Below are 139,542 nucleotides of genomic sequence, written 5' to 3'. Positions count from 1 at the left end.
CCACCAAAAGATCTTAATAAGCACTTTTCAATGGATGTGAACTCCATATACGTTCAATACGAGCCCTTTGCTGGGCTTTGTCCTAGGTGACACTAACAACCACTGTCCCACTGCAACACACCCCCAGTTCAGTACTTGTTTATTAGTAAAAGATTAGGGGCTGGAGAGATGGCTCAGTGGTTAAGAGCACCGACTGCTCTTCCAGAGGTCCTGAGTTCAAATCCCAGCAACCACATGGTGGCTCACAACCATCTGTGATGGAATCCGATGCCCTCTTCTGGTGTGTCTGAAGACAGCTACAGTGTACTCATATACAAAAAAAAAAAAAAAAAAAAAAAAAAAAAAAGATTAGGACACCAAATTCAGCCTTCAGATACATCAACTAGTCATATTCAGGAGGCATTTACTCCCCCACAGGAGAAAACACACTGAATCTTACTTGGGGGCTTACCATCTATCTACTAGGGAAAACTACTCTCCTTCCACATCCTTGGCACAAGAGGAAGGATGCCTCTTCAGAGATGGGCTCTGAGAGAGGAGAGGACCACCACCGAGATCAGCCAGGCTCTTTACCCATTGTTTACCATGAAGAACTCCAGGAAGACCAGCCTGATCCCTTTGATTCCCTACCTTTCCCGATGCCTGAGGTCCTAGGGAGGCAGTGGGTTCAAGTACATACTGTGGAATCAAACCACTGAGATTGCAACCTGAACTATGCCTCCTACTGGCTTATAAACACCAGAGGTTTGGGTGGAGTGGGGGGTTTCGGGGTGGGAGGGTAACACACCTTTAATCCCAGCACTAGTGAGGCAGAGGCAGGCTGATCTTTGTGAGTTCAAGGCCAGCTACACAAAGAAACCCTATGTTGAAAGACAAAACAAGCCACCACAACAAAACCATCAGCTACATCCATGTCCCTTTGCCTCAGTTTCCTCTTCTGCAAAATGGGAATGATGGAGCTTGCTCTTGAAGTTTTTGGAAATACAGTGAAAACGCACAGAGAAAATGGTACAGAGAAAGAAGTGGTCTCATTGAGGATGGGTGTTTCCAACAGAGATAGAATCCTGTATCCTCAGCCAGCCTTAAAATCCAAATACTCCTGGCTTAGTCTACTGAGGACCAGCTGCCAGGATCAGGGCCTGAGCCACTATGACACCTAGTTTAGCAGTCTTTCTCACTCTTTTTTATTTACTTATTTATTTAGTTTTTTTTTTTTTTTTTGTGATTGGCTCACTCTATGTGGCCCTGATTGTCCTGGGATGTGCTTTATTTTTTAAATGCTGAACGTAAGATCTCGATTTGTATGATTTGTAGCCCAGGCTGCCCTGGCATTCACCATGTAATGCAGGCCTCCCTCCAATCTGTGCTAATCCTCCCAAGTGCTGGGATTTCTGGCTTCTGTCTTTAATCTTGCTGGTTTTGCAGAAAACACCCAAATGTCGTTTACTTTTTTCTCTCTCGGTGGTTATGAGGATACCAGTTAGGTCCTGGAACCGGACTGGGCTTGATATCTAAGTGACCACTCATCTACTCTACATTAAGGGTCCCTCCATGTTCCCAGATTTCAGAGAGGAGGGGTCATTATTATTTACCAGCCGGCCTCCAGGATCCGGAGTCTGAATTCTCCCCCGGAACAAAACAAAGAAAAACATTCTGGTTCTTTTTTTTTTTTTTTCCGGAGCTGGGGACCGAACCCAGGGCCGTGCGCTTCCTAGGTAAGCGCTCTACCACTGAGCTAAATCCCCAGCCCCCAAAGAAAAACATTCTGAAGTGAAGTTTCTTAGGACCAAGTGTTTCTCAACTGGGGATGTTGGCCTTTTGTTTTTAAAATTACACAGCACCTGGTGTCCCACAAGCACTTGATACTTTTTTTCTGGTATCAGGGACTGAACCTAGGAACATATGGTGTACTATTAGAGTATTAGAGATATACCCCTAGCCCCTCAATCAGCTTTTTTTTTTTTTCCTAAATAGACTTACACCAGTCAGCGAGTTTCACACTACCGACTGCTTTCGGTATTTGCAGTCAGCTTAGGTGAGATACTGCACTAGGGCTAGGTTTACAGAACAACTAAATTGCAGATTCAAGATGCCGGGAGAGGGCGCTTTGCAGTCCTTCGCCTCCGACTGTAGTGATGTTCCGCTAGTAGGATCCAGAGAGTCGGCCCTTAACAGCCCCCTCCTGGAAGTTTTAGGTCCCGGAGCTGGTCTTCCCCGGGCCCATCTGCCAGCTAAAGTTTAACCCGACAGCACTGTGACATTATCTACCCAGGAGAAATGGGGCGGGCGCGGGCATTATCCCCACCTTACTCCTACTGAACCGTCCTCCCTAAATCCCTTTTCGTGTATTAAAAGATCATAAAAACCTAGTATGTGGCTTCGTTCAAACCGAAGCACCCATCATGACTACAGTTAAGAGCACTGACTATGTATCCATTTGATCACCACGTCAGGAGCACCACTTATGTGCCTACCTTTGCACCAGAACAGGAGCGTGTGCCAAGAACCTGGTGACCGGGATGCCCCTGTGATCAAGACTCACGTCTTGGATGTGGCTCTGGCGCAGACCGAGGCACCAAATGCCAGAATAAAGACAGAATTCCAACCCGGAGTCGGCACTTCATCTACTGGGGATGCTGACTTTGAAGTGCCTTTTCGTTTCCTGTGTTCAAGTCCAGCTTCGGATCAGGAGGGCTGTCTTTTTGAACTGAGATTTGTCACCAGACAGCAGACAGGTAAAAAGATACTAGGCGTGGACTCAGGAATCGCCCAAAGAAAACACTAAAGAACGCCAAGTCTGAGCTTCCCAGGAAAAGGTGGGAGAACAGCTTGGCTGCGGTGTGCACGCGTTACTGACTTACATCCACTTTTCAGTGACCAACTCATTGAACTTACTGACCCCAAGTGCGATGACCCCAGCGGCGCTCAGATTGGGGGACCCAGGTTGTCCGGGCGGCTGTCACCAAGATAACGGAATCCTGGACTGGTTGTGGCCAGGCCTTGTGCTTATTTCACCAGGAGGGCAATTGAGGCTGAAGACAAGGCAAAGCTGGAGGAGTGAAGCGTGGCCTCGAACCTGTCGGGATCGAAAAGGCCTCTGCCTGCGGGTTCCTGGAACTGGACTGGGCGGGGAAAGGAGGGCCTTCAGAGAGGCATTTCTACCACCTCCGCGGCTGCCAAGAGCCGTGGGGCTCTGGCCAAGGTGACCCCGCAGGAGGAGGCAAGGGTCCCCGCCCCTTGCCCGCTGTGGCCGCCTCCATCTTCCCGGTCCTTGGGGCTTTTCCTCCCGGCCCGCGCGCCCGCCCCTCTCCCAGGCTTCCCCAGGGGCGGGATATCTCGCCCTCCCCTCCGCCCCCCAGGCCTTGTCCTAGCGCTGCCCTCGGGCTGGGGGCGGGACCGCGGCAGGCGGGGGTGGGGGGAGTCTAGGAGGACGCGCGCCTCAGCTACGGCGGGGCTCGCTCCTTCGCTCCCCCCTCTCTCCCTCCCGGTGCCCGCTCCTGCGGCCGTCCGCCCTTCCCCCCCTCCCCCGGCCCACCCCCCCAACCCCCGCGCACGCTCCGCCTGGCAGCTGGCGCCCGGGGCCTGGGGCCGCAGTAGTGAGAGGGGTTTGTAGGGAGGGCGGGAGCGAGCGAGCCGCGAGGGAGGGAGGGAGAGAGAGAGAGGGAGGCCGCCCCCCGCGCCCCTCCTCCTCGCCCTCCTCCACGGCGGCCAGTCCCTCCTCCCGCCCCCTCCCTCCTCTTCTCTCCTCCCTCCCTTGCAAAGACATCCCCGCACGGCCGGGCCGCGGCGGCCACCTTCCCTGCCCGGTGCTGCAGATGTGGCGGAGCGGCCGGGCGCCGGGCGGCCGCGCCAGGGGAGCTCGTGCCCCGTGAGCCTCGCGCTCCGGCCCCCGCCCGCCCCGGCCCTCCCCCTCGCCCGCTCTCCGCTGCCCCACGACCGCCGGAACCCGCAGCCGGAGCCACTCAGCCCGGCAGCCGAGGTAGGAAGCCCCCGGGCGTCGCGCCGGGAGGACGGGGATCGGGCCAGGGACTTGCCTGCTGCGCCGGGCCGCGGAACCCGAGGGTCGCCTCCCCCTCCCGCGTCCGCGCCTCGCTCCGGGCCATTGTGAGCCCTCGCTGAGGCCCCTGCGCTCGCTGGTTTTGCGCGCTCCCTTCCTCGCCGGCTCCCTGGCTGGGTCCTTCTATCTCACCGTCTTTTCTCCTTCCTTCCCTCCTTCTGTTTGGGGGCCGATCTGAACTGTGGCCGGGCCCCGGGCGGTCGCAAACTTCAGTGGGGGAAGTTGGGCGTCCTCAGTAGGGGTGTTCGGCGAGGTGAGAGGGGGACACCCAAAGCCTGGGCATGAAGTTGTATGGGGCATCTGGCAGCCGCCTTTGCTCACCGGTGAAGCCAGGTTGTTTGGAAGGTGCCCTCTCTTTCTGGGGAAAGTCCCCCTCTTGCTTGCTACCCTTAACAAGCCCTGGGAAAGGCAAGGAGGGGGACGTCCCTTGGTTCAGCACTAGGAGTTGGGAATACTGTTTAGCATTTGGTCCACTCCTGAAGGGTAGATGGAAGCAGGTGAGGGACCTGGCAGGATGGAGAGGAGAGGTGAGTGATTGCATCCTAAGGGTGGGTCTGTAAGAGAGGACGAGGCAGGTGCATCCCCCTCCTACCAGGAAGATGCTCGCACCTCCCCGCAGCCCCCCTGGGATGGGGCTGGAATCCAGGCTGGCACCTGGACGCCTTGGCACACTGCCCTACCCAGTGGGGTATTCAGGCCACAGCAGGGCAGCATGCTGCCTGTCTGCCTATCCAGGAGGGCCCGCCCAACCCACCAGAGGGTGGCGGGGAAGCACTGGTTGCAGGGAGTTACCCAGCCCTGCCCTGGGGCCTGAGAAGCTGGAAGGGATGCTGGGAGGAGTCCTGGGCCCCCAGCCATCACAGCCCAAGATCTTGGCTCTAGAGGGAATGCTTGACACCAAGGGGGCAGTCAGGCCAGCCAATGGGCCTACCAAGACCTGAACTCCCATGGGTCTTCGTCTGGCCAGGGCTGGGCCCTGCGTCTTGGTCCTCTGTGGCAGGCACCCTGCACAGCTGCCTCCCTGCTGTCCTGGCACCCAGGGAGGAAGGTGGGGCTGAGCCATGGCTAGGGAGACAGCTGCTATCTTAGCTAGCTTTCTGAATCCCCTCAGGGAATGTAAAACTGGCCCCTTCAGTGTGCCCACCTCTCCCCAGGCCCCACTCCGGTGGCACAGTACCACAGCTGTCCCAGCCGAACCCACACATCCCTCTCTAGTGACCTCAGAGCCCTCTCTCTCCTTTTTTTCTTTCCCTCTGAGCTCGGGCCGGGCCTCTCAGCTGGCCCTGGCTTGCACTGGGGGAGGGGTCTCCGAAGACACCCTGTGCTGAGCTGCAGTGTAGCCCATTTCAGGACCAGTTCCTTAATATGCCCCTGTCTGCCATCAGTCAAGCAGGAGACAGTGCCAGGCTTTGGTTTCGTGGGGTGGGGAACCCTTGGAAGCAGCCCTGTGTCTTCAACTTTTTCCCCTCCCCCTTCTTTCCGGAGCTACCATTAGTGCTGACCCTCTGACCCCCTATGCCTGCCTGCCCTTCCCTGTCTGTGACCCCTGACCTTTGGTGTTAAATCCCTCCAGCTGGGTCTCTCCGGCCCCAGAGTGACCCTAGCCCAGGCCCCCTGGGGCAACTGCCGGCTCTTGGCTCTCTATGCGGGGACACCTGCCAGCCCTCCCTCCTGGATTGGGGGTGGGTGGGAAGCCAGACAATGAGTCACCCCACTTCCAGGCACTACTGCTTTTGGGGTCAGTGGCCTTTAAGGGACTTGCTGGATCCAGGACACAGTCTGTGTGTAGGACGAATGGGGAAAAGCTCTTGGCCAAGATACCCTTTTTTGTGTCTTGGGTTCAAATCTTGGCACAGCCGTCAGCTTTTGAGTGTTCGTTCCGTGGCCTGGCTTTTCCCCTGTCCAGACCTCAGTTTCCTCATCTGTAAAACCTAGGGTCAGGCAAGGTGAGATTTCTGAGTCCTAAGACCAGGCGGCCTATCGTTGGGGGCAGGGAGAAAGGATATGTCCAACAAAAGCCAACTCTCAATTATCCGTGGGTGGAGCTAGCATGAATAACTGGATGCCACAGACATCCCAAAACCTCATTTTAAACAATCGTGGAAACCTCGTTCCACAAAGCTTTTGTTTCTGAAAAACTCAGCTGCAAAAGGGTAGTTGTAGCCATTTCTTCTTTAGCCCTCTTTGCTTAGTGGGAGCGCAAGTGAGGGGCTCGAGGGCAGATTGGACACAGGACAAACAAAGGTCTGCCAGGGCCCCTTCTCAGGGCCCGGAGGGAAGGGCAATCTGGACCTCACCTCTGCCTCTCGGCCTCTCCAAGGCTGGCTCAGCCTTGGCCCTGTGTAGTGGGAGGGTCCGCTGGCCACCTAAATTGTTCCAGGTCTGTGTTGGCTTCAGTGTGGAGGGAAGAATGTGTTTTTCCTCACGACATTTTCCCATGCACATTTCCGTCTCCCCAGCTGGACTCTCCTGGAATCTGAATTTCCCACTTATGGGAGAGGGCGGTGCCAGCACTGGGCAGGGTTTGGGGCAATCCCAGGATGAGGGAGGAGAAGGGTAACAGCTGTGGCTGGGGGACCAGATGTTGAGGCTGGGGCCTGCAGTTCTGCTCTTGGGGAGGCATTTGGGGTGTGCAAGTGTGTGCATGTGCATGTGCTCCTGACTTGATTCTCCATCCTCGTGTGTCTCTCCAAGATCCACTGAAGGTTCCACATCTCAGGGCAGGCTGAATGGGAAGGGGGAGTGTTTGGGCCTTTTACCCAAATGGGGAATTTGGATTCCAGAGGAGAGACTCTGAATCGGGGAAGAGTGAGGGGGCTAAGCCTTTCCCAAGGCTGCCCCTGAATCCCTTCGCTGTTCACTTAAGGTTGTTATTGGAGGCCATCCTTACATCCTTACTGAGTGGGAGGGCCGTTTCTCTTTTCGAGAATGGTGGGAACCCTATGGCTGCTATAGGTGTGTGCTAAGCAATGAGGTACCCTCTCTTAGCCGACACAGAGCATTGGGGTTCTCCAGCCTCTGCCTAGAAGCCTCTTCCCTGGGAGCTTTGGAGAAGCCTCACCTGAGTTAGAATCCAAGCACGCAGATGAAAATTCACCTCTCCCGATACCAGAGGCAGCTGATGGGCCAGTGTTTCTTTTAAGTGGCTGCACGGGGCCCCACGCTGGTGAATTCTGACACAAGTGTGGCCAGGTTGGGGACTGGGGTATTTTCAACCAGTACCTCTACGGCTGTTCTCCGGAACAGGACGGAGCCTGCTTGTGCTAGTGGTAAGAAGTGTTTGCAGGGTAGAGCCCGACCGTCTGCCTGCCTCCACCCTCATCTTCCACCCTGGCAGGGCCATCCCTCCTACTCACTCTGGCTAATAAAAATGGCAGAAGTTCCCACAGTGGTTCGAGTTGGGACAGCAATGGAACGGTGTTGAGGGTCAGCACTAGTACCTTCCTGAGGGTCCCTGGGAAAACCCCAACTAACATACATGCCTTCCATGCCTGGCTAACTTGACAAAGGGTGTGTGCATCCTCACCTGAAATTGCCAAACCTGGGACAGAGACTCATTTATCCCAATTTGATAAGTTAGGAAACCGAGGCTAAGAACTGAGAAGGGGCAGTGGGCATGTGCACCTGTGGGAAGGGGCACGTCAGCCCATCTCTCAGTCTTGACATAGCTAGGGCCTTGTCCTCTGGCAGCTGGGCGCCCTGAGCCCCTTGCTTGCTTTTCTCTTACAGCTGCCTCACCCTGCCTCTCTATGGGAGATGGGAGATGAGGAGTTAGACCTGGCCGTTTGTCCTCCCCATTCCTGCCCTGGGGCTTGGAAGCCCTCCTAAGACGGCCTCTAGAAGCCTCACTTACAGCTGGTTGGCCCCCTGGGAGCCCGGAGATTGAATCTGGGTGACCCTTCTGGCACTGCAGCTGGGTCACCTTCCTCTAGGCGTCTCCAGGCTGGGCAGACAGTCAGACTGTGGCTGCTCATTCCCCATCCCCCAGATTGGAGGGGGAGGTCCTAGTTAGCTGGTGGCTGGGCTGGGAGGGGTGTGAGGGTGGGAATGAGTCTGCTTCAGGAGCAGGGGCTTCCCATCTGCTCCAGATGCCCTTGGTGGGGGATGGGCTAACGGGCTGAGACTCTTCCAGTGCCAGGACTGTCGGGGGTGAGTAACAAGGACTCCTCAAGTCCTTTGTCTTGGATGCCTGAGAGCCCAGGTAGAGCCCACCACAGAGGAGTCTGGGGCCTTCCATGAGTGAAATGTAGGTGCCTTAGCAGCTGTCTAGGAGAGGGGACTCACACCTAGCATTGGGTGCCTTCTCCTGTCCTGGCCAAGAGTGGATGGAAACACAGCAAAGCCCCTCGGGAGGAGACTGGTGAGCCTCCTGTCTCAGCCTCTCAGCCTCAGCTTGGAGCCTGAGGGCAAACAGGCTCTGTCCAAACAGGATCTGTCAGACAAGGTCTCTGTGGGTTCACCATGCTCACCATCCCCTGGAGAGCTCAGTAGTAAAAAGGTTTTTGAAGGCTGGTGGGGAAACTGAGGCTCTGAGAGGTTTGGTGACTTGTCCTGTAGTCTCTGGATGGGAAGAGATAGAAGGGAGCTGGCTGGCATTTAGAACTGTCTGGTCCTGACCCATGAAATGCCACTTTAGCCTGGAACCTGACCTATTCCACTCTTTATTCCCAGCTCTACTGCGTGTCCACGAAGCCTCTGCCCTTTGCCTCCACTGTTCTGGGTCTGACTGGCACACCCCAACCTGCTCGAGCAGGTTCTCTCTCGAACCACACGTCTCAGAGCCCACACTGCCCGCTTATAGAAGCCTCAACCCCCAGCTGTGATGCCCCAACTCTGAGAAGGCTATTGGACCTTTCCTCATCCTTCCTCCTGAGTGCAGCTGGGATGACTTACACCGCTCAGTTCCACAGACCCTGGGCCCTCAGATCTAGGATCAGGTCGGGTCTGGTAGGGCCCCATCCGATGGACATTTCTCTATCATGAGGCCTCTGGATTTGCTTTGTAGCCCAGAGTGTCCCCACTAAGCCGAAAGGGTGATTGAGGAAAGAGGTGGGGTACAGGCCAGGGTAGGTGGGAGTCCCAGGAGATGAATCTGAGGAGTGAGTCCTTTTGGTCATCCCCACGGAGCAGTAATGGGAATATCCTCTCTCCTCTCTCCAAACCTTGTTCAAGTCTCTACCTGGTCCCAGTGTGTAGGCTCCAAGTGTGTGTCCCAGACAGGAGGGAGAGACCTTGGATGTCACTTTCCAGCTGTAGGGCACCTGCCACCTCATGTGGGTAATAAACACAGTTGAATTCACATATTCACTCACTCAACAAACCAGAGACCAAGACTAAGCGTTCGGGAGAAGTGAAGGTCGGATACAACAGAGCCCTGTGAGGAAACAGGTCTGGGTGTTGTACGGGTCCCCGTTCCCATCCCACTCTAGGGCAGCTCCGTCTTTTTACAGCCCAAAGTCTTGCCTCGTATCAACTCAAGACACATCTGGTTTTCCAAACCCATAGCTCAGGGTATTCAAATCTCTGCTCAGTTCAGTATGGGAAGAAGAATGAGTATTCTTTGGTCAGCAGGAGCGAAGGGTCTGCTAGTGTGATCTTCCCCTCACCCCTACCCGTGTGTGTGTGTGTGTGTGTGTGTGTGTGTGTGTGTGTGTGTGTGTGTGTGTGTGTGTGTCTTCATGCTTCATACATGTGTATGTTGTGTATGTAGAGGCCAGAAGTTAATCTTTAGTGTCATTCCTCAGAAGCTGTCCACCCTTTTTTTTTTTTGAGATAGATCTCTGCCAGATTAGCCTGGGACTCAGCAGGTAGGCCTGGCTGGAGCCCAGTGTTGGCAGTATAAGCACGGGTCTTTTGGTTCTGAGGGTTGAGCCCAGGTCCTTATGCTTGCACGGCAAGCATCTTACCACCTGAGCCATCACTCTAGCTTTGGTCATCTTTTTTCTTCCTTACTGGGCTTGGAGCTGCCCAGGAGCCCTAGTCTCTGCCCACCTCAGGCTTTTCTTCTTGGAAGGAGGGTTCTTACGCCTGGAGAAGGCTTGAGGCTGAAGGTCAGGCGGCAGGACACAGCAAGGGCTGGGCACAGTGAGTGCTTGAGAGTTGGTGACACTGTGGTATTAGTGATGCATTAACCAGGATTTAGACCCAGGGCTGGTATGACGGGCTTCGCACCACTGCGACTGGGCGAGGTGAGTCTCCTGGCCTTGGGATACTGTTCAGGTGGTTCTTGAGCTGTGGCTGAGATGGTATCTCACAGAAGACATGCGAGACAGAGGAGGGGTTTCGGGGAGATGATCGCTGCAGGAGAACATGGGTAGCTGTGTACTTATAAGTAAGCCTCAGACTTTTAGGGAGGCAAGGATCTTATGTAAGGAGAGGAGGCTCTGCCCTGGAGAGGCAGTGGCATTCCTCTGTGTACAACACTGTGGCTCCCCAGTCCCTCAGAGAGGCTCTTCCTTTGCTGCCTTGTCCTTTACTGAATGGCAGGACTTACTGTAGGCTGTTTCGGGGCCACATCTTTGGTCCTGTGCTGCAACCTTGGGCTCAGGAAGACTGCTTTGGAGAGAGGAGTTGAATCCCCCCACCCCAGACATTGACAGTTGACTGTAACTCAGAGATGGGGAGGCTAGCACCTCATTCCCAGGCGCCAGGGTAAGATGGTCCTTCCCAGGGAGGGATATCGTCAGTTTGAGACAGGACCTTACTACATCACCCACAGTGGCCTTGGGGACTCATTCTATAGTCCAGAATTTGTAATCCCCCTGTCTCAGCCTCCCAAGTAGCTGGAAATATCAGCAGGTGACACTAGCTCCAGCCCCCAGGTTTGCTTTGCGTCCCCCCGTGGCCTTATCAGATGCCCCTCCCAAGCCTTAGCAGAGCTGTGTGCCCCACTGCTTCTTAGCCTGTGTGACTGAGCGAGCCAGCGAGCGAGCGAGCGAGCGAGCGACCTTCAGGCCTGTTCTATCTGATTTATCCCGGACCCCAGCAGAGAGCCCGGTGCCGGGATGCATAAATGAAGTGGGAGGGAAGGGCCAAAGTCCAGAGCCTGCCTTCCTCCCCTCCTGTGGAGTTGGCAGGTGTGGTTGTTCTCAGTGGCCTGGTAGGAGGGGGTCACAGGTATGGGGCCTCCTGATGTGTTAATGGACAATGCAGGGCTTGGCTTGGGAAGTGTAGTTTCCTTGCTCTCGGGGACTGGTTGCCCATACTTTGCTCTGCATTGAAGCCAAGGGCTGGCCTCTGCTGTTGTGCACAAGGGTGAAGCACACTCTGCTTGCCCACACAACTGAAGCACTGGCCAGTGCCTGTGCTGGCCTCAGAGCACAGCGCCCCTCCCATCCCCCTCACAGCAGTATAGCAGCTTGATGGGTTGTTTGCCTTCCCGGTGTTGGTGTAGCCCTGGCTATCCTAGAACTCTGTAGACCAGGCTGGCCTGGAATTCATAGACATCAGCCTGCCTCTGCCTCCCAGTGCTGGGATTAAAGGTGTATGCCATCACCTCCTGGCTGGGTTTTTGTCTTTTTTGTGACAGACTCTCACGATGTTGCCCACGATGACCATGAATTTCTGATCCTCCTGCCTCCACTTACCGAGGGTTGGGATTACAGGCCTTTGCCGCCATACCTGGTTTATGCAGTGCCGAGGCTAGAACCTGGAGCCCTGTTTGCTAGGCAAGCTATGGAAAGAGCTGCTTATCCAAAATGGCGGTCCTGCCCCTAACTTCCCACCCCTCCCAGGGATTTCAGTGGCCTTGCCCAGCCCCATGTCCTTCCCTTCCAGCCCAGCAGGCTGTGTGGGGGCTGCTTGGCCCGTTCGCCTCTGGCTGAGGCCCAGGTGCAGGCTTGCTCATGGCCCCATACACACCAACCCCCAAGCTGGGCAGACAGGAAAATACCAGACATAGTTGTGCAAAGGTGGCTGCAGGCAGGCAGGCAGGCAGCAGGAGGTGGGGGCCGGAGAAGGGGGCCCAGAGCCACCAGAACACTTGGAGGCCTCTGGGCCAGACAGACCTTGCAGCCGGAGGGCCACATGTTTACATGAGTGTTTGTGGGTCAAGGCTCTCAGGGTTCTTGTTAACCCATCCTCCTGGTCTGGGGACGAGGACAGTCCTATGGTGGGGCTGGTGAGGGGTGCAGGAGGAGTAAGCCTACTGGCCTTTAAGCTTCAGCTCTGGAAGACCTTGGTAGACTCACTGTGTAGGTCACCCCAGCCTAGGACAGCAATGAGGACCCTCAGAGCTACCAGTTACTAACATCTCCCATGTGGCAGCCACTAGGCCAAGGCTTGTCCTATAGGATGTCCTGAATGTCTAGGATCATATTGTGGTGCTTGAGTTCCCAATGAGGAAGCTGTCCTGTGGAGGCTAGGAGGGTGACAGGGACCTGTCTGAGACCACACAGCCCGGGCAGGTTACAGATGCTGACTTTGCTCTATGAACTTGCATTAGCCAAGTTCTCAGCAGGTTGTGTCCTTGGGTGTTGCTCAGTCTCCGGTGCTCTCTGGCAAAGAAGAGTTCACACCAAGACCGGATGTCCAGCGACATCTGACTTTCTACTGAGGTGATGTGGGCAGGCCAGGTGCCCCGCTTGGGGGCTGGGAGGAGCTACACACACAATCCTGGCTTTACAGGGAAAGAGAGCCAGCTCAAAGCCTTTCCAATGTAGTGACTCTGGCCCCTTCCCTAGGCCTGGGAGGCTTCTGGCCTCTACGCCCTCTTTCCAGGGCCTCTTTGTGCTGTCAGGCTCCTTCCAGAGGGTGCCCTCCCAACTCTGTGGTCACTCCACAGGACAGTCGGGGTCCAAGGCTCTCCAGGCGATACAGGCTAGCCAAAGTTCTGGTCTGGAGTGAGATCTTAATGTTTGTGGGTACACAGGGAGGGCCAGACCTCAGGACTGTTCTTAAAGGCTAGGGACTGTAGGAAGGGTGGGAGGATGAATTTTACCAAGTGCTTACTGTGTGTCTGTTCCGTGTGTTGAAAATTACATCCCAACTTAGAGAAAGGGAGAAGGGGGTCAGGGGACATGGCAGGAAGTAGCAGAGTGGGGTTGAGGCTCCATGTGGTTTGATCCCTGTTAGAACCCTGCCTGCTGTCTAATTGAGAAGGGGCCCTGAGAGGACCGATCCCCACCATTGCCCTCCAGTCTCCCTCACTGGGCCGCCAAGGAGGGTGGGGCTCTTGGCCAGGGTAGGGAGCACAGCCAGTTCCCAGGAATGTGGGGTTATGGGCTGTCTTCTTTGGCAGTGTTGCCGCCCTCAGCTCTCCCAGTCTTCTGGTGACCCCCAGTCTCCTCCTCGTCCCCTTTAGTGCCTACCCACTGCCTGCCCGGCTCCCTTTCTTGGGTTCTGCACCTAGTTCTCCCTCCATAAACCCTCTGGGTCAGGAGGGGGTAACCAACCTAAGCCAAGCCCAGGGATACAGGAGGGGCTGATAAGTCCCTTGTCTGTTACAGACAAACTGCAACGAAGGACAAGTCATTCTCCTGAGCCTCAGTTTCTGCATCTATAAAGTGGGATGACATGTCACCTGTTGTGACATGTGACAGATGCACCATGGCTTTGGTCTTGCCACCTATGATTGTAGCCTGGGGCAGACACTTCCCCTAGCCTTCTAGCCTTCAGTTTCCCAGTCTCTAAGACCAGAGAGAGAAAGTGATGGTCCAGTTGGAGACACTCAGAGATCAGGGCCTGGCTACTGACAGGTAAAAGGAGACCAGGGGTTTGATTTTAACACGTGTGTGTGTGTGTGTGTGTGTGTGTGTGTGTGTGTGTGTGTGTGTGTGTGTGTGTGCGTGTTGTGTGTGTGTATGCGTGTGTGCCTAGGCTGGTTTTGCTTATAGCTCACCAAATGTGCAGTTTCGAGACCCCTGGTGAAATGGGGGTGTTCAACATGTTAGTAATACATAAGGCTGTGGGGTAGGTGGGTAGTGCATCTTTGCTGAGGTCCTTGTACATGTAGCCCTTCCTCTGTACCCCTTCAGTCTCAAAGCCATCCCTCCTGGCACGGAAGAAAGGATCTCATGCTGCGCAGGATTTTGGTCCCCTTCTCTTAGCTTGGTGTCTTTGAAGCTTAGTTTCCCCAAGAGGGAGGGATAGTGGTCCGTACAGGTCTGTAGGGGGTCTGGTGCCCTGAAGGAACTGCAGCTGGGGACCGTCTGCACAGGGTCTGCAGCCGGTGCACAATAGCAGTCATTGTCCTGGCATGGCTGGCTGGAGGCGCCCAGCCCACCCTCAGGGTGACCCCCCGCCCCGGGTTGTGGGAGGGCTGTCCCCACCCCTGCCGCCCCGGTGGTCTCTGTGCCGCCCCCTCTTGCGCTTCCTCCCTCACTGCCGCTTCCTCCAGCTCCCTCAGCTCTAATTAGTTCCTTTTGCAGCTGTAAGAGCCTCAAGGGCTGGCCAGGCACCGGTTGCAGGCTCCCTTCACTAGCCTTTGCAGGTGGGTGTGTCTCAGGACGCATCTAGCTTACCCGGAGTGAGTGCTCCAAGGCGTGGCCTTTGGTCATGGACAGCCCAGGGTGTGAGGTTCTCAGCCATCCAACCAGTAGGAAAACAGGCACTGGTGGTTTCTCCAGCAAGGTTGTCGGGCTGGTGCCCTGTCTACTCCTTGGTATTGCACCTGTGAACACCTCATTGGGAGAGGTGGTGACCTGCCCTTGTGGACCACCATGTTCCAGAGACCCGCTGACTGCAGATCTCCTGAACTCTAAGGACAAGCTGCTGGGTTTGGGCAAAGGGGGCGGTCAGGGCCCAACATCATCCTTGTTCAGGCATTTATGTCTGGCTGGTGCTGACCCACCAGCTCTGGAGGGCTGAGCTATAAGGGCAGTTAGCAGAGCGGGGGACCTGCCTGTCTCCTGCCCCTTTCACCTAGCTCTAGAACAAAGAGCAAAGCTGAGGCCAGACAAGGCTGCTGCTGGCCAGGGATAGGAGTGGGAGAGGACTTTGAGGTTGGCCAAGGTCAGAGCATGAGTGGGGTCATAGGCCGTCTGCTCCCTGGGGGCTGAGGGTAGGAAAACTAGCAGGGCTCTCTGGGGCGTCTCCTTCTTCCTTTCCCAGGAGGGGTGCAGAGCCTGGGCTGGATTCTGGCTTCCAGGAATGAACCCAGGGACAGGAAGTGAAGGGTGTCCCTGGAGACTGGATCTGCTGATGGTGGGGGTGGGCCAGTCATCGGCATGGCATCCCCATTCCTGCTCCGGGTGTTCCACCCAGGGAGGTGGACTCCTGCACCAGCCCTAGGTGAACACTGTGCTGTTCCCTGGAGGTCCTCAGATGACAGACCAGTGGCTCCTCCTAGGCTCCCTCTGGTGGGAGGACACGAGACAGGAGCAGGTGCCAAAGGATACTGCTTGGTTGGCACTGTGACTGAGAGCCAGTGCTTGACTTTCTAGCCCAGGCACCCTGCCAGTGGGCTTCTTTTCTCCATGGTGGGTGTTGGGGGCAGAGAGGCCTGTGGCTTTGGGCCAGAAGAGGGACCAGGCCACCAGCCCTTCCTGGCTCCTGAATTCTTAATCAGCATAAATATTTACTTCCTTCCTCCCCTTCCAGGCTCCCAGCATAGAGGAGCTTCAGGGAGGTTGGACTGGGCCTGTGTCTAAAAATAAACAGAGACAGACAGATAGACAGATCTAACGGCTACAGGTCAGGAAGAGGGCAGCCCTTGCCTAGATAGGAGTAGATGAGCAGGCCTAAGGGCACACATGGGTGTCACCTACCCACCTCCCTGGGTCTGGAACTTTTTTTTTTTTGGTTCTTTTTTTCGGAGCTGGGGACCGAACCCAGGGCCTTGCGCTTCCTAGGTAAGCGCTCTACCACTGAGCTAAATCCCCAGCCCCGGGTCTGGAACTTTTAAGAGGGCTGTGTTCTCTGCTCACCAGGGTGTCAGTGAGCACCTCTGGTGCAAGCATGGTCTGAGCTGTAACAAGTGCATCTGACAGCTTCAGTGGGGACAAGTTACAGACCCGATCTCGGTCAGGCTTCCTATGCTGAGGGCACAGCCTGTCTTGTGTGCCCAGAGTCCATGTAGCCACATGTAGTGGGAGCTGGAGAGAGGTCCTCACAAGCAGGATTGCAGGCCAAAGGAGGGACCATCCTGTGTGCCTGGGGCATGCCACTGAAGCTTGGAGCTTGTGGGAGGTAAATGGGAAGCAAGTAAGGACCAGGTGGGTGAAGCTGCCCTTAAAAAGAGTCTTGGCCTGGAGATAGAGAGGCAAATGAAGGCTGCTCTCTGTGTCATGCTTCATCCCATATAAGAGCACTAAGTCTCCCAAGCCCCTGAGGACACACTCAATTGCTGCAGGTATTTTCCAGGTAGTAGTTCTTCCTGCCACACCCACTTCATATTAAAAACAGTAGTAGAGCCTCATAATGTAGGTGTTCAGTATGAAGATTTTCACGGTGTGACAGTCTACGTGAACAAAGGCCAGAGAAACAAGTGGAAGGTTCCTCAAGGGTGGAAGGGTAGGTGTTTGGTGTGGAAGGGCTGGCCCTGTACTGTGAAGATCCCGCAGTTGCACAAGAGGAGAGCCGCGGTATGAATATATAAGCATGTCATCACTGGTCAGTCCCCAGCTGCCCCCTGGTGGCAGTCAAAGCTCACTGGCCCCTGGTGTTCGTCACAGACTCTTCTGCCTTACCTGGGAGGTTCGCCCACTCTCACTCTCAGCCTGCCTGGGACTACCCCTCAGGCTGCTTTCCTTGGAGGTGACATAATTACCTGCCCTGAACAGGCATATCTGGCACAATGGGTGCTTGATTGGTCATCGCTGAGGAATACTGTGCGTCTTGGAGGATGCTTGTTGCTCCTGACCTCCTGTTAGGTCTCTAGACTGGCTTCCTAAGCATAATTTCTCATTCCTTCAGAAGTGACAGTGGGGCTTAGCCCGCTAGTCCCTGGGAGATAAAGTCTGGTGCTCTGCCAGACCGAGTTCTGTGACTGGGGTGGTCTCCAACACTCCTATGATTAAATGGAAACCGTACACTTGGCGTGTCCCATAGGGAGTGGCAGTGGGGTCTGTACTGACTCTCCAGGATGCCTGTGAGCCAGGCCATCCAGGCTGTCGTCTCTCCTCCTCTGCTACAGAAGTTTCAACGGGCATGGCTGAAGGAGAAACCTAAGGTCACTGCACCACCTCTCCTTCCCCAGGTTCCTGCCTAGACCAGCAGGGTGCCGTCTTCACGCTCCCTCCCACCATGCACTCCTTGGACGAGCCGCTCGACCTAAAGCTGAGCATCACCAAGCTGCGGGCGGCAAGAGAGAAGCGAGAAAGGACACTGGGTGTACCCCGGCACCATGCTTTGCATCGGGAGCTGGGCCTGGTGGACGACAGCCCCACTCCTGGCTCCCCAGGCTCCCCACCACCAGGTACTTCACCAGTCGGCTGGGGCCTCAGATGAGACTGTTCCAAGGCGTGTCCAAAGGATGGAGCTTAGAGGTTCCAGCCGAGAGCACCGTCTCCATGCCTGTCCATCCATCCTTTAAGTGGATGAGAGCTGCACAGTTTACACAGCAGGCACATAGAACTAGATCTGACCAAAGCCTGTGGAAGGATCTGGAAAGAAGTGGGAGGGGAGCGGGCAAAGCGACAGCGAAAGTTCCAAGACAGTATTCTGGGCTCTGACGTAGTTATATGTATGGGTGGTTCAGCTGGGTGGTGACTGAGGACAGAGCCAGGTAAATGTGTCTTACAGATGCTAGGGTGGAATTCACCTCTGTCTTCCCTTCAGATGAACCTGAGGAACAGTTTTACCGTGTGCTTGAGGTAGAAGAGTCAGCTCATGCAGTATGAATATTTCAATAAATCTCGTGCAGGGCCCATTCCCGCCTTATACTATTTATGTTCCCAGATGAAAGACACACACACAGCCTGTATATTTTAACGCGCACAGTAGCAGGGCCCACCCTCCACGCTGTTAGAATCCACCTCCCACCCAGAACTCCGAGTTACTACTTACTAATTTCTGTGCTCCATCTTGGCTGTTCTTGACCCAACGGAGCTACCCTCTGGGCTACGTTCTCTCGGCCCCTTTACATGGCGCCTCTGCTTCTCCCTCCTTCCGTGGCCTCTCTCTCCTCTCCTGCACACCTCCTAAGGTGTGGCAGCTTCCTACCTCTTCTCTCTCCCCCTCATGGTCCCAAGTCCAGGAAACCTAAATCCCACCTTTCTTTCCTCCCCAGCTACTGGCTGCTGGCATCTTTATTATTAAAAAGAATTAACCATGGTTAGGTTCCTAGAAGTTATGTGCAGAGCCTCGCATGCAAACAGTTTTGGGGGACCCAAATTACCATTTGAATATAAGCAGTTACAAGATCATCCCGGTTTTCCCATTTTATAGAAGGGAACATGGAGGCAGAATATTGTAGGGAGTAGGGTAGTCTTGTGTTTCAGTTCCAGTTCTACTGTTCATCCCGTGTGCCAGGTAAGTCTGATCTGTAAGATGGGTATTTACAACTTTCCTTTGTTGTTACTGTTGAGGTGATCTGTGTAGTGTAAGCTGCCTCAGCCTCGAGTCCTGTAATTACAGGCATAAACCACCGTGGCATAAAATCAGTTTCCTGTTTGTGGCAGCCATATCTGTGACTGTGCTTGCTGTTCCTTGGATGTCTGGGGTCCCAGAGTACTTGAAGATGGCGACAGGGATGGCAGTGGTGGGACGTGGTCCACTGAGATGCTGGCTAGCTTCTCTGAAACATGGTCTTCTTCAGGTTTCCTGCTGAACCCCAAATTCCCTGAGAAGCTGGATGGACGCTTTTCTGCAGCCCCCTTGGTGGACCTCAGCTTGTCACCACCATCTGGACTGGACTCCCCCAATGGCAGCAGCTCCCTGTCCCCTGAGCGCCAAGGCAACGGGGACCTGCCTCCACTGCCTACAGCTGTGGTGAGGAGGGGAAGGATCTAGAGAGGGCTACTTGACCAGTGCTACCAGACTAGGTGGTTTAAAACAAGAGAAGGGAATTCTCAACTCTACAAGCGATGAAGTAAAGATGGCGAGAGGGCCAGGCTCCCTAGAAGATTCCAGGGGAAGTTCGTCTCTTGCTGTTGTAGATTCTGGAAGCCTGATCCTTAGCGTTCATTCCCAGGCTGGTAGCTGCACCCTTGTCTCTGTCTGCATCTTAAGCTAGCCCTCCCCCTGTGTGTGTCTGTGTCCAGACCTCGCTCCTCTGTCATAGAGATGTGAGAGGATCACCTTACTCCAGAAGGACCTCACCGTACCTGATCACCCAGGACAAACTGTTTCCAAACAAGCTTATATGTGGACACCATGAATCAGGACTTCTGTTCATGTTGTGGGCTGATACCTTTTTTTTTTTTTTTTTAAAGGCAGGGTCTCTACATAGCCTTGGAACTCATTCTGTAGACTAGGCTAGCCTTTCAAGCACTAGGATTTAAAGGCGTGTGATGTATTGATATAATAATTTAATACTCTATTGATAATAACTTAAGGCCATATTGATATAATTTAACACTGTCCACAGGAGGGCAAAAATGAGGGCGATGCAGGGGGTCTCCAGTAGAGTACACTCACCAGCTCTTACCCTTACTCTAGGATTTCCAGCCACTTCGCTATTTGGATGGCGTTCCCAGCTCCTTCCAGTTCTTCTTGCCCCTGGGTTCTGGTGGGGCCCTGCACCTACCTGCCTCCTCCTTCCTTACTCCCCCCAAGGACAAGTGCCTCTCACCAGAGCTGCCCCTGGCCAAGCAGCTGGTGTGTCGATGGGCCAAGGTGAGTCAGGGCTGGGAAACGTGGTCGGGGCTGGGCCAGCCCCTGCTTGGGCTCAGAACCCTGCCTGGCCCACAGTGTAACCAGCTCTTCGAGCTCCTCCAAGACCTGGTTGATCACGTCAATGACCATCATGTCAAGCCGGAACAGGACGCTCGGTACTGCTGCCACTGGGAGGGCTGTGCCCGCCATGGTCGTGGCTTCAATGCCAGGTGAGGGAGCAGGGTGAGGGCAGGAAGGGAGGGGCTGGGTACCCACTGAGCTGAGTGTGCCCCCCGGGCCCTTCCTGGAGCAGGTACAAGATGCTCATCCACATCCGGACTCATACCAACGAGAAGCCACACCGATGCCCCACCTGTAACAAGAGCTTCTCCCGCCTGGAAAACCTGAAGATCCACAACCGCTCCCACACAGGTAAGCCTCCCACACAGGTAAGCCTCCTCTCACAGAGGGGCAGGGGACTGCAGGGAGAGACTGGAAAGAGAAACAAATCTCACTGTTCACACCCTGCTCCCCTTGTTTGAGACAGGGTCTCTTGTAGCTCAGACTGGCTTCTAACTCTTCCTGCCTTCATTCTCAAGTTTTGTGATTACAGGTGTGGCTTTCACATCACCTTGATGTCACTTGCTAGGGGCCACAGCTTACAAGGACAGGATCATCTGACACCGATACCACCGTAGGGCAGGCGGACTGGGTCTGCTCCTCCTCATTGTGCCCTGAGCCCCACAGAACCACACGCATCACCCTAAGTTACTAAGTACTACATTAAAAGGAGGAAAGCCAGGTGTAGTGGCAGGTAGCACACACCTTTAATCTCAGTATTTGGGAGTCAGAGGCAGGAGGATCTCTGTGAGTTCAAGGCCTGCCTGGTCTAGATAGCAAGTTCAAGGCCAGCCAGAATTATATAGTGAGACTGTCTCAAACAAACAAACAAACAAACAAACAAACAAAAAAGTAGTATGAAATAGGTGAAATTAATTATAACTATGTGTTCTATGAAACCCAGTACATAAATATGCATGTGTATGTGTACATGTACACACACACACACACACACACACACACACACACACACACACACACACACACATTTTAAGAATGCCAACAAACCTGGGCATGCTGATGAATGTCGGTGATGAATGTCTGTACTCCCAAATAATTGGGAACTTGAGGCAGGAGGATCACTTGAGCTCAGGAGTTCAAGGCCATCTTGGAGCACACAGTGACACCCCATCTCAAAAACAGAAAAGCAAACAATGACCAAGACAACACATCACAGCAGTGGAATGCCTCCTTTCACCCACGTCTTTGAAATCTAGTATACTTCAGCCTCACAGACCGGCTCCGTTTCAAAGGCTGAGTGGCTACAGGTGGCCCCTGTCCTGCCCTGCATAAGTGACACTGTGATCTACGCCATGCATGGTGGTGCACACTTTAATCCCAGCACTCAAGAGGCAGGCAGGCAGATTTCGAGTTTAAGGCTATTATGTTCTACAGATCTGGTTCTAGGATAGCCAGGTCTACACAGAAAACTGAGCCATTCTGAGTAAGCCCACAAGAAAGAGCATAGCAGCAGTTAGAACCTACCAGGGGCCAGGCCTGCATGGGCACACACTTCATGGACAGGCTCTGCCCAGCAATGTTCACAGGCTCTATGCAAAGGACCTGAAGGTGCCCAACAAGGCGGCCCAAGCACAGCTACAGCTTCCTCAGGTTGAGTTCTGCCTGCTGCCCTTAATTGGGTCGGCCTCATGCCAGGTGCTGTGATCATCTCCCAACTCAGTCAGATTGCTTCTGGAGCTCTGGGCCTGGGAGAAGCAAGGGGATAGGTGGAAGATCTGGCATTTGCACACACTCAATGCCACCCACCCTTACAGGTGAGAAGCCCTACGTCTGCCCCTATGAGGGCTGCAACAAGCGTTACTCCAACTCGAGTGACCGCTTCAAGCATACCCGTACCCACTACGTCGACAAACCCTACTACTGCAAGATGCCGGGCTGTCACAAGCGCTACACGGACCCCAGTTCACTGCGCAAACACATCAAAGCTCACGGCCACTTTGTGTCCCATGAACAGCAGGAGCTCCTGCAGCTGCGCCCACCCCCTAAACCACCACTGCCCACCCCTGACAGTGGCTCCTATGTCAGTGGGGCTCAGATCATCATCCCAAACCCTGCTGCCCTTTTTGGAGGCCCCAGTCTGCCTGGCCTGCCCTTACCTCTGGCCCCTGGCCCCCTTGACCTCAGTGCCCTGGCCTGTGGCAATGGTGGAGGCGGGGGTGGGGGTATGGGCCCTGGGCTGCCAGGATCTGTTCTGCCCCTCAATCTGGCCAAGAACCCACTGTTGCCCTCACCCTTTGGGGCTGGTGGACTAGGCCTGCCTGTGGTCTCTCTCCTGGGTGGCTCTGCTGGTAGCAAGGCTGAGGGGGAGAAGGGTCGTGGGTCAGTGCCTGCCAGGGTCCTGGGCCTGGAAGACCACAAGACGTCCCTGGAAAGGACGGAGCGCAGCCGCTCCCGGCCAAGCCCTGATGGACTCCCTTTGCTACCAGGCACTGTGCTGGACCTGTCCACAGGCAACTCAGCAGCCAGCAGTCCAGAGGCGTTAACTCCTGGCTGGGTGGTCATCCCACCAGGGTCTGTGCTGCTCAAACCAGCTGTGGTAAACTGAAACTGGGCTACCCGTCTACCAGCTGTGGCAGTCCAGCCACCTACTGTGGGCTCATCCCTGACGAACAGAAACTCTTCTGCGAAATAGCAATAATATCCTACTGCCCCAGGGCCACGCTGCAGCCCCAGGGCCACACTGCAGCCCCAGACAAGCTGGGTGGCAAGGTGGCAAGGATGGTGCTAGAAGGTCTTTGCTGACCTCCTGGCTCCAGAGTGAGGACCTGGCTTGGACTCGCTGTCCAAGAAGAGCCATTCCTCTTGGGTGCTAAGGCCTCGCTCACTCCCACTTCCCTAGTCCATAGTCTGGGTGAGGCCTTCCTCTGCCTGTCCTCCCAGGACCTCCCAGTCCTGCCTCTTGCTCTGGTGCATTCCTCTCCATGACCAGCCTGACTGGGCAGGTTTCCATTCCTCCCTGCCTTACCTACTTGTCAACTAGGGAGCCCCCAGTGATCATAGATAGGCTCATGCTTGGGAATTCCTTAGACCCCTTTCCCTCTGGTCCACCTTCTAGAGGGAGAGCAAGACAGACACAGGCTGCCTTTTCCCACCTGCTGCTATGACAAGGTGCTTCCCTGCTTGCTTAGCAGAGAAGCCTGCTCTGCCAGCGCTTCTCTTTCCTGCCAGAATTAGCACTGCCAAAGGGTTGGCAACACTTTCCAAAGAGGAGGGTAGCTAGCTGACCACTCAACCTTCTTGGGAATGTGCAAGCAGGTTCAAAGGATCTCTGTACTGACCTGATCCAGCTTGGCTTGGGCAGTGTTACTCTGCAGCAGCTTGTAAGGCATCAGTCTATACCGGGTGGGCTATCAGGCTTGGGAAGCAGCTACAGGTTCGGGGGCTACAAGGAAGGAAGCCTCATTGGAAAGCAGCTTTCTGGAAAGCACTGACTGAAGCCCCTGGGTGTAAGGGAGGCTAGGCAGCCAAGCACAGCATTAGGAGAACCAGCTCTTTGCTGGGGAAAAGCTGACTGGAGAGAGGCCTAGACATGGAGCAGGGTTCTTTCCTGACTTTCCAGCTGAGCCTTTTCTTGGTGCTGCCTCTCTTGCCCGTGAACTCTGCCCAAGCCAGCTACCCCAGGGTGTGTGCTGTGCAGAATAGGGTCCAGCACTTGCTTGGGGCTAGAACAAGCCAAGGACATTGGAGGACTATGTGCTCTACAGCTCCAAAAGGTTAGCTGCCCCAGCTTGGGCCTCTTGCTGTCCCCTGTACTATACTTGCAGTGGCTAAGCCCCTCATCTCTCATCTATAGAACAATAGAGCTGCTGGGGTCATAGTGGGTTCCTTGGCTCTGTGGCTCCTCTGAGCAGCTCTGCCTAGTCTTTTTCTCAGACTGCCCTTCTGTTTTAGAAGGGTCACCCTGACCTGCCTGACTGCTGGTCTTAGGACCCCAGCCCTGACGGGGCTCGGCTGTGATGGCTCTACCCCTTGAAGGGGCTGTGAGCATGTGAAGGAGCTGGTCTCCTACCTTTGGGTCTGCCTAGGATCCAAGCGACCTCCTGGCTCTGTTAGGGCCCTAGGCCTTACGTCCCTGGCTGGGGGATTGGGTTTGAGACTCAAGCCCAAGAGCAGAGGAACAGAGCACTGGAACATTAGCTCAGCATGTGATTCAGTGATAGACCAGGCCTGGAAGGGCCAGCTGGTCTACCTATCAGTTCGTTGCACATTCCAGGATTCAGTATTTTAACAGGTTCTAAGTGCCTTTCTATTGTAGCTTATGGTTTTCCTCCTTTTGGCTCCATTGCTGTTAGCATAGAGTTTAAAAAAAAAAAAAAGAGAGATAAGCTAATGACTATAACAATATATTCCTCCATGTGAGAGGAAGTTTATACAAACAATAAAGTGAGTTGCAAAGATGGTTTTTGAATAGTACATGTGCCAGGAGCTGGGACATCTGTTCATGCCTGGTTGCTGGTGTCTTCACTTGAGCGCCTGAATGCCTGGCCTGGGGCTTTCACCTCAGCCTGCCACAGCTACCTTCATTGCGAAGCTGTGACCAGAAGGCCTCCCATCTGGGACTAGAAGGGTAGGTAGTAAAGGACGAGTGGATACAGGTTATTCTGAAGTACGCATTACAAGGTTCAGGCTTTCGTCTGTCACTGCCTGCTGGTTGACACCTTGGTCCAAAGCAAGAGGCTGGCCAAAACTTCCCAGCTACGTACAAATATTCAGACCAATCTACTGAACAATATCCAATCCCAGCTGGAGACCCTTTGGTTTCTTCAGGACTGTGGCAGGTCATAGAGGTGGGAACAAGTATGTGGCTGTTCACCAACATTCCACCCACAAGGCTGTCAAAGGCTGCTTACTCTTGACTCTGTCACAGCCCAAAGCAGGCAGTGTATGAGCAAATCTCAAACAGGAGCATACACAGTGGAGAAACACGAAAAGACATTTATTACTAGGCTATAAATTATGAGGCAATGGGTGGGTGTGGAGAGCCCAGCAGTCACGTTTTGGGCGTCTGCCCTTTCTCTCTGTCTTCCTGGGCTTGTATTCGGAGTTCCTCATCTAGGCGTTCCTTTGCACGGACAACCTGAGGAGGAGGGAGATCAGGCTCTGACAGTCTGCTTTTTGCCTGAGTGGAGGACTCCCCACTGGAGGACAGTGGACTCACATGATCAAAGCAGCTTTGGCAGCACCCCCGGGTAGGAAGGGAAGCATGGGGCACCCTTCCACAGACAGTTAAACACTCACCTTTGACTGCAGGTAGAAAGAGCCACCCACGGACTTATCATTCACCTTAAACAGGTGTTCATAATTCTGCAGGGAGATGAGACAGTGCATATTAGTCTCTGGGTGAGACATTAGGCTGACGACAAGAAAAGTTCATGACAAAGGATACGAGAGGGACAGGTAAGCATGCAGGGATGGCGCAGCTGCTACAGCTAGCTGCCATGGCTCTAGTTGTTCTGCCTAGGGCTTTTCAAGCTCCCACTGGCTGTGGGCAGCACTCCCACACTTGCCTTCTGCCTGCCAGCGGACCACCACCCCATCACAGACAGGGGCCTCACCTTCTGCACCTCCTCAGGGCTCAGCTTAGAGATGTTGAGAATCTGCTGGGCTTCCTGGAGGCTGAGGCCAGAGAGATTGGATGCAGCTGCAGACTGGTGCCCAGCACGGCCTCGAGCATCAGCGGCTGCCTGGCTTGCTGTAGATACACGGGTGACTGCTTAGCCCTTTTGGTGGCCCAGAGCTCCCCCAAGCCTTCTAAGTGACATGAAAGGAACAATTTGCTTAGGAGTGGCAAACACTCCACACTGGATGACAGGATAAGGCCAAACTGTGCTTTAGGCCCCAGTCTGTAGACTATAAGATGACTGCCCTCCTTTCTTCCCCTGCTCCTTTCCTAGAGGCCTAGCAGATGTGGGGCTTTAGGTGGGGCTGGAGTGAAGCCACAGGCAGGGAAGGAGCCATAGCCGGTGTGAAAAGCCTCCACAATGGTCGACTGCCCCTGGTGACAGGATAAAGTTGTAACTTTGCAGCCAGTTAGTCTGTGTTGGGATTACTCAGCTCTCCTTGAAGGCAGCCAGATGTGACTCTTATTTTATTTACCAAAATGGACTGCCAAAGGGCTGTTCACCTTGGACACTCTAGCCAGACCTAATGGAACTTCTCCTGTACACAGGGATCTCTCAAAGTCTGGCACTGCCTCCTACCATGGGAAAGTGCTCCAGGCCACCCAAGCCACAGAACTCTACCCAAAGAGATCCCTTCATTCACCACTGACACAACACACGGGAAATCTAAACTGGATAAGGGTTCCCAAACATACACGGATAAAGGCTTACCTGCAAACTCCTGCCTCAGGGCCCTGGCAAAGGCTCTGCCCACCACCTGCACACCCATCACAATGATCTGGGCCAGGTACTTGGCCTGTGGGCAAAAGAAGCACCATGTAGCTGGCTCCTGAGTAGGGTCTGTGGACTCTGCTAAACTTCCTTTCCTTGGCTCCTCATCCTCACACTGGAGCTCCCAGAGGCCTTCAGGAGAAGGATGTAGGGGATGAAGACACTAATTCTGGAAAGAAACTTTGGCTGGAGAACCAGCATACAGAACAGTCCAGACTGCCACCAGTTTAGTCCGAGGTCACTGGTGGCTCTTCTGTACTTTTGAAATGGTCTGGCCCAGCTTTTACATCATTACCAGAGAAAACATCCATCCTAACTCTCCCAAGACGATTCAGGTCCTGACTTGGAATCTGTCCACAAATACACCAACAACGTTCACTAGCGGTCTGGGCATGGTGCTGCATGCCTATGACCCTACTCTCAGGGAGGCTGAGGCAGACTGAGTGACCATGAGCCTGATTTCACAGTCAAACCTTGTCCAACAAGGGCCAAGAAGATGACGGTTCCACAGTTAAACATGCTTGCTCATGCAGCCATTAAGGACCAGAGTTTAGATCCAGTATCTGCAAGAAGCCAGGTATGGTCTTGCCCTGTGTTACCCACACATTGAGTAGGGTGAAGGCAAGAGGACCATTGGCGTTTCCAGGCTAATACCTAGGCAAAAATGTTCCAGTTCAGAGAGAAATCCTGCCTCAAAGGAAAAAGGTAGACAGTAGTAAAAAGGACACCTGACACCACTGTGCATGCATGTATGCATATACACACTATACAAAGGGGTGGGGAGAGCTAAGGGTCTACTTAGAACACTGCTCAAAACAGAATAGTTTACACGGGAATTCAGATAACAGTAAGGTAGAAACCCAGCAACTGGCAGAACAGAGTCATTTATTAAGCTACTGGATTCACAGGCCTATTCAGTTACTTCAGCTTTAGACAAAGACGAATTTTCATGGGACTCTATTCCTGCTCTCAGAGCTGTACATCCACTGTCCAAGAATGGCAACTCTTGCAAGGCAAGGCTACCCAGGCCCCAATACTATGTAAATCAAAGTCACCCGAAGGCCCTGGGAAGTCTGAGACTTGATGAGCAGCAGCTAAGGGAACAATCAGGAATGGGGTGGAGGCTCTGGAGGAAGATGGCATTTCTCCTAGGCTGGGTCGGAAGGCGCAGGGGGAGCCACCCCGGAGGGCCAAAAGTGAAGCAGGTAGGTCTAGGATCGGACACCCTGGGAGCATCCTGGGCTGGAAAACCACAGCAGGGAGGATGGGTTAATGGAAGACCATTAAGATTTTATTGTGAAACAAATGATTTGTAGACGGCATTCGTAAAACTGGATCCCAAGGGGGTGGGGGTGGAGCTGGAGATGGCTCAGAGGTTAAGCGCTCTGACTGCTCTTCCAGAGGTCCTGAGTTCAATTCCCAGCAATCACGTGGTGGCTCACAACCATCTGTAATGGGATCCAGTACCCTCTTCTGGTGTGTGAAGACAGCTACAGTGTACTCACATAAATTTTTTTTTTTTAAAGTTACACATGGATGAAAAAACAGGACTGTGAAGTGATCTAAGGGGCATGCAGAGGACTCTTAGAAAATGCTCACTGCAAGCTAGCAGTGCTCACACAGTGCAGCTCAGAGACGGCACCTTCTGCCTAGTGCTTTCCTGTGGCTCATTTTCTCAGTCAACAACTATTGATTAAGCCTGTGTATCAGGTACTTTGTCAGACACATTCTAGTGCCTCTGCCATCCAATCCCAACAGTTTAAGAGATTTACTGGAACTAGGGGGAGGGGTGGGATAGTTGAAGGCCTATTAACCCATAGCACCTTACTCCAAAAGGATAACATGGTGGCCTAGCATCAGGAACTCAGACCCCAGAATTCACCTTTGTGGCTTCAAGGCCCTGTCCTTTAGCAAGCAGATATAATTATGGGTCATTAGGGAACCCTCACAGCAGGTTGGAATTTCATAAGCCCTACCTTCCATACGAGAAAGCATGGCCCAGAGAAGACCCTTCTGTGATCAAAGGCAGGCACGGGGTTAACCAGCCGTAGCATGAAACAGGAGCAAAAAGGTGCTTGCTGATTGGAGAGCTCACCTGACTAGTGCCTTGCTCACTTAGAGCCACTGCCAAGTAGGACAGGAAGCTCTGAGATGGAATTCAGCTTCTGACTGGCCCTAGAGGGCTCCCTTGACCTACAAAACCTCAGGAGATCTCACATCACACAGCGAGCCTGCCTTTTTTGTTGCCACACATCCATAACATGGCCTTGGAAGCAATGGTGTGCTTTTTTGCTAAGGTCCATGACCATTGTTAATGACATTAAGAACTGAGGCTGGCCAGCATCATAGCGCACGACTTTAATCCCAGCACTGTGGAACCAAAGGCAGGTGGGTCTCTCAGTCCAAGAACAGCCCCTGGTCTACATAGCAAGCTCTAGGGTGGCCAGAGCTATATAATAATTCAGAAAGGTCTCTATGTAGAGAAACAAAAACATCAAAACAGACTATGACTGAAGAGTCCCCACCCCACCCCCATACACATCAAGCCAAAGGCCTAGAAGCTATAGGGAGACAAAATGCCTGCCATGGTTCACCCCACCTGGAATTTGCAGAGCTACCTGTGTTTCTGCAGAGGTGTTCTCTGGGCGGTTGACAGCATTTATGCAGCCCATCCTTGGGATTATCTCCTGTACCATCCCAGCCTTCCTACCCTGGGCAAATACTCAAACCCTAAGTACCTCAGTTTTCTGACAGCACATTGATGTTTAGCACAGAGCCTAAACAACACAGCAGGTGAGGAGCAGGTATTGCTTTTCATGTATTACTCTGTTTTCATAAGTTTCTCAGTGGCCAGGCAGGGCTAGCCTGGTGGTCCATGCCTTAATCCCAGTACTCAGGAGGCAGAGGTGGGAGGATAGTCACAAGGTCAAAGTCATAAATTCCAGGTTAGCAAGGGTTATATAGGGAGACTCCGTTTGTTTAAAAAAAGCAAGTGGACTACCAGGTAAGTAGAATCCTAGAGTCAGAGCTCAACAGCTTTACTCCCAAACCAGACCCTGCTAATGGTCTGGCAGTCATGACACTTTACTCACAGCTGAAGGTTTCCCAGGGTGTGGAGTTCTACCAGCTACTGCCCACTCCAAGGGTATTCAAACAGCCATGACTAAGACCCCTCCCTCTCGGAAGGCCTCCAAACAACTCACCAACCAGCCTGCCAGCTCACCTAGTGGGCAACTTCAGGCCAAGCAGTAGCTGAGGGTAGGTGACGTAGCCACAGGACGCCAACCCCGAAACCTGCCATTAGCAACACTACTGGGGGGCAGTGGACCGTGCCATCAGACAGCACAGTTGGTAAGGTAGGAGCAAAGTTCTAAACCCTGATAAACTCATAAGTGAGAACAACGGCAGGAGTTCAAACTAGCTGCCAATCGGATTCCTGTCCTGGAGCACCTGACCAGGACACCCCACTGAGAGGACCATGACAACCAGTCCTGTAGAATAGAGTTCTCCTGCTAATGAGGTATCTAGGGCCCCAAGTGTTAGCAAATGAGCTTCTCTCCCTGGGCTTCCCTTCTTACACAGGGTACTTAGACTCTGGCTCACCCTGAGTAAATCGTATGCATCTTCACCCGTCATGAATAAAGCAGTTTGGACGAGTAGAAATCGTCCCCTTCGTCAAGGACCACGCTGGGGAGGGAAGCCTTCGTCATAGACAGTCTAAGTCTCTTGCAGAAGCTCCCTCAGCACTCCTGGCACTACTCTGAGCTAAACTGGATTCCCCACGCCCCAGGTCTCATCACAGGCCCTGTTCTCAACTCTTGGAGGTTCCCAGTGGTGTCTGGGTCACAGGAGTTTGAGAACCACAGCCATCATCCCAGCCCCTGCTGTTTATCACCCAGAGAAACATGGGCTGGGACTCCCATCTTAGACTGCATTTCACCTCCCCTGAGCGGTGTGGTGGTGTCCCGAGAGCCTGTCACCCCAGCGTCAAGCAGTAAATCGAGATAGCAGCCCTGAGTTTCGCCTCCCCAAGCATCACTCTGATGCCCCAGTGGCAAGGTGGAAATGCAGAACAACATACTACCTTTCCCAACTGAGAAGCAATAAGGCACAAAAGACCTCAACACGGTTGGTGGTCAGGGCCCCAGACTGATGCGTAAGTCATGGAAGTGCATTAGGAGGGTCCCAGCTTTCGGGTTTGTGTACAGTGTACCTCCAGTGCACAGTGGCAGGCCCTACAAATAGTTACTGGTGTCACAGCTACACAGGAGGAAGGTCAGGACTACACTGGCGTTTATGACAGTGTTTCTGGGTCCCTAACAGCAGGTACAGAATCCACATTTCAAAGAGCATGACTGTCCATGAACCAACACTTTAATCAAGTCGCTCTTAGCTCTGTTATGCCAAAGTTACAGTCTCATACAGTCCACTCCACAGGCAGGGTTTCTGTGTGTCTCCAATGCTGAGGAAAGGCTCTGGTGGTTCTCTGGCAGTTGCTCGGTGCTCCAGAGTTGACTACAAATTCAGCTCAGCTTCAGCTTGGCACTGATCCCTCCCACCTCTGACTCACTGCCCTGACTTCCTTCATCATGAATGTCCTCCTTCCTATCTAGATACCTTCAAAGACTCAACACTGCCAAGGACTGGTGGTAGTGGCACGCACCTATATCCAGCACTCGGGAGGCTGACGCAGGAGGATATCTAGAGTTTGAGGCCAGCCTGAGTCACGAAGCACGACAGTGCCCCAAACCAAAACCTGCAACATTGATTAAGATTTGGCAAAATATGCTATAATCTGACTCCCAGGTTAAATCTCCCAGGCTCCTCCGCCTCACACCTTCCGACTGTACTTTCTTTTCCTCTTTTGGAGATAGTACTAGGGATGGAATCTAAGGCCTGATCTGTGGTGGGCAAGCATTGTAACACTGAGCTATACCCTCAGCCTTCTGTACTGAAGCGCACAGGCTGCCCAAGAACTCGCAAATTCCTGATCTTCCTGCCCCAGCCTTTCAAGTGCTGGGTTTACAAGTGTAAGCCACCATGAGCAACTGAGGTTTAAGTTGAAGGTTGAAAGTGGAGAATGCATGGTAAGGACCCAGCTCCACGAGGAATCAACAAAGCTCCTCACTGAACGGCAGTGACCTAATTACAAGGCAGGAATAATATGGTGGCAAATGTGTAGTCTCAAGAGCATGAACAAAGCTGGGGCCAAAACTGACTCTTGCGGGAAAGATGAGTTAAATTCTCTGAGCTTCAGATCCCTTAAGTGAAAACGGGGACGTTTGAGGAGTAAATGACAATGTACATAAAGCCTCAGCTCCTGACATCACAACTGTAAGCAGTTAACTACTACCTACCTTCCCATGATTAAAAAAGATGCTCTCCTGACGGGTGGAGTGGCGCGCACCTTTAATGCCAGCGCTTGGGAGCCAGAGGCAGAGGCAAATGGACCTGAGTAAGTTTAAAGCCAGCCTGAGCTATTACATAGGGTGTTCCGGGCCAGCCACACTACATACATAGTGATTCGCTGTCTCAAACAGATAAACAGCCCCCCACCCCCTACCCCCCGACCGCCTTCCAATCACTTAGGGGCAACCCTCAAGGGCCTGCAGGCAAGCTTCAGGTGTCAACGTGCCACAAACGCTCAGCATTCCTGGTTTCAATTCTAGCTCAGGTCTCAGGTTCTACCACTTCCTTGGACGAGCCAATTGTCAAACGCGGTTAAAAGCCAAGCGACACCACTCAGGAGCCGGCCCAGTCAACAATCGTCTCTTCCCACTGCCCACAGCGGATCGTGCATGCCAAGGCAGGAAACGCACAGGCCGGACTTGGCCGAGAGCTGTCTGCCAACCGAGCCTCAGTTCTCGGGTCCGCGGTCATCACAACCCAGGCGACAACGACCGAGCCGGCGCCACGCTACAGACCCTGCTTCCTATGAGGGACGCGGGGGGCTCATGGCGTCAGAACCGGAGCCCGCCGCCGGACTCCCGACTAGACCTCCCTTCCCAAACACCCCATTCCAGGCCTCACCATGGCGGCCGCTCCACTTTACGGGGACGGGTGCCGCTTCCCGACCCAGTGGGACCAGCTCAAGGGTGGCTGGTGGGTCAGAGGTCAAGGAAGATGGGAGAGCGCGTGCGCAAGGACGCGACGCATTTCCAGAGGCGTGGCTTTCGCGGCACCGCGCATGTGGGCGGAGCCTATGGGCGGAGCCTGCCCCGGGATAAGAGGATACTGACTTTGTGCCTTGGGACTGGTGTACCAAGTTGTTTCTTCCCTTCATTTCCCCAAAACATTTAGGAAGAAGCCATCATATGAAATAAGCCAGAGTATAATAGAGTTGGATGTCAAAATCTCTAGAATATTTAAGAAAACTGGGTATTTCAAAATAGGATTTATTCCAGATTCCTCCCATTTGTGAAGCTCTTTCCTAGACACCTGAGTTCATTGCTACCCACGTCCAGTCAACTCTGTAGTGTACTGCCATCTTCTCAGTGAGGCCCACTAAGTTCCCCTACTACACTGATGTGCTCACCACGCTCTCCTGATTTTGAGGGGCTGAGATATTTTTTAAACAACAGATGCTTATTTTATTTTTTTCTGATTTTTTTTTTTTTGTTGTTGTTGTTAGTTTCTTTTCCATGACAGGGTTTCTCTGTGTAACCCTGGCTGTCCTGGACCTCGATCTGTAGACCAGATTGGCCTTGAATTTACAGCGCTCTGCCTGCCTCTGCCTTTTGAGTGCTGGGATTAAAGCCGTGCACCACCATTACCCAGCTGGTTCCAGAATCTTTATGTCCAAGATGATCGCCTTGCCAGGATTGGTTTCTATGTAAGCTGCTCTGCTTGGTTTGAAAGGGCTTCTCTTCAAGTCCTCACGAGACCTTCTCTGGTCTGTGTGTCTGTGTGTTGGTGATGGTTCTATCAAGACACCCATAATTACACACCAAACAGTTCCACCTTTTGGAGTGTGCATTTCAGGTCTGCTGTGACCGCCATCTAGTTCAGACCATTTCTTGCCCCACTGTCTTGTCCCTACTTTGAATTCTACTCATTTGTATCTGGGTTTCTCCTGGACATTCCATAGAATCAGAACAGTCGGTGGGCCTTGTGACTCAATTATCATTTCATGCTTCATTTGTTTGTTTTCCCTGAAGTTCTCAACCTGTGGATCTTGATTCCCTTGGGGTTTCTATCTCCAGAAATTTTTGATTCATAACGACCAAAGATACAGTTATGAAGTAGCAATGAAAATAACTTTATGGTTGGGGTTCACCACAGCATGAGGAACAGTATTAAAGGGTTGCGGAAATAGGGAGGTTGAGAATCACTGCTCTATGACATAATCCCTCTTTTTTTTTTTTTTTTGGTTCTTTTTTTTTCCAGAGCTGGGGACCGAACCCAGGGCCTTGCGCTTCCTAGGCAAGCGCTCTACCAACTGAGCTAAATCCCCAACCCCCCCCCTTTTTTTTTAACCTTTATTATTCATTGCTGTGCCTTCCCACTAGAGTAGGAGCTCACAGTAGGCAGGACATTTATGCTCTTACTCTTAGCTGTGAAGCTCCTGGAAGGCTGCCTGGCATGCAGTGGATATCTGTGTATGTTTGGTGAATGTCTCCAGACCAGTGGCTCTCAACTCTGCCAATGCTGGGACCCTTTAATACAACCATAAAATTATTTTCGTGGCTACTCTTATGGACCATATTGCAAATATCTGTGCTTTCCGATGGTCTTAGGCAACCTGTGAAAAGGTCACTTGACCCCCAAGAGGGTTCGTGACCCAGAGACTGAAAACCTGGGCTTTAGACCATTATCCAACCTACCTTCCTTCCCTCTAACTCTCCAAACCCTTCCTTCCCCAGGTCACTGTGCTGACCTTCCTTTTGCTTGCTGTTGGCCCCTTCAGACCTTAGTGTTCATCTCCTCCTCAGCCCTGACACCCTGCTGCCAGCTCCTAGCTCCGTTTGTTTCCCCTCATTCTGCTTTCCCATGCACCGTCTGGTTCCCGAGTGTAGCAAAGCCACAGCCAATGGAAGCTCCACCTTTCCTGTCTGGTACATGGCACCTGTAGCCAAGTGAAACCAGTACCAACAGCAGCAGAACCAAAGTCCTCTCACTCACACTCCTGTGTCCTCCTTTCTAGGCTCCCAGCGAGCAGAGCAGCACAGGAGGCAGGTAGCTTAGAAAAGTTTAATTGCTGGACACATCCAGAGTGTATAGGCTGTTTGTTGTGGGGTCCACACCACTGTAATGAGGCTGTTAGCTCCACGAGACCCTTTCTCCTGGTCTCAAGCCCCAAGAAGCAGGGCAAATGGTCCTAGGCCCGAGGAGAGAGCTGTCCCCAACAGCCTGTGGGGGACCAGCTCCCAGTGTCCTTGACTGGGGCTGGTGCGGTAGGCAAGATAGCTTGGCTTGTAGTGACGGCAGATGATGTTAGAGAAAACCAGAGAAAGACTAGGAGAGCCAGGGCATCCAGGGTTGGCCCAGAGACATGCTACTGACACCTACCTCCCACCCAGTGGTGTCTCATGCTGACAGGCCGCTGAGAATAAACAGCTGGCCCCAGACAGCAAAGGAGCAGACAGTCTCTGGAGCTGCGGCGAGGCCCAGCAGCTGTGGAAGTGCCTGAGGCCTGCATGAAGCCCAGGGCTTCTGGGCTGGATGTGTGTGCCAGGGCCAGCGCAGCACTGTTCAGTTTGCAGAGATATAAGGTGTGGAGGGGCCGCAGGCGGTTCAGGGAGGTGGCAGTGGCAGCTGTGGGTAGGCGTGCCTCACATGCAGGCTAGTCCTGGGGTGAGAAACCAGGAAGCAGAGGTTAGAGGGCCTGGGAAGTGAAGGTATGCCGCGAAGCACTCCTAGGAGGACAGTGCTGTTGGCTGGGGAAATGGGCCAGGCCACACTCACCCACTCATCTTCATCCACCCCTTCAAAGGAGTCCTGGGGCAGTGGGTCTTCTCGGTTCCCCAGCTTTGCCACCATGGCATTCAGCAGCTGTGACGGTGGATAGGAGAGGCCCCGAAAGAAATGACTCCCTGACCTCAAGAGCTTAAAACCCCAGTTTTAACCCCAATAATGCTAAAACTCGCCCCTTCAGTTAGAACCCTGGCTAAGTTGGTGGGTTTTTGTTGTAAAACACAGCAAAGAGGGGCCCGAGACAAGAGACCTCAGCACACAGTACCTACCTCCATGCACTGCCTCAAAGGCTCAAATGTACACCAGGCTCACCATGGGCTCAGGACCCCAATCTAACGCTGGCTGGAACATGTGCCTCTCACTGCCCTCCCTGGCTTCCTGTGCCCTGGGGGCAGCAAACACCCCTGGGTGTGACCCCTCCCCAGAGTCTGGTGTGCAGATGAGGGTGACACGTGGTTCTCATGCCATCTGGGTTGGGGCTCCTGAGCTGGCAGATCACTAAGCACAGGGAGGACACTGTCTGCACCGTATATAGCAGCCCTGTCCTGAGGCCCACCTCTTCTTTCTTTTGCTGGTCAGACTTCTCTTCCAAGTACTGTGCTGAGGATGGGGTTCTTCGGGCAGGGACCTCCCGGGGGGCTTGGCTCACTGGGGTGAAGCAAGGACAGGCATGTAAGAATCAACCCTCAGAGGATTCTCTGGCACAGATAACTGAGTGGCATTAACAAGTCATCAAAGCCCCTGCTCAGCAGGCCTGCTCGCAGCGCCACGATATGTAAGTATATGTAAGAGTACTGCAAGTGTTAAGTATGGAACACATGCATGTGTGTGCATACACACACATGCATGCTAGGATGAAACACAAGCCACAGAACTTGCTCTCCAGGCCTTCTGAGACTGGTTCTGGAGACATGCCCAGCACCCTCAGGAAAGCCAGAGGTCTCTGTGGCAGCAGGAATGAAGGACTGTACTTGGGCCTTCTGCTCCTCCTTCCACCCCTGTAGATCCCTGCCCCTGCTGACTCCTCGTTTTATTCCTTACTCTACCTGGGGTCATGCCAGGGGGCTGTAAACTCAGTAGCCGGGGTTGTCCATTAGCACCCTTGAACCAGGCTTTGGCGTCGAGTGCGGACGCCCAGGTCACAGCTGTATCTGGGAACACATCATCTTGGAAGAATTCTTTCTGCAGAGGAAGAGGACGAAGGGGCTATCCTGAGACACTGACCGGTGGGCCCGGGATGCACCAGGCCGAGACCTGGCCCCACCCACACTGGCATTCACATGCTTTGCAGAACCTCAGTGGAATACAAAGGCAAATGTCCCCAAAGAGTAGACAGCTTGGAGGTTTGGGTGTGAGAACAGGTAAGAACTTAAGTTCCTTGGTCTCTGGCCATCCACAAAAAGAGGCGCTTGAGTCCTTGACCCAAACTCACTCTGACCCGGGGCAGCCGGAAAGCAACAGGCTCCAAGGAGGTCTGGCGTAGCCGCAGGCATCGGGCAAACTCCACATCCTGAATGTCACACTCAGTCTTGGGCAGAAGGATAAAGCCCTAGAGGGAGTGAAGAAGTAGAAGCTGCAGTCAAGAGCTCCTGGCTGGACACAGAGCATCCTGGAAGAGCAGAGTTACTCAGGCCAGGACATGGCCTGCCCTTGGGTGGCTGTGGAGGTTTGAGTGAGAATGTTCCCCATAAGTTCATGCATTTGATGACTGGCTCTCAGATCGTGGAACTGTTTGGGAAGGATAAAGAGGCGCTACCCTGTTGGAAGAGGTGTGCCACTGTGAATGGGCTTGCCTTTCCACAGTCACTTCTCCCTCTCTGCCTCTGCCACTCCCCGACCAGGACGGTCAAAACCTCTCCCTCTGACCCAGTAAGCGAGCCCACAGTCAAATGTGTTCTTTCATAAGCTGCCTTGGTCATCATTTCTCTCCACTGAAACAGAAAAGTAACTAAGACAGTACTGCTGTGCTGTCAGTGGGAACAACCAGTGCTTTTAAGGGAAAAAGACCAGACATGTAGCACTGGCCAATTTCTACAGAGGACAAAGTCCCACCATGTCCTACTTCAAGCGGTTGAAGAGGTGTAGGGAAGTATGCCATATGCCACTGTGGGACAGCCCCCTGCACGAGATTAACACACATGCATACCACATCAAGATAAGAGAGCAACTGAAGAGAATGTGTCTCCCTGGATTTCTGTTTGATTGACTGAGACAAATTTCACCATAGCACCCAGGTGGGTCTCAGCTCATGATCCTCCTACCTTGGCCTCCAGAGGGTTGGTATGACAGGTATGTGCCACCATGTCTGGTTCATTTAACTTAACATTATATGGTTTAATTTTTAGTAGTGGCTGAATATAAAGCCAGCTCTCAAAACTCCTAGAATATTACAGTCAGCTGTATCTGCTGCCGGGCACAGAACCTTGACTCTCTTGACCCCCATTGGCTCCTGCACTTCCACACATGGCCACAAGGGGGCATGGGAACCTTGCAGTCCAGCTTGGGGACAGAAGGTTCAGTGGTGAGGGTGACATCACCTTGTGAGGGTCAGGTGATGTGAAGCTGTTGCACTCCAAGAAGAAGGGGGCCTCTGGGATCACCTCGTACAGGAACACGCGGGTATCTCCCTGGGGGACAGAGGGTAGGTACGGTATGAAAGTGAGGCATTTAGCTACGTCAGACCCTGCCCCACACCCAGCCAGTCCATTCCAGCTAACCTTGCCAGTGAGAAGCACCAGGCCTGTGTCAGGGTCATAGCTGGGAAGCAGGGTAGAGGGAGCTACATCGAGGCCCAGCAGTGCTGAAGGGCCTTCTGCCAGGGCATCAGCCATGTACAGCTGCAGCTGGCGCTCACTTCGGCTGCCGGAGTCAGGGGCAGAGCAGATCATTAGAGCTGAAGAGGCCTGAGGTAGGGCAAAGACTCCCACAGAGACCCTGTTGTTTTCTGAGCTGGTTAGCCTAAGAGCCAGTAGTCGGAGGAGAGATGAGTCTCGCCCTTAGAAGTGGTCTGGCTGGAGAAACAGTGTCCACCTCCCTGCTTGGCCTCCAGCTCTCCAGCTCTCCAGCTGTCTTGTCCTCTATACAACCCTGGCCCCAGTGTCTAGCCTGGTCTACTGCAGCCTCCTGTCTGACCTTCTCCTTTCACCCTCAGCTCCACAGGGCTGGACATCCTCCCTGCAGTCCAGTCTTTCTCCCCAGGCTTGGATGACTCAGATCACACGATACCTTTTTCGAGATGCCCCTCTCCCCCCCCCCCCATCCATCATCCAAAGTGCCCGAGGCCGGCCCCCCTCAGGCCTCTCCTTCGAGCTTGGTTCTCTTCCCTGTGCTCTACCTGGTCTCCATCAGGCATGGGCTCCTGGGCCAGGCATGGCCTCACCTTCTGAATCCCGTTATGACAGATTTCCTCTCCAACGCTTTCTCCCAACACCTGCCTATCTATTCATCTGTCTAATCATTCACCAATTTATCCATTTACCCATCATCTTACATGTCCACTGATCCGTTGACCTGTATACCTGCCTACCCCTCATTCATCTACTCTTCCATTTAACCACCCATCATGGGTGGGAACGGTTTTGTTTGTTCACTGTTTTATTTTGGGACAGGGTCTCTCTATTCTGTAGTCCTGGCTGTCCCTGACTCCTTATGTAGTCCTCAAACTCACAGAAATCCACCTGCGCTGGGAACGTAAGGCATGCGCCACCACACCTGCCTGTGGGAAGTTTTTGCAAGCTGGACAGATGCTGTGACCTTGGGAAAAGGGAAACCTTGTAGCTGATGCAGCCAGGGGATGGTGGTCCCTAAATCCTCACCTGTCAAAACCAGATACCAGCAGACAACCACCATTACACACCCAGACGATGCGGGCTCCGCGGCCACCTTCAGGTCCTGGACCGTCCTGTTGAATTACATCACATGAAACTCAGTCAAAGCCCCCTCCACATCAGTAAAAGGGACCTTCTACTCTTAGCCCAAAGGCACTCACCTAAAGGGATGAGCTTCCTAGAGGTGTCTTTCTCCTAGTTCTAGAAAGCTACTCAGGGGCCATAAGACCTTGAAGTTCCCCCAACCCCAGCCCATGCACATGCCCCTCAGGGATGTTCAAAGCATTGTAGACCCTAAGCCTGTCTCTGTCCCAGACAGAGCTTGCTTACCTGCAGGGGTAAAGGGCTGCTCCGGGGATCATAGACCCGAACACGCCCATCCTTGCAGACAGTGGCCAGCTGCTTTCCATCTGGACTCCAAGCCAGGCTGAAAATCTGAGGGCAGACGAGGGCATAAGAGGGAGCCCTCCCTTTCATCCCTGGGCCCCTGCCTCTGCAGCTGTTCTACCTGGTCCTGATGGCCTTGCAGCCTTAGCTGCTCAGTTCCAGCCTGAAGGTCCCAGATACGAATGGTTAGGTCATAAGAACTGGAAGCCAGTACATCGGCAGCCAGGGGGTGGAAGCGCAGAGAGTAAATCTTTTCTGTGTGGCCTGCAGAGGACCAGGAAGTGACACTGAGTCCTGGGAAGCCACTGCCCCAACTGGCTCTCTGTATCAGGGCCCTCTCACCTGTAAGCACAGTCTCAGGTGTGGTGAGAACGTTCTTGAGGCCACCAGGGGGCACCCGCCACAGCCGGATCCGGGCGTCCTCCCCAGCTGTGGAAAGATGAGTGTATCCTCACAGCAGGGCCAGACACGCCTGACTTCCCTGCTTGCTCAGGGACTGGGACCTTCTCAGCCCTGGGTACCCAGGCCCCTTACCCACAGCAAGCCGGTGCGGATCAAAGGGATCCCAGACCAGATCCATTACAGCCGCCCCATTCTGAAGCGTAGGCAGTGCTGTGTCAGGCAGGCGGCCTGGCTTCTGCAGCTGTGGGAGAAACCCCCATCGCAGGCATATCAGAACCAAGCAAGAGGGCTGGTCCCAGGAAAAGAGGTGCCTGGGCCCCACCTCCTCAGACAGACAGCCCCGCTGCTGGGGGGCCCAAGCTCTCTGCTTTGGCCAACTTGTGCTGAGTGCCAAGTGCCAACTGTGAGGCCCCAGAAAGTGAGGGCATAGCAGCGTGGACTGGTGGACAAGCTCAGGCTTGGGGTTCAGGTTGCTTGGGTTTGAACCCTGCTCCACTTACGAAGCTGCATGACAAGGTCGGGTCACTACACCTCTCTGATCTTCTTCACTCTCATCTGAAAGACGGGGTAAGAGGGCGCCTACCACATGAGGCTGCAGGGATGGCTACAGGTTATGCTGGGCAGGTTCCTGATGCATGTGTGGTCTGTGCTCAGTGAGTCCTGTTCTTGCCCACTACAGGGACCTGAGTCAGGGTAATCCTGATGGGGCAGGGCCCTTACCTCAAGCACAGCTACCTGCCCACCACTGCTGAGCAGGGGAACCGCCACACGCAGTCGGTTAGCGCAGAAGCCATCGCTTTCGCCCGGTGTTGTGAGGTTGAGTCCTTTAAGGTTGGTGATATGGCTGTCTCGGTGGAGGATGGTCCCTTCAGCATGGCGGAATTTAGAACTGGGGCCTGGTGGACAGGAGGTGGGGACACAAGCGAGTATGAGGATGCTGCGCCCGTGCATCTTTTACCTAGTCCTGGCCATCTGCCCCCTCATCATTGGAAGGAGTCTGGTGTGGGCCCAGGTAGGCTACTGTGGGTTTGCCATGCACAGCTTGTCTAAGAAGCTCGCCCGTGGTCCCTCTACAGCCTGCAAGCCTAGTGGCACAGGCCTGGGTTAGTCTGGGTAAGGTCTTTCCTCAGGATTGGTGGAAAGAGGAAGGGGCTAGGGTTGGGGGAAGACAGGGTCTCCTGCCCTGAGCAGCTTACCCAGTAGACTCTGAAGTGACCTCTGACTGGGGCTGGTACCAATACCGCTGGTGCTGGAGAGTGAAAGCCCCAGACTGGATGGCGTGGAAGGTGAGACCAGTGAGCTGGGGGAAGAAAAGCCCTCCTGGAGAGAAGGATGCGGTCAGCCTGGTATGGTCCCTGGGTATACTGACCAAGCAGAGAGGGGACAGACAGCCAATTCCTGGGCAATGTCTCTGGGCTGCTCTGGGTTTTGGGGTAGGGGGTCTGGGTGTAAGCCTGCTGAAGCATGAGTCAGGTGGCAATTAAAGGAAGGAAATGGGCTTTAGGTCATGGGGACAAGAGGTGGCTGCTCCTGTCTCCCCGGTTGTTTTATTTTGTTTTTTGGAGGGTCTGGGGGGGGCATTAGAGCTGCTGGCATTTCAAGAACAGCCCTGCTTCTTTATTACCTGCTCAACTTAAAACACAATGCTAAGTTCTTTCCTAAGCTGCAGACACTTGTTATGGCTGACAGCTAATGATCATGAAGGCTACTTGGCAGGCAACCAGAACAGCCTCTTGACCACTTCACTATCTGCTGTGGCGTCTCATTAGCTGTAGGGTACTTACACTCAGCTCTGTGTCAGCTCTGGGCAGCTCTGCAGGCTGCTCCATGTTGGGGGATGGTTCCAAAGTGGGCAACAGGGAGGAAGTGAAGCGAGGGTGGGGCCGGTGGGCTGGGTTGAGGCTGACCTTCTGGACCTGTGGGTAGGCAGGTCACTGAGAGGGGTGCATGCTGCCAGGGATGAAGGGGACCTTTGGAGGGGTGGACATGAGGTTGAGAGAACCAAATGGGACCTCTCAGGAGTTGCTGGGACCAGGGGATGAGAGAGGAGCAGCATGAGGCAGGGTTGGCCTTACCTGCTGGTTGTCCCCAGCCCACCAAGTGTGGGCATCAGAAGCAGGCACAGAGCCAGCTGTGTCTGGAAACAGGTCCTCGTGGAACTCCACAGCCTGGTGAGGGAAAGGCAGTCAGTCAATGAGGCCCAAATCCTCTAGGTCCCCAATCCCTTGCCAGGGCCCCCCTCACTTTTCGGGGCACGCGGTGGCTGATGGGTATGATGGCTGTGTCACTCAGCTGCAGGACCTGGAGCACCTCACAATTCATGACAGCCAGTGCTTGCCGGGGGACAAGGGCTGCTCCCCGTAGTGCGTTCTCCAGAATGCACTGGGTCACTGTCAAGGACACCATAGGGGACAGTCAGCAAGGGAAGAAAGCTGGTGGCTGGGCGGCAAGGAGAGCAGGGACTCACTCACCTGGGCTCAGTGCAGGTTGCTGTGGGGTCACCTCATAGCAGTACAGCTGATTCTCACCCTGAAACACACATGGCCCAACTCCCACCTGACCACGGGCTTTCCCTCAATTCCGCTGGGTGCTGCACCTTCCACAGGCTTTCCCTCACTTGCTCGTTACTTTATGTGGTGAGCACCAAGGATATACATCAGCATTTATGGCATGCCAATGGCATACCAACACTGCAGTCTCCTCTTCCTAAGGACGGCCTAAAGGTCATGTCATCTCTGCTGCCCAGGTGAAGCAGCACAGGATTGGGATGCACAATTCTCACTTACAGGAAACAGCACAAGGGCCTAAATTCTGAGTAGTGCGCCATGTGGAGGGCTGAGGGTGGGGGCGATCCAACGCTTTGCTCACCTTTCCTGCCAGGACCAACAGCCCAGAGTCTGGATCCAGCAGGGGTATCAGAGACCTGGGGAGAGAGGGCCAGTGGGCTGGATGACAGGCAAAGGACTGCAGGAAGCCTGCAAGCCTGTGACTTCCGGTCAGGGACCCGGAAGAAGGTTCCTCTAGCTGGATCTAGCTGGCGGCTTCTGGATCCTCACTTTCTCCTTCTGGTACTGCCCTTGCACTAAACACCCCACACTCATCCAGATGCTTCCCTTCCCTGCAGCACTCGCACTGGCCCTGGGCATTGGGAACGCAGACCTGATCCTACCCAGGCACTCATGAAAAATAACACATGTGGAACATCCCGTCTCAACCAGCCTGTGAGACCAGAACGAGCAAGGACGGTAAGGGGATAGGTCCTCCCTCCAACCTCCAGTGCAGCCTAGGCAGAGTAGAGCCCACTCTGGGCTCTCTAGGGAGAGGGTGGTACTGTCTTCTCCACCACTCTACCTCCTAGAAGTTCAGGTGACTCCATGCCCATTCCAACTGCCTGTGCCCAGGTGAGCCCAGCAGTGGGAGCCCTGGTAACTGCCATGCTCTCCTGGAACTCCCAGCTACAGCCCAGGCCATTCCTGAGGTAAGGACATGGGTGGAGGGAGAAGGTTAGGGTAGGCTGGGAGCCCAATACTATGACAATATGACAATCTCAGCCCAATGCCAACTTTTTCATTGGCCAAGAACTCCCACCTCCCCTCTCTTGGCCCCGAGACCCGTTGCATAAAAGTCCCGGGCCCAAGGCACCATCTTACAATGACCTCTCGTTGAGGGAAGGACATCCAGGAGAACTTGAGAACCTTCTGGTTATTTTTTGAGTCAGGGTATCTTTGTGTGGCCCTGGATTTCCTGGAACTTTCTACATAGATCTGGGCTAGCCTCAAACTCAGAGTTCCTCCTGCCTCTACCTCCCATGTGCTGGGATTAAGGGCTTGTGCTCCCACATCTGGCTGAGAGAATTTACCTCTTGCTCCTGGCCCCAAACAGGGTCCCATCCCTGTTGTGGTCTCCCAGTGGTGTCTGCTATCCAGTCTCCTTCTCCCCTGCCTACTAATGTTCTGCCAGGAGCTCCAGAGTGGATGGAGAGCTGGGTGGGGCCCCTGAGTGTATCCATAATTTCTTGGAGGGCCTGAAGCTGGTAACTTGTAACACCTCATTACCTCAGGATGGCAGGGCGAGCTGGCTTCAAAGCTGCCCTTCTCCACTCAGCCTGACCCCTGCTTGCCACAGGAGAAGACAAGTAAGAGATGGAAAGGGTGGTCAGTGGCTTAGGGTCACCCTACAAGACTGGAGTGACATCAGCACCCCTGCAGCTTCCACTTGGCTTTCCTCATTCATTCATTCATTCATTCATTCATTCATAATCCTTTCTTCGTTCCCTCAACGACCTAACCTGTGCTCAGCCCTCAGCTCAGCCTGGTGATGTGAGTAGAGAGGAGAGTTGCAGACCCAGCACAGTGCTCAAGGCACTCAGCTGCCTGGTGCACAGCAGACACAGTCTCATAACCAGACAAAGGGCAGAAGGCTTCCTTACGGCTATGCAGTAGCAGGCAGGATGGTTTGGTCTTGGCTGGGCCACTGGGGAGCGAGTGGGAGTTTCTTTGATTCCAGTGTTTGGGAGAAGCCAAACATGACACGTCCCAGACAAGGAGAACATTACATGCCAAGGGCTTACAGCAGGTGCTGGATTAAAGCCTTTCGAGGGACAGGAGATGTGATGTGTTTGCCGGCCCAGGCAGGGAAGAGATGGCTGGCACTCAGGTGGGCAGGGCCGGATGAAACAGAGCGTGATGAGTCAGAAGCCCTGATTCCAGCCGGTGATAAGCAATCAGAAGGTAGTTATTTTTTGTTTGTTTTGTGAAACTGGGGAGTTCTGACAGGGCCATGCCAGGCAAATCACTCTACCAAACCAGTACGATTTAAACCAAGTAGGGAGGGAACAAGGTGACACTGAGACGAAACGGGGCTCAGACTACTAACGAAGGAAAGGTTGGGAAACTGGGAGCTGAAGGAGCACAGAAGTGGAGCAGAGGCGGGGACAGGATCTGGGGACACCTCTGTGGCCTTCTGCTATACTGCCCAGGAGGGAGTATGAGAAGAACCCCAAGAATTCCCTTGGAGCACTGACAGCTTACCAGCTCTCTGAAATACCTCCTAAAGAAGCCTATCTAGGCCTTCCTTCATCCTACCTCCCTCAGAGCCTGGCCACTGACTCAGGTGTTAGGTGGCAGGAGCAGGAAGTCACAGAGGACAGGGCTGGCTCCTCTGACAGGTCAGGCCAGTCCTCCTTGCCTCAGGTAGAGCTGTCTGGACATCTCTGCTAGGCAGGAGCATCCTGCTGCCCACTGCCCAGGATGGGCGGGGAAACGGGGTCACGGCATCTGGCACTAACAGCTGACAGCTGGTACAGGCCTGCCTCTAGGCCTTGTGAGGAAAGCCAAGCTGTATCTGGGTCAGGATGCAGAACACACTTTGACTTGACTAGATGGGAAGGGATGCAGTACCCACGTCTGTGCTGCTGCTGTGGTCTCTGGGCTTACCACCTTGAGGGGTTTTCACTCTGATGTCAGTCCAGAGTCTATCCCAAATCCAAAGCTGGAGAAAGGCAAAGGCCTGGAGCTATCCCTAACTGGTAGACTGAGGATGGTTAAGAAGTGACTCTGGTCTGATAATGTCATGGGCCTGCCAAGTGCCCTGTGATGATACTGTGAAAGGACAGCGGTGGGCTTGCCTGGGAAACAGCAGCTCTTGAACTTCTCCGGAATACCCTCCATCTACGCTCCTATGGATCTGTCACTGTCACCCAGGGTGGGCCAAAAGTAGCCCACGCCCTCTTCCTTTGTGGGGACCTTTGAAGGGGTGGTACCTGGAGAGCAACGAGAGGCTAGACAAGATGGGAGGGAGATAATGGAAGCTTTGAGTTCTAGGATGGGGCCTCAGAGGACTCGTGGTTTATGGGAAGCAGCTTGGGACAGTCCCTCATTTTGCTGGTCCTGGGTACTGATTCTAGGGCCTTATTTACCTCAAGTGCTCCTCTACTGAGATGGACCCTCAGACTTCTGTTTTGAGAGAGGTCTTACGGAGTTATTTGACCTGACCTGGAATTTGTGATCTTCTTGCCTCCATCTTCAGAGTAGCTGGGATGACAGACCTGACTCACAACACCCAGGGATTGAGGAGCCTGCCCTCTAGAGGATTTGGGCGTGGGGTAACTAGTAAGCCCCTGGCCAGAGGGGATAGCTGCTACTCAGCCTTCGAAGACTTCCTGTTTAAGACAGGCTAGGAAAACACATTTTCATGTGAACCCACCCGATTTTTCAATTCTAGAAATGACTTCAAAGTTTCAAACCTGCCATACAGACCAAATGAAACACCTGGAGTCAGTTCTGCCCAGGAATGTGGGGTGTGGATGCTCTGTTTACAGCACACTACATTCTGGGGAGGGGTCCTGCTTGGCTCCTGGTAACTAGTCCCAGACCACCTTCATTTCTGGTGATGGAGTCCAGCCGAGACCAGACAAACCCCCAGATAGTGTGACCCAGATGAGGCCTTTGCTACAGACCAGGCAGAAAGGGGATATAATGGTGGAATCCTGGAGCTGAGCTAGGTCCCCAAAGGCCCAGGCATGACTCTAACCACAAACCATGATGGGGGAGGGTAGAGGATGATCATTTTCCTGGAATCCTACAAGGCAGGGGATTTTCTGAACCAGCCCCTGGCACAGCACAGCACCCTCCAGCTTAATCAAGGACCACTGTTGACAAACACCTAGGTCCTTCCTCCTGTTGACCAAGTCCCCAGTCCTGCCTCCTATCCCAGGCATATTCTAGTCTTGAGGTTTCCAGTAACTGTAGGACTTGAGCAGACACTGCTTCTAGGACCCAGTCTCTCATCTAAAGCTGGGGAAGGTGACCGGGGATGCTGTCATAGCTACAAAGATCTCAAATCCAGCATTAAGAGATTTTATATAAGAGGCTCTTGGAAGTACTTTGTGTGGCCTTTGTAGCTTTTGAAAATGGAATTAGTTACCAACAAAACCGCATTGTGAGATTACTCCTAAAAAAATCTAGATTTGTAAGAAAAAAAAACCTGTTTTGGCAGATTGGGCTGCTCACGGGGCCTCAGCCCTCATCCTTGCTGGCTCCTACAAGCTACCTCTGCTTCTCCAGATCCTCACTGACCCTAATATCCACTTCTTGAATTTGTGTCACGGGATATTTTTCGGCTAAAAAGCAGGAACCTGCCCAAATGTTGCACAGCATAAGACTGACTTAAGTCAGTCTAATAAAATCTCTCCTCACTGGGATCTGAAGATATCTAGGTGCAGACTGGGCCTGCTTAGTGCAAGGACCCACTCGGAGGAGTGGGTGTGTGTAGGCTTGGCCAAACCCCGCCTCAGCCAATTGAGGGAAGCCCCGCCTTCAGTAGAGATGGTCCCACCCACCCCTACATCTTAAGCAAAGACCAGCCTCCTACGAGCCAACTTCGGAGCCGGAGCCCGGGGTTGGGAGACCCGGACGCAGTAGCCTCCGGATCCCGGGACCCCGGACCTTTCAGGACCGGCCGGAGGCGAAGGACTGAGGCCCCATTGAGGCCTTGGGCCGCACCGCCCCGCTCCCTCAGCCACAGTCGTCTCCCGGTGAGTGTCTAGGGGCGGGGGCGGGGGCGGGGGCGACAGGCAGAGCTGATCACACTCGCACAGAACATTAACTAGCACAGCACATTCTCCAGTGGGGCTCTGACTGCCGCATTGAGGGGCTTATCCTCACCTCGGGCGGTTACCTGGGCGGGCACGTCCAGTTGCACCCCCTCCCCCTTCCTGAGTGGATTCAGGGGCCTCTGTTGACCCTCGGGAGAGCCAGGGTGTGCGTTTGTACATGGCTCACCTACCCGTGAGGCTCTGAGTAGACAAAATAAACACCCCCTCCCTTGCTTCCTCCTCCCACGACTGGGCCCTCTGGCGTGACCAGTTTTATGAATCAACCCTCTTTTAGGGGATGGCTCAGCCGTGGTCTGGTTACTTTTCCTTCATGGGGTCAGACAGTCTGGTGCCCTTGTGCAGAATGGTTGCTTAGGGTCCTCTGGGCCTTGTCACACATGGCAGAACTGAGGCCCACAAATTCGCAGGAAGGTCTGGAGGGGAATGGGGATGGGGAAATTGATAGGTGTGCCCCCAGGTGAGGGATGAACTTTGGCTAACCAGAATCTTTAGTGTTCCAGTATCAGAGATCTCATCTCTACCAGTAAATGGGCTTTGCTTGGGCTGCAAACCCGATGGCCTATAGCCAGTCTAGTCCTTTGTGTTCCCGAGCTTGCAGCCCCGGGGCCAGAGGACTGCTTCGGTTCCTTTTGGTCACTAGCAGGCCAGCTGATTGGTGCCAACCACACTACCTCACCCCCCATTCGTTAACGATTACCACACCAGGGTCACTGACTGCTTCCAACCATTGGATTCCAGAAGCAGCCTCTGCAGAGTAGAAGGAACCCAAGAGTCAGGACTTCCCTTGCTTACTTTTTGCATTAACAGTAGGGGATGCTCCAGGGAAAGGCACCAAGAGAGCCCTCTTCCCTATCTGGGTCAAGAGTTCCTAGGGGAGAGGGTCTGGCTAAAAGGTAAAAGGCCCCGTCCCCCCCCCCCCCCCAGGCTGGATTTCTGGTGATGAGAAGCAGAGATGTGGGTGGGCTGGAGCCTTTCGAGGGGCTACATTGGTATGGGCAAGGAAGGCCAGTATGGACCCAGCTGTTAGCTTAGCCCACCCCCCCACCTCCAGAGCTGGGGCAGGAGGTGGGGGATGGGAGGGTAGTCCCTCGAGTTTACTGTCCTCTCCCAGGGGAATCAGCCCCCGGGGGAACTTCTGTAAACAGAGTGTCAGAGGCAGGAAGAGGGCTCTGGTAATGAGCAGCCCAGCTGGATTCCCTCCAGACCATTATCTAGCATCTCCCATCAGAGAGGAAAAGACCTAGGAGCACACGTGCCAGCCCAGGGAGGGGGGGCCCAGCACTGCTTGTCCCCAACTTCCCAAGCCTCAGAGTTGCATACCAGAACAGCCACCTGTGGGTAAAGAGGACAGTAGGTGGAGGGCTACTGTGGCAGTGTTTGGAGACCATCCTCTGGAAGTGGTGGGAGAAGAGTTGAGCACAAGGTCTCAGACACTGCAAGACTTATACTTTCATGGGCAAGTTCCCTCTGGCAGATAGCCCCTGGGGCCAGCCAGCCAGGCGCGCACACACACACACACACACACACACACACACACACACACACACACACACGTCATTTCAGATATCCCCAGCCCTGGATAAGTTAGGATATATACTAAGAGCCAGGATTTTTGTAGCTTGGTTCAGCTGGAGTCCAGGAAAGTGGGGCTCCAGTTGTCACCAGGAAGTGGTTCCCACCTCGACACCCCCAGCATAGTTCTCCTGGGTAAGTACCTAAAGTCATTCTTGACCACTGACAGGTCCTAATCTTATGTGAAGGATCAGTCACCTTTGCCAGAGCTCCCTTAGAGCCCCTCCCAGAGCTGTGGAACCCAAAGACCTTGTGTTGCCAAGAAAACCAGCTCCCCTCACTGCTATGGAATTTGTGTGTGCTTTTGGAGGAGGGAGAGGTGTGTGCGTGCAGGCACACAGCAGCAGAGGCACACAAGAGCACACACATACACAAACACACACGAACACTCTCAGGAGAGCATGCACACTCGGACACACACACACACTCTCTCGCGCTCTCGCTCTCTCTCTCTCTCTCTCTCTCTCTCTCTCTCTCTCTCTCTCTCTCGCACGCAGGAGTGTGGCCCAGAGGGTGTGTGTGTACACGTGACTGCAGCAGGCCAGTAGGGGTGCTCTGGCATCTGTGGGGAGGACTGGCCCTCCTTCCTTTTATCAGTTTCCACATTCCAGAGTCAGCCGGGCTGCTTTCCCCAACCCCTCAGCCTGCTGTCCAGGCAGCAGGCCTCCCCCGCTTTTCCTCATTCCAGCCTCCCTGGGTGTGAGGAGGCTTCTTAAGGCCACCTCAGCTTGGGGGGTGGCTGGGGGGGGGAGGCAAAAGGCCAGTTCTTTAAGGTTGGGTTACTCCCCCCCAAACTCCTCCTGGGGAATGCAATGAGACTCTGACATTCCTGGAGGCTGCCTAAGAGATTTCATTAAGGAGAGAGCTGGCTTGCACTGAGGGAACTGGGGCCCGTTGAGAACCTTGTTGGCCCTCAGCCCCAGCCACTGGTCAACAGTGACAACTGTGGGGGCAGAGTTGTGGTTCAATGACCAGTTCATAGACCCCAGAAGGGGCCTCTGTGTTATACAATGGCTGAGGGTTCACCTAAGATTGCTGAGTGACTTGTGGGACAGTGGTGTGGTGAATGTGAACAGGAAAAGGACCCCTTCTGAGGACATTCCCTTCTTAGACTCCTGTGCCTGGGAAGCCTGGGGTGGACGGCCTTCTGTAGTGACTAAGGTGTTGTGGAAGGTTCAGGGTTAATTGCAGGGTTGCTGCTCATTCAGTGGGTGCCAGGCACTGGGCAGGGACAGGACAGTAGGAGGCTGAGCCCCAGGAGCGTCACACCTGCCACGCGCTGACAGTGTCATTCTCCTAGCCCACATCTAGTTGGGCCACAGCCACCATATAGCTCCTGGGGCCACAGGTGTTCTTGCCCAACAGGTGGCACCTCTTCTAAGATGGCACAACGTGCCACCCCAAGGGTTCACTTAAGCCAGAGACTGATCTTAGTCACTGATCTATCTGCCTTGGCTGACAGGTCTGACAGCAGCCAGGTCACCCACAGAGCCACTGAAAACACCCACCTGGGTGGGGACAGGCCACCTGGCCACACCTACTCTAAGACCAGAATCCTTTCCTGGATAAATACAGCAGTTGAGCTGATGTCCCCGTGGTCCTTTTGGCAGTCCCTCTAGCTTTGCAGAAGAGCCAACAGAGGACTTCACTCAAAATATAGCTGCTTGGCTCTCCCAACAGGAATGACTTTAAAAACAATAGATGAAGCCTAGGGGATTGAGACAGCTTCGTAGGTGACCCACCCCTGCAGCTCAGATATGAAAGCCTCTGAGTTAGTTATAGGCAGATGGGAGCCAGCACAGGGCAGGGAGTTGGGGTGAGGTCACAAAGTAGAATGAACAGAACTGGCTTGGGATTCCCTGACTTAATTACCAGTCTGGGCTGTGCCTCCTTTCCCTGAATTTTGTTTGAAAACCTATAATAGAGACCCTCAACTCATCTTCTCTGTTGGGCCAAGGACTGCTGTGTTCTAGAGAGGCGAGATGGGATGGACCAAACCAGAGCCCAGAACTGCCTCGGACACGTCAGCGAAACTGGAGCCAGCCATTCTGGCCGCCGGCACAGTCCCGCCTGCAGGAGGGGGTGGGGGGTGTGCTGGCAGCCTTTTGGGGCTGGGCTGCCGCCAGGCCTGGCAAACAGAGTAAAGCCCATTCAGTCCAGCACCAGGAGACAGCGGCTCGGGGCACAGAGCAGAGAGTCAGACCTTGCAGACCCTATCTATCTATGCCTAGCATGAAGAAGTGTGCAAAGACAGGATGGCTCCCAATTGTCCTCTCACCTCGATGGGCACAAGGCCTGCCCCAGCCTCAGGGACATACACCAGCTCCAGGGCTGATGTGTTCACCGAATGCCTTAGTCCTACCCCACCCACTCTCCCGTCCCTGCCTGACCTCAGGCATGTGTATGGGTGGGTGCCCACAAGTGTGTCACACACTTGGGTGTGGAGGGCATCCTCGAGAACTGGATGACCAATACCCTTGGTTGTCCTTACTCACAGAGCCCCTCCTGGAGGTCATGTGCTTCAGGAGGTTGGGCCAAAGGACAGCTTACCCCCACATTCCTTTACAAAACTAGGACCACACCCCCATTTCCTATTGCCTTAAGAGTAGAGGGATGCCTAATCACGCAGGCCCAGGGGTCTCTAGTGAGCATGGGGGTGGCACAGTCTCCTGCTCGTGGGGAAGGCAGAGCTCCTGGCTTATAGGCAATGCCTTCAGGAGTGAATAACGTCTACTGACATTTGGCAAGTGCTTTGGGAAGCGGGTGCTGTGACTAGCTCCAGTGGATGCTGAGGTGGGCTTTGTGGTCTGGCTCTAGTAGACAGACCTAAATACCTCATCCTGGCTTCTGGGTACTGAGAGCCAGACCTTCCTGCTGTGGTAGAGTCAGGCCAAAAGGTGAGGAATCCAAGAAGAGGCAGCCTGACTGTTCAGTAGACGTTGCCCTCCTGACCCCTAAAGCCCAGGGCTCCTCCAGAACTCTCCCCACAACTTTTACAAAGGGAACGGTCACACTGTAGCCCCACAAGGATCAGATATCAAAGCAAAGGTGGTGATTCTGCCAGATCCACTGTAATCAGCCGAAAGCACAGGCGGGTAGGAGGGAAGCTACCCACCCCCGCCCGTCCATACAGCAGGCACAAGGACCCAGATCCCAGACAAGCTAAATGCCCTTCAGAACTTATTCAAAGAACTCCTTGTTTGAAGCTGGAAAGATGGCTCGGTGGTTAAGAGCACAGGCTGTTCTTCCAGAGGACCCAGATTTGATTCCCAGTACCCATAGGAGACTCACAACCACTGGCACGCACCTTTACTCCCAGTACATCAGAGGTGGAGGCAGGAGGATTCCTGTGAGTTGAAGACCAGCCTGGTCTATAGAGAAAGTTCCAGCACACTCAACCTGAAGTCAGGCCTGTCTTGTTCTGCTCTGTAATTGTCTCAGTCTTTGCCACCACGGTCATCTTCTGCTCTAACCAAATTCCCTCAGAGGACTGCCCACACTGTTCTGAGAACCACAGCAGAGTGCCCCAGCCAACAGACTGTGGCTTACAAACTGGAGTTTTTCAAAGCTCTAGAACCACCTTTTTCCTCAGTCTCCCATTGCTGGAAAGGGTGAAGCCAGGGGTCAGGCAAAAAAACTTGACATGATTCTTGGAGGAATGGAACTGGATTAGCTATTGCGTGTATGGTCTTCCTGGTCTAGAACCCTAGTCACCCCTAATCTAACTCAGCTCTCTCCTACCAAGTTGTACAGATATTCCATAGCTGACAGCCTTCAGCCAGGCGGCCATCGCATGGTCAGACACTCCTCCATATCCCCCTCCCTTTGTGCAGAGTAAGGAACATCTCCCTGGTACATCCATTCAGCCCCACAGCTCTAAGGTGTCGAGGATATTCAGAAGAGAGTCAAGTGCTAAGTTGACTCTCCCAGTTGAGGCCTCACAGCTTGGACAACTGACCGTAGGGCCGCCTGCCTGAAATGAGCTCTTACAAATCAGCAGTATGGCCAGGCTAGCAACATGTAGGATCCCCTCCTGTCTGACCTTGGCCTGGCCTCATTGAGAAGACTTACTTGGGGGAGGTCTCACACCCCCTGTATAGATGGCAAATTATGGAGGAGGTCATTTGAAGCACGTATCTGGAAGCTGGGCCACACGGGCTACCCTCTGAGCTAAGGATGATAGCAATGGTCCTGGCAGTAAGGGGCTTGGGGGTTGCCTAACAGTTTAAGTCATTGGCTGTAGAGCCCCACGGTGCTGGTAGAGGAAGGATACTTGAGACCTCAAGGTTCTGGTACAGCTGATTCTCAGTATGGGTCCCTACCTAAGTGCTCCCTCAGCAGAGAAACCAAGGAGCAAAGGTGGGCAGGACTTCTGCCTAAGGGAGCTGTTCATAGAGCAGGCCAGGGGTGGGGAAAGCTCCAAGGAGCTCATCACTGAGGGCCGCTCTTGCAGCTCAGAGTAACAGAAGAGGAGGGGCATTTGGAGGTACCAAAGGGGAAGACCCCTTCCATGGCAAAGGGATACTGCAGGTAGTAGATGGGTGGACAAGCTTGTGGGCTTAACCTAGGCAACAAAGCCTTTTCTTTCACTTAGAGCTGGCTAAGACCCTAGGCATCTAACTCACCTGTCCTGGGACCCAGTCTGTCTGTCTACTTCTCTTTCACACCAGGGGCTCTTGTGCTTTGGAAAAGGAGAACCCACAGATGGGATAGTGGTAAAGGCGGACTGGGTGGGGGTCTTGTTACCTGTTGTGGCCACATGTGGGGGAAGGGAGGCCCCAGATCTAGCACAAAAGGCCCTTGTGTGAACAGCAGGTACCTGGAATGGGAGGGGATTGTCAGCCATTGGGCAGGACTGCCTGCCTGGGGGCAGGCTTATACACCAGGCAAGGCCCAGGCCTCTGGGGCACCGAGAGTGAGGACTGTGCCTGGGTGCGGCCCTCAGGCTCTCTCCTAAGAGCCTGAGTGAAATGAGCAAGCTGTTGACCTCTCGTCCCACATTTGATGTGTTTTGATGGGTCATGGGGCCCTAGAGGGCGTGGACCCTGTCCCAGAGGCAGACCCTCTCACACTGGTTATACTAAGTGCACTGGTACCTTCAAAAGCCCCTTCTCTGTTACTCTGGAGTGACACAGAAGGTCCATCTGAATTGGCTGCTGAGGGAACTGAGGCAGCAGCATGTTGAGCAAGCACTGGCATGTGGGAAGGATGGGTCATCGTCACTTCTCGGGGACAGTGCTGTTTATCGTTCTAGGGTCTAGCCCCAGAGCAGAACCTCCAAAAGCTATCTGAAGAGTTAGCCTGGTGTACTTGTCTAGCCGGCACTGTTGCAGGCCACCATTCACTCTCAGGACAATTCCGACACCCTAACTACAGGGCTCCTCGTCGTTAGTTCATGCTTTGATGATAGGGGGCTGAAAAGGAGAGTTTCCGTTCACCTAGCCAGCCCTCTCCCGAGACGGGCACCTGCCAGGCGAGGACGGCCAGCCAGCCTTTACCCCTCCTCTAAGAACCCCATCGCTGGCCACATCCTGGCAGTCCACAGCCCCCATCCTGGGCAGGTCTGACAGCACAAGTGGAAAAACACAGATCCCATAGTTTCCATGGGAAGTTTTCCTGCTGCGGTCTCTCCTCCCTCAGAGGAGGGAGGGACACAAGAGTGTGTTGCAGGGGCCAGCAGCCTCAACAGCCAGCTTCTCTGCTTACGCACCCGGGCCAACTGCCCATCCTGTCTCTCCAGATTCTACAGGGAGGGGCTTCAGGACCCACAGTTCTCCTTCCCTGACCATGCAGCCAGCTACGGGACTGGTCTTGGGCCTGGGATCAGGACAGGGAAACTGTTGCCACTGAGCTGTTGCCAGTGGCTGTTGGTCCTTAGGCTAGCTAGCCTCTATACGTATCAGCCTGCTATGAGCTCATTCATGACAACCAACACCATAGTGGTAGGATCACATAGAGAAGAGATGACAGAGATGGCCCAGAAACTGGCCAGGGGCACTAGGGACCTGACTCACAAGTTCTGGGCTCTGTTGCATCTGAGGGTGGGGAGTGGAGAATTCTTTGGCTCTCCTGATGTGGCTGCCCTCAGCCCTGACTCATAAGCTCTGTACTCTTAGGGACAGAAGATGCACTCCAGGAGCTGCCTGCCACCTCTTCTGTTGTTGCTCCTGGTGCTCCTGGGGTCTGGAGTACAGAGCTGCCCATCAGGCTGCCAGTGCAACCAACCACAGACAGTCTTCTGCACTGCCCGTCAGGGAACCACGGTGCCCCGAGACGTGCCGCCTGACACAGTGGGCCTGTACATCTTTGAGAACGGCATCACTACACTTGATGTAGGCTGTTTTGCTGGCTTCCCAGGCCTGCAGCTTCTGGACTTGTCACAGAACCAGATCACTAGCCTGCCCGGTGGCATCTTTCAGCCACTTGTGAACCTCAGTAACCTGGACCTGACTGCTAACAAACTGCACGAGATCTCCAACGAGACCTTCCGTGGCCTGCGGCGCCTCGAACGCCTCTACCTGGGCAAGAACCGCATTCGCCACATCCAGCCTGGTGCCTTCGATGCACTTGACCACCTCCTGGAGCTCAAGCTGCCAGACAATGAGCTTCGGGTGCTGCCCCCACTGCACTTGCCTCGCCTGCTGCTGCTTGACCTCAGCCACAACAGTATCCCAGCCCTGGAAGCTGGAATACTGGATACTGCCAATGTGGAGGCACTGCGGCTGGCTGGCCTCGGGCTGCGGCAGCTGGATGAGGGGCTTTTTGGCCGCCTTCGCAACCTCCATGACCTGGATGTTTCTGACAACCAGTTGGGGCACATGCCCTCCGTGATTCAAGGCCTGCGTGGCCTGACACGCCTGCGGCTGGCTGGCAACACCCGGATTGCCCAGATCCGGCCCGAGGACCTCGCTGGCCTGACTGCCCTACAGGAACTGGATGTGAGCAACCTGAGCCTGCAGGCCCTGCCCAGTGACCTCTCCAGTCTCTTTCCCCGCCTGCGCCTCCTAGCAGCTGCCCGAAACCCCTTTAACTGCTTATGCCCCTTGAGCTGGTTTGGTCCTTGGGTTCGTGAGAGCCATGTTGTGCTGGCCAGCCCTGAGGAGACACGTTGTCACTTCCCACCCAAGAACGCCGGCCGACTGCTCCTGGAGCTGGATTATGCAGATTTTGGCTGCCCAGTCACCACTACCACAGCCACAGTTCCTACTATAAGGCCTACTGTCAGGGAGCCCACACCTTCAACTTCCAGCCAAGCTCCCACCTGGCCCAGCCCCACAGAGCCAACTACCCAGGCCCCCATCGTACTGTCCACTGCCCCACCAACCATGAGGCCGGCTCCTCAGCCCCAGGACTGTCCAGCATCCATCTGCCTGAATGGTGGTAGCTGCCGTGTAGGGGCAAAACACCACCTGGAGTGCCTGTGCCCCGAGGGCTTCATTGGCCTGTACTGTGAGAGTCCCGTGGAACAAAGGACAAAGCCCAGCTCCATACCGGACACCCCACGGCCCCCGCGGCTGCTGCCTCTGCGCATTGAGCCGGTGAGCCCCACCTCCCTGCGTGTGGAGCTGCAGCGCTACCTGCAGGGCAACACCGTGCAGCTGCGGAGCCTCCGGCTCACCTACCGCAACCTGTCTGGCCCTGACAAGCGGCTGGTGACGCTGCGGCTGCCTGCTTCACTTGCAGAGTACACAGTCACCCAGCTGCGGCCCAATGCCACCTATTCTATCTGTGTCACAGCCCTGGGAGCTGGGCGGACACCTGAAGGTGAGGAGGCCTGTGGGGAGGCCAACACTCCCCAGGCCGTCCGCTCCAACCATGCCCCAGTCACCCAGGCCCGGGAGGGCAACCTGCCACTCCTCATTGCACCCGCCCTGGCTGCTGTGCTTCTGGCTGTGTTGGCTGCCTCGGGGGCAGTCTACTGTGTGCGACGGGCGCGGGCAAGTTCCACAGCTCAGGACAAAGGGCAGGTGGGACCAGGGACCGGGCCCCTGGAACTAGAGGGGGTGAAAGTCCCCTTGGAGCCAGGCTCCAAGGCATCAGAGGGAGGCGGGGAGGCCCTATCAGGTGGTCCTGAATGTGAGGTGCCCCTCATGGGCTACCCAGGGCCCAGTCTTCAGGGGGTCCTCCCTGCTCAGCCCTACATTTAAGCACGTGAGAAGGAGCAGCCAGGAGGCTGGGCTTTCAGTCTCCACCCTCCTGCTGCTACAGAAGGAAGTTCTCAATGCGCACCACAGTGCACATGTGTGACCGGTGCTGTGGGACAGCAGCCAGTCCCCGACCCTCTCTGGGCTGGGTCATCTGAAAGCTGCTACAGCCCAAATGAACTCCCAGCACCAGCATCCAGTACAGAGCCTGCTGCCTTGCGCAGTCTGCAGTCCTGGGACGGGAACCCTGCCATGTGCTGGTAGCATGGCTAGGATGTTGGGCTTCCCGGGCCCTGGGGTCTGGTAACCAGTGAAGGAAGCCCCCAAAAATAGTGGGTAGGGAAGGCACTAGGGCCGTGGCCGTGGCCCCGAAAGTGCAGGAACACTTGAAACTGGAAAGGAAGGTGCTCTGGGCACACGTGGATTTGCTTCTATTGTTTTGTTTTTCTCCTAATGTATTTATAAAAGATCTTTTCCCGTTTATGCTGGGAAAAAGTGTTTTTCAAACTCAGTGACAAGGACTTTTGGTTTTTGTAAGACTATTGATGATATGAAGGCCTTTTGTAAGAAAATAAAAAATTAAATAAATTGCCTGTCTCCCTGGTTGGGCTTCGGGTGCCTGAGACTTAAGTTCTGTGGACAACTGCCCCGCCATTAGGATCTCCAGTCACGGGTCCCGAGCCATGGTAAGGCCTCTGCCTGGGTGGGACAGGAGAACGGGCTTGTCAGGGCAGCTTACCCTAGCTAGGCCTCGTCTTCTGCCAACAGGAGCCACAGGGCTTAATGTATAAGGTTGGAAGGGGCTCTTAGAAAACACAGGACACAGAGGGAGGTCACATCCTCCTTGGGTGTTCTGAAAGCAGTCTACTCCTGTCTTCAACTGGAGAAGAGAGCGTGCAGCTTCCTCATTCTAGAGCCCAATAACGGCTGATCCCAGGGCCGAGAGGCTTCCAGACTGAACCACAGAGCCTTAGACTGGCCAGGTATGTGTGGCCCTGGCTCCTTCCTGCTGTCTGTCAGCACTGCTCTGGCACAAGCCTCACAGTAAGGAAGGGCAGTGGTGGGGGAAATGTGGATGACCAAGGCGAGAACGCTGGTGGGCAGAAAGCGGGACAACATGAGCAGTAAGGACAGGGGTAAAGGACTGCCTGGCTTACAGACGGTGTCAAGCTTGGTGGCCCTGAGTACTCCTTTACGTCATGCTCTGGGGATGTGTCCAGCAATTCTAGAGCCCCAAAGGACGGTTTCGTAGGGAGGCTACAGGCTGTAGGGGCAGCAAGACTAGGTCCAAGGACAGCTGCAGCCTGGACTGGGTGCGGGCAGCTCTGAAAACCGATGGATACACATCCTCTTTGTCTGCTACCCTTAAGGCTGAGAGAGGAGTCGGGACCTGGCAGAGTGGAAGAGCCCAGCAAAAGCAGAAGCCAGTTGCTCACAGGCTGCCATGCCAATCAGCGTCTTCCTGCGGGTCATGGCCCTGGCACCAAGTCTCACCCCTGAAGGGAGGGAAGAGGCCCAGCCAGGCCTGGGGAACAGGCCCTGTGGTTTGGGGTGTTGATGTCAGCATCAAGTGAGGCTCAGCCACATGAGGCTCTGGATTCAATTAGTGGCTGCTGAGGGCTCTGGAGGAGGGAGGAGGTGGATGGTGGGTCATGTGTGGCGGTAGGTGGTAGCACTGGGCCAGGGTGGGGCCCCTTTCTACCGAGGCTGCGGTGGTGGCGGCAGCAGCCCAGGTGGATTTCCTGTAGGCCTGGGTTCTATTAGGACAGTAGGCGTGGCGAGGCCGCCCCTCTCGGCAGCCCCATCAAAGGGGCCTTTGTGGGCCTGTGGGGCACGGCTGAGGAGCGATGACTGCCGAGTAAATGTTTTTGCTGCAAAGCAAACCTGGCCCAGAGGGACGGCTGGGTGGGGTGGTGAGACTTAGTAAGGGGGGAGGAGCCCTCCAAGAAAGATAACCAGATCATGCCATCCCTAGTGGGAAGCAGGCTGGGGTACCAGCCTCCAGGGAAGGTCATTCTAGTGCAAGGCCGGAGGGACCTGGGGAGGAGTGTGGGCTCTTCTCACCAGGAGCACTGTTCCTTAGAGCTTTGGAAACTCACGTTCCAAGACTCTCAATCTCCTTTAGAGAAGAGGAGAAGCACATCCCATGCGAGTTAACAACAGCAGTTCATAGCGAGCGGCAAGATGGATGGGACCCTAGTCCCTGCTTCCTGGTCTAGAGCGAGGTGAGTGGCCTCAGGGGAGAGCTTTGGCCCTGTTACTTCAAAGAGCTGGGCCTGCAGTTTACACACACTTCCATACCTTCTCCACAGTCACAGCACCTCAGCATACTCAGGAGCAGGGAACACAAGACAGGCATTTCTCCTCACCTCCTGGGCCAAAGCTGCTCTCGAGTGGGGACTCTGCAGAACCTCCTGCTATCCTCCCCTCTATGTTGAACCTGGGATGTGGTACCCGGGAATGCTGGGACGGCCTCTGAATGGCAGCCTGAGCCCTACACTGGGCATGAGGAAGCCTGGCAATGCTCTGCCGCTCTTTACATGGTACAGGCATCCTTATAGACTCCAGACATGACAAGGGAAGTGCAGAGATGGGAACCATGCAAAGGCCCTGGCCAAGGTTGGTGGGGAGAGCCACGTGCCTGACCCTTGGTCCTGTAGCTATTATGAGTACACACTGTTCTGCCTAAAGTAAGATGGAAACTCTGTAGCAGAGATCAAGGGTGGGAGGAGACACAGCTGCCAACCTCCCCCATGGCTGTGTCCAGAGCTGGCACTCTGTAAACTTTCCATCTTCACGCATGGGGGAGGGAGTCTGCTTTATGGCATGTCTGGGATAACCTGGGGACCTACCACCTCTCTGAACAGTCTGGATACTGGTGTGTGCCAATGTCCACCAGCTCCCAGTTCCCTTGCCAAGGGTGTCAGCTTGCCAGGGCATAGGCCAGCAAGGGGGACTGAGGGAAGGAATGCTGGCCTGGCGGCCCATCTGGGAGTAATTTGACAAATTCCAGTCCTTGTTGGTCCTTCGAGGCTATTCTTAACTGCTGTAATTACAGGGTCAGCCCTGGCCAGTGGCACCATGGGGTCTGGGCATGGTTAACTTTTCCAGGGGCCATCCTAGATGCCCTGCGGGGGAGGGGATACTCAGCATCGCTACCACTGAGAGTGGAGCCTGATTGGCTGGAAGTGGTAGGCCAGGCACCCTGGACTGAGGCCCCACAGCACCTCTGCTGGAGGCCTGTAGGACACAGGTCGTCTGGCAGAGAAGATGCTAGGGAGGACAGTGCCAGGCCTGGGGTGGACAGACAAGACGCACTCTGGATGTGCAGCACCAAGGCCTAGCGCTTCTGTCGCCTCCACAGTAGGGCCACCCTGATGATACCTTTCCTGAGACCCAGCCCCTGATCCTGAATATGCCTCAGCTTTGCCTTCACCATAGATAAGATATTGCCAAGCCAGACATGGTGGCACGCTCCTTTAATCCCAGCATTCGGAAGGCAGAGGCAGGCAGATATCTGAGTTTGAGGCCAGCCTGGTCTACAGAGCAAGCTCCAGGACAGCCAGGGCTACACAACAAACAAAACAAACATCCTGGCCTCTCCCTGTCCATTAGAGGGCAGGATGTAGAGTGTCTCATCTCCCTGGCCATACCTTGTTCTCTGAAGACATAAATAATCCTGCTTCCCCAGCGTTCCCTGACCCCTGATACGATGCTCTTGTTTCTGGGCCATTGAGAAGCCCCTCCCCTCTGCGACTCGGGTCCTTCAGTTCTGAAACATTCTAGAAAGGACAGGCTGGACGAGACAGCTAAGGGCCCGGAGCCTTTCCTGGATCTAGCGTTCCCTCCTCCATCTACCCAGCAGGGTTTCCGGACAGCTCTTCATTAGTCACAGCTACAGCTTCAGAGCTGGGACCCAGTCCCACCCTCTTTCCCCTGCAGCCTTGCCTGGCAAAGTCTCTGGTCCTCTTGGAGCCTCCATCTCCTCAGCTATTCTCAATGGCCACGCTGACTGAATAGAGTGTGCGTCCTAAGTGCCAGCTTGCTAGCAACTGGTTTATAAGCCATTACAGACCAAGACCACTTTCACAAAGCTGCCCAGCCTGGCCAGGGACCCCCCAGGCAGAATCATGAACTTTCTTCTCTGCTGTTCTGGGAGGCAGGGAGGGAGGGATGGAAGGATAAAGCACAGGTTACTTCCCCCCCCCCCCCCGTGCTGTCTGGAAACGTTGGTGAGGCAGGTCTCAAGCAAGCTTCTTACAGAGATGTCAGTGGGCTCCAGGCCCACATGTAGCTGCCACACACATGGGCAAACAACCATCCACCCCAGCACCTCATATCTCATACCATTCGTGCTCAAGTATCCTTGGGCCCTCAGCTCCATGCAAACATCCACAGCAAAAGTCAAGCCCATTCCTGCCACCTATACCCCAGTGACACATTTCAAGGTCATAACCCCTACCTTAAATTTAAAAACACACTTAAACGAACCCCTAGACAGTGAGGTGTACCCCATGGTCAGGAGACTACTTTCCTGACAGGGGCCTAGGAGGACAGGACTGGCATTTACTGGCCCATCTAGGACTGCCTCAGCACCACCTGCTGGCAAAGCCGGGGATTCCGGAGGGCTGGGCCCAGGACCAGCCAAGGCTCAGCATCTGCCACACTCTCATTAAAGATCAGCCAGCCTCAATGGCAGGGGCCACCGCTAGTGGCCACTTGGGACACCTTCTAGACACTTGGCTCCCGGCTCCCAGACTGTCAAAATTCCTACCCAGGTGAGGTGTCCAGGGTGATGGAGGCCAGAGCACTGCTGAAGACACGGGTATCCCAGAGCTTCGCTTCTCGCTCACGCATCTGTGGGGGAAGCCAGAGAAAGGCTCAGGGGGGGTCTCCCTGCATCTGGAACACAATGCCCGAGGGTGCAGCCTGGCATGGCCAATGCCCCAGAGCAGAAGGAAGTCATGGCAAGGAGGGGGAGTTTGGGTTTCATATCCTGCCCTGCCCCTTTAAGAACTTTTAGGTGACAAGGGACAAGGGGCGTTTCCCTCCATGGACTCTGGTCCCTGTGGGGCCTGCCATGGCTCCCAGGGTCAAGCTTAGCTACTGCAAATGGAATCTGCCAGTTTTCTAAAGCCCTCAGTTCCCTGGGGCCCTGAGACCCAGCTACACAGTCAGGCCGTATATGGACAGCCTATAACTGGCTGTCTGCTTCCCACCTCCCAATGGCCTCACCCAACCTTCTTGAAGCAAGGGCCTAAGGAACTGACAAGTCCCTGGCTGGCAGTACCATGAGTGCCAGAGGAACCACTACCTGGTTGAATCCAGTGGACACAAGGTACTCTTGAATGCCTGTCCATGCCAGCCGGATGTCTCTGTTGTTCTCATGGGCCTGCGTGCTCTGCAAAAGACAAGAGACAGCACTGAACCACCAGGGCCCCCTGCTGGGGACAAGGATGGAATGTTCTGTGCCTTCTGGTCTGAGCACCCACAGAAACCAGGAAAGATCCCGCAGGCCATGAGAATCATAGGAAGAGCCTTGCCTCTGCCTTTGAGGGCATCTTGCGTGCAGGGGATGGCAGGCTCAGGTTCGTACTGCCTGGAGAGAGCTGCTGTGGTGGGGCCTTCTGGCCTCTGGCTGAGGTTCCCCATTCTGGAGCTGTATAAATTTGGGGACTGTGCACCCTCTGCAGAGCTCATTCTCACTTGTAAACGAGGCTTACAGTGCCTGTCCACCCACTGCCTCGAGGATCAACTGAGAGCGCACACAGGAGGACTGGGCCTTGAGGAAAGCCCCGTGCAAATCACAGGATTAGAAGGATTATTTCTGCCTCCTGTTACTGCCAGTAGGCCAGAGGGAGGGCCTGGGGCCAAGCTCTGGGAAACATCCTGGAAAGGGTAAAGCAGTGCCCCTGGTGGCCCTTCAGGGGTGTTGGAGCTTCTGACAGACAGGAAGGCTGGAGGCCCCAAGGAAGGAAGGAAAAGTTCATACAGCAGGCAGAGCAAGTGGCCCTGTCCCCCTTGGGTCCTGGCAGGAGGGAGTCCAGGGCCATAGGAAATGCAAACAGCTCTCTCCCAGTCACCCTGGCCCCTAGAGCCTGAGACAAGGACCCTGTTACCAAAAATAGCACACCCAAATGTGGCCACCTCCTCCAAACTTCCCACGATCTTGTCCTTGGGAATGAGTGAGGGAGGGAAGCATCTTGGAGAAGCTGGCCCTGGGCCCCCTCCCCAGCACGCGGAGGCTGACCCCAGCGTGGGAGACCACTGGAAAGGCTCCGCCTGTCTTTCAAGGGGCTTTTCCCACTGTTCCCACCCACCCGGTCACAGTGACACAGGAAGTTGGAGTTGGAGCCTGAGAACTAAGGCCCCACACTTCTCTCTCCATGTAAGAGGGGCTGTGGGGTCAGGACAAGGGTCGAGCCATTGGCCAGCCCCACCACTGACACACTATTATGGGTCAGAAGTGTTGTTTGAGCTCTTGTTCCTTCACTAGTGTGCAGAATCCCTTGTGAAGGCAGAAAACTGGATGGTTTGTATTTCACTCACTCACTCACTCACTCACTCACTCACTCACTCACTCACTCACTCACCCTAACAAACACGTGAAGCTTCCCATGGGTCAAGAGCTGTGCTAAGAGTTAACACTGGGGTGGGACAGGTTTCAAAGGCCAGCAGTGTGTATGTGCTGTGCTAGGAGCTGGAGACACAGGAGAACAAAGCAGGTCCGGTTCCTAAGTCCACAGAACATTGACACACCAAGAGGCCAAACAGTGAACGGGGTAACTCCACTGCCATGTCTCTTAAATGCCACAGAGGAGCAAAATGAAGGTTATAAGAGAAAGCTGACTCACTTTCTTCTCTGTGAAAGGCACAAAGACTTCTTCCCCGGACACCTACTGCAAGGGACTGAGTGTTAAAAAATCTGCTAAATGCTCAGCACTGTACCTGTATTTTGCTGTTTGAATTGGGGGTGGGGAGCACAGGTGTTTTTGAGACAGGGTCTTGCCATGTAGTCTGGGTTGGTCTTGAACACTTGATTTTCTGCTGCAGCCTCCTAAGTGCTGGATGTACATGTTTACAGCCGTGCCCCATCACACTCAGCTGCAAGTGTGTGTTTTACAAGGTGGTGGGGCACAGGATGTATCTGAGATATCTATAAATGATGTTTTATTTATGCTAGAATGAAGATTACATAGAGCCAGCACTGCAGAGGCTGAAAGGGAACTCCTCCGGGGTATGCGATTTCCTCAGCAACTACAACCACCAGCAGATACCTACGCGGTTCTCGGCTCCCTGTCCTCCCCCTCTGCAGCTCTATTTTTGAAATCGGGAATCACTACCACCAACACCCTCCTCTTCAGCCAGCCACCCTGACTTTAGGAGGGAGTTAGAAAGCACCTGTCCAAAAGACAAGTAAGAGGCCTTGCCCCGACCTCTCCTGCCCCTAATTAAGGTCTTGAGTCCCCACTACTGACACCCTTCATTGTTCAAACCTCAGGAGCCTGACGTCGCTCAGAGGTTAAGAATACTGACTGCTTTTCCAGAGGACCCAAGTTTGGTTCCCAGAACCCACATGGCAGCTCACAGCCATCTTTAATCTAGTCCCACTTACATACAGGTATATGTATATATATATAGATAAATACTTTGCTGCTTCTCTGAATTAGCAATGACTTCAGGACCTTGCTTGCCCTTACCTAGGCTTTGGCCTAAGGGGCAGTAGAAAGAGTCTAGGGGGCACTCAGAGAGACTGCTGGGTCCTAGGCCACTGACAGCTGTTTAAGAGGCTAACACAGAAGTTCACTTGAGTCTGGGCAACTCAGTGAAACTCCTCATCTCAAAAATAAAAAAAAAAATAATAAATTAAAGGTAGGAAGATTACAAGTTCAAGGCTAGACCCAGCTATATAGAAAGCTCAAGACAAGCCTAGGCTACATGAGGCCCTGTCTCAAACAGCCTGGTGGTAGTGGTGGTGCATGCCTTTCTTTAATTCTAGTTCTTGGGAGGCAGAGGTAGGTGGAGCTCTGAGCTGAAGGCCAGCCTGGACACAGAGCCAGTTCCAGGACAGACAGAGCTAGACAGACAGTTATACAGAGCTGGCTTGAAAAAATTAAAACTAAGTAAGGGTATAAATACAGTGGGGGAGCTACCCAAGGGTCACTCGCTCCAAGACAGGTTGAAGTTGACAGTGGAGAGAGTACAACTCTAGTGGTGTGTGCAGCCTCCAGTCTCCGGGGACAGTGGGGTTCAGATGAGGAGGCCCAGAAAAGGCACAGGTAGGATGCAGGGTAGTACACTGTACCCCACCCCCACCTTGACTCCTGTTAGACAGGAAGAGGGAACTTAGAGAGAAAGCACTTTCAGAAGGAGTCTCGCTGAGCTGGCCCCTCAGCTCACACCACCCTGGCCGCCAGCCGTGGTTTTCCTAATAGAAGCCAGGTGTGGGCCAGATGCCCTGGGCGGAAGTTGGGGGGGAGGCAGGGACGTTGGAGGGCAGCATTCCAGGCCTGCTGCTGCCCCCGCATTGCATAGAGCCTCAGAGCCAGGCACAGGCACCATTCTGGCGGCCAATGGAGCTGCCCACGCTCTTCCCAGATCTCCTGGCTAAAGCCCCTCCAGGGGGCTCCTCCAGCACCCCCCCATCCTTAATGCCTGCCTATATTCTTCAACAACTCGAGTCCCTTGGCTAGCAGCCACACCAGCTCCACCTCGGACTCACTCGCAGACCACCTCTGTGGGGTGTTAGGGAGGCGTAGGAGGGGAGGAAAAAAGGAGGGGAATGGGGAGAAGGAAGGCTGGAAAGAGGCCACTGCAGAGGGGAATGGAGAAAGAAAATACTAAAGGATTTGTCCCTGTGTGATGCCAGTAGGCATGAGTGCAGGTGCTTTGTGTTCCTGGGCAAGTCACCCTGAGAAGGGGTTTCTATCTCACCTTAAAACAGACTTGGGGACCTCTTTCTAGGTAAAAGCTTGGAGTTCAGACAAAGCCTACCAGGCAAGGCCTACATCAACCTGAGATTCAAATAACCCTGTGGGATTGAGTCAGCAGCCTCTCCAGGGACATGAGGCTAAGGTGTGGATAACTGCTCTCCGAATTCTATCAGATGGGGCCTCTTTTGGCAAAACATACCATGTGAATAGATTTTTGAGTGTGAAGGGATGCCCCAGAATACCCTTAACTTCCTCTGGGGAACCAGAGCTCAGGACAGGAGGAAGACTATTGCGATAGGCCTAGGTCTTTACTAGGAAACAAGATTTGTACCACACCTCCCTGTGGGGAAAAGCCTCATCACATTCTGGTTCTCTTTTTTTTTTTAAGATTTATTTATTATATATGAATACACTGTAGCTGTCTTCAGACACCAGAAGAGGGCATCAGATCTTATTACAGATGGTTGTGGTTGTGAGCCACCATGTGGTTGCTGGGATTTGAACTCAGGACCTTTGGAAGAGCAGTCAGTGCTCTTAACCACTGAGCCAAGTCTCTAGCCCACATTCTGGTTCTTTTTTTTTTTTTTTTTTTTTTTTTGGTTCTTTTTTTTCGGAGCTGAGGACTGAACCCAGGGCCTTGCGCTTCCTAGGCAAGCGCTCTACCACTGAGCTAAATTCCCAACCCCCATTCTGGTTCTTTTAAGAAATACATATCCAGGGGTTTTATTTTAGCTCAGTGGTAGAGCGCTTGCCTAGCAAGTGCAAGGCCCTGGGTTCGGTCCTCAGCTCCGAAAAAAAAAAAGTGCTTCCTGCTTGGAAGAGATGGAGGAGCACACTTTAAAAGAAATACATATTCCTGGGGCTGGAGAGACGCTCAGTGGTTAAGAGCACTGGCTGCTCGTCTAGAGGACCCCACGGGAGTTTGATTCCCAGCACCTACATGGTGGCTCACAACTCTCTGTATTCAAATTCCAGAGCATCTTTCCAAAACCCTCTTTTGGCCTACAAGGGCACCAGGCATGCACATGGTGCCAGAGACATATATGCAAAATGCTCAGACCCATAAAATAAACCAAAAAACCCAAAACTATCCTTTTACAAAAAAGAAATCGAGATCCTACAGTTAGAGACGGTTCAGGAGTTAAACGTGCATAGTTCTCCTGCAGAGGACCCAAGTTTGGTTTGCAGTACCCATGTTAGACAGGTCACAACTGTCTGCAACTCCATCTTCAGGGGATCCAATGCCTGTGGCGTCTGCAGGCAACACTCACATAACAAATTCTTACCCAGACGCACATGCAGACACATAATTTAGAATAAAAGTTGGGGCTGGAGACATGACTCCGTGGTTAAGAGCAGCACTGCCTGCTCTTGTAGAGGACCAGGGTTTGATTCCTAGCACCCCACAATCATTTGTAACTTTAGTTCCAAGGGACTACAATGCCTACTGGTGGCCAATATGAGCACTGCATGCATGAGGTGCACACATACATGCAAGCAAAATAACTACACATATAAATGTAATATTGTACATACATATATTAAAAGGACAATAAAAATATTTTTTTAAAAAGAAAAGAAATATAGGGGTTGAGGATTTAGCTGAGTGGTAGAGCACTTGCCTAGGAAGCGCAAGGCTGGGTTTGGTCCCCAGCTCCGAAAAAAAAAAAAAAAAAGAACAAAAAAAAAAAAAAAAAAGAAATATAAAACTACCAAGCATAGTAGTGCACACCTTTAATCCCAGCACTCAGAAGGCAGAAGCAGGTGGATTGCCTAAGTTCAAGGTGTACAGAGTGCCAGTTAGGACAACATAGTGAAGCTGTGTCTCAAGAGAGAAAGAGAGATGAGAGATGGGGAGACAGAAAAAAGAAGAGAAAGAAAAAGGGAGTCCAGAAAAGATGGCTCAGCAGTTAATAGTACTTATTGTTCTTCCAGAGGATCTGGACCGAGTTCCCAGTGTCTTCAGCAGGCACCAGCATTCCACCACTCCCCCCTGAACCCACCCCACAGTCACACACACACACACACACACAGTCACACACACACACACTCACACACACACACACACTCACACACACACACACTCACACACACTCACACACACACTCACACACACACACACACTCACACACACACACACACTCACACACACAAATAATAAATCTTAAAAGAGAGAGGAAATAGGAACAGAAATTCACTGGTCTCACTCTCTGTCTAGAACTCTCCAGTGGTTTCCCACAGCCCGGGACAGGCCTTTTGTATAGACAGCCTGCCTCTCCTCTGAACCTTTCAGATGATTTCTAGAACAAGCTCTTGTCATCCCTCAATATTCCTCAGATGACTTCTAGAGCACTCTTCCCACCTCAGTCCCTTTACTTATGGCCTCATGGAAAATTGAGTCCTAATCTGTAAGCCAGTTTCTCAGGACAAACACTAAGCCCTCCGGAACAGAAAAACCTTCAACATTCATCAGGCACAAGGCCATATGTGTGGCCTAACGGCTGCCTCAGGGTCCCAGTTAGAGAAATAAATGACCCTCCACAGGTCCTATGCCTGCTCCCTCATTTGGAAATCATGACATTGTGGACTCTAGGCACCCAGTACACAGAGAATAACAAAATACCTATGGTTCCCAGGCCTTGCAGGAATGGGACATCAGTCCATCCCATGGCTCCCTAAAAGACCTGGATATAGAAAGTGATGAATTGAGGATTCTTTCTGACTCCAAAATAGCTGGCCTCTGCTGGCCATCCTGAGAAAGGAAAGTTGGGTATCTAAGGAGGGGAGGAAGCTGAAATCTCAAATTACATTCCTGCAGTCAGGAAATGCTTCCTGTGGCACAGGAATGACCGTCTGTGGGCAGCCTGGCTGGGCCCCACCGTGTGATCAAAGCCGGGCTCTGCCAAGGACCCAGGCATCAGGCCTCTGCACCCACAACTTCCAGCAGCTGTTGCACCACCAGGTCCCTCCTCCGTGTGCTGGACTGTGTGGTCCTCATCCTGGGTAGGGTGTTTACCCAGCAGCACTGTTCACATAACTCACCTGAGAAGCCTGGGCTCTTGCTCTGGGGTCAAAGATCCGAAGTTGCTTGTCCTAAATGAAGAAGAGAAAAGAAACAAATGATGCAGCTGGGGGGATGTTGGGGGCAGCCTGCCCTCACCACAGGCTCTCATCGGCTGGGCCTACATTGCACAGACAGCCTCCACAGACCAGAGGTTACTTCCTTCTTACCTGGAGGGCAGGTCCCTTCCTGCCCAGACTCCCAGAAGATTATACTGGGTGACAACACTCCACCTTCTTTTTTTTTTTTTTTTTCTTTTTTTCGGAGCTGGGGACTGAACCCAGGGCCTTGCGCTTCCTAGGCAAGTGCTCTACCACCGAGCTAAATCCCCAACCCCAACACTCCACCTTCTTAATCACTATTATCCGCTAGGCATGTCTGTCTGCCTTCCTCTCCTTTTTTGAGACAGGTCTTATGTGATGGTGTTACTTCTGCACTTAACGAACTTCATATTGGGGTTGGAAAGATGATTCGATTGATACTGTCTGCCGAGCAAGCATGAGAACCTGAGTTTAGACCCCAGTGCCTACATAAAACCAGGTGTGCATCTGTAAGCCTAGCCATGGGGCATGCAGACGGGACAAGAGGACACTCAAATCTCACTGCTGGTCAGCCTACCCCAAACAAAGAGACCAAAGAGACCCACAGTACCTCACAAAATATAGGAGGTTGGGGGTAGAGACACGGCTCTATGGTTAAAAGCACTGGCTTCTTTACCAGAGGACCTGTGTTTAATTCCTAGCACCCACATAGTGGCTTACAACCATTTATAACCATGCAACTGGACCCCGAAGGCACTGCACTCGTAAGATATAGATATATACACACCCACGCTCATAGAAACTTAAAACGTAAGAAATCATACAGTGAGATCAAGTAGGATGGTGCAGTGAGGTAAAGGTGCTTGCCACCATGCCCACCAACCTATAGGGCGCAAAGGGACTCCCATACCTTGTCTTCTGGGTTCTACATGTGGCATGCATCCCCCACCCCATAAATAAATGAAATGGAGTGACTAAAGAGGACACTTAACACCAATCTTAGTATTCCCCACACACACGGACCACAGGAACAGGATAGCACACATACGTTCAGTAAGGTGGAGGTTGACCATGGAGGGCACCAGTATCAACCTCTGGCCGCCATGTGCACAGTCCCATACACACACACAGAACAAACACACATACAAAGAGCTTTCTGCTCAGTTTCAGTGGTCGCTGTCTCAGCCTGCTGAGTGATGTTCACTGTTGGTGAGGCGAGGTCTTGGTGTGTATTACCCATGCGGGCTTTGAATCTGCAGAGAGCCCATTGCCACCTCAGGTGACATGCTGGGATTACAGATGTGTATCGCCAAACCCAGATTAAAGATTAAAAAAAACATTTATTGATTTTATGTGAGCGCACTGTCACTGTCCTCAGACACACCAGAAGAGGGCATCAGATCCCATGACAGATGGTTGTGAGCCACCATGTGGTTGCTGGGAATTGAACTCAGGACCTCTGGAAGAGCAGTCAGTGCTCTTAACCACTGAGCCATCTCTCCAGTCCAGATTAAAGAAAATTTTAAACATAAAAAAGCTAGTCTTTCTTAATCGTCCTTCCAATGTACTAACTGATCAAGATTATCTGAGAGCTCAGACGGAAAAAGACAAAAATCTATAACAAATAAAACGCTCGTGCCCTATATACAGGTCCTATTTCTGCTAGATGATCTGGGTGTCTGCATGCTGTCTACATGCCCAAGCACAAAGGCATACAAATCTGAGATTTATGCCTGGCAGTGAAGCTCAGTGGTAAAGCTCAGACCTAGCATGCAGACATACAAAGGTCTCTGGGTGCAACCACTTAAAGAAAAAACAATTCAGTAGAGTTTGTACACACTGTTTATAAGTTTGGCCATAGTGAACTGTTAGGTGCAAAGAGGGAACTGAGGATAACACGCCTCAGTGTGAGTCTACTATGCTTACACTAATACCAATCTCCATCTGAGTGATCATGCCGTTATATACTTTTGGAGTTAAGCAAAGAGAAAAGACTGAGCTCAGACCGGTGTCAACCGATGCCAGGTGTGAGGGGTGAGGAAGTGGGGGCTGGCCAGCATTTCCATTTTATATTTTAATATAGCTCAACTTTGTTTCCATCAACACAGATGCCTGATTTCATATTTTGGAAATGATCCTCAGGCTTATAGATTTAAAATATTACCACTTGCACCAGCACCAAGGAAATGAAATGCTTAGTTATAAATCTTACAAGGTGAGTGTCTACAAAACACGAGGCAAGCTATGAAACACCAATGAAAGAAACCCAAGACATAAACTAACGGTCGGCATCCTGTGTTTATGCATATAAAATCAGTGTGGGTGGGTAAAGCTATTGCCGTCCAAGCTTGAGGACCCGAGTTTTGGTCATTGGTACCCCAGGGGAAACCAGGCACAGCAGTGCACATCTGTGATCCAAGCACCAGAAGGCAGAGGCACAAAGATCCAGGAGGCTGGTTGGCTAAGCAGGGTTCCCTGAGACAGGGATGGATGGGCTGGGCACACCCAGGAAAGAGAGGCAGGTGACCTTTGAGTGAAAGGCTAGTCTGGTCTACATAGAGAGCTCCAGACCAGCCAAGGTTAAACAGTGAGACCCCATCTAATTAAATACAATAGGGTAGAGGGGCTGGTGAGATGGTTCAGCAGATAGTGAATTCAAGTTGGGTTTTTAGTTAACCTAACACAAGCAAGAGTTATATGGGAAGAACTACCTCGTTTGAGAAGAGTCTCCCAGCAGATTTCCTGTAGGTAATACTCTCGACTAACGATTCTTGTGGAAGGGCCTAACTCACTGGGGGTGGTTCCACCTCTGGGTTGTGGTCCTGGAGGGTGTAGGAAGGCAAGCTGAACAAGTCAGGAAGCAGGCAGCACCCTCTAGGGCCTCTGATAATCCCTGCCCAGAGTCATGCTCCTGACTTCCCTCAGCAATGGGTGTGGCCTACAAGTGAGATGTAGTGAACCTCGACCTCCCAGATTGCTTCTGAAGGTCGTGTTTTACCATGACAATAATAGCCCTAACTGCATTACTGTGTAAGCCTGAAGGTCTGGGTTCAAATCCTGGAACCTACACAAAGGTAGAAAGAGAAAACTGACAGACTCCATGAAGTCATCCTCTGACCTACCCAAAGTGTATACTACGACACAGCACAAAATAACTTCTTTCTTTTCAGTTTTTTGAGACAGGGTCTTTCTACATTAGCTCTGGTTGTCCTGGAATTCACTATGTAGACCAGGCTAGCTTTCAACTTGGAGACATCTCCCTGCCTCTGCATCAGGATTGCTGGGATTAAAAGCACGCACCATGTCTGGGTTTTTTTTTTTTTTTTTTTTTTTAAAGTTTAACAAAAAAAGGGTTGGGGGAGTGAAATGCTGACTCAGTGGTTAAGACCTTACTGCTGTCAAAGAGAACTGAGTTCAAATCCCAACATTATTGACTCTGACTGCAGGGGTCTGTCACCCTCTTCTGACCTCCATGAGCACCAAGCATGCACTTGGTGCACATACAAATAGGCAGGGAAAACATTTACACATAAAAGAAAATGAATACATATTGGGGGCGGGGAAAGGTAGAAAGTAATAGAAAAAGCCACCAACATCTGGACTGGATGAACTGCACATCCCTCTCCAACACGGGGACACACCAGCAAACAACTTTATGAAGACTGGACTTCAGTTTCTAATAACCTGTCAACGTTTACATCATTGTAACAATGCATCCTACTAATACAAAAGGTAACAAGGAGGAGAAGCATAAGCTATACTGGCAATGTCAGCGTTTGTGAGGCTGAGGCCGTAGAAGGTTTCCAAATTCAAGGTCAACCTGGGTTATACAGAAAGACTCTGAAAAATATAGTAGCAGGTCTGAGCATGGTGGCGCATGCCTTTAATCCCAGCACTAAGGAGGCAGAGGCAGGCAGCTCTCCGTGAGGTCAGCTGGTCTGGGCAGCCAGTTCCAGGTCACCCAGAGATACATGGTAAGACCCTGACTCAAAACAAATCATTTTAAACACAACAACAAGGTAATAAATAAAGGGAATGGATGTGGAGAGGAAATATATGAAGTTTCAGTATTATCTGCTATATTTTTTCCTATAAACAGTCTGTTAATAAAAATAAGGGGCTGGGGATTTAGCTCGGTGGTAGAGCGCTTGCCTAGAAAGCGCAAGGCCCTGGGTTCGGTCCCCAGCTCCGAAAAAAAGAAAGAAAAAAAATAAAATAAAATAAAACTATAACAAGAAGCATGACTCATGCCTGTAACCCCAGTGGTTAGAAATTGGAAGCAGAGGACAATTTTGAACTTGATGCCAACCTGAATTGTTTAAGTGAAGTTACAGGTCGGCTTAAGCTATAGACTGAGATCCTGTGTCAAAAGATATTTTGAGGGCGCTGGAGAGATGGCTCAGCAGTTAAGAGCACTGAATATTATTCCAGAGGACTCAAATTCAATTCCCAGCACCCGCACGTCAGATTACAACCATTTGTAACTCCAGTTCCAGGATCCAAGAGCACCAGGCACCTATAAGGTACACAGACACACATATATAAAAACAAACAAAACATCTTAAAACATATCAATGAACGAATAAACATATCAATGAATGAATAAAAAGTTAGACCGAATGTAAGGGAAGCAGAGTTAATGCTCGCTCTGTGCATAGCTGGGATAGCACTTGAGACAGAACAAGGAACAGCAAGTTCCAATGAGGACAAGGTTCACAGCTAAGGGCTGCAGTCTCCAGCTGGAGTACTCCCAGAAAAGCCTGGAGGCAGCTGGGTTGAAGCTCAAAAGACAAGCCCGAGACAAGGTGGAAATCCCATCAGGATGCTGAGATGGGCTTGCTGGGGCGTGATGTGAGGAGAAGACACACAATGAAGCTGACGGAGGAGACAGGAGCAACGGGCAAACCAGAGCTACAGGAGGCACACAGTGGCTAGACAGGGCTGGGAACCTGTCCGCCAGGGTGGTCAGGGAGGCCCAAGGTTCTTCTGGAGAAGCTGTTCCCACCCACACTCTGCTCTGCAGCAAACACAGTTCAGGGTGTGGGTCCTGGGCAGCAATGCCCACAACAGTCAGGGTTCCTGGGGCCATGTGACATGAGATCAGACACAGAGTAAGAGGGAGCACAACCAGACACAGAAACAGGACAGAAGGACAATGACAGCAAAGGGCAGAGAACACTGTAAGAGAACAGGGGAAACAGATGCAGGAGACATACAGGACCGGAGAGATGGACAGTTCCTAAATTGGAGAGCTAGAGAGAACACTTCTCACTCAGCAGGGCTGGAGATGCCGAGGAGACCTGGGTGTGTACATTCAAATGCTAACCCACCATGGACAAGCTTTGTGACCTGTGCAAACCGGAGACACTGAGCATGATTAGGTCCCAGCAGCTGTGAGGGCACTGGGGTTGAGCGTGCAACATTGTTTTTGGCATGCAACAAGCTCCACTGAGAACCACTAAGTGTAGCAGTTTAAGACTGGGTGCAAACCGGGTTCAGAGTAGGCCGGCCTTCAGCCAAGCCTGCCATCTGTGATGGTTGTGCGCCCTCTAGTGGCTTGTTTCTTCTCTCAGTCAGTGGTTAGGATCAGCTTCAGTGCTCTGAGGGGAAGCCAGCTGCCCTGCTCTAGCAGTGGTAAGACAGGACTAAGAAACCTGGCACTTCTGATGGTAAATGTCATGCCATTTTGGCCCAATCAGGTAGCACAAGCAGCAACAGCAAAAAGCTGTTGGACCAGAGAGACTGGTCTACAACTGCTGGCCAAGAGGGGCTCTGACTGTCTTTTTTTTTTTTTTTTTATTCTTTTTTTCGGAGCTGGGGACCGAACCCAGGGCCTTGCGCTTGCTAGGCAAGTGCTCTACCACTGAGCTAAATCCCCAGCCCCGGCTCTGACTGTCTTATGGGGTGAGCTTACCTACCACTTCAGTACCACTCTGGGCAGCCTAGATAGGCCCATGGGCATCTTCACCTAGCCTGTGATCCTAAGGGGTAGCCTCCTGCTCCCAGTACTATATTAGTAAAGCCAGTAGTGCCTCCCAGGATCTCAAGACACCTTTCCAGGAAAGGAAAGCAGAAGTGGCGCATAATCGAGGTACCTTCTAGTCCTAGCATGTGCTGACAGGGGCCAGCTGGCAGAGACGGCACATCTCCACAGGCAGCTCAGCTAGGTCTGGGAAGGAGGGGGAGGAGCAGGGGAGACTTTATAAGCTCATAACTTTGTTAAGCCATTTGCTTGGGAAACAGATTGCTTGTCCTGGCAGCTTTGGGCTCTGGGTATAGAGACAAGTGTCTCTGTGTAGGGACCAAGTGTGAGTCCCCTGGGCTTGACTATCTCCATCTAACTTTGCTTTGCAAGATACAGCAGTCCAGACAGCGTCAACACTGTGAGAGTCAGCAACATTGCCATCACTAACCAGGCCATTCTTAGTCTTTCCTGTTCAGTTCTGGTGGCAAATGGGGCTCGGAGGAGAAGGAGCTGGACCATCATATCAGTGAGGTAGGGGCATAGAGGTTTCTCGAAGGAAGGAGAAGCCGGTCACTCCTGTGATGATGACACGTCACTTGGGTGATATATCATCAGGACCGGTTATGTGACTGGGATATTCACTTTGTCTGTAGTGGGGCCTCATCTTCTAGGATGAAGGTCAAGCTCATTTTCTGGGAACTGTCTCCCATCCTTCAGTATTGAGCCTGGATAAACTAACCAGTGTCTTGGTATTACTCTTCAACCTCCAGAGCTCAGGCCAGCACCTGGAACTGACTGAGTAATGAACAATACCAGAAAGGACACTCGATCAAAGACTGAGAAATATGCCTTCCAAAAAATGGCAGCGTGAAGCAAATAAAGGAAGAGAGGACCCTTCAGCTTATGGCCCCATGGGCCTGGAAGTACTCAGGGCTTAAGGCCTTCATTCCTGCACTCCCTACTCCCCGCTCTGGCTCCGTTCCTTTCATTATTCTCTGAGACAGGATCTTATATAGTCCAGACTGGACTCAGACTCACAAAATGCTCCAGGCTGGCCTTGAATTCCTGACCTCATGGCCTCTAGTGTTAGGACTACAACAAGTATACACTACCATTCCTGGCTGCCATTTTTCATGTCCCTTCGGGCCCTCATACTATTGAAAATGCAAAAAAGGGGGCTGGAGAGATGGCTCAACGGTCGAGAGCAATGGTCAAGAGCACTGGCTGTTCTTCCTGAGGTCCTGAGTCCAATTCCCAGCACCCAGATGGTAGCTCACAACCATTTGTAATGAGATCTGATGCCCTCTTCTGGTGCGTCTGATGACAGTGACAGTGTATTCATATACATAAAATAAATTTAAAAATTACTATCAAAAATGTCCCATGCCCCCCAAGGCCCTCAACTCCAGATTTCCTAAACTCTGGTATACCAGTACCTCGGCGAGCCCTCCAGCCTGGATCCCAAGCCCCACGGCTTTTGCCTCCTTGCGGGTTTATGATTCTTCCCTTCGGATAGCTCTGACCTGGGCACAAACTGTACCTCCCTTCCCAGCCTCTATTCAGATGTGGCTCAGGATTCTATCAGGTCCACAGACAAACTGGGATCTCTCCAGGCTCAATCCACCTACAGCCACCAGGGTAGCAGCACTGTCAAGAACATTCACAGTGTTCTCTCTCGAGACCTGCTTGCATGTCCAAACTCACAATCCCCACTCCTCACAGCCAATCCACCATCAAATTCTCCATTAGCTGCCATCTCTATCTCTCCTGAACAAGGGCACCCGACTGATGGCCGTGCCTCAACTGTGCTTTGTCCACAGCAGCCACAGTAGTATGTCAAATGCAAACTGTCAAATGGGCCACCGCCCACCCCTCGGGCTCTAACCTTCCTGCTGCCCACTGCCACCGCACCACCTCTGGCCAAGGCTATGTCCAATCTGATCAGCTCAAAGCACCCTGAACCTTTCAGAGGTAAAGTTACAGGTCACAACTGCCCACTTATCGGTACTATCCTTGAAGCAAGTTGGATGTTGTGGAAAGCATTTTGGAGAAGCTATTCAGGCAGCTGGTGTGGCTTTACTTATATACCAGACAAAGCCAAAACAAACAACAAAGGCCAGCCCGAGGCAGCATGGACTTTCCTCAAGCTCCCTCTAATAGGGCTTTAGATGGCACAGGGAGCTCAAAAATGCTAGTCCTGACTTGCCTCTTCAGCCCATATTGTTGTGCATACAAGATAGGAGCATTCAACCCCATGCTAAGTTTTAAAGTTGCTTGCCGCCTGCTTACCTTACATGCTGTCCCCACAGTGGCTCCATCCCGGCTCCAAACAGCACTCTGCACCAAGTCCTTGTGAGCCTCCAGCTCTGCAGGGAAACAGCCAAGGTTAAGCACCAGGTGATGAGAGCACCAGGGGAGTAGATGAGGGGAGGCTTGCCTTGGGGTAACCATTGCTGCAAAGTCAGCAGCAGCAGGTCTTTCAGCCTGCAAGGGTTAGGAACAGCAGCTCCATCTAGACATGCTGCAGATGCATCTACAGGCTTCCTTCTTTAAGCCTGCCCTCACCAGGATAAGCCTCTATTTGATAACCTTCTGAGGCTGCTGCACACCTTTAATCCCAGTACTGGGGGGTGGGGGGCAGAGGCAGCCAGATTTCTATGAGTTTGAGCCAGCCTGGTCTACAGAAAGAGTTCCAGGACAGCCAAGGCTACACAGAGAACCCTCTGTCTCAAAAAGACAAATAATCGGGGCCGGAGAGATGGCTCAGCCCTGCTCTGACTGCTCTTCCAAAGGTCCTGAGTTCAATTCCCAGCAACCACATGGTGGCTTGTAACCATCTGTAATAGGATCTGATGCCCTCTTCTGGTGTGTCTGAACAGCTACAGTGTACTTATATATAATAAATAAATAAATCTTTGAAAAAACATAAACCAAAAACCAAAGCAACCAAACACCCCACCCACCCGCAGAAAGCTTCCGAGCCTCCCTGTTCCTCAGCTTGTCTCTCACTTCCCAGGCCCACATTTGCCAGCTCTAACACATCCCCCACCATGCTCCTGCCTCCACCACTGCTTTTCCAGCTCCCTCCTGCTTCTGTAGTTTGGGGGTTTGGAGTACAGCAGATGCCTGCTAGAAGTGGATAGTGATACACTATTTATTACAAAGCTTTAGAACGTAGACTCTGTGCCTGCCATCCTTTTTTTTTTTTTTAAAGATATATTTATTTATTATATATAAGTCTTCAGACACACCAGAAGAGAGCATCAGATCCCATTACAGATGGCTGTGAGCCACCATGTGGTTGCTGGGATTTGAACTCAGGACCTCTGGAAAAGCAGTCCGTGCTTTTAACCACTGAGCCATCTCCCCAGCCCACCTGCCATCCTTTGATGCGTTCTCTTTTGTAGGTTGCTAGGGATGGAACCCAGGGCCTCAGAAATGCAAGGCAAGCGCTCACCACTGAGTCATACCCTGTCCTTGATAATTTTTTTTTCCCACACTATCAAAAACACCAATAGAGAACAGAAGGGTTGTTTGCACAGGGGCTGCCAGAGAAGGGGAGCCCTTCCATTGTGGCCATACCTGTCAGGTGCTGCTGCTTGGCTACATCCCAGACCTTCACAGTCCTGCCAGCTGTGCTCACCAAAACGCCATCTGCAGTGGGGTGGAACTGCAGTACGTCCACTGGCAGTTCCTCAGGACCCAGCACCACTCCAGGTACAGAGGGAAGAGCTTCTCCAGTGCTGGACAGACGCCAGAGCTTTATCTGAAAGAAAGATCACGTTTATGGTCCAGGTGCTAAGAGAGTCACTGCTACTGCCTGGCCTGTCCAAAGCTATCCTGGTCCTAGCAAGCAAGGTCCCATGCCGAAACAAGGCCCATTCACAGGGGACAAGGCGTCTCACCTGCCTTAGCTGTTGGAGGAAGGTAACCACATATCTTCCCATAGAGAAGAGAGAGGAAGCCCAACTCAGGGAGCAGGGGACATGATCAGAGAGACCAGCAAGGATGGCCTGTGAGTCGGTGCATGGCCTCTAAACTCTTCAGCCTCACACACCACCCTAGCCTGCCCCGCCCCACAGGGCAGTCCTGCACAGTAAGGGCTGATCACAACAGCAGCTCTGAGCAGGCACTTAGGGCCAGCAAGGGGATAAATAGAAGCCAGGGCTCCGAGACCCCAGGATGTAGTGGGTGGGTCACAGGCAGCTCTTCCAACCAGCCCTACTCACCGTCCTGTCAGCTGAACCTGAGGCCAGGAGGAAGTCATCAAAAGGCGAGAAGTCCAAGTCAGTGACCAGGTCTGTATGGGAGGAGCAATTGGATGTGCTGAATGTCCCTTCCGACCCGATGAGATCCTTACAGAGCTTCAGTAGTCACACTTTGGCCCACATTAAGAAGCCACATTCTACATACTAGGGGGATACACCCAGGTCTCTTCCTACAACACACATCCTGGTGAGTCCTCTGGCTGCTCTTTCTGTGATTGTATTAGAGCACAGCTCCACCACACACTGGCATGTGTGTGGTCTGTGTTGCTTCTAGCAACAAAGTACAGAGTTATGTAACTGGGGTGGGGGTGGGGCGTTGTTGTTGTTTGAGATAGGGTTTCACTGCATATCCCTGGCTGCCCTGGAAATTGCTCTGTAGACCAGGCTGGCCCCAAACTCAGAGAGGTCCATCTGCTCTGCCTCCTGGGTCCTGAGATAAGAGGTCAGCTTGTTCTCCTTGTTGTTTTTAAGTGCTGAGCATCAAACCCAGAAGGGCATTGTGGGTGCTAAGCACACCCTCCTGTACTTCCATCCGCCTGCTACCCAGGGTTGAGTACTTGGGGCAGCAGTCATGGCATATGAACACACAAACTGCTTTGAACTTTATAGAGAACGTTTGATGGCCCTCTCTGTGCCTTAATGGAGACTCACACAGTACAGCATGGTACTTTCAGACTGGTTTGTTTGTTTGTTTCTTTCTTTCTTTTTAAATTAATTTTACTGGGACATTTTGCCTACATGTACGTCTGTACGTCACTCGCATGCCTGATGGCCACAGAGGACAAAAGCTGTTAGGTTCCCTGGAACTAGAGTTCCAGACAGTTGTGAGCAGTCGTGTGGATGCTGGGAGCCGATCCTGGATCCTCTGCAAGAGCAGTAAATGCTCTCAACTGTTGAGCCATCTCTCCAGCCTTTCTTTCTTTCTTTCTTTTTTTTTTTTTTTCTCTTTTTCTTCGTTTTTCATTTTTTCCGGAGCTGGGGACCGAACCCAGGGCCTTGCGCTTGCTAGGCAAGCGCTCTACCACTGAGCTAAAGCCCCAACCCCCCAGCCTTTCTTTCTTATGTTTTTGAGATCCATTGTGTTATTAACATGTAAAAAGAAGCTTTTTTTTCCCTCTCTCTCTCATTATTTTTGATAGTCTCACACAGTCCAGGCTCACCTTGGACCTGATATATATATTGTTGGGAGTGACCTTGAACTCCTGATTCTTCTGTGTCTTTTTCTCAAATGCTGGGATTAAACTTATGTGCCACCAGTCTGGCTTGTTTTCTCATATAATTTTAAACATTGTTGTGGTTATGTATATACATTTGTATTTTAATGCATTTATATTTAGTCAGTGCATGTGTATGTATATATGTGCAGGCATGTGCATGTCACGGCAGCATGTGAAGGTCAGAGGTCAACTCAATTGAGTAAGTTCACTACAGTCCCTAGGTGACACCCAAGGGTTAAACTCACACTATCAAGCCTGCACACAACTGCCTCTGCCTGGTCAGTCATCTCCCCCGATCAGCAGTAGGTTTAAAATAACCCACATTGGGCCTGTGAGATGCCTTTGTAGGTAAAAGCACTTACCATGCAAAGCCTGTTGACCTAACTTTGATCCCTAGAACCCATGATGGAGGAGATCCAATTCCTGAAAGTTGTTATCTGTACTCATATACTGTATTCTCCATACAAGCTGTGGCACATGTGCACCTCAACACTCTGTCTCTTGTATCTCTCTTTACACACACACACACCCATACACACACACACACCACCACCACTACTACCACCATGACCGGCACTGGCACTTGGGAGGCAGAGGCAGGAAGATCTCTGTTGCAGTAAAAATAAAAAGGGGCAAATGGTTCCCGCACAAACTCTGGCAGTCACGCTGTCCCTGGTTCTGTCTCCAGTGGGCCATTGGAACTAGCACAAATTTATCTCATCAGCTCCACACTGCCCCCATCACTTTCTGACTGCTGTCCTGTCTGTGAGCCATCCAACGAGGCACCCTGTCGGGCTGCCCCGCCCTCAGTCACAGCTCTCTTGGCTGGTTTCCACCATAGCAGGCATACACATCCCAATTCAGTGGCAGGCCCAGTTCATCCTGCCGCCATACACTCTCTTGAACTCAATTAAGTCGCCACATGAAAGAACACATCACATGATATCCTCCGATCCAATTGATAAGATATAGTTTGCCCATCTAGACAACACAAAATCCTGTACACACCCATCCCTTAAGAATAGTCATGGGCTGGAGAGATGGCTCAGCGGTTAAGAGCACCCGACTGCTCTTCCAGAGGTCATGAGTTCAATTCCCAGCAACCACATGGTGGCTCACAACCATCTGTAAAGAGATCTGATGCCCTCTTCTGGTGTATCTGAAGACAGCTACAGTGTACTTATATATAATAAATAAATAAATCTTTAAAAAAAAAAAAAAAAAGAATAGTCATAACAGGGGGGCTGGAGAGATGGCTCAGCGATTAAGAGCACCCGACTGCTCTTCCAGAGGTCGTGAGTTCAATTCCCAGCAACCACATGGTGGCTCACAGCCATCTGTAATGGTGTCTGATGCCCTCTTCTGGTGTATCTGAAGACAGCTACAGTGTACTTACATATAATAAATAAAATAAATCTTCAAATGGCATGGATGAAAATTTATTTAAAAAAAAAAAGAATAGTCATAACAGGGTTGGGGATTTAGCTCAGTGGTAAAGCACTTGCCTAGCAAGCCCAAGGCCCTGGGTTCGGTCCCCAGCTCCGGAAAAAAAAAAAGAAAAGAAAAAAGAATAGTCAAAACAACTTGTAACTACGCGCAGAAAAGAATCTTAACATCTGCCGCCATGTTCTCTCAGCTGCTTCCCCCTTTCCCAGTTGGGTCTGGCCTCCTCTGCCTCTCTAAAACTTTTCTCCCACCCATCCTTCCTTCTCAAACAATGACAGGCCTCGTTCTATTCTGTACCTGCCTTCACCTGCATAATGTCATCAACCTACACTTCACCCTTTCTGTCTAGTTAAAAAAAAAACTTTTCTCTCAAATATAAGCTGAGAACAACTATTATCATTTTGTAATTTAAAAGTATAAAATACACCTAATACCCAGTCCAACATTTTATCAGTTAAACAAAACATTTAGTTATCTATTCCAGCTTAAGAAAGGCTTAAAATCCATGTCATATCCTGGCTAGCTTGTGTACTGTCTAATAACTATCCAATTAAATCTGTATTCTCAGAGTTAAACAGCCTGGGTAGGCTGTGAGACTATAATCAGTCTCCAACCCCATCAGATATCTGAGAATGATCAATGTATCTGTAAATATAAGAAGCCTAACATGGCTTCTAGAACTAAGACAGGTTATAGAGAAGATTTCTACTTGCACAGTCCCTGTCTCAACACGTGAGAGCAAGTCTTCAGCCTTCTGGCCTAGGATCATCTGACAGACTTTTGAAATACAGAATTTTGAAGGGTTGATCACTCTGGCTTGGCAGAAATTATCAGTCAACTATTCTGTAACGTGCCCTTTTCTGGACAGTATTTAGTCTGTAGATGAATTGAGGCAGTTCTTGCCCAGTGGCTGTCTCGCCACCATACATCACCCCACCTGGAGATGGAGATGTTCGATTTCTTCTGTGAATCCACCAGAGGGGAGCTGGTAGGAGCAGACATGTCTCAACAAAGATAAATAACATTAAATGTCAGGTTTTGCAGATTTCTGATGTTTTTGAAAACCATCTAACTCTAAGTAATCTGGACTGTTGTCTGTTAATTATCCTAATAAATTATCTTGAAAGCACTCCTAACAATAAACTTAGAGCCATGAATTTGCTATCTGGCCCTTAACTCATGTGTTTAATCATCTCAGATTAGTCTTTTAATAGCAGTAAAGGACTGGGGATAAGCCTTGTATACTTAAATGTGTGGTATAGGCAAAATGCCTATATATGAGAATAACGATATTACTTTTAAGTAGATAAGAAATTTATATCAAAGAAAACCTAAACATGTATCAAATAAATTCTGTACCAATGTAAAAGATCCTAACTTTAGCTTAGTAACAAATATAAGGATCTCTACCAAATGAGATTATGGCTGTACAATCAATTCTAGTTAAATTCCTCCATGTTAAATTATGACCATTTCTAAATTCTCTAGAAAGACAACCTTAGAATACCCACTTTTCGCCACTACCACCACCACCACCACCACTAACAATAATAACAACCCATCCCAGCACTTGGGAGGCAGAGGCAGGTGGATCTCTGAATTTGAGATCAGCCTGGTCTACAGAGAGAGAATTCCAGGACAACCAGGGCTACACATAGAAAACCCAAAATACTAGCTAGCTAGATACAAAGATAGATAGATGATAGATAGATAGATAGATAGATAGATAGATAGATAGATAGATAGATAGGAAAACAACCCACATTTTGGGTTAAAAAACCTGAAGCTCAGAACTAGAATCAGTATCTACATGTGCCTGATCTCATGTTTGCTTCTTGATGCTTTTTACTTATGAGAGAACCACCCCAAGTTGTTAATGACTGGGGAGTAGTAGCCCCCTATTAGTAGAGAATTGGGGTGGTTGTGTGTGGACAAGTTGATACCTTTGGTGCAGTGGTGACTTCAGAGTTTTTCTTTGCAGGAGCCCTGTTAGCAGGCTGCTCTTTCACGTAACCACGCTCTAGCTCCTCTGACCCCTCCCTGAGCTGAGGCTGGTAGCATAGACCTTTTAAGTCTGTAATTCTAGCTATTTGGGAGATTGGAACAGAAAGAATAAAAGTTCAAAGCCTGTGTGGGCAACCTAGTGAGAGGCTGTCTCAAAAATAAGCAGTGGGGAAACTAAAAAAAGGTTAAGGCTGTAACTCAGTGAGATACAGGGGGCAATGTCTGCCCTAGAGATACTAAGTGGCATCTGGCCCACATAGGCAACAGTGATGGGAGACCCTGGGCACATTAGACCTGGCTACTCCCCTGCCTTTGGAAGTTCCCTGCCCTCAAGCCTTTTCACCTTGGGACACCACCTGCTTGGACCACCCAGCAGCCAGAGGAACGGAGCAATAGGGGCACCAACAGTTCCAACTGTAAGAAAGGCAGCACGATACCACACTGGCAAGCTCGGGTTCTGAAGCAAGGCTGGCTGCAACCAACCGTCAACCCACTCCTTTTCAGCTGTGAGCTTCTGAGAATGCGTCTTACCCTTTGGGTTTTGGTACCCTCATTTTTCTAGTTGGGATGTCACCGCAGCACTAACTGCTAGGTTGTCATGGGGATCCAGGGAGGTCTGTGTGTGCAAGGACTCGGGAAAGGTGTATCCGTGTGACTCAGTTTCATTTCTTTCTAGATGCCAGCTGCCTGTTCTACATACAGCCTCATCGCACTGACTAGAAATCCAGATGAGTTGCCCTAAGGGTCCCGGTCCACATCCATCCCACTTTCTTTGCCTCCTCTGACGGCCCAGGGACAGCAGTGGCCTCTCCTGCTGTGGTGATGCTGGCTTGTTGCTCTGTCCACAGCCCCATCTTCAACCCGATACCCTCCATGTTTCCTCCCCACTGCATTCCTCCAGCCCTGATATCCCTTTAGCTATGGTTCATCCTGTACCACCACAGTCTCCTCCCCAGTTTAAAAACAAAAAAAGAGATTAACTCCAGCTGCGTAAGCCAAAAAGGGATTTGTGGGGTGAATCCCAGCAGCCTTCCACAATCGGAGGTACAGCAGGATGTGCTACCTTAGGAGGAACTGGGTTGGGTGGCTGTGGTCCAACTGTTTCCTGCCTGCTTTCCTGCCAACCCCAGATGGCTATGCCCATGAAAACCATGTGCAGATCTTTGCTTTGGAAGCAAAGAATTAAATGATTGCTGAGGTTCCTACTAAACATACGGGGCTCCAGTTAAACAGAAATGCTCAGAAATGGGGTGCTGGAACCCACAACTCTAACTTTAAACAACTGGCAGCTAACCGTCCTCTGTACCTCCAGTTCCAGAAGATCCAACACCATTTTCTGGCCTCTAAGGGCACTGCATGAATGTGGAACAAACATGCTGGCAAAACAACCATACACATAAACAAACCAACCTAAAACAATCAACTATCCGCTTAAACCAAGGTCTACCTATGCTATCCAAATGGTGGCTCAAAACTCCTTTTCAAAGTTTGGATTAGTGGGCTAGAGAGATGGTTCAGCAGTTGAGAGCACAGGCTGCTCTCTCAGAGGACCCAGATTCAGTTCCCAATCCACATGGTGCTCACAGCCATCTGTAACACCAACCTCAACCCTCTGGCCTCCTTAGGCACCAGGCATGCATGTTACACGCAGACACACATGCACAAAAAGAAATTATACAAAATTTAGACTGGGCTAGGCATGTTGGTGCACACCTTTAATCCTAGCACTTGTGGGGGCGGGCAGAGGCAAGGGTCCTTCTGAGTTGAAGGCCAGCCTGGTCTACAAAGCAAGTTCCAGGACAGCCAGGGCTTCACAGAGGAAACCCTATCTTGGAAAACAAGAAAAACAAACAAACAAATTTAGATTGGAAAACACTCAGAGTATTCTGCATGAATCTTGGCTTTTGTTATCAACCTAATCATCATCACTGTCAGAATCTGACAATGAGCAGAACCTACTTCCAGATCTCCTTCAACCCACCCTACCGAAGGAGTAAGGATGTACCCTCTTCCTTCACCCCAGATCCTCAGTAAGAGATCTAGCGCATAGCAACTGAAGCTATGGAGACTAAGCCAACTAGGCTAATGCCTAGGGGATAATGATAAATGTTCCCCAAAGTGGGCATTCTGCCATGCAGGCTGCGGGGACCCCCAGAAGCAGCTGCAGCAGTCAAAAGTTCTTTGTCAGGGTCCATCTCCACCCTGCAGTTCAGCATAGCCACTCAAGGAAGTGGCTGGGAAGGGGGCTTAGAAATGAGAGGTGCCACTGGACTCCAGAGAAAATGCAGGGCTAGGAGCCATATGGGGTGTGTGTCTGGTCCCCAGGACGGATATCCAGGAGCCCAGGACTGATACTGCACATCCTTCTGCCCCCGATGAACTGGAACATCCACCTTCCCTCCTCCAGGCCAGAATCCCAAACCAGGTGCAGCCTTCTGACCCCAAGGACTTTGCAGAACACACAGTGAGCACAAGAAGCCACAGGCAACAGGGCCAAGTATGAATCCCTGGCCATAGGCTTCCTGGATCAGGCATCACTTACCTGAATGGCAGCCAAGGTAGGTCACATGCCTCTTGTTCTCTTCATGGCCTTCCAGAGATATGATACCCAATACACCTGTTAAACAAACACAGAGGTTCTCACTTTGAACTTAGTGGTGGTCACTTATCTCCCTTCAAAGGACTCCAAGAGGAGACCAGACCCCAAACCATGTGATCTCTTGAAAGCCTCTACTAGTTGTCACTTTTTTTCCTGACACTGAAGGGACTTACATCCTTCCCCAGCTTGAACCATCTGCACTGAATGTAGAGACCCCTGAAAAAGGAGGTGTTCTTTTCCACAGATCGTGGAAGAGGTCTGCTTGGGGCTGTCAGCTGGTACTCCTGCTATCCTCACCAGAGAAGAAAGCCAGCACCTCAAGACAGCAGGGTTGAGAGACTATAGGTTCACACCTATAGTCACAGCACCCATGAGATGGGGCTAGAGGAATCCTGCAAGTTGGAGGCCATCTTGGGCTATAAAGTGAGATGCTATCAAGAAGCAATAGGGTGGGGGTTGGGGGGTAGAGAGCGCAAATGGATAGAAGCTTGAGAAGCTTTGGGTTCAGCGCTGCCCAAAGTCCCTAAGTCAGCCAAAGAGGCATTTATCCTGTGCTAAAGTTGGTTTGTCTCCATTGTCACAAGCAGCCAAGGGCGCTCAACTAACACAGGGTTCATTTTAGGGCTTTTGTTTTATTTTGCTGTTTTTTTAAGTTTTTTGGTTTCTTCGAGACGGGGTCTGGGTAGCTCAGGCTGGCTTGCATCTCACGGTCTTCCAGATTCAACCCCCTGGAGTACAGAGATAACAGATGTGCTGCGTCACCCCTGGCACAAGGACTTTTCAAACCTTCCCTGTGATCAATCCCAGCCCCTCAAGGTCCAAGTACAAGGAGGGGGATGGTCTGTGGGGATGGCTAAAAACAGAAACACCATTTTCTTTACCACCTGGCTAGAACCACCACCATGGTTTACATACAAGCAAGCAAAATCTGACTGCTGTCTTGACCAGAGTGTAGGGGTCTAAGGCCTGTCCCTCCCCACAGCCCAGGCCACTCCAACTCTCCAGGGTGAATGGAGTTTTCTCCTCTTCCTCACCCTATCTATGTCAATAAGGTCTGAACCTTTTCTTCCATGTTGACCTCCCTACCTGGGCGGTCAGAGTTGAAAGCGATCAGGCTGCAGCTTGATTTGATGTGGTTCCCACATGTGGCGGTGGTCCCTGCACGAATATCACTGATCCATGCCTGCAGATGAGGAATAAGAAACATGGTTAGTGTCAGGTCTCTGCTCATGCCTATGGAGCCATAATTCAGAAAACTGTGTGTGTGTGTGTGTGTGTGTGTGTGTGTGTGTGTGTGTGTGTGTGTGTGACAGACAGACAGACAGACAGACAGACTGACACCAGGTCTTTCCTTGAATCTAGAACTCACAAATTCTGCGTGGGGTGATTATAAGCACACACCATCACTTAGGTTCTGGATATCAAACTTATGTCTTCACGTGCGCACAGCAAACATGGTTACTAATAAAGTCATTTCTTCAGCCCTTAAAGCTGCACCATTAGAAAAGTATTTTTTTTGATAGATATTTGGATTTTTTGGGGGTCTGTCCCACTCAGTCCCTTAAAAAAAATACCAAATGTTCTTGAAATAATCTAAGTAGCTCAGAGGGTGACTCTATTTAGCAAATCAGTTCCCTAATAAGGAGGAGGAGGCAGCTGTCAGAGGAACTGCCTGTGTCTCTGGGGGCAGTATTTCAGTTCAAAGAGTGGGAAGGTGACAAAGAAGTGACAATCTAACAGAAGCTGGGCGTGACTTCTGCGGCTACCCTGCTGAGGTCTTTCCCAGGGCCCAAGGACCCCTTGTGAACATTCACACTCAGCAGGGAGAAGAGAAAGATGTGGCTTCCTCAGAACATGCTCTTCCCCTGGATGAGTGAGTAAAAGGCAGAAATGCTAACAGCTCACGTGTGGGGAAGGAGAAGAGTGCTCACCCTGCATCTGAGATCACCAAGGTCCCCATTTCCTCTGTCGGTGTCAAAGCAGGGATCTGCAATCCTTCCTGCCTCCGTGACCAAGCGCTCCTGAGGCCCCTTATTCTGTGGGCCTGTCTGGTTAGTTTACTAGAAGGAGGTCCACACAGGATGAAGGCACAGAGCCCTGAAGGTCTCTCCAGACCCGGACGCTAGTCATTACTGCACTCTTAGTAATAGCCTTAATGCAAATCTAAGCACTGTACACTTCCTCTCAAGCTTTCAATGGCTCTATATTGTACTCATAACAAAACTCAACTTCTTCCCTGGAAGGACTGCCCCCTACTCCTAACCACGCTAATGGCCTCTGTCCACCCTGGGTTCATTTTCTTTTTCTTTCTTTCTTTCTTCTTCTTCTTTTTTTTTTTTTTACAGCCCGCCCACTCCCACTTTCTTTTTCTTTACTGGCTTTTTTCTTACTTCTCACCCTTCTGGCCTCAGCTGAACTCCACCTCCCCAGGTTCTGTCCTCCACAGTGCTATTAAGTTAAACTCCACTTCTTTACATTATGGCCCACCACATACCCCTGTGTGTTCTTGTCCTTCAATACATCTATATTTACATTGTGCTTGCTGACCATCTTCCTTCAAAGGCTGTTAAGTGCCACAGGAAAGGGGAAATGCCACAACGTTCACTGTTCTAGAGAGGCTGGGCAGCACACAATAGGTACAGAAAGGGTAACCCTCCAGACAATGAAAACAGCATGGTTGTCATAACTTGCTTTGGGACACTAGAGGTCAGTTCCTAAATACAATTATTGGAATAACACAGGGGGAGAAAGACCAGTGCCTGATCAAGTGTACTGTCCTTCTGACGCTTCATCTGGGATCCACCTGCTCTAAGCTTCTCTAGGCCCCAACCACCAATAGTAGCATCACCCCAGTAAAGGAAGAAGAGCTTGCGCCAGCAGAGGAAGAAGAGTGGCGGAAACCCGAGGGAGGAAGCCTGCCTGGCCCTAGGGGCTCCCTCTCCAGATGACACCTTCCCTCTCACGGAGACCATAAGGAAGAGATGCATCTCTCCCACTGCCCGGTCGGGGCAGGGGTGATCTTAGACTGCAGGAAGGAGGAGACCGGCGTGTGCAGTTTTCCAGCCTGGCTCCCAGCAAGGCCGACCGGAAACAGAGGCCTGGTCGCGTCTGGGAGGGCTGCGAGGCCTCCTGGGGTAACAGGGGGCGACGAACCAGCCAGGCCAACCTCCGGGATCACCCAACGACCAGGGCGCGTCACTAGAGCTCCGGACTCTGTCCTCTGAGCAATGAAGGGGCGGCCTGGACTGTGGGGTTCATCTGAAGGGAGAAGTTCCGGGTAGACACATCGGGGCAGGGCAGAGTGAGGGTCTTTGCAACCCAGGGTGTGTTACTGCACAGGCAGGCACCGGGGAATGGCAGTCATCCGGGACCAGGAGCCAGGGAGTTAGGTCCGGGCCGGGCTCACCTCTCGGCGGGACGGCCGGGCCTCCATATGCCGAAACTTGGACGCCTTGAAGCGGTTCATGGCGGCTGGGACAGAGCTAGCGCAGGCTTGAGGACGAGGGGCGTCGGGTCTCAGGTAAATGATGAGAAGCCGCCCTGGACTCTTGCAGCCTGCCGCCTCAGCAGCTTGCAGCTTGATGACACTCCCCTATGTGATGACAACCAATCAGAAGCGCCTGCGGCCCACTGAACACGCCCCGCGTCGCCCTTCTTCGGCGCGACCGGCTGAAGCCCCGCCTCCCAGCCAATAGCTGCCAAGACACTCTGAGAAATCACGCCCTGATGCCTGAGGAACTACAGCACTGGCCGGAGGTCATGTGAGTCTCAGCTGTCCTACTGAAGGAATCGCACTTCAATTGCTTCAGGATTAGACTTGCAATACTGGTCCCTGAGTTTTTCAATGACCTGGGTGCGCTCTATCCCACTATGTACTTCCTCAAGTAGCAGAAGAGAATTAACTAGACTAAAACTGAGGACAAGCCCCGGGACCCATAAGAGATAAGGACCACTAAGAATCTCCCTCTCTCTCTCCTTTTCCCCTCCCTCTCTCTCCCTCCCTCTGTTTTGAGTTTTGTTTTGTTTTTCTAGTCAGGGTTTCTCTTAGCTCTGGCTGTCCTGGAACTCACTCCGTAAACCAGGCTGCCAGGCTGGCCTCGAACTGGCAGATCCGCCGCCTTTGCCTCCTAGGCTCTGGGATTAAAGGTTTGTGCTACTGCTGCCCTGCTAGAAATGCACATTTTATAATGCAGTATTTTCCACACTAGAGTGTATGATGATGGTCAAGTGACATATAGCTTTGTTCCCATTATCTATGAGCATCATTTTTCCCCTTAAAAGTGATTTTAGCTGTGATTATAACTGAGTTGGTAGAGTGTTTGCCAGGCATGTACCAAGCCCTGGGTGCCTCCTCAGCACCACTCATGAGGAAGATCGGAAGTTCAAGGTCAGCTTGGTCTACATAGTTCTGGACTGCATAGTGAGACCCTATGTCCAAAAAAAAAAAAAAAAAAAAGAAAGAAAGAAAGAAAGAAAGAAAAAAGAAAAGAAAAAGAAAAAAAGAGAAAAGAGGGAATAAGAGGTTGCTGGTGCTGCCAATAACATGGGAGGAAGGGCAGGGGGCTAGGAGAGATGGTTCAGCGGTTAAGAGTACTGGCTCTACTTCCAGAGGACTCTTGTTCCATTTCCAACACTCACATGGTGGCTCACAATTGCTGGTAACTCCAGTCCCAGGGGATCCAATAGTCTCTCTGATCTCCAAGGACACTGTACATATGCGTTGCAGATAGACACATAGACAAACACACATCCGTATAAAATAAAAACATTTTTAAAACTTTACAGTTATCCTAGCCATCTGTAAATCTAGCACCGGGGAGATACATGCAGAGGGTCAGGAGTTCAATGCTAGACTCTGATACCTAACAAGTTTGAGGCCAGGTGGGCTTAGTAGTGACTTGTAAGCCAGCCTCAGATACTAAGTGAGCCTCATCCCAAAAGAGCCAGTAAAAGAAAGAAAGAAGGCAGGGCTGGGAAGATGGCTAGTGGGTAATTGTGCTTGCTCTGAGTTAGAATTGTTGGATCCTCTGGCGTTGTGAAGAGTCTTGAGTTGCCACATGGGTCTGCCACATGGGTGCTGGATCAGACTTGGGTCTTCTTCCAGAACAAGGAGGAACAAGTGCTCTTGACTGCTGAGACATTCACTTTTGTTCACGTGTGTATTCCTGCCTTCTCATCTGTATGTGCACAATGTTGGGGTCCAGGAGTAGCCTCACAAACCACACAGACACCCATCTCAGTCAGACAGGATAGTTTATTGAGCATAGACCCCAGGACTGGTCCACTAGGACCATGGTTCAGATTCAGGAACTGAACCATGACCCCAAGTTAAGATCCTACAGGGTTTAAAAATCTATAAACATTTGTGCCAAGTTATTTCGCCAATCAGGATTCAGGGATAGGAGACTTCCTTAGGAACATGTCTTTGTTGTACATTTATCCTGTTTCCATGGGTTGGGGTGTTCAACTGTGGCAGGGACTTGCCTTGTCTAACATTCATGTCTTAATTTGTCAACCAGGATATCAGTTACCCACATACATGTCTCTTTCTGCTAAGTAGGCTGTCAGTTCCCAGGAAGGTCTTGGGACTTCTTATTCTCAAGAAATGGAATGGAAATCTTATTCCAAATAGTTTCTTATATTGGTGTGGGTGTCTCTCTTATGTTGGGGTCCATCCCAGGGGCAGCGTGGACCATAAAAGCTTATACACAGGTGCAGTAAGTGCTGCTGGGTAGCTGGTTCGGGGCCAAACTTACAAAACAGTTCTACCGACTTCTGTCATGATTGGTTTCCAGGGGCACAGAACAGAACAGAATATGTAGTCAATCTTGGCATCAGAAAGTTTCCTAGTAGCAGCAGAAACTTACGAGACAGTTTCGTTAGAACAGCAGACTATCAAAGGCAGGTTCTCCGGAAGCGCAGCAAGAACTCTTACCTGCAGATCCATCTCTCTAGCTCCAATAAAAATGATTCTTGCGGGGCTTGGGGATTTAGCTCAGTGGTAGAGCGCTTGCCTAGGAAGCGCAAGGCCCTGGGTTCTGTCCCCAGCTCCGAAAAAAAGAACCAAAAAAAAAAAAAAATGATTCTTGCAAGGCTCCGTGGTGCCCATCTGTAGTCTTAGCAGTTTTCGAGAGTGAGTGCGAGGCTGGCTTGAGCTCACAAGTTGGAGACTAGCTTGGGCCCTCTAAGGAAGGATGGAGTTTCTATAGTGCATACAGCAGAGACTAAGACTTGAGAGGAGGAGCTCCCACATTTTTTCCTGAGTTCTTGCTCTTAGTCACTGTGCTGGGGATATTTAGATGCATTTGCTGCCGAGTGCATGCTAGGAACTCTTGTTCCCTCTCAGCCCCTGCGCCTTCTTCCCTGTTTGACCGAGATGCTCCTCGTTCACATCAATGACTCAAGGCTATCACAGGAGCTCTCCATGCACTTTACAATAGCTCTGTAACTGCTTTCCGCTTGATTGGTAGTTCTTAAAGATTTATTCATTTTATTTATATCAGTACATTGTAGCTGTCTTCAGACACACCAGAAGAGGGCATCAGATCCCATTACAGATGGTTGTGAGCCACCGTGTGGTTGCTGGGAATTGAACTCAGGACCTCTGGAAGAGCAGTTGGAGCTCTTAACCGCTGAGCCATCTCTCCAGCACCTGATTGGTAGTTTTTGACTCGAGTCTCAGAATCCACTGAGAATTTGGCTGGTGAAGGTTATGGATATCTACCTGGGATAACATACACACAAATTCTGGGTACAAAACTGGGAGTAGAAAGTGGCAGTGTGCTCTCTCTCATGCTCATGCACATTTGTGTGTGTGTGCACGCACGTGCATTGTGTGGTGTCTCCATTGATCATTCTAAACCCATTCATGAGCCCTCAGATTCCCTTCCTTTTATTTGGGACGGTGGTGAAAAATTTAACTTTCACAACTAACCAGGCCCAATTTAGCTTTCTAGCTTCGTTTTCAGTTACATACTAAAGGTAAGGTTTTAGCATACACTCCTACACCTTCAGACACCAGCTTTGATATATATATACACAAACTGATGGCATGACTGCTCCATAGTATGCTAGACCTGGTCATTAGAGGAGAGAGAGAGAGAGAGAGAGAGAGAGAGAGAGAGAGAGAGAGAGAGAGAGAGAGATAGAGAGAGAGAGAGAAACACTGAAAACAGCAGGGTTATAAGGTGAATGAGTAGCTTGAGGAAGGGGAACCCGTGAGCTGGGGAGTTTGGAGTAGGGAGATGAGAAGAGCTGGGAATGTGTAACTGGTATTTATGGTACTAAGGGAACCTGAAGGCCTGATGTGCTTTGGTATGCTAATAGTCACCAGAAATAGTCACATGTCCCTTCTGCCAGGAATAAGGAGAATGACTCTTTTTGATACAGGGAACCAACTTTACAAGTTTGTTTGTTTGTTTGTTTGTTTGTTTTTTGTTTTTTTTTTTTCAGAGACAGGGTTTCTCCGTGTAGCCCTGGCTGACCAGGTAAGCCTCAACCTCGGCGAGATCCACTTATCTCTACCTCCCAAGTGTTGGGATTAAAGGTATGCGACACCATTGCTGGTTTTTATCCTACCACTAGAAATCTTCCTGTACTACAGGTTGAGTCCTTTTCTAGATATTTGGAGTTTGGGAAGTTGGAGTCTCCTTTGGACCCGAGATGAGGTCTCATGTAGCCCCGAGTATCTTGAACTTGCTATATAGTTGAAAATGATCTTGAACTCCTGATCCTCCTACCTCGATCTCATCTGGCAACTTCTGCTGCACTCATCACTTGGAAATCTACATCTGTACTCGATACTCTTTTCATCAAAGTCCAGTTATAGACATTACAACTCAGAAAGTTTAACAGTCCATAGACATTACAACACAGAAAGTTTAACAGTCCACCTCCCTCTCTTCCAGCCAAGTCTAACGAGTTTGAGTACACCGGCATGCTTGTAACTATGCACCTCTGATAGCGTAGCGCTTACCGTTGTTAACTTAATAAGAAGTCTGTCCCTATGAGGCGAGTTTGCTCCTCTAGTACGGGTTTGCTCTTACATTAAATTCTAGAACATGGATAACAAACAGCAGGTGCACAATACATAATAGGCATTCACAATGCTCATTGAATTCTCGCTGCAGGTTTGGAGAAGGCTAACATGCTTAAGACGGACCTGAGTGTTTCAAGTTCAGCTGCGAGGGAATCAGGCACGGAAAAACAGCAGCCAACAACCGGGGTAAGGGCTTTCTGAGAGAACATGAAATAAGAGGTAACGTTCAGGGTCAAGGGAGGGCATCCGCACGCGGCATACCGGAATCTGATACTGACGCTGCGCTGTCTGCTGGGATTTGTAGTCCCTCCCAGGGCAAGGCTCGCCGGATTACGGTTGCTACACTCAACCACAACATTCACAAGTAAAGTGCAGCATTCGTTCGTACATCACAAAAATTCCAATACAGGGAAAAATTACAAACTGACATCCTCATAGTTTAGCACTTGTACACGTTGACGTAGAGTTCTACCGTTCGGAGACGGAAGCGCGTGCGCAATGCTTACGCTCTGCGTGCAGCAGATGCTTCGCCTCCGGAAGTCGCGACCGGCGAGGCGGGCTAGGGGCGGTCTGCGCAGGCGCAGTGTCCCCGGGCCAAAATGGCTGCGCGGTGTTCCCCACGCTGGTTTAGGGTGGCGGTGGGGACCCCCCGGCTGCCGGCTGCAGCGGGGAGAGGGGTCCAGCAGCCCCAGGGGGGCGTAGTGGCAGCATCCCTGTGTCGCAAGCTGTGTGTCTCTGCCTTCGGGCTTTCCATGGGCGCTCACGGCCCCCGGGCGCTGCTGACATTGAGACCCGGTGTCCGCCTCACAGGTGAGGGAGGCTTCCAGTTCTGGAGTAGCAGCTCTTGGGGTTAGAAAGGGCAATTCGCCTCCATCTGACGACCAGGGTAGCGGGATGGAGGTGTCTTCCGGCCAGAGAGAGGAATTTCTGGGGACACAGGCAAGCAGGAGGCAGAGAGGCCAAGGTGCTGGCTACCCAGAAGCCGTCGAGGGGGAAGAGCTGCGTGGAGCTGGAGGTGTTGAAAGGCTCCGAATACCATGAAGACCTGTCAACAGTTCACCCCTCTGTCCAGGCTGCAACTCCCTTGTCATAACCCTCCCCGTTTTTCTTCACGTTCTAGCTTGTAGTGGAAGATGTAACTGCCATTTAGTGAGTGCTAGGCACCCAGAAATTTAGGGAGATACAGGTGCTTGTCCTCATTAAGGTGGGAAAGTGTGATGAATTGTCATTTCATAGCTTTCATCCTCAACATCACGGGGTGTAAATGGAAGGGCATCCATCAGTCTTTTAGAATCTTTAAGTCAGTGAGTGTAATAATGTAATCTAACATTTATTAAACACTGTGTAGGAAGTATGATTTCACTCCTGGAAAATATTTCAATGTGACAGGCATTGTTACCATTACATTTTATGGAGAAACAGGCTTGCATGTTAAAAAAAAAAAACAAAACTTGAGAAAGTCACAAAGCTAAAAAGCGGTAGTCTCTGCATGGCCCTTAACCTTCCTTACTGCTGGAGATGATACCAAATTAGTGTGCATTAAGCCTTGACATGTTTTAGCCATGCTCTCTTCTTTCTCTTTAAAAAATATTTTTTAATTATTTTGAGTTATGTATATGTGTGTGTATGTGTGGGTATGTGCTCTTAAGTACAGGTGTCCAAAGAGGCTAGAGGCATCTTATCCCCCTGGAGTTATGGGCAGTTATGAGCTGCTATACTTAGGGTCTAGGAACTGAACTTGTGTCCTCTACAAGAGCAGTATGTGCTTTTTTTTTTTTTTTCTTTTTTTTTTCTTTTTTTTCTTTTTTTCGGAGCTGGGGACCGAAACCAGGGCCTTGTGCTTCCTAGGCAAGCGCTCTACCACTGAGCTAAATCCCCAACCCCCAGTATGTGCTTTTAATTGCTGAGCCATCTTTCCAGCTGCCACGATATTTTCTTTTCTTTTCTTTCCTTTTTTTTTTTTTTTTTTTTCCGGAGCTGGGGATTGAACCTAGGGCCTTGCGCTTGCTAGGCAAGTGCTCTACCGCTGAGCTAAATCCCCAACCCCGATATTTTCTTATACTATGTTATTCCACTTCATTTTCAGTGAGAATGAAGGAAGGAAGTCCTGAACTTTACTTTGGGTAGTTCTAAGGATCAAGAACAGAGGGTCTCATGCATGCCTTAAAGCGTTTTTTAAATTATGTATCCGTGTGTGAGAGAGACATAGAGGCATTAAGTATTACTTATATATGGAAGCATTACTGAAGAACCACCGTTGGCATTCCTCAAGTCAGCCCATAGGCTGCAGTGGGCATATTTTATCTCTCAAGTGACCATAGATGTGAAAGTGTCATCCTGTAGTGGTGTATCCTACCACATCTAAGTCATCAATTTGGCCCCAAACTTTAGCCTGTGATCATTCTTGAAGACTGATTTATAAAATCATATGGCATGAAAAATGTCCCAAGCAGGGCCTGGAGAGATGGCTCAGCTGTTGGGAACTCAAGACTGCTTTTCCCGAGGACCCAGGTTCAATTTCAATTCCCAGCACCCATATGGTAGCTTTCAGCTGACTGTGGCTCTGGGTCCAGGGGATCTGACACCCCTTCACAGACATACATTCAGTCAAAATACCAAAACATATGAAATAAACAAGTCATTAAGAAAGAAATCTCCCAACTAGAAAGAAATTAATAACTGGCTACTGGATTAGGCTTTCTTGGAATAATATGAAGACTGATCCTATTCTGGGTTCAAAAACAGCAAGATATTTACTGGACATATTCTGGAGAAAAAAAAAGATTCTTCCTAACAGTTGCTAATCATTGTCACCTTCAGAATTGGAAAAGGCATCCACCATGTAATAGTTGCCTGTGGTTATTTGTGCAGTTTCCTTGAGCTCTCTGATGGTGTTGTAGAAGCTGGTACAGCTGCCAAACTTTTGCCACTAATAGACTCAACTCCTGACAGTGGAAGGAGTGAGGAGAACAGGAATACAGCTAGGCATATATTGAGCAAAGAGGTGGAATATAGGATCACCAAGATCCAGGTCTCATGCTTTCTCCGGTGTGACTGAAGAAACAATAACAGCCCCCCCTTTAAATCATATTCTGATTATTTCTGATTATTCCTGCTCGTTTTTTATTATTACTCCTTTTTTCTACATGTGCTCAGCCTCTCTAGCTAATGTTTTTTGTTTGTTTTTGTTTGTAGTTTGGTGTCATATGTACCAGGCTGGCCTGGAACTTTTGTGTAGCTATGAATGGACCTTGAACTTTTTTTTTTTTTTTTCCCCCCTCAGGGCTGGGGATTGAACCCAGGACCTTGCGCTTCCTAGGCAAGGCTCTACCACTGAGCCAAATCCCCAACCCCGACCTTGAACTTTTGATCCTCTGTTTCCCTCTCCCCATGTTAAGACTGTGGGCATGTGCTCATCGTCACTGTTGTGCTGGGTTTATTCAGTGCAGGGAATCAAACTCAGGGCCTGGTAAGCAGTGTACCTACTGAACTATGTCCCTAAGCTTTCCCCACATTTGAAGAACATTGAGTTTGGCCTCTAGAGTACTCGAAGGGAATAGGCCCTATAGCTGGGGCTCGTTTCCTCTTTCACAGGTGTTTCATAGCTGGTCACTTACTTATAATTTCTTCTTGTTGGATAAAGTCCCAGACCAACTTACTTTCTTGTTCATTTCCAGGAACAAAAAGTTTCCCTTTTGTTTGTACTGCTTCCTTCCACACAAGTGCTTCTTTGGCCAAAGATGATTATTACCAGATACTGGGAGTACCCCGAAATGCCAGCCAGAAGGATATCAAGAAAGCCTATTATCAGGTCTGTACTGGTCTCAGATTTACTGACAAGACTGTAGAAAGATTGCTGGTCACTGTGTGTGCATGTGCATGTGTATGTGTGTATGTGATGCAGATGTTCACAGAGGGCAGGGATCCCCTTGGGATTATAGTTACAGGCAGCGTGAACCATCTGCCACGGCTGAGAATTGAGTTCAGGTCTTTTGGAAAAGGGGTATGTGCTCTTAGCTACTGAGCTATCTCTTCAACCCAAATCGTTGTTGATTCTGTGTGGTTCTTATTGCCTTGGTATACAGCCTGCTGAGGCAGGTCACAAACAGCTGATCCTGTGGAATGACCTGTGAAAGATGGAGAGTTTTGGATGCCTTTGGTATGCAGTGAATGTGATATCAGTTAATGTTGCTTTAAGAAAGAAAAGGGGTGGGTAAGATGGCCCAGTGGATAAAGTCATTTGACACCAAGCCTAGTGACCTGAGTTTAATTCCTCCAAAACCATTTTAAACAGGAGAGAACTGACTCCACAAAGTTGTCCTCTGACCTCTACATGTATACCATGCTGACCACACAGTTATGACATAAATAAATGAAAATTATATAGGAAAACATCATCATTATTATTTTTTATAGCAGTAACTGCCATGAGTGCATTACATAATCCCTCAAAACCTTGCACAGCAGGCAGGCCAGGTATGGTTGTGCATGCCTTTTTATCCCAGTCCTGGGAGACAGAGGCAAGCAAAGTTCTGTGAGTTTAAGGCCAGTTTCTCTCAAAACAAACAAACAAAAAAACCAAAAAACCCACAAAAAACAAAGCCAGGCAGTGGTGGCGCATGCCTTTAATCCCAGCACTCAAGAGGCAGAGTCAGGGGGATCTCTGAGTTTAAGGCCAGCCTGGTGAACAGAGCTCATTCCAGGACAGCCGGGGCTTCATAAACCCTGACTTGTAAATCCAAACAACCAAAGTCGTACAGGTTATTTACTTCCTCTATTACATAAGTCAGTGTGCCAGGATGGCGTTTTACTCTCTGCTTTCACACAGGCGCCTGCATGCCGAAGAGCTAGTCACACAGTTACCAGCTACTTTCTAACATTTATTTATTTTTGGTTTATGTGCATGAGCGTTTGTCTCATGCATGTGTGCTGCATGCGTTCTCCGTGCCTTCAGCGATCAGCAGAGGACGTCAGACTGGAGTTTTAGAGTTGTGAGCTACCACAGGAGCTGGCAACTCAGTCCAGGTCCTCTGCAAGGGTACTAAATGCTTTTTTTACTTTAAGTTTTTTTATTATGTAGAGTGTTCTAACTGCATGTGTATGGCTCACCAGAAGATGGCACCAGATCTTATTCTAGAAGGTTACTGAGAATTGAACTCAGGACCTCTGGGAGAGCAGCCAGTGCTTTTAACTGCTGAGTCATCGCTCCAGCCCCTTAATGAACTATTTTTGGAAGACATCCATGGAGGAATGATTTATTTTCAAATTTTAAATCTTGCTTTAAAGATACATTGCTGTCTCAAGAGAGACATGTTATAAAAAGGCATAATTGTGGCAAGTGTTTAGGTTCTGTTTTAGTAACTATATCTATAGTAATTTGCTTTCCCCCCCCCTTAGCTTGCCAAGAAATATCATCCAGACACAAATAAGGATGATCCCAAAGCCAAGGAGAAGTTTTCCCAGCTGGCAGAAGCTTATGAGGTAATGTGACGTGTGTGTGTGTGTGTGTGTGTGTGTGTGTGTGTGTGTGTGTGTGTGTGTTTTCACTGGCCAGTCAGCTCTCTGTGCATGTGTCAGAGTCTGTACTGCCCAGGACAACTTGGCATATCATATAGTCCAGTGTGGTGTGATGTCATTGCTAGTTCTGCTAACTTAGAATCTAAATGAAGAAAAAGGCTGACAAGATGAGTCAGTGGGTATGTCTATCTTCTGCCACATGGTAGACAGAGAGAAGCAGCTTCTACAGATTGTCCTCTGACCCCTACCTGAGTTCCACAGCATTTGAACACTCATATATATATGAGTGTATACGTGTATATATGTGTGTATATATACACACACATAAAATAAATAGGTGTAATTTTTTAAAAAGAAAAAAAGAGACACTAAGTAGTGACATATATGTAATTTAGCACTGCGGAGTCTGGGGGCAGAAGAATTTCTGTAAGTTTAAGGCCAGCCAGGGCTATACAATCTGCCTTACTACCAAAAAAAAAAAAAAAAGAACAAGATTCATCTAATCAATAAAGGTCTTCAGGTAATTCATATTGATAGCTGGTCTTGGGAAACCCCAGTTATAGTGATCAAATCGGCCCTTATTTGATGGCTTAAGTTAGCAATTGTAAAAGTGGACCATAAGCTCACAGGAAAAAGGAAATGTCTGTGAAAGAACCATTGCCCATTCACAGAATTATTGGAGAATGACCCTTTGTCTTAGCTAGGCTTTTTTTATTGTTGTTGCAGTTTTTTATTCATTTATTTTATGTTTAGAAGTACATCGTCACGCTCTTTAGACATACCAGACACCAGAAGAGGACATCAGGTCCCATTACAAATGGTTGTGAGCCACCATATGGTTGCTGGGAATTGAACTCTGGACCGCTGGAAGGGCAGTCAATGCTCTTAGCCAGTGAGCACTGCAGCCCCTTAGTTAGGGTTTTATTGCTGTGAAGAGAGACCATGGCCACAGTGAGTCTTTTTTTTTAATATATGAGTCTTTTATTGTCCCCAAAGAGCCCGATCCTACTTGTGATCAGGATCTTGTTTCTGAAGCTGGGAAACTGAGGTCTCACTCGCCAGCCTGCTGCACAGTTCCCTTCTCAGACACACGGATGCCATTCTAAAACTTCCTGATACTGTTTTTAACTGTTGTAGCTTGCTGAATCAGAGCCCCTGAATTTGAAACAAGTTCAATATCATTTCCTTCAAGCATTAGTTCATCCTTTTGGGCTTCAGAGACAGAACCTGTCCTCATCCGAAACCTGCTGATGTATTTCTCACCCAAAAAATTTCGGATTTCAACCACAGACCCATTCTCCCGAATAGTGACGTTGATGGGGAAGGGAGCATCCACAGACCTCATTTGATAGGGAAGGGAGTATCCACAGACCCGCTCTTCTGAATAACGATGTTGATGGGGAAGGGAGCATCCATAGACCTCATCTGATAGGGAAGGGAGCATCCACAGACCTGCTCTCCTGAATAACGATGTTGATGGGGAAGGGAGCATCCACAGACCTCACCTTGTATCAGATGCCCAGCATCACACCCTTGATCATGTTCTGAACATGACTGCAGATGGTTCTGACAGTGGCCCGTTCCTCTCTGTAATCCCATTTGTTGACCCAGAGCTGCTTCTTTTTCTTCCCAAGAAGACTCAGCTCTACACTGATGTGATTGAAGTCCCTCTGCAGCGTTCCCCTGGGGCCCTTCACAGTGGCTGTGCACCCCTTCAGAGTGACATCGACAGTCTGACTGCTGAGAATGGTCTTCATCCTCACAGTAGATGGGGCAAAGAGCCACAGCAAGTCTTATAAAGACAACATTTAATTGAGGCCGGCTTACAGGTTCAGAGGTTTAGTCCATTATCATCATGGTGGGAATCGTGGCAGCACACAGGCACACATGGTGCTGGAAGGGCAGCTGAGCTTTCTGCATCTGGATCAGCAGGCAGCAGGAAGAGAAAGCAGCACTGAGCCTGGCTTCTGAAACTCTAAAACTAACCCTCAGTGACACACTTCCTCCAGCAAGCCCATACCTCCTAAGAGAGTCACTTCCTATGGGTCCGTGGTGGCCATTTTCATTCAAATTACCATAGCATTCCTCATGACTTGGACTATCCCTAATGGGTTCTGCATCTGTAGGGTTTATGTGTTCAAGGGACTTGATAGCAACATGTAAAGAGTCACAATTCTGTAAGTATGAAGGTTTTATCACCTGTCAACTATAGCTACTCTGTACTGGCGCTTTCTAGAGAGTTAGAACTACCAGGATATAAGTAATCAGAAGAGATTTATTAAACTGGATCCTAAGATCAGCTGCAGGGGACTGGAGCGATGGCTCATTAATTACAAACATTCTGGAGGACCCAGGTTCAATTCCCAGCACCAACTTGGTAACTCACAACTATCTATAACTCCCATTTTCAAGGGATTCAGTCCCCTCTTCTGGCTTTTTTTTCCCCTCCCTGAGACAGAGTTTTTCTGTATATCTGTGATGTCCTGGAACTTGCTCTGTAGACCAGGTTGGCCTCAAATTCAGAGACCTGCCAGCCCTTGCCTCTCAGTGATGGGATTAAAAGCATGCACCACCTCACCTGGCCCTCTTCTGGCTTCTGAGAGCACTAGGTATACAAGTGGTATACAGATATAAATGCAAGCAAGATACCCCCATACACATACAATTTTTTTTTCTTTTCTTTTTTTTCGGAGCTGGGGACCGAACCCAGGGCCTTGCGCTTACTAGGCAAGCGCTCTACCACTGAGCTAAATCCCCAACCCCACACATACAATTATTATTGGTTTCTTTAAGGTAGGATGTCTGTTGTACCCCTGGATGACTGTAAATCATAGAGATTTGCTTGCCTCTGCCTCCCAAGTGCTAGGATTAAAAATATGGACCATCATGCCAGGCTCATAAAAATTATTTGTAAAAGAGATGTGCTGGGACTGGAGAGGTGGCTCAGTGGTTAAGAGCACTGACTGCTCTTCCAGAGGTCCCAAGTTTAATTCCCAGCAACCACATGGAGGCTCACAACTGTCTGTAGTGGGATCCTAAACCCTCTGGTATTCTGGTGTGTCTGAAGACAGCAACAGTACTCATATACATGAAAATAAATAAATCTTTAAGGGGAGGGGGGAGAGATGCTGTTGAAGAGCCCACAATGGCACCTATAGGCTGTAGCATCAGAAAAACTGGTAGCTGCTTAGTCTAAAGCTAGAAGCCTCTAAATGGGAGGCAGTGATAGTATCCCAGTGTGGGGCTGCAGGCTGTGGACCCCTGAGAGTGGCTGGTGCCAGTGTGCATTTGAAAGCTGAAGAAAGGGGCTGGAGAGACGACTCAGTGGCTCAGACCACTGGCTGTTCTTCCAGAGGTCCTGGATTCAGTTCCCAGCACCTCATGGTGGCTCACAACATCTGTAAGTCCAGTTTTAGAGGCTCCAATACCACACAGACAGACATGCAGGCAACACACCAAATAAAATAAATATTTCTTTTCCACATTTTTTTCCAGGACAGCCAGAGCTACATAGAGAAAGAAATCCTGTATCAAAACACCAAAATAAAATAAAATACTGTGCTTTACCAGTTTCCTTTTCTCTCTTCTCTTCTCTTCTCTTCTCTTCTCTTCTCTTCTCTTCTCTTCTCTTCTCTTCTCTTCTCTTTCTTTTCTTTTCTTTTTTCTTTGAGACATGGAGGGTTTCTCTGTGTAGCCCTGGCTGTCCTGGAACTCACTCTGTAGAACCCGATGGCCTTGAACTCAGAATTGTCTACCTCTGCCTCCCAGGTGCTAGGATTAAAGGCCTGTGCCACCACTGCACAGCACTTTACCATTTTCTAAGAATGCCTCAAACCAGTGAGGTTGACAGAATTACTATGAAAGGTGTGTTTAATGGCTAATTTTTATATTTTGTTTTTTCGAGACAAGGTTTCTCTGTGTAGCCCTGGCTGTCCTGGAACTTGCTCTATAGACCAAGCTGGCCTTGAACTCAGTGATCTGCTTGCTTCTGCCTCCCAAATTTTGGGGCTAAATGTGTGCATCACTACCACCTAGCTATTTTACATTTAAAATCTTTCCGTTTTTTGGGGTTGGGGATTTAGCTCAGTGGTAGAGCGCTTGCCTAGGAAGCGCAAGGCCCTGGGTTCGATCCCCAGCTCCGAAAAAAAGAACCAAAAAAAAAAAAAAAAAAAAAAATCTTTCCGTTTTTATGGTGCTGAGAACTGAACCCAAGGCTGTACACATGCTTACCAAATGTTCTACCACTGAGCTGTAATGTGATTTTGGTGTTTTGTTGAAGCAGGGACTGTCTTCAAACTCATCCTCCTGCCTTAGCCTTCTAACTGGTGGGATAGATTACAGGCATTTCACCACCGTGCCCACTTTTGTAGAATGTTTTTGCACTTAGTAAATGTGACAGACTTACTTGTCATGAGCCTTACTTGTCTATGTCCCTGAGCCTCAGAAAACACAGAACTGTCTGACTGCTGTGTCATTTTTCATCAAAGGTGTTGAGTGACGAGGTGAAGAGGAAGCAGTATGATGCTTACGGCTCCGCTGGCTTTGACCCTGGAGCCAGCAGCTCTGGGCAGGGCTACTGGAGAGGAGGTCCTTCTGTTGACCCCGAGGAGCTATTCAGGAAGATCTTTGGAGAGTTCTCATCTTCTCCTTTTGGTGATTTCCAGAATGTGTTTGATCAGCCTCAGGAGGTAAGTCTCATTTATTTATTTCATATTTTTGAGAAAGGGTCTTACATTCTACCTAGCTTTGCTGTCTTGGAACTCACTATGCAGACCCGACTGGCCTTGAATTCACAGAAATCTACCTGCCTCTGCCTCCCAAGTGGTACGATTAAAGACACGTGCCATTATGCCTGATATTCTTTATTTTAAAGATCAACTTTTAAGTTTAAGTGCAACACAGGGTTTTTTAAAGTTTCTGTTTCTCAGGAAGGCAACAGAATGATTCAAAGGCAGCCATTTGACAGAAAGTTAGGAGCACTTGAAAAATCCTTTAGGTAGTAATGAACACAAACATTGTGATGTCATTATTAATAGCTCCTTAATCAGGTAGCCTTGAAGGCCTTAGAAACCCTAGTGGACTGATTCATGTAGAGCAGGGGTTCTCAACCTGTGGACCGTGACCTCTTTGGGGCTCAAATATGAGATATCCTGCATACCAGCTATTTACAGTATGATTTATAATAGTAGCAAAATTACAGCAATGAAGTAGCAACAAAATAATTTTATAGTTGAGGGTCACCGCAACATGCGGAACTGTATTACAGGGTCACAGCATTAGGAAGGGTGCGAACCACTGATCTAAAGCATGCCCTGTTATCTATAAGAGCTCAGACTAGCAGGAAGGTACTGCTGACTCTCTTCCATAGTTTTGTCTTAATGAGGCATGTCAGAGTTGAGAAAGAAAAGAAACGATTCCTGACCTAAGTTACAGTTACAGATCAGTAAAGCTCTTTATAAGTATTGTTCCAGTTTGCTGTCTTTTACTGTACGACATTATCTCAGATAACCTCAAAAGGGAACAGTGGGACTAGAGAGATGTCCAAGTGGTTAAGAGGACCCAAGTTCAGTTCCCAGCCCCCTCATGATGGTGAGCAACTCTCTGTCACTTTAGTTCCAGGGGATCTGACTCCTGCTTTTCTCCTCCTGGGGCACTAGGCACACATATGGTGCTTATCCGTGCAGGCAGAAGAGACCGTACAAATTCAGGGCAAAGGTTTCTTCTGGCTTATGATTTTAGAGTTTTGGGTTTTGTTTGTTTGTTTTTTAAGCATAAAATAGAGTTTATTTAGGGCATGGGAAGGGAGTAGAGACAAAGTGGGGCAGGGGTGTAGATGCTGGTCATGAACACGTGGAGAGAGAGCTGGGAAGGGAATGGAGAAGAGAAGAGACAGAGAGGAAGAAAATAGGAGACAAGTGTAGAGTTCTTAGTAAAGGGACTGTTGGTGCCACTGCTTCAGCCCATGACAGTGGGGAATGGGAAAGCAAAGCTGTTCATCTGATCCTAGCTGTGAGGGAAGGGAAGGCAGACTGGAAGCCCCAAGCTCTCTGAGGACACATCCCCAGTGCAAAACCTCTCACCAGACTCCACCTCTTCAAGGTCCACTGCACTTCAAGGTCCCATTAGCACTAAGTTGGGCCTTTGGCAGATATTGTAGATTTAGGCCAAAGCAAGTGCTACGTGAGACACTGTTCATGTCTTCAGTTGAAGAGTAAACTTTTACTTAAAACATTTTAGAGTCTGTATTTTACATATATAGATCAACTAAGTAAACATTACCCATTCTTCCCTGGAAAAGTATACATGTACACATGTTTGGTACGTCAGAAGTAACTACAGCTACTAGCCAGTGCCCTCCTGGCCTGAGGCAGCACCACTGTAGTGATTGTAAGGCTAAGCAACAGGCATGCCTCATTCTTCTTTCAGTACATCATGGAGTTGACATTCAATCAAGCCGCCAAGGGTGTCAACAAAGAGTTCACCGTGAACATCATGGACACCTGTGAGCGCTGCGATGGCAAGGGGAACGAGCCTGGAACCAAAGTGCAGCATTGTCACTACTGCAGCGGCTCAGGCATGGTAAGGACGGATGCTTTGGGGCCACCCTACTCCTCTTGGTGATGGTTCCCTGTTACCCACCTACCTTGCTGCTCCAACCCTTCCTTTTCTGTTCCAGGAGATACTTTATTTAGATAGTACTGGGGCTTGGGCTGGGTCCCGTATCACTGCACCAGGCTACTCTCAAACTAACTGGGTGGGTGAGGATAATTTTGTACATGTAATCCCCCTTCCTCTATTTTCCAAGCACTAGTATTCTGCCATGGATCTTCTAAGGAGTGGAGGTTACAGGCAGGACAAGGTCTCACTCTATTTCAGGCAGATCTTGAACTTATAGCAACTCTCTAGCCTCAGGCTCTTAAATGCTGGAATTATAAGCATTTGTCATCATGCCTGGTTATGATTCTTAAGTCTTTTTGTTATTACATCTATTTATTTACTGTATGCATATGTGTGCCCCGTGTGCCCACATGTGGCATTCAAAGGACAATTTGTGGGAGTCTGTTCTCTTTCATCGTATGAGACTCAGGGAATGGACTCAAGTCATTATGCTTGGTGGCAAGTGCCTTTACCTGCTGACCATCTTGCCATCCATTTTATACATTTATCTTTCATTTCATTCTTTAAGACAGGGTATCTGTGTGTACCCTGTTTGCTGTTTAGACCAGATTAGCTTCAAATTCAGAATTATTCTTCGGTGCCATGGGCAGGCAGCCATTCCATATTTAGAGTTCTTGTATAGGGCTGTTCCTAATTGGTGAACATGTTCTTAGCATGCTCAAAGCTCTGAATTCATAGTTTGTTTTGTTTGAAATAGGCTTTAACTCTAATCTAGGCTGGCTTGGAACTCAATATATACCTCAGGCTGCCTTTGAACAAGAGGCAGTCTTCATTTGTCAGTCTCATTGTGCTATCCAAACGAGTGTGAGCCATCACTCCTAGCTTTGAATTCAGTCCTCAGCGCGCGTGCGCGCGCGCGCACACACACACACACACACACACACACACACACACACACACACACACACACACACACACTGGGGTGGGGATCAGAGAAAACCATTCACAATTCTTTCTATCATCTATCTATATCTACATATCTATCTATCTATCTATATCTATATCTTTCTGTTCATTTAAAATATTTGACCCAGTAGTGGCACACACCTTTGATCCCAGCATTTACAGAGGCAGGTGGATCTCTGGTCTATAAAGCAGGTTCTAGGACAGCCAGGGCTTGGTGGGAGTTGGGGGCAGGAAGGGGGCAGATTGACTTCTGTGCTGGGCATGGTTGTACTCCCAGCACTCGGTAGGTGGAGTCAGAAACATCAGAAAGTCAATTTTATTCTTCGCTACATAGCAAGTTTGAGTTCAGCTTTAGCAACATGAGATATCATTTTTCTTCTACCACCAAAATAAGAAGTTCAGATTAGCTGTATGAGGCCCTGTCCTTGTTTTCTGAGGCAGGGGGTTCTAGAGCAGCATAAAAATAAAGCCAATCCATCCATGCTCCCTCCCTTTCTTCATACCGTTGTCTCTCTCACTTATAATTTAAGATTTCTATTCTTTGAAATTTTTATAGATGTATATAATGTATTTAAATTGTTATCCACCCCCCTCATTGGGGGTAGGGCATGGGCAGAGTCTCATGTAACCCAGGCTAGCCTTGACTGAACTCTTGGTCTATCTCTACCCCCCATATTTTGGGATAATAAACCTGTGCTATAAACTCCTAATGAAACAGTTTTTGATAAAACAATGTACCTGCATTCTCAGCATTTTTCTCTTCTTCAGGAAACCATCAATACAGGGCCTTTTGTGATGCGTTCCACGTGTCGGAGATGTGGTGGACGGGGCTCCATCATCACAAACCCTTGTGTGGTCTGCAGAGGAGCAGGACAAGCCAAGCAGAAGAAGCGAGTGACAGTCCCTGTGCCTGCAGGTGATGGGCCAGCACTGTGTGCCTGTCATCTGCATGATTATACAGTCAGACATAGGCCCCGGCTGCCTGAGGGAAGGAAGACCCAGACGCTTAGAATCTCCCTTTACACCAGTCATCTGTACACGTGCCTGCTCTGTTCTCAGCTTGGGATGCTGCAGCTCCTGTTCCAACTTTCTGTCCTCTATCTCTTCTGTCTTCACATAGTGAGGATCACGAAGTGAGGACCAACATGAACAGGAAACAAGCTATTACATGGTGATACCTGTTAATCCCAGTACTCAGGAGGCTAAGGCAGGGTTTGCAGTCAGCCTGAGGTCCATAGTGAGGCCCTCATCTCCAAAATAAAAGAAGAAACCTGGACAAGTGGGTTTTCAGGTGTAGAAATTGCTTTGGGAGATCCCTACCATAACTGCTATTTGGAACTTTTGTTCTAGGAGTTGAAGATGGCCAGACTGTAAGGATGCCTGTGGGAAAACGAGAAATTTTTGTCACATTCAGGGTAGGTGTCTGCTTGTCAGCTTATGTTGGGCCCTGTTGTCTTGGAGTGGGTACAGCTGAGCTTGTGCACTATAGTAAGTACACAGTCCATGGGCGCAGGAGTTGCTTTTCCCAGTTAAAGAAAGACTGCCTGGGCATGATTATTAGTGTTTTCATGCCTGTGTGCAGAAAACAAAGCTTTCTCACAACACTGACAGGTTAGAAGCATAGCCAGGCAATGGTACACACTTCTTCAATCCTAACATTCCAGAGGCAGAGACTGGTGGGTCTCTGTGAGTATGAGGCCAGCCTGGTCTACACCAAGAGTTCCAGGACAGCCAAGGCTACACCAAGAAACTCCACCTTAAAAAAAAACAAACAGGGCTGGAAAGATGGCTCAGCGGTTAAGAGCACCCGACTGCTCTTCCAGAGGTCATGAGTTCAATTCCCAGCAACCACATGGTGGCTCACAACCATCTGTAAAGAGATCCGATGCCCTCTTCTGGTGTGTCTGAAGACAGCTACAGTGTACTTATATAAATAAATGAATAAATCTTTAAAAAAAAACAAACAAACAAACAAAAAAAACAAACAAAAAACGGGAAAAAAGAAAGAAACACAATCCCCAGAACATCTGATGTGGTGGTGGTGGTGTTTCTGTATAAATTGTTGATTAGAGAACAAATCTTTGTTAAATTTTTTGGTATTTTGAAACCTGGTTTCTCTGTGTAGCTTTGACTGTCCTGGAACTGACAGCCTGTAGACCAGACTGGCCTTGAACTCAGTGATCTATCTACTTCTGCCTCCTAAGTGCTGGGATTAAAGACATGTACCACCATATCCAATCAGAGAGAGCAAAATGGTATAGTTTTATTTGTTTATTTAGCAATGCCAGAAATTGAACTCATGACTTCCTGCATGCTAGCAAACTACTCCCGTCTTTAGCCCCCAAATGGTTTCCTCTGGTAATGGAAAGACACACTTAAGTATATATCTAGAAAAACCCATGTAAACGTAACATGTGTTGGGTCAAGGGGTGTATGTAACAGTCCCGTTTACAATAGACACTGGTGACAAACCTTGTTTTGTCAAAAAGAATGGTCATCATCTGCATGGAGCAGAATATTTCAATCTATCCAAAGGAAAGAACCACAGGTGAGTGTGAGACCCTTTATCACTAGCCTCAGGGAGAGGAAAGTAGAGGGTTACAGGCTACAGAGTACAGCGGACTGTCTGCATAGAGGTGTCAAGGAGTGAGATCGATGATGTGTTGTTTAGTGATATAGAAAGGCACAACAAAAGTAAAGGCATGCTTGTAGGGTGGGTAAATGCCAAATTCAGGATCATAATTAACTGAGAAGCATAAAAGTTAGATTTGTAACTTTTCCCCTCTTTTGAGCCAGGATCTTCCCGTGTTGTTCAGGTTGGCCTGGAACTCGTAATTGTCCTGCCTTAGCCTCCAGAATATTTGTATTACAGATGGGTACCACCTGGTCCAGTATGTTTGTAATGTTTAGTTCTGTGAGCTTGTGGGTGTTGTTTGCTGTATTTACTTTGCCTTTTCTGTATGTGAGATGTTTTATTACTGGAATCAAGTACTAGGGATAGTAGGTGGCACATGCCTACAATCCTAGCATATGGGACATGGAGGCAAGAGGATCCTGAGTTTAGAGCCAGCCTGGGTTTCACAATAAAACCCTGTCTTTAAAAACAAGAACTAGGACTCAGGATGTAGGTAGAGTTCCTTGAGTGACTGGCCACGGTGAAGTGCATTTGGGAGGTAGAGGCTGGGGGATCAGACATTCAGGCTCATCCTCAGCCCCACAGAGAGTCTGAAGCCAGCCCCCAGAGGTAGCAGAAAGCCGCTATTATAGTGGCACTGCCCGTGCATGCAGAGCTGAGGCAGCAGGTTTACATACATCTGCCTGGACAGTGTAATAAGGCCTTCTCTGAGCCAAATACAGCACCGTGCATAAAATGCTGTGAGGGCTGGATCTTCTAGCTGGAGAATTCAAGGTGAAGGGTGTGCTGGCTGTAGCTTAGTGGTGGTGAGCCTGAGAAGTGCAAAGCTCTATGTTCTGTCCCCAGTACTGCAAAATAAATAAATACAATTTAAAAAGCACATAAACGCAGAAACCTGGCAGTTTTAAGAATTTGGTAGAGGATTCAGATGTTCTTTCTATCTGATAATCGAGGGAAGAAAGAAGTCAAGGGCAGAGGACATCTTTTTTTTTTTTTTTTTTTTTTTTTTTTTTTTTGGTTCTTTTTTTCAGAGCTGGGGACCGAACCCAGGGCCTTGCGCTTCCTAGGCAAGTGCTCTACCACTGAGCTAAATCCCCAGCCCCATAGTACATCTTTGAGATATGAAAAACAGTATTTGTAAGTCAAGTAAGTTCCTGTCCTGAAGGCAGCTTGTATTAAGTGAGCATCTGAAAGCATCTGTGAGTGTGTGTCTGTGCGTGTAGAGGACAGAGGGTGCTGCTCCTTTCTCATCCTCTTCCTCTTACTTTTTGAGATAGTTTCTTGCTGAACCTGGAGCTCACTCATCTAAGGATTCTGGGCAGTGAGCTCAGAGATTCACCTGCAAACACACACACGCACTCATGCACGCACGCGCACACACACACTTCCCAGCAGTGTACTACCCTGCCCAGTGTTTACATGAGTGTTGTGGATCCTCCTCCTTGTGTGGCAGGCACTTCCACATCTCCTATAAATTACTTTTATCTTTGTAGGTGTATTGCTCTGTGTTTAGTAATCTTCCTAATTAGGTAAGATTTGGGGAAAATATTTAAAAGCCAAATTGCATTTTTACTTTCTTTTGTAATTGAAAGTATTGGTGGGGGCAGAAGTCCAGACGTTGCTCTGCTGTGCAGTGTGTGTGTAGGCTGTGTCCTCCAGAGCCTTGGGGAGCTGTCCCCAATTGACTGATGTGAGGTGTAGGTCTTGCTGTGCTGTTTAAATGCAAAGGGGTTAATGTGTCAGGTCCCAGGCTCAGGTCTGACAGGATGCATGCCTCGGGCAGCATTTCTCTGTGCTGTGCTTACATTGGTCTTCTCTCTGGCATTAGGTGCAGAAGAGCCCTGTGTTCCGGAGGGACGGCGCAGACATCCACTCCGACCTCTTTATTTCAATAGCTCAAGCTATTCTTGGGGGTACAGCCAAAGCGCAGGGCCTGTATGAGACAATCAATGTGACGGTAAGAGGGTATGGGGGACCGCTGTCTGCTGCCCTGGTGGCTGGTTAACACCCCCACCCCCAATCTCTTCCTTTTGAGACTGATGGTTATTATGTACTTCAGTTGATCTTGAACTTATAACCCAGTTGCCTCAGCCTTCCCTGTGTTAGAATTACATGCATGTGCCACAGTGCCCAGTTAATTTTTATTAAATGGGAAATAGATTAAGTGGTCTAGAGTGTCCAGCCTGTCAGGAACTCTCGAGAGGCATTGGAGCCTGTGACACTAGGAGCTTCAGGCTATTCCTTGAGGAGTAATGACAACTCCAGGACTTCTGTTCACTGTCTGTGCTGCCTCTTCTGCTGGTCAGGGTTCCAGGGTGCTTTGTTTGTGTTCCACCCACAGTGTCTGGGAGAGCAGGTGCTCTGGGGGCTATGTCTTACTCTGTTGACCACCTCTAGTTCAGGGTTTGTGTTTGTTTGCTTTTTTGGGTTTTGTTGCTTCTGAGACAGGGTTTTTTCTGTGAGACCAGGCTGGCCTGGAACTCAAGATTGGTCTGCCTCTGCTTCCCAAATGCTGGGATTAAAAATGTGTGCTACCACCTTCTGGCAACCATCTCTAGTGTTAATTGCAGCTGTAGTGGACACTTCCTGTACCTGTTCTTACACCACTGTATTTGACTCATGGCCTTCTCCAGCCTCTGGGTATGGAGACTTTGGGCACACATTCGGCCATGGCACTGGTCACTGGGGGTGTATGCTCCCACCTCCACCTGGAGACCACCTGGACTCTCTGTTTCTCCAGGGTCCTTGCTGTCCAGCCCTTGAGAGCAGTGGAGCAAGCTTAGTCTCACCTGCTCTCAATGTTTTGCTCCTAAATCCTTTGCTTCACCTCTCACATCTGTTTCCAGGGTCAGCTGTCCGACGGTTGTGTGGCTAGTTCATTCTGCACACCTGGTAGAAGTTCTATTGTGAAGACACTCTCAGGATTATCTCTGTATAGTGAGATGTTTTATTTTTGGATAATGGACCAGGGAGCATTAGCGAATATTTTTCTCAACAGATCCCTGCTGGGATTCAGACAGACCAGAAGATTCGCTTGACTGGGAAAGGCATCCCCCGTATTAATAGCTATGGCTATGGTGACCACTACATTCACATTAAGATCAGAGTTCCAAAGTAAGTATTCACTAAGACTGTGGCCACAACTGTTCCGGCAAACATGTGTCCTTTGAGCCTTTTAGCTCCCAGGCCCAGCTCCCAGCAGTTTAGCTGCCCTTTGAGCTCTTGGCTTGGGCACATTTTTTCTTCCTTGGAATCAGTTTTGTCTGACCTGATTCCCATCTGAGCATTGGCTGTAGTGGGTTGGCCTCATTGTGTTGTGGAGGTATGAAATGAACGACACTGGAGATCCTTGTGCTCTGGGCAGAGTGCTGTGGCATCCAGCTTGTGCTGTGCCCTGCTCCTCCTCTCAGAAGCCTGTTTCAGCCCTTGTCCCTTTTGTGAGATTAGTTTCTCACCTGTTGCCTCATGAACACACATAACATGTACACCCCAACCCTGTGAGTATCTGGCCAGCAGTAATGACAGTTTAAACAACTCAGGGTTTCAGAGAGAAGCCGAAAGGGCCAGTATCAACACACAGCACCTCAAGACCAGGCTCTTAGCGCAAAGGACATTTATTTGCCCCAGAGAGATGGGGCAGGGAATAAAAGGTAAAGATAGGAGATGAGGACTAGAGAGAGGGTGAAGGGAACAAGGGTGAAGTATGGATAGAGGCAGACATGGCATAGGCAAATGGCAGTCTATAGATGTAAAAGGAAAACTCCCTATTAAGATGAGATGTCCAATTTTAACTGAGCATGTTATTTAGGGAGGTAAAAGGGGAGTTTTGATTGCTGGACTTTAATACTTTGATAGCTGGACCTTGTTGGTCAGCATCAGGAGGAGGAAGTGGCCAAATAAGGGAATAGACCTTGGTGGCTAGCTTCAGGGATGTGATTTAATGGTTAGCAAGGCAGAGGGAATGGGGGAAGGGCAAGGCCTGCCAGAGGCACATTTGCCATGCTGGGCTGGCCAGAGTCCCTTCTGAAACTTTGACTTGGCCCTCGGTTCCTCATTACTGCCTCAGTGTGTGCCTCTCTCAGTGTGTGCTTCTCTCTCTCTCTCTCTCTCTCTCTCTCTCTCTCTCTCTGTGTGTGTGTGTGTGTGTGTGTGTGTGTGTGTGTGTGTGTGTGTGTGTGTGCGTGCCTGCCTGCCTGCCTGCCTGCCTGCCTGTCTCTCTCGGTGTGGGCCTCTCTCACTCTGGGCCTCTCTCGGTGTGTGCCTGCCTCTTGGTGTGTGCCTCTCATGAGTCAGACACTTATGTGCACTATTTGCTTCTAGAGCTGCCTGGAGGAAGGGCTTGGTCCTAACCACTAGCTGTTGTTGGTCCACAGGAGGCTAAGCAGTAGGCAGCAGAACCTGATCCTGAGCTATGCTGAGGATGAGACCGATGTGGAGGGGACAGTGAATGGAGTCACCCACACAAGCACTGGTAAGGGGCTGGGAGAGACGTGATGGAATGAGGGACCTCTGAGTCTCTGGAGGTTGACAGTCATTTCAGAACTTGAGTTTTCATAGGCCCCCAAATGTCATCAGAAGAGGGGACACATGGTATACAGCCTGTCCCATGGATGTGTCTCCCTTTCACTGCATGCTTGTCCTTAAGAAAGCTCAGGACCACTGCTGCCCAGCAGCTCTGTGTCTCAGCTGCTTCCTGACTTCTAGCCTTGGCTCTGCCACTTGCCCTGTGACTTTGGGCAATTCCCTCCAAGAATGCTTTGTCACAATTTAAGAGGGAGATGGATTGAACAGATCTTAGCCTTCCTGACTCCAGACACTCTACTAGGACTCTGAAGTACACGATGGTAACAGCAGTGTAAGAGTACTATCTCCCACTTGAGTGAACAAATCTGTTACCTAGGCTCAGCTGCCATGCTCTGTGAACTTGGGCACAAGTGGCTGATATCTGGACTGGAGCTTTCCCGTGCCCCTGTATCTCAGGTGAGGCTTCTGTTGGTTGGGACAGGTCAGGACAGGTCAGGACAGGACAGAACAGGCTGTGCCCAGCTGCCCATGTTTCTGCCTCATTGCATCATTTTGTTTTTGTGGGAACCCGGATGGTGTTCTCAGCTCTGGGGTGGCCTTAGATTAGTGTGTGTTGATTCATAGCCAGTGTTCAGAGATAGGGCAGCTTTTCCAGCAGGGTGGAGGGAGGAAGAGAATCATGGAAGTGGAAATCCCAGCAGCTTTTCCTGGAAGTAAGAACAAGAGCCCTGTCTTTTTTCTTTTCTTTTTTTTTTTTTTTTTTTTTCTTTCTTTTTTTTTTTTTCGGAGCTGGGGACCGAACTCAGGGCCTTGCGCTTGCTAGGCAAGCGCTCTACCACTGAGCTAAATCCCCAACCCCAAGAGCCCTGTCAATAGCATGATCAAACACCAAATGGCATTTATTCCAGTGTTTGGGTGCGCGATACCTAAGCTTTCCCCTTCGGTTTTCACTCATGCTGGTTGGTTTGAGATGCGTGGTAACCTGAGATCCTACTGCTGAGGCTTCTGAGAGCTGCAATGAAGGCTTGTTCCACCAGACCGGTTCTTTTGTTCTTCCATAGAACTCTCATTGTGTGCCTATAACTTCTTCATGGCAAGTCCCCAAGGGTCTCATAATGGATGAGATTTACTCTGTACACAACTGCTTTCCCCTCCTGCCAGGGAGCTCCTGTTCTTCGGGGCAGGGCTCAGGTGGAGACAGGAGCATTTCGCCATGTTAGAATGTCTGTGCTATTTCCCTCCTATAACTCTATTGTCATTGTTTTCAACATTGCATTTCTTTGGTAATTTGACTCCCAGATTTGATTTTGTAAAACAGCTCAGTTGATAAAGTGCTATCCTAGAATCCCTGAGGTCTCAAAAACAAAAACAAAAACCAACGGGCCTTTTGACAAAGATGGGTTGGTGAGAGGGTCGTGAGGCTCTCTCCCCTTCCCTCCCTTCAGCACCTTCTGCTAGCTGTATGTAATTCTACTCCATAGCATGTGTTCCCTGGAAGGTTAACTGAAAGGGGACTTCACAGTGCAGTCTCCATTAGGTTGTCATCCATGTGTAGCACTTCTTCAATGAGAATCTTTGGATGCCATCAGTGTTCCTGTAAGTAACCCCTCATCCATGTCTGCAAGTAAACCCAATAAACACATTGGCTCCCTCAAGCTAGATGTAGTCGGAATTGCTTCCTCTGTTGTTGGTTCCCTGTTTGGGATGAGTAGACATTGTTCACTTCCATCTCCCTGGGAAAGTTCACAGAGCTTGTGGATGCAGGATAAACAGCAGGGCCACAGCTCACTCTGAGTAGCATGCACATAGAGCTGGGTGTGCCCTTAGAAAAGGAATGGTTTCTAAGCAAATGCTGAACACGATCGGTGCTATCAGGAGCTGCAAAGGTGGCTCAGAGGTGGGGGTCGGGGTGAGATTGAGATTGCTGCTATTGCAGTGGACCTGGACTTGGTTTCCACTTGGAGGCTTAGAACCCTTTCTAACTCCAGTTCCAGGGAATTCAATGACATTATGATCTCTGCATGGGCACCAGGAAGCACATGGTGCACATATATCATGCAGACAAAATAGTATACACGTAAAAAAGAATCTTTAAGAAAAAAGAAAAATGTAGCTGGGCAATGATCGTGCACACCTTTAATCCCAGCATTTAGGAGGTAGAGGCAGGCCAGCCTGGTCTACAAAGCTTCCAGGATAGCCAAAGCTACACACACACACACACACACACACACACACACACAAACTTTTTTTTTAAACATTTATTTATTATGTATACATCATACAGCTTTCTGCCTGCATGTATGCAACTACAGGCCAGAAGAGGGCACCAGACCTGATTTTAGGTGGTTGTGAGCCACTATGTGGTTGCTGGGAATTGAACTCAGGACCTCTGGAAGAGCAGACAGTGCTCTTAACCTCTGAGCCATCTCTCCAGCCTCCAAACTTGTTTTCAAAAACAAAACAAATGGGGAATAAAATATGCTTTAAATCTGGGTGATCAACAAAGCTACTGGGACACATCCTTGCTCTAGGGTTCACACAGAATCTAGAACTCGGCCCTGCACAACACTCTGCTTTGAAGTCCAGAGGCCTCAATTGCTTTTAATTCTCAGCATTTCCTTTTGTAATGTGTAAACGTTTGAGTAACATAAAGGACTCTTTTTTTTAAAGATTTATATATTTATTCATTCATTAATTTATTTTTTGTATACGAATACTGTAGCTGTCTTTGACACACCAGAAGAGGGCATCAGATCCCATTACAGATGGTTATGAGCCACCATGTGGTTGCTGGGATTTGAACTCAGGACCTCTGGAAGAGCAGTCAGTGCTCTTAACCATTGAGCCATCATCTCCCCAGCCCACATAAAGGACTCTTAACACATCTATAAACCATGGGCTCCCTATCCTTCTTGACAAGTCTTATAAGGTAAAATACATTTCATTTTTTTAGTAAATGATAGCAAATGTAATGTGTTGACACTGTAAATCACCACTGGTGGCTATTAACCCATGCTTGGCACCGTGCCACTGGCCTTACCACTTGGTCTCACCGAGTGCATAGAGGTCCTATGTATTTTGTGTTTTTGAGACAGGACCTGCCTGGAACTCACTATGTAGTGGAAGATAACCTTGAAATCTTGATTCTCCTGCTTCTCTCTCAAGACACCCATGTACATACAGTACACCTCACTGGCATTGTGAGAGACAAGATGAGGCACACAGCAGAGGATCCTGTGTGAGAGGATCACTCATAGGTTATCTTGGACGTATTAATGTATACAATGTAGGCAGTATGAAATGTGGCAGTGGGTTTAGAAATGGGATCTTTTCTTGAGGTTCGTTACTTCTGTTGTAGCCAAGAGTCTGTTGGTTAAGAGCTGGGGCTGGGGTTGAGCTAGGTTTTACCTCTTTCTAGTGGCCTCTGGGACTCTAGGTGGACCTGACAGCGTTGCTTCTGTGTAGATGAAGCTGTGACGTGAACACTAAGATGAGCTATGGCCTAGGCCTGTGTCTTGATCCTGAGGCCTACGGCCTTAGTGTTGCTGTTGTTACTGTTGTTCAGATTACAGACAGTCCCCCCTCCCTCCCTTTTTTCTTGTTTGCCTTCTATGGGTTTGTGACTCCAAGAAGAGTTGTGATGTCCTGAGTGTCCCATTTGCTTCAGTGTAACACCCAAGGCACCCCTTGCCAGCCTGAGAGTGCCCCTTATGTCCCTGGAGTGGCCTTTGGCTGCTCCCTGAGTGCTAGCCCGTGGGCAGCTAGGTGGGTAGGTGGGGCTGGCATTTGCTGCATGGAGGTGTGTGTGTTCTTGACCTCGGTTTTCTCTGCTGTTTGTGCCCAGGTGGCAGAACCATGGATAGCTCCACAGGAAGCAAGGATAGGCGAGAGGCTGGGGAGGACAATGAGGGATTCCTTTCCAAACTTAAGAAAATATTTACTTCCTGATACCCCTGCTGAGGTAGGAAACCTGTGAGTTTTCTTCCTTGTTAACCTCTGGACTAATCTCTCTTCTGGTCACTTTAACCAACATCAGATCTCACCTCACCCTACCCTACCCCAGAAGCTGGGAGATGCCAACCAAAGATGTAGTAAATATGGCATTCTTTCCGTCCTCGGGCACAGCATGTGTACTTAGCCAGCACAGGGTTGAGTAGGCTACAGTGGCCAGCTGCTTCATTGGAATTCAATTTAGATTCCTTCCTAAAGAGATTAGATTTAGGGCTGCCTCACAGCCCTCATTGTCATTTCCCAAGAGCTCTGTCCCTCTGTGATAGGGGCGACTTGCCCACAGTCCAGAGGGCAAAATTGTGGCGGAGCCAGGACTAGAACTCAGATCTCCTCCATCTCCCACCTGCTCTTCAGCAGACTGTTCTGCCCAGGAAACATGGTGCTGTGCACGTTTGGGCTATCAAGGAGTGATGTGTGTTTTCTGTGCCTGGAGACACACTGTTGTTATGCTCACCCCAGGTCCTGGGGCTCTTGACTCTCAAAGCACAGCTATTCTCCAGGGATTAGCAGAGCCTCTCCCACAGAGATGTGTTCTGAGATGTGGAATGTAACCGTTTGTCTCCTTGGCTCAGGAAAACGGTCAACTGGAAACTAGATGGAGCAGCAGCCCCTCTCCGTGACCAGGGCATGAGACACGGGAGGATCCCAGAACAGCAGCACTGAGCCCCTGCTTACAGATCCCTCTGAACAGCCCAGCAACAGCAAGCCTATGTGACGACTTCTCTGCATAAAAGGTTACGGTGTCCTAGGCAGTGACGCACGGCCCTCAGGCTGGACACCGAGACAGGTGGGAAGTGCCTGTCCACTGGTAGGTGACTGCTGCTTCTGGTTCAGGCAGGAAAACACTTGGACTCTTCTTGCAGCACTAAGATAATCTGGAATCGCATGTCGTAGAGAGCTGAAAGAATTAAAGACCCGTGCTTACAGCTTAAAATGAAGCTTTAAGCTGCACAGTGTTGTGAAGTGATTAATTTCCCTCTCAGCAAACCTCATGGAAGTTCTGAAATATGTCCGTCCTGACAGGGGTCTTCTCTAGGACTAGGGCAGCACATCCTAACAGCGCCATCTCCCTGTACAGAGTGTAGAGTGTGGTGTCTGTCACTCCCCTTGAAGCTTTTTTTTTTTTTTTTTTTTTTTTTTGACGGTAGCAAGCAGCTAGAAAGTGGGATCTAGGGCCCTAGGAGGCACACTTGTGGGACACCTCGCAGCAGCAAGTTCCACTCCACCTCAGATGGCAGCTTGCCTGGTAGTGTACTTAGTGTTCTAGTCTGGTGTGTGTGGATGTTTCCTGCCCTGTTGGACCAAAGTTACCATGGTCATGTGGGACAGCCTTCAGCCTCTGGGGACCCAGAACTTTCCAGCCAGGGCTTGGTTCTCCATTTCCACTGCTGACATTTGATTTCCAGTGTATTTCAATTACTCAGTGGTAAGGTTCATTGTCTTTTCCTGTGTAAGTGTTAAACGACAGCATCATTGGCGAAGGCCCTCCACAGTGCAGAGCAGCTTCGTTTCCAGCCTCTGCTGGTGGCACGTCAGAGTTTCTGTGCGCTAACGGTCCTCGGAGCTAGTGTAAGACAGGCTAATGAAGAACACTTTCTCTGTAGTTTCTTTCTTTCATTTATAATTTACAAAAGTAAAGCATTTATTAGTGTCTGATTTAAGAATGTAAAGTGATTCTGTATCAATGTAAATAAGATGATCTACTACAAAAGATATTTAAAATCAAAATTGTGGTCATTTCTTCTTTGAGAGTTCAAATTAGCTTCTGTAGGCTGCCCAGTAGGGGCAACAGGAGACTCAGCCTGTGGTGTCTGCCAGTGCAGACCCTCCTCTCATTTCCAGAGCAGGCCCTTTCCCTGAGATAAATAGTGTTCCTGTGTGAACTTGACTGGGCTGGTTGGCGAGCCCTGCTAAGACATGTGCACATGCTCCCCTTTGTTGCTCCTTCTGTTTTCTCATTAATTTTCAGTCTCTGTTTTGCTATGTAGCCCAGGCTGGAACTCCTGACTCCTCTCCCTTAACCCACCCCACCCCAAGTACTAGGAACGCACTCATAAGAGTAAAAATATTCTTCGTAAGTGTTGGTAAAAGTAGTAGCTGGAAATGAACCCAAGACCTCAGGCATGCTAGGCACTGTTCCCTCGGCTGCAGTTGCCTATGTTACATTTAAAAGACAACCAAAACGTACGGGTGTTTTACCTACACACATTTGTGCGCCTTTTGCATGTAGTACCCATAGAGACCAGAGGTGTTGTCGGGAACTGAGCTTACAAAGGTTTGTTAGCTACCACGTGGGTGCCAGCAACCAAGCCAAGTCCTCGACAAGAGCAGCAAAATGTTCGTAACTGCTGAGCCCTCTCACCAGTCCCCATAGTAACAGTTTTGAGCTGGGTGGTGGTGGTGCACACCATTAATCCCAGCACTTGGGAGGCAGAGACAGGCAGATCTCTGTGAGTTCACGGCCAGCCTGTTATAAAGTAAGTCCTGGACAGCCAGGGATACACAGAGCAACCCTGTCTTGAAAAACAAAACAAAGAATCAGGCCCAAAATTGGACCTGGCAGAATGGCTCAGTAGGGAGCAGTGCTTTCGATCAAGAAGATCTAGGACCCAAATGTGGAGGAGCGACCCAATTCCTGCAGGTTTTTTTTGCTTACTGTTAGCTGGGCATGGTGGTGTGTGCGTGTGACCCCAGCACTTGAAGGCAGAATTGGGCAGACTGAGCTTGAGGATACCAGGTCTACATGGCGAATTTCAGACTGGCCAGGGCTGTATACCAAACTCCACCTTAAAAAGTACATATGGTTTTCTTATTGTACTTTTAACTAGCCCAGGCTCTCAGCAGAGCCTTAATGACTTTTGAGATGAGCCCAGAGAGGTATGGCATGATTCAGTGGGCTGGGTGGGGAAGACATTGGGGGATGAGTAAAAAAGACTCAGGAGTCACATTCTGTTACTTCGAATACTTACCAACATTTCTTTCAACCAGATGCCTATTGTTGTCTGCTGTCTGCAGAATGGACCAAGTAGTACCCTAGACACTAGGATGCGGCAGCAGTGGGGTTACACTCGTCTCAGGAAAGCATAGGAGATGTCTCAGAGGCTGGGAGGACTTGGGAAAGGAAGGTAGGTCATTGGCTAGGACATAGTTATTTCCATGCTGTGGCCTCCTCAGTCAGGTGTATGGGGGTGGCCAGGTGGCATCTAGAGAAAGAAGGCTCATCTCCAGGCCTAATTTGCTTTCATTTCTACACATAGCTCCTGAGTGAGCTATTTGTTTCCAGACTTCTTTGTGGCATCTGAGCTGGAATTGGGGTGCACGGTACTTGAAAATGATGGAGCCGCCTGGGTGGTGGTTCAGGCTTTAATCCCAGCCCTTGAACAGCAGAGGCAGGTGGGTCTCTGACTTCAAGGACAACCAGGGCCACACAGAGAACCCACCTGCTGGTGAGGAGCTGGTAGGTGGTGGGTGTCCACTCGGGACCTTGATTTTGGCAGGCTTTTTCCAGGTTTAGGTGATGCTGGCATTAAGACAACCTGTTGTGTCTTCCTGACCCAGTGGATTCAGAAGTCCTCACTTGTTACTGTCTTTTCCCTCTACTCTTCTAGGACAGCTCCTGCCTGCCCAGATTTCAGCATCATTATTACCTTCAGAAGACAGTCCTGTTCTCACTGATCCATCTTCTCCCTAAATTTCTAAAATTTTCACTTTTTTGTACTAGGGATGAAACCTAGGGTCTTGTACAGTCATACTCTGCATCTTTTTCTTTCTCTTTTTCCCCACTCCCCTCCCCCTCCCCCATACCCTGCATCTTAATTTCACACACAGCCTAACTCTGCCTCACCAGGCCTGCTATTTACTTGTCTGTTCTTTGCACCTTGAGGTCTTTAATCTACCTACCTACCTACCTACCTTCATATCTGTCTATCTGCCCACCCACTACCCACCCACCTATCTATCTATCTATCTATCAAGAGATAATGTGTGTGTACACTGGTATGGTCTCCTCACTAACTAACTTCCTCAGCTAGGCGGTAGTGGACATCTTTAGTCCCAGCACTGCGGAGGCAGAGGCAGGCAGTTCTCTTAAGGTCAAGGCCATCCTGGTCTATAGAGCAAGTTCCAGGGCAGCCAGGGCTACACAGTGAAAAAGGAAAAGAGTATCCTCAAGGCAGACAGCATAGCTTTTGTCTGTTTATCCCATATTCCAGGGATGGCACAGCAAATTGTGCGTCAGTCAAGAGTGCAGTCCATGGTAGATGAACCTGATAGGACCACTGTTCCCTTTTCCTGCTAGAGGACTCTGATGTCAGGAACGGACACCTAATGGTTAGAAAGACCCAGATGCAGGTGCAAATTCAGAGGTGTCATGAAATCTCAGCAAGCAAGCAAGACTTGGGTTTCCTGGGCCTTTGCTAATCCTTCTGAAAGGCTTAGAGCTAAGCTGGCCTATCATGAAAGTCTTAGCCTGACCGGAACATTGATCTGACCCTGCGACTCAATCCCAAAGCCCAGACATTGGACAAAGCATATAATTTTTATTGGATTTTTTAAATTTACACTTTAAGTGTTATCCTCCTTCCTGGTTTCCCCTCTAGAAACCCATTATCCCCTTCCTCCTCCCCCTGCTTACCTACCCCCTCCCTTCCACCTCCCTACCCTGACATTCCCCTATACTGGGGCACCAAGCCTTGATAGGACCAAGGGCCTCTCCTCCCATTGATGCCTAACAAGGCATCCTCTGCTACATATGGGTCTAGAGCCATAGGTGCACCCCTGTGTTCTCTTGGGATGGTGCTTTAGTCCCTGGGAGCTCTGGGGGGGGGGGGGGTCTGGTTGGTTGATATTGTTGTTATTATGGGGTTGCAAACCTCTTCAGCTACTTCAGTCCTTTCTCTAACTCCTCCATTGGTGACCCCGTTCTCAGTTCAATGGTTGGCTGAGAGCATCTGCCTCAGTATTTGTCAGGCTCTGACAGAGCCTCTCAAGAGACAGCTATATATCAGGCTCCTGTCAGCATGCACTTCTTGGCATCCACAATTCACCTCATATTTTGAGAAAGGTCTTTCAAAGCCTACAGCTCACTGATTCAAGTGAAACTAGCTGGCCGGTGAGCTCCAGAGATCTTCCTGTTTTCACTTGTCATCTCTGGGGTCATATGTTCACGCCTGCCTTTTTTGGGGGTGTAGGGGGTGTACAGAATAGTTTATTTAGGGCATGGGAGGGGGGTTGAGGGGGTAGTAGAGTCAGAGTAAGGGAGGGAGGCTGGCTGTGAACATGTGGGGGGTAGGGTGATGATGATGATGATGATGATGGAAGAGGGTAAGAGCAAGCTTGCTCGGTAAGCACTTCACTGACTTAGTCATCTCCCTAGCCCACTTCTAAGGTTATTCCTGGCTTGACCACACCCATCCGGAGTCCTGGTGAAGAAAGAGGAGAGGACAAGAATCTTGGTCTCTTACATTGGTTGCAGTATGAATATTTTAATAAATCCCGGTGCAGGGTTCCTTTCCACCTTTGACCATTTGCGTTCCTGAGCCACACACACACACACACACACACACACACACACACACACACACACACACACACAGAGCCTTTATATTTTAACATGCCTTCAGCAGCACGATAGCTGGGACACTGCATAACCTCCACGCTGTTAGAATCCACCTCCCACCCAGAACTCCGAGTTACTACTTACTAATTTCTGTGCTCCATCTTGGCTGCTCTTGACCCAATTGAGCTGCCCTCTGGGCCTTGTTCTCTCAGCCATTCTACAAGGTGGCTCTGCTCCCTCCTGCACACCTCCTAAGGCATGGCTCCCTCCTGCACACCTCCTAAGGCATGGCTCCTCCTCTTCACGGTCCCAAGCCCCAAAACCTAAGTCCCACCCCTCTTCTCCCCAGCTATTGGCTATTGGCATCTTTATTTACCAGTCAGAATTAACTGGGCTCAGGTTCACAGAAGCTCCCGGCTGAGTCCAAATCATGGTGACCAGCACTTAGCATTGGAATACAAGCAGTGTTGGTCCAACCTACTACAATTAGTCTTCTGGCCTCAATTCATAATGAATGTTTAGGTGGCCTCTGCCTTTGGCCCTGCCTGCCTGAGAGTACTTAGGGGTGTCAAAGGCATAGCTGCTGGTCACTGCTCAGGGTTGAGGTGGAATAAGTACTTCGTTGCTCTGGTTCTGTGCTCTCAGGGCCCATTTTCATGCAGCTGCCACTCCAGCTCACTTCCCACAGACAGAGGCCTTTTCTTTTGGGAAACCATCTGAGAGAACAATGGCTTTATTTAGGGGAAAAAACAAACACAGAACTGTACACAAGAAAGGGTGTTGTGCTTCTTGTTCCTCACATGAGTGCTTCAAGATCACAAATGTGCAAAGTCCCCTTTGTGCTGCTCCAGCCACTGGTCCAGTGTCTGGGCTTTGGGGTTGAGTCGCAGGGTCAGATCAATGTTCCGGTCAGGTTTCAGGGCATAGAAACGGAACATGTTGGCCAAGTCTTGAGCCCCCTGGAAACCAAGCTTCTCGTATTCTTCAGGAGTTGTCTGGAAACAGAGAATCCACCATGTCTGTTTTCTCTACAGCCTTCGTGATGCCAGGTAAGACTGGCTCCCTCCAGAATCCCAGAAAGCCAGTGTGGGCTAGGTATCACCCAGTACTATGTTGGCCCTGAAGCCACTAACTCAAGTCCTCACTGAAAGGCCACACGAACTAACTAGAAACCCAGAAGTACAGAAACCAGAGCTCCTCACAGCTACCCGACACCAGTCTAAAGGCTGCTCTTTCAAGGTCATGAGATGAAAGCCTCCAGTGTCTTTCAGAGCCCAAATCAACAGTATCCCTTCCTTGTTCAAAAGCCAAAATTATTCCTATTTTCCTCCCAAACCCAATCTGAACTCTGTGCTCCTCAGACTCTTCATATCCACGGCTCAGTTCCACCTCCTTTTAAGGCCACTCAGCCACCTAGTGGACGTTATTTCCAGGACCCGAGATGGCGTCCTGGAACTCACTTTGTAGACCAGGTGGCACATACACACAAAATTTTAATGGGGTTGGGGATTTAGCTCCAGTGGTAGAGCGCTTGCCTAGGAAGCACAAGGCCCTGGGTTCGGTCCCCAGCTCCGAAAAAAAGAACCAAAAAAAACCAAAACAAAACAGTATACCCGAAGCCTGGACAAGAATGGTGAGGGCTAAAAGGGGACAAAAGGTCTAAGGGCCATACTTGTCTTTCCCAGTGTCTCTAACACCCGTCCTGTAGAGAGGCCTGGCAGACCCTGTGATTTCAGCCCTCCTCAACTTGACTCCTACTGATCCTTCCTGGAAACTCAGTCCCCTTGGTCAAAACTAAGCCAGAACTTTCTCCCTGACATGTAAGTGCCCAGGAACAGTAGGTGTTAATTGGCCATGAACTTAGACTTAAACCTTACTCTGAAGGGTAAGAAGCTCTCGATGAGTGGTTCTCAGCCCTCTTAATGCTGCATCTTTAATTCAGTTCCTTATGTTATGGTGACCCCTCCCCCAACCATAAAATTCTTTTCCTTGCTACTTCAACTGTAACTTTGCTGTTGTGAGTTGTAATGTAAATGTCTGATATATAGAATATCTGATAGGCAACTGTGAAAAGGTCTTTCCACCCTTCCCCAAGGGGTCAAGGGTTAACAATTATTGCTTTAGATAGTCCTTTCCTACCCCCAGAAGACCCCTTTGGGGGCCAGTGAGATGGTTCAGTAAAAGCACCTACTGCCAAGTCTGATGACTTAAGTTTGGTCCCCAGGACCCATAAGGTAGAAGCAGAGAGCTGACTGCAGAAATACTGAGGTGTGTGTGTGTGTGTGTGTGTGTGTGTGTGTGTGTGTGTGTGTTTGTGTGTGTGCGCACACACACACACACAAAATAATTGGGGTTAAAAAAACCTAGCCAGGAGAAATGGCACACAACTTATAATCCCAGAACTCAGGAGACAAAAGCAGGTAGATCTCTGAGTTTGAGGCTAGCCTGATCTACATAGTGAGTTCCAGGACAGCCAGGGTTACATAGTAAGACCCTGTCTCGAAAACAAAAGAAAACAAAAAATCCAAAAACCAAACCAGACCAAACCAAACCAACCTTTGGGGAGTTAGGGGGATCCTGCACGGGCTCAGGCACCACAGCTCTGGGAGGGAGGAACCCACCTTGGCGTGAAGCACAGTCTTGCCAGTGTGCTTGCTAAGCAAAGCTGCATATTCCTCTGCGGTGTGCCTGCAGGTACTGAGCCCGACGTTCTGCCCTATGTACTCTTCTGGCTTCTTCAGCAAGCTGAGCACCACGGGGCCCAGGTCACTCACAGACATTCCATCCATGGGGACATCACCCATAGGCAAGTCTATGAGAACAGAGAGGTTTTCCCAGCAGCCAGTTCTCTGGGAATCCACACACATCAGTGTTGGTCTTTGTCTTTGTGTGGCGCCAGTGGCCTGTCATTCCCTGTGTGCAGGACTCCTGAACTCCGTGAAGGTGATATTCATAGAGGGCAGAGTGGCCAGCAGCCCTTCCAGCTCTGGCCTAGTGCATCCTGCATCCTTATGCACCCTGCATGGTGCTTCCACTGTGGCACTGTGGCACTGTGGCAGGACACAAGCTGGCTGAGGTTCCTTTTAAGCTAGGCCAGGGCATCCTGTTCATTTACAAACTGACCAGCAAGCATCATCCACATCCCCCTGGCTTCTTCTTCTAACCCTGGATGGTTTTCTCATTACTCCAAGGGACCAGTGTTAAACCATTTCACAGAATATGAAGTCAAGGTTTACCTAGATGATATGCCTAGTCTCAAGCCTAATGTTAGGGAACGCGGGCTTAGCCCCCGAGTGATCTGAGGACAATCCCACTTTAGGCCACAGCTGATACTCTCTGTGCTGAGAACTGTGTTTCACGCTGTGGGGCAGGGCACTCACCCAGCAAGAAGCTCTTTCCATCTGCAGCCTTCTGGGGCAGGAAATAGGAAAGGAGGTTCTCGAAATAGCAAGGCAGTCGCACGCTGGTCATCGGAACGCCGATGTGTCGGAAGTATTCCTCCACTTCCCCCTTGCCATCAAAGTGTCCTGCAGCCAGCCTCCCAGCCGTCAGCTTCTTGATGTTTTCCAGGCCACTGTACACTACATAATGGAGGCCCAAGCGTTTGGCTAGATCGGCTAGAAGCTTGCCCTGGTAAGCAGGAAAGACCACAAAGGTAAGAGGAAGGTCATGAGTCTCTGATCCTCCTCCTCTACCCCAAGGAAGCCCTCTGTTCTAGAATAACGCTCATGTACAGCAGCACTACACTAAGCCTGCAAACTCCGGGATCACCCTTAAGCTCATGGGTTTTCTTCAGCTATAGCTCAGTATGCGCACTAGGGAAAAGTGACCGAAGAGGTGAAGCCAGGAAGATCAGGAGTTCAAGGCTAACCTCAGCTACATGAAACAGCAGGTCTGCCTTGGGAAGGGCACAAAAGCCCTACAAACTATAAACTGTAACTCCAGTTCCAGGGGATCCGATGCCCTTTTCAGGCCTCTGTGGATACCATATGGAAGTGGTACACAGACATAAATGCAGGCAACACACCTGTGGTGATTCTAATGAGGACAGCCCCATAGGCCCAAATATTTGAACACTTGGTCCCACTGGTGGAACTGTTTGAGAAGTAGGAGGTGTACTTTTGTTGGAGAAGGTGTGGCACTGGAAATGAGCTTTGAAGTTTCAAAAGCCCAAACCATTATTTATGTATACTTCTCCAATGCCATACCTGCCCGGCTACTGCCATGCTTCCAGCCATGATGATCATGGACTCCGACCCTCTGGAACCATGAGCCCTGATAAACATTTAAAAAAAAAAAAAAAAAGATGGCTCAGAGGTTAAGAGTACTGTCTGCTCTTCCAGAGGTCCTGAGTTCAATTCCCAGCAACCACATGGTGGCTCACAACCATCTATAATCAGGTCTGGTGCCCTCTTCTGGCCTGCAGGTGTACATGCAGGCAGAAAGCTGTATGATGTATACATAATAAATAAATAAATGTAAAAAAAAAAGGTATTCTGAAGTTTAGAATACAAATTATAAAAAAAAATAGGTTGCCTTGGATACGGTTTCCCTTTATAACAACAGAAAAATACCATAAACATGAAGTAAAAATAAATAGTAATTATCATCATCATCATGCTAGGCATATGCCTATAGTCCTAGCATTCAAGATCACAAGTTCTAGGCCCACTCGGGCTATATAGCAAAACCTGGCCTTACCCCTCCCTACCAGAATAAAACAGGAAGCAGCCATGAGAATGTGGAAGCAGATATTGGTGTGACACAGCCATACTTAGTCACACCTAGCACCACAGAACATTGAAGAAGCATTCCTCCTCAAGCTCTACAAAGGACCGTGATCTTCAGCTTTTAAAACTGTGAGAACTGTGGTTTTGAATACCCGGAGTATAGTTATCACGGCCCTAGGGAGCTCACAAGAGTTTCCCAGGATTAAGGAGACGAATCTGTTTCAACCAGATCTTTGTCCCAAGTGCTGTGGTATGCATGTAGTTTGTCCCCACGAGGGTTCACTAGCTAGGGAGAGGGTGTGTCCTCCATCAATTTACAGAACAGTAAGGAAAAGAGCAGGGCCTGCAATGCTCCGCCCTCCCTGGCAGATCAGAGCTGCCTTCTGGATCAACTGGGGACCAGAGGCCTTGTCTGAGGCACAGTGTACCAAGCCCTGCCCTCCTCACACTTTACCTGCTGCACTTCTTGGTCCTGGCTGCAATTCTCCCAGTAATTGGTCACAATGAAGGTGGCATAAGCTCCAGTCAGGGCCAGCTCCATGCTAGCTGCATCGTCCTGGTCTCCTCGCACTACCTCGGCACCCTGCCGCTTCAGCTCTTTCGCTGCTTTCTGCTCAGGGTTCCTTGTTACCACTCGAACCCTGAATGTCCCATCTTCCAGCAGTGTACGTGCCACCGAGCCACCTTGCGCACCTGTGAAGAGTCAAAACGTCTCTCAGCGGCCAGAGTCCAAGTGAAAGAACAGTGTCGAAGGGATTACTCCACCAAAGCAAACCTGCCCAAGAAACACGGGTGTCTCCTTAAACTGTCTAGGTTTTCTACATTTTGGGGGAGGTTGGTTGGTTTTGTTTTAAGACAGAATCTCGCTGTGTGCCCTGGCTAACCTGAAACTCAAATGTATCCCAGGCTGCAGACAGTTGTGAGCTGCCTTACATGGGTGCTGGGAATTGAAGTCAGGCCTTCTGTAAGCAGCTCTTTACTTTAAAATGCATAATCGGGGCTGGAGAGATGGCTCAGCGGTTAAGAGCACTGACTATTCTTTCAGAGGTCCTGAGTTCAAATCCCAGCAAACAAATGGTGGCTCACACCCATCTGTAATGGGGTCTGACGGCCTCTTTTGGTGTGTCTGAAGACAGAGACAGTGTACTCATATAAATAAAAATTTAAAAAAAAACTTTTTAAAAAATATGTATAATTCAAGGTCTGCTGGTATGTATACTCCAGTGGTAGTGTTTGCATAGAATGCATGAGACCCTAAATTCAATCCCAAGCATTACACACACACACACACACACACACACCCCAAAGGAGTAAAATGTATAATAAAATGCTTTTAATATAATCACTAAATTGTGATTATTTTTATTTAGTTCTGCCACCTTGTGTCCTAATCCCCAAAGAAACTTCATCTCCATTAAGAGTCATTCTCTGGGCTGGAGAGATGGCTCAGTGGTTAAGAGCACCGACTGCTCTTCCCAAGGTCCTGAGTTCAAATCCCAGCAACCACATGGTGGCTCACAACCATCTGAAACGAGTCTGATGCCCTCTTCTGGTGTGTCTGAAGATAGCGACAGTGTAATCATAATATATAATAAATAAATAAAATATTAAAAAAAAAAAAGAGTCATTCTTTAAGGGATGGCACACACCTTTAATCCCAGCACTTGAGGAGCAAAGGGAGGTGGATCTCTGTGAGTCTGAGGTCAGCCTGGTCTACAGAGCCAGTTCCAGGACATCCAGGGCTACACAGAGAAACCCTGTGTCAAAAAAAAAAATTTTTTTAAATAAATCTTTTACAAAATATAAAGGATACAGATACACATGTGCTACTAGCTAGAAATGTAGATGTGGGCCAATGAGATGGCTCAGCAGGCAAGAGTGCTTGCAGCCAAGTGTAACACCTGGACCTTCACGTGTGCACTCACAGAGCACACATCTGTTTTAAAATAAGTAGATTAATCTTGAACTGACAGAAGCTAGTCACCAAAGGCCACAAATGTGATTCCATCTGCATGAAAGTCAACAGGGTAAACCCCAGGTAAATTAGTGGCTGACAGGTTACTGGAAGGGAAATGGGTGAATGCTTTTTTTTTTGTTTATTTGAGGCAGGATTTCTCTGTGTAGCCCTGGCTGTCCTGGAACTCCCTCTGTAGACCAGGCTAGCTTCAAACTCACAGACCTCTGCCTGCCCCTGCCTCTTGAGTGCTGGGATTAAAGGCATGTGTCACCACGGCCCAGCAGTTTTATTTATTTTTATTATGTATCAGGGTTTTGCTTGCATGTATCTGCACCGTGTGTGCAGTACCTGAGGAGGCCAGAAGAGGGTTGTTTGATCCCCTAGAATTGACATTACAGATAGTTGTGAACCACCAGGTGGGGTTCCTGGGAACCAAACCCCCGTCCTCTACCTGAGTTAACAGGTGCGCTTCCTCTGAGCCATCTCTCCAGCCTCGTTTTATATCAGTCCCCCCCCCCCGGGGGGGGGCTGGGGACCGAACCCAGGGCCTTGCGCTTGCTAGGCGAGTGCTTTACCATTGAGCTAAATCCCCAACCCCTTATATCATTTTCTAATCAGGCAGTGGCCAGCGTATCTGCCATATCAGCTACTCCAGAGGCTGATGGGGAAAGGCAGTTTGGACCTCAGGAGTTTAAAGCCAGCCTGCTGGGATGATACAATCAGGAAAGTTAAAATGGGCTGGGTATGGGGGCCCATGCCTCTAATCCCAGCACTTAGGAAACAGAAGTAGGTGGATCTCTGCAAGTTCAAAGCCAGTTTGGGCTACATGGTGAGTTCTGGACTAACCAGAGCCACAAAGTGGGACTGTGACTCAAAACACCAAAAGCAAAAGCAAAATTCTTGTTTTCACCTGTACTATCGGGGTGGGGGTGGGAGTGGGACACAGACGAGTGGTACAGCGCCTGCCCTGTGAGGCCTTGGGTTCCATCTCCAGCACCACAAACACTTAAAGCCCCAACAGTGAACCACAGACAAAACTGAGGTGAGAAAGCAGGGTCTGAAGTTGCAGGCTAGGAATCACGGAGTGGCTGTGGGTAAAGGCCCAAGCCTAACACTTGAGTGCCATCTCTGGGACCCACGTGGTGGAAGGAGAGAAGCAATTTTTTCCTCCCTTTCACCCCCACAAATGCTGGATGGCAGTGTGCACACCCACAACATAAATAAAATTTAATAACATATTGTAATAAGTTCCAGGCTGTCTGGGCTACCCTAATGAGGTTCTGTCCTGAATAATAACAACAACAACAACAACAACAACAACAATAATAATAATAATAATAATAATAATAATAATAATAATAATAAAAGTAATAATACACATGACCCTTCTCAAAATAAAAATAATGGGGCTGGGAAGATGGCTTTGCAGTTCAGGCTGTTCTTACAGAGGACCAAGATTTGATTCCCTGTACTCATACATCAGCTGATAATCGTATCTCTAATTCCAGGGGTTCCAATATCCTCTCCTAGCCTGGTCAGGCACTGCACACACGTGGTGCATAGCCATACATGCTCGCAAAGCACCCACACACAAAATAAGGAATAACCTCACTACCACCTCAGCCCAGAAGTTCAGCACGCAATTCAGAGAGAGGTACGGACCTTGCCCAGTATTTAGGAAGCCCTAGGTTTAATCATCAGCCACTGGAAAAGTAAACAAAGAAAAAAATCCTTATATATTAGAAAGGAAATTAGGTAATTAGGTGTGGAGGTTGGTGGAAGCGAAGTCACGCGGCTATTTGAAAACATGTTTACATTTATTCTGGTAGGAAACCAAGGAAACTTGTCATCTAGGGGAGGAGAGGTAGAAAATTCAATATCGGTATTCTGTGCAAAACGATGCACACACGTGTGTGCACACATATGGAAGTCATCTGTAGATCATCTGGCCTTGAACTTTGAGAAAGCCTCTTGCTTCTGCTTTGGGAGTCCTCGGATCAAAGACGTGCGACCCCACGTTTGCTCATATATATTGAATTGAACATACTCAAAAATAAATCTGCTTTCATCTTTTACCTCCCCCAGTCACCCACATGTGTGAGAACCACAGCCGTTCTTCCTACGAAACAAGGGTCCGGAGGCCTCGGCTCTGCAGATCTTCCTAGGCCTGGCTAGCTCACCTGTGGCTCCAAAAACCACCACCAGTTTCTTATCAGCCATGGGGTCCAGAGCCCAAAGAGCACGATCCCAAGAGGTCTGGGGTGGCAGAGTTGGCGAAGAGCAGGATCTCCACCCCGAGACGTCCGGTCCCTGAACACGTTCCGAGATCCTGTCAGGCAACACCTAGTGCCAAGTCCCTAGATCACAACTCGGGGGACAAAAGCTAGGACTAGGGTCCGAGAATGGGATTTGGCGGGATCCACAGGCCTCAGCAGAGTCCACTAAAAGGGGGGAGGGTGCAGTTTTGTGCAAGCCGCCAGCCCCTACTGGAGCCTCCTCTACCCTAACAGAGTCCCTTCCGGCCTCGCCGTGTGTGCCTGACACTTGACAGGCTTCCACAGTGGTGTCTGCGGTCCTGGTCCTGACCTTGCTCTTGCTCACACAACCTGCCCTCCCCCGCGCCCGATGGCTTGATGGTTCCTCCCTTCACGCTCGGGCTGCTTCTGGGTTAAAGCCTCCGGGTGAGCGCACTGGCCTAAGTGTGCAAGTACGGTTTTTCTGCCCGAGTGCATGTGGCGTGTGTCTGGCGTGAGGGCGGGAGATGGGGTTTCTGCTAGATAGAATACCTGTCTTAAGCCTTCCTAGTGCTGAGATTAGAGGTATGAACTACCATGCTTGGCTGATTATCTCTACATTATGTAAAACATTAATCTACACTTATAAAACGCTTTTTGGTGGTGGTGGTGGTGGTGGTGGTGGTCGTCGTCGTCGTCGTCATCATCATCATCATCATCATCGACGATGTCTCACATTGTAGTCATCTGGCCTGGAGGTTGGTATGTAGACCAGGCTCTGCCTTTCCAGTGTTGGCGCCACACCTGGCTTGATTACTACTTTAATAAATACATGAGATCCATCTTCATTTGTGCATATTGGCTGTCATTTAATGTTCCCTAACCTTCTGAAGCTATCTGTGGGACTCCTCTGTATGTCCGACTAACTTTTTTTTTTTCTTTTCTTTTTCTCGGAGCTGGGGACCGAACCCAGGGCCTTGCGCTTGCTAGGCAAGCGCTCTACCACTGAGCTAAATCCCCAACCGACTAACTTTGTAGGAACTGTATTTCTTTTTCTTGTTTGAGATGGGTGTGTGTGTGTGTGTGTGTGTGTGTGTGTGTGTGTGTGTGTGTGTGTCCCTGGCTGTTCTGGAACTCACTCTGTAGAACCAGGCTGGCTTCAAACAGAGCTCCACCTGCCTCTGCCTCCCAAATGCTGGGATTAAAGGCGTGTGTCACCACCACCCTGCTCTTTTTTTTTTTTGTTAAGACAACTGAGATTTAGGTTCAACTCACACTTGGATGTGCCTTACCAGTTATCTGAAAAGTTATTGCTAAGTGAGACACACCATCCATTTTCCAGTCTTTAACTTGTCTCAAGTCAAACGCCTCCTCAGGATCTTCTCCAGAGCGTGCACTTTGTTACTTGGTTGCTAACAGCTCTGGAAAAAGTGCCTTTGATTAGACAGGCAAATGACTGTTGATGATTTCGTTAGTTAACCAATGGGCTGTGAATACAGCAGCTCCAGTAAAAGCCAAAAAATCCGCCATTGTTTTCCTTTAAAGCTAGCATTTGAGATACCTCAGGGGATTGTTTTTGTAGTGTCTATTTTTTAATTTATTTTTTATTACTTTTAGTTTTGTGTGTATGTGCATGTGGCGGGGTGGGGAGGTATACATATGAGTTTATTTTGCCTGCAGGGGCCAGAAATGTGAGGAGTTACAGATGTCCCTAAGCCACCGAATGTGGATGCTATGACTCAAACTCAGTCCACTGGAAGAACGTTTTTGTTTGTTCGTTTGTTTGTTTTGTTTGTTCGTTTCGGGACAGAGTCTCTTGTATATAGTCCTGGCTGTCCTGAAATTCACTAGGTGGACCAGGCTGGTTTTGAACTCACAGAGATCCACCTACTTTTTGACATCTGATGTAGTTTGTTTTTTGAGACAAGGTCTTATTATGTGGCCCAGCTGGTCTCAAATTTGGGAGTCTCCTGCCTCTGCTTCCAGAATACTGGATTATAAGTATGTATCACTATGCCTAGATGATTATGCTATGTGAGACATTGACCTGGACTTTTAAAAAAATGCTTGTGTTTATTGTTTAATAAATCCTTATTTAGGGCTGGAAAGATGGTTCAGTGGTTAAGAGCATTGACTGCTCTTCCAGAGGTCCTGAGTTCAATTCCCAGTAACCACATGGTGGCTCACAACCATCTGTAATGGGATCTGATGCCCTCTTCTGGTGTGTCTGAAGAAAGCTACAGTGTACTCATGTACATAAAATAAATGAATATTTAAAAAATAAATAAACTCACATATACACTTGTGTTTACATTTATAAATGCATGTCATTTATGATTTTTTCTTTTAATAGCATATATTGATTATCTGTAACCATGGGTTTCAGTATGACATTTTTATGCAGGTATAAAGTTCTTTTTACCACATTCACTCCCCATTAGCTTTTGTTGTTCTTCTACTCCCACTGACGCCTTCCTCTCCAGCCAGCCTTCCTGCTCTTTTCATACTTGTTTCCTTAAAATACTTAAGTGAATGAAAAAATAAATTATAGGAAATATTTTTATCATCTTTCTAACGATATGTGAATATGCGTGTGAGTATGTGCATGTGGCTACAGATGTGTGTGGAGGATAAAAGAGGGTGTTTGGTCCCCTGAACTGAGTTACATTGGCTGTGAGATGCGCCATGTGGGTGCTGGGGACTGAGCTGCCATCCTCTGGAAGAGCAGCAAGTACTCTTAACCTCTGAGACATCTCTCTAGCCCTCCACAGCCCCCTTGTTTTTCATAATGATTTCATCAGTGTTGCTTACAGGAGCTTGGGCTAAGGGGAGAGGTCATGTACAGGAACGTGGGTATCCATTTATGAATTTGTTTTGTGTATATCTCGTCACCTCTGCCACCCTATGATATTACGCTTCTGTGCCTATGGGGCAAATCCATATCTTACTGGGGTATGGGGCAGGCGTTGAGCAATTGTAGAGCACCGTAAACATCTGGGAAAATCACTACTTAGTGGTAAGTTCTTCAGGTTCCTATCGTGAACTGAACACTCCTTCGGTTTCATTTTCATGCACATAAGCAGAACCTTTGGGGAACTGGGACAATCTAATTCCCTAATTAGCCGCTGTTGGACTTTGTCTTGTTGCCTTAAGTAAAAGAACTGTCAGTCAAACAGCCACCTGGAGAAAATTAATGATCGTAATGACGGCTTTAGCTGCTGAAGGCACAGCTTCAGTAAGAGCCGTTTGAAAATCTGTCATACCAACTTACTGCTTATCAACAGCCCCAGTGAACCCTAAATAATCTTGCAACTGTTTCCATGTAGGCAAGAGGGGGAACAGTGCTCCTTGCGAGCTAACAAAATTATGAGCATGAGGTGCTAAGAAGCGAGGTTCTGATTGGTCCAAGCACAAGTCTCAGTATTTCTCATTGGTGCTTAAGAGGCAAGACTGTGATTGGACAAGCAAATAGCTGAGGTTTCTCCAAAGCAAATGGTTATGTCTGGTTTCAGGTCCCAATACCCTTGTCAGGCTATGTAAGGTCAGCTCGTGGGTTTGCCATGAGACTTGTCACTACAAGCCTCGGCTGGTATAGCTGCCATAGTTCTACCCGGGAGCTGCCTTACTGGATGGTTTTTGGTTTTGTGTTGTTTCTGTTCTTCCCATTTTTCAATAGAGTTGTCCGAGTTAAGATGGAGGAAACAGCGGAGAGAGCAGTGAAGGTGGTGGGTTGTTGGAGAACCCTGCTCTTAAGGTCACAGTCCGCCATGTCTGGTTAGCTGTCTGAGTTCCGTGTAAAATGGAGGACTTCCTTTCTCAGAGGGGCTTCCCTTTTTCTGCCTAACCTTACTCGGAGAGTGTCTCTGGGCACAGATGCCTGACTTTATCTGGGATGTAGAACTCTCTGCACTCTCTGGATGTCTCGGCACACAAGTTCTGCTCTGGCTTCCTACCTAAATGATAATTAGGTCCTGTGTTACGACCAATCAAGCATTCCCGCCCATATGATTATTAGGTACTATGTTTAGGACCAATCAGCCCTTTCCACCAATACTCCTAAGAGCCTTTATATACCCTACTCCTGTAACAATAAAATAGAGCTGTTTCCGAAAGTCCTCCCGTCATACTCACAGCCGTCTGAACCCTGCTTTCTGCTCTTACTCCTCTGCCTTCATGGGCTGGTGGCCAATGATCCCTGAGAAGAGAGACCCACAGTAGGTAACTCGAGGCAGCTGAGTGGTTGTTAGCACCACTGGTAAATGGGTCAAGGCAGCCAACTATTTGACGTTAGAAAAAGAAATTGAACGATGGGGGCGGGGCCTGCAAAAAAAGAAAGGAAGGAAGGAAGGAAGAAATTGAACACTGGAGGACGCGTAGGAAGGACAGTGGACCCAGACAAACAAGAAAAAGCTAAGAGCGGAGACTGAAGGAACCAGAGAAGAAAGACTGCAAGGCCCTCGTCAAAGAACTGCCAAGTCTTCAGGATCTCAGGGTCTGAGACTCTGAACCCATACTATAATCAACCTTGTCTCTTGGCACCAATCTTCATCTTTCCGCTAGGCCACAAGGAAAAGTGCTCCGCTTTTAGCCTAGGTGGACATCATTGTAAGGTCATCTCGAGTTCACTGAGACTTGTGAAATCAAAAGGTCCAATACAAACTGAGCCAGCCTTGGATGGTGCTGTGCCTTCAAGAGCCCAGATGACCATCTGTGATCATCAATTTGCTTTCTTAAGGTGTCTGTAGGGTATTCCAAAAGTCTGGTAGGCAGCAAGAAAGAGTCTAAGGCAGCTGCCAAATGGGGCATCACACTGGACCACCCTGAACTCTGTCTCAGTCAGGGTTTCTATTCCTGCACAAACATCATGACCAAGAAGCAAGCTGGGGAGGAAAGGGTTTATCCAGCTTACACCTCCACATTGCTGTTCATCACCAAAGGAAGTCAGGACTGGAACTCAAGCAGGTCAGGAAGCAGGAGCTGATGCAGAGGCCATGGAGGGATGTTACTCACTGACTTCCTTGCCCTGGCTTGCTCAGCTTGCTCTCTTATAGAACCCAGGACCACCAGCCCAGGGACAGCACCACCCACCATGGGCTGGGTCCTCTCCCCTTGAACACTAGTTGAGAAAATGGCTTACAGGGGACACCAGACTGGCTCTACCTTGTTCAAAAGCCCTACTGACCTGGCCTTTGATTCCAGCACTTGGCAGACGCAGGTGGATGTCGGAGTTAGAGGCCAGCCTGGTCTACAGAGCTTCAGGACAGCCAGGGCTACATATTGAGATCTTGTCCGGAAAAACAAAACAAAATAAATCCATAGGGGCAGATCCAGCAATAAATAAATTAGAGAAGAAAAGAGGTGGTGCCCTGGTTTTTGGAAACTTTCACCATCAAAAGCTCTGATAATATAGCACAGTGGTAGAGTTCTTGTCTTAACATGCTGGAGATCCTGGATTGAATCCCTAGTAGTGAGTCCTATCTCTGTAATACTACTACTACTACTACTACTACTACTACTAATAATAATAATAATAATAATAATAATAATAATAATAATAATGACAGAAAAGAAGGCTCTGAGGAGAGCTTGCATTCACCACTAACTTAGCATCAATAAAATCCAACACCCTGGTCCTGCTCAGGGAGAAACTGCCTTCATTCTTTGGTTATCAATTAGGTTATCTAGATTTCTTCTAGAACGTCTTGGTTCTTTGTGAATAACACTGAGTAGGAAAGGATTCTGAAAATTTGGTTAACACTGCTAGAATGGAAATCTTCCTAGCTTGTAGGTGCATTATATACCTGAATAATAGAGAGATAGAAAGAGAACATTGTGGGGCTGGGGAGACATAACTCTGCAAAAGTAAGGGGCTTTTCTATGCTCTCCTTGCTGTGAGTAAAAACCCAGAGACCTTCATATTTATGGTAAAGGTGAGGCGCTAAGCTGGGCAGATTCTAAGCTATTCTAACCAAGTGTGCTGGCTTACTTCCCAGCCATGTGGTCCTTTCCTGCCATCTCAGGCCGCTCTGGCTCACTCCTGTCCTGATTCAACTCCCTCATTCTCTCCTGAGACTCTTC

The 139,542-nt window shown here is 50.2% G+C and overlaps 6 protein-coding genes and 1 long non-coding RNA gene across 16 annotated transcripts in view; 3 read left to right on the top strand and 4 right to left on the bottom strand.

The window, feature by feature from the left end:
• The window catches only part of Glis2 (GLIS family zinc finger 2), a 27,355-nt gene extending 3,067 nt beyond the window's left edge, over window positions 1-24,288 (top strand). Inside the window, exons 5-12 of one of the 3 annotated variants that reach the window (XM_039085846.2) lie at window positions 2,491-2,735; window positions 3,019-3,979; window positions 17,193-17,411; window positions 18,753-18,925; window positions 19,595-19,771; window positions 19,847-19,980; window positions 20,061-20,182; window positions 21,646-24,288. In XM_039085846.2, the coding sequence (XP_038941774.1) occupies window positions 17,240-17,411; window positions 18,753-18,925; window positions 19,595-19,771; window positions 19,847-19,980; window positions 20,061-20,182; window positions 21,646-22,436 (1,569 nt within the window). In that variant the 5' untranslated portion in view covers window positions 2,491-2,735; window positions 3,019-3,979; window positions 17,193-17,239 and the 3' untranslated portion in view covers window positions 22,437-24,288. Of the gene's footprint in view, window positions 1-2,485; window positions 3,980-17,192; window positions 17,412-18,752; window positions 18,926-19,594; window positions 19,772-19,846; window positions 19,981-20,060; window positions 20,183-21,645 lie in introns of those variants that run through there. The other 2 variants (XM_039085847.2, NM_001106978.1) reach the window with 2 other exon arrangements.
• On the bottom strand, window positions 20,789-21,648 carry LOC120095029 (uncharacterized). Its single transcript, XR_005490017.1, has 2 exons — window positions 21,356-21,648; window positions 20,789-21,002 (listed from the first exon to the last, which is right to left on the bottom strand). It is a non-coding gene; the product is annotated as an uncharacterized LOC120095029 (long non-coding RNA).
• Window positions 24,289-24,810: 522 nt separating the features above from the next.
• On the bottom strand, window positions 24,811-32,566 carry Pam16 (presequence translocase associated motor 16). Of its 2 annotated transcripts, none has more exons than XM_039086817.2 (5): window positions 32,314-32,566; window positions 26,224-26,415; window positions 25,447-25,583; window positions 25,130-25,195; window positions 24,811-24,968 (listed from the first exon to the last, which is right to left on the bottom strand). In XM_039086817.2, exons 1-5 carry the CDS (start codon window positions 32,564-32,566, stop codon window positions 24,882-24,884), a joined length of 735 nt encoding a protein of 244 aa, XP_038942745.1. In that variant the 3' UTR covers window positions 24,811-24,881. The 2 variants fall into 2 exon arrangements, with proteins under 2 accessions (XP_038942745.1, NP_001093606.2); NM_001100136.2 differs by having other exon boundaries at window positions 24,812-24,968; window positions 26,224-26,308; window positions 32,314-32,390.
• Window positions 32,567-34,459: 1,893 nt separating this feature from the next.
• Coro7 (coronin 7) lies at window positions 34,460-95,199 on the bottom strand. Of its 2 annotated transcripts, XM_039085160.2 has the most exons (29): window positions 94,977-95,199; window positions 90,084-90,269; window positions 87,764-87,860; window positions 86,621-86,695; window positions 79,373-79,443; window positions 78,726-78,909; window positions 77,433-77,509; window positions 69,119-69,169; window positions 62,458-62,544; window positions 61,918-62,000; window positions 42,681-42,735; window positions 42,284-42,341; window positions 42,057-42,202; window positions 41,888-41,980; window positions 41,597-41,728; window positions 41,009-41,132; window positions 40,533-40,708; window positions 39,945-40,053; window positions 39,753-39,839; window positions 39,532-39,674; window positions 39,354-39,458; window positions 39,012-39,097; window positions 37,914-38,055; window positions 37,734-37,823; window positions 36,629-36,745; window positions 36,243-36,378; window positions 35,753-35,844; window positions 35,188-35,274; window positions 34,460-35,071 (listed from the first exon to the last, which is right to left on the bottom strand). In XM_039085160.2, exons 2-29 carry the CDS (start codon window positions 90,141-90,143, stop codon window positions 35,066-35,068), a joined length of 2,769 nt encoding a protein of 922 aa, XP_038941088.1. In that variant the 5' UTR covers window positions 90,144-90,269; window positions 94,977-95,199; the 3' UTR covers window positions 34,460-35,065. The 2 variants fall into 2 exon arrangements, with proteins under 2 accessions (XP_038941088.1, NP_001178568.1); NM_001191639.2 differs by lacking the exon at window positions 94,977-95,199 and having other exon boundaries at window positions 90,084-90,265.
• Vasn (vasorin) lies at window positions 47,201-57,708 on the top strand. Its single transcript, NM_001109382.1, has 2 exons — window positions 47,201-47,346; window positions 55,116-57,708. Exon 2 carries the CDS (start codon window positions 55,125-55,127, stop codon window positions 57,144-57,146), a length of 2,022 nt encoding a protein of 673 aa, NP_001102852.1. The 5' UTR covers window positions 47,201-47,346; window positions 55,116-55,124; the 3' UTR covers window positions 57,147-57,708.
• An 83-nt stretch (window positions 95,200-95,282) lies between the features above and the next one.
• On the top strand, window positions 95,283-120,714 carry Dnaja3 (DnaJ heat shock protein family (Hsp40) member A3). Of its 2 annotated transcripts, NM_001038595.2 has the most exon segments (12): window positions 95,283-95,525; window positions 98,393-98,526; window positions 100,113-100,196; window positions 104,720-104,920; window positions 106,659-106,811; window positions 108,585-108,732; window positions 109,167-109,231; window positions 112,280-112,408; window positions 113,450-113,565; window positions 114,825-114,922; window positions 118,820-118,936; window positions 119,559-120,714. In NM_001038595.2, coding segments are annotated over 11 exon segments (1,443 nt in total). In that variant the 5' UTR covers window positions 95,283-95,314; the 3' UTR covers window positions 118,924-118,936; window positions 119,559-120,714.
• Window positions 120,715-125,260: 4,546 nt separating this feature from the next.
• Window positions 125,261-133,802, bottom strand: Nmral1 (NmrA like redox sensor 1). Of its 5 annotated transcripts, NM_001191588.1 has the most exons (6): window positions 133,411-133,450; window positions 129,728-129,966; window positions 128,621-128,638; window positions 127,924-128,173; window positions 127,165-127,355; window positions 125,261-125,538 (listed from the first exon to the last, which is right to left on the bottom strand). In NM_001191588.1, exons 1-6 carry the CDS (start codon window positions 133,448-133,450, stop codon window positions 125,359-125,361), a joined length of 918 nt encoding a protein of 305 aa, NP_001178517.1. In that variant the 3' UTR covers window positions 125,261-125,358. The 5 variants fall into 5 exon arrangements, with proteins under 5 accessions (NP_001178517.1, XP_006245846.1, XP_038941263.1 ...); XM_006245784.3 differs by lacking the exon at window positions 128,621-128,638 and having other exon boundaries at window positions 133,411-133,802; XM_039085335.2 differs by lacking the exons at window positions 128,621-128,638; window positions 133,411-133,450 and adding an exon at window positions 130,923-131,030.
• Between the last annotated feature and the right edge of the window lie 5,740 nt (window positions 133,803-139,542).

This window comes from Rattus norvegicus, chromosome 10, assembly GCF_036323735.1.
Source record: "Rattus norvegicus strain BN/NHsdMcwi chromosome 10, GRCr8, whole genome shotgun sequence".
NCBI classification, from domain to species: domain Eukaryota; kingdom Metazoa; phylum Chordata; class Mammalia; order Rodentia; family Muridae; genus Rattus; species Rattus norvegicus.
The sequence above is the reverse complement of the archived record's forward strand: the minus strand, read 5'-3'. Positions and strand labels throughout refer to the sequence as shown.

Coding starts and splice junctions, on each gene's coding strand:
- Nmral1 (NM_001191588.1), bottom strand. CDS start 133,450: ATGGCTGATAAGAAACTGGTGGTGGTTTTTGGAGCCACAG. Junction 127,356..127,923: donor TGGAAAGAGCTTCTTGCTGG/GTGAGTGCCCTG, acceptor CTGTTCTCATAG/ACTTGCCTATGGGTGATGTC. Junction 125,539..127,164: donor AGACTGTGCTTCACGCCAAG/GTGGGTTCCTCC, acceptor CTCTGTTTCCAG/ACAACTCCTGAAGAATACGA.
- Pam16 (XM_039086817.2), bottom strand. CDS start 32,566: ATGAAGGGAAGAAACAACTTGGTACACCAGTCCCAAGGCACAAAGTCA. Junction 26,416..32,313: donor AAAGTGGAGCGGCCGCCATG/GTGAGGCCTGGA, acceptor CTTCTCCTGAAG/GCCTCTGGGAGCTCCAGTGT. Junction 25,584..26,223: donor CCTGAGGCAGGAGTTTGCAG/GTAAGCCTTTAT, acceptor GTGTATCTACAG/CAAGCCAGGCAGCCGCTGAT.
- Coro7 (XM_039085160.2), bottom strand. CDS start 90,143: ATGAACCGCTTCAAGGCGTCCAAGTTTCGGCATATGGAGGCCCGGCCG. Junction 42,736..61,917: donor ACCCTGGACACCTCACCTGG/GTAGGAATTTTG, acceptor CTCTCTCCCCAG/GTCTCTGATACCCCTGCTGG. Junction 41,729..41,887: donor GGGCTGGGGACAACCAGCAG/GTAAGGCCAACC, acceptor GCCTACCCACAG/GTCCAGAAGGTCAGCCTCAA.
- Vasn (NM_001109382.1), top strand. CDS start 55,125: ATGCACTCCAGGAGCTGCCTGCCACCTCTTCTGTTGTTGCTCCTGGTG.